Source organism: Tyto alba, unplaced genomic scaffold, assembly GCF_018691265.1.
Source record: "Tyto alba isolate M040663 unplaced genomic scaffold, T.alba_DEE_v4.0 Super-Scaffold_40, whole genome shotgun sequence".
In the NCBI taxonomy this organism is placed as follows: Eukaryota; Metazoa; Chordata; class Aves; order Strigiformes; family Tytonidae; genus Tyto; species Tyto alba.
In genome coordinates this window covers 27883511-28016318 of record NW_024881316.1, presented here as the reverse complement: position 1 = coordinate 28016318, position 132808 = coordinate 27883511, and the positions used below count along the sequence as shown (strand labels likewise).

At 37.5% G+C, this 132808-nt stretch overlaps 1 protein-coding gene across 1 annotated transcript; it reads left to right on the top strand.

Moving 5' to 3' along the window:
* The first annotated feature begins 13357 nt into the window (after window positions 1–13357).
* MYOM2 (myomesin 2) lies at window positions 13358–94583 on the top strand. The gene is made up of 37 exons (XM_009968107.3): window positions 13358–13415; window positions 21320–21453; window positions 22384–22503; window positions 24169–24307; window positions 24485–24642; window positions 25985–26077; window positions 35001–35089; window positions 35170–35220; window positions 35502–35666; window positions 40108–40269; window positions 41626–41767; window positions 43393–43592; window positions 44757–44810; window positions 47444–47571; window positions 51188–51371; window positions 54663–54837; window positions 56139–56260; window positions 58439–58626; window positions 62184–62310; window positions 66722–66900; window positions 67068–67182; window positions 67770–67926; window positions 68031–68137; window positions 70166–70210; window positions 70580–70716; window positions 74572–74716; window positions 74822–74881; window positions 76394–76461; window positions 80208–80321; window positions 81688–81775; window positions 84730–84768; window positions 85441–85546; window positions 88288–88451; window positions 88783–88819; window positions 88948–88970; window positions 89841–89896; window positions 93509–94583. Exons 2-37 carry the CDS (start codon window positions 21347–21349, stop codon window positions 93848–93850), a joined length of 4386 nt encoding a protein of 1461 aa, XP_009966409.2. The 5' UTR covers window positions 13358–13415; window positions 21320–21346; the 3' UTR covers window positions 93851–94583.
* The last annotated feature ends 38225 nt before the right edge of the window (window positions 94584–132808 follow it).

Sequence of the window (132808 nt, the reverse complement as noted above, 5' to 3'; positions counted from 1 at the left end):
AATAAATGATCCTGGAAAAAAATACTTTCAGAATAAATGATCTGTAGCACAGTGCTGGAGTTACAGCAGTTGGAACGGTCCCATAAGACCCTTTACACTGACCAACAATTGTTCTAGCTCAGCTCCCCAGGAAAGACGTGAAGAGCTGACAAAGGTGAATGCCGATAAGCTCTTTAGGAAATAGAGGAAACCTTTGTATCACAGATATATCCCCCTCTTGACAAGACAGAAAATGTCTTTTTCACCATGATTTCTGAGTTTCAGAAAAAGTTTCTGAACTGAAGAGTATTGATACTCATGTTAAATGGAGGTCCTTCCCTTGCCTGTATTGAGGGTCAAGTCCTGGGCTTGGGCTTCTTTATGTTCTCCCAGTTAAGTTATTTCCATTTGATATTTGACTATTTAAATTTTAAAGAGAGTGGGCACAGTCAAAACCAGTCATTTGGGGAGGGAATATTTAATCCCTTTTTTAATCCATGCAGAAGTTAATACCAAAGAGGAGGAGCTGCAGTGGAGGAGAAGAGGTGCTCCCAAAGAGCATGGAGCGAAGGAGAGGGAACAGGCAGATGCAGGGCAGAGTGCTGAGTTCCAAGCTGCGTGGCTGAGGGCAGAGGCTGTCTCCCCTTGCAGCTCAAAGGGCAGGCTTTCTCTGAGGATACCTGTGGAAAATGTTTTTATGTTTCCTTCATGTTGAAGTAGGTTAGGCTCAGGCTTGGTGAGTCAACAGCAGTAGCAGCTACAGGGCTGGTGGGAACAGCCTCACATCCAGCCAATTGGCTGGTATGTTCCTGCCCTCTCATCTCTTCCTCAAACTACATGGTACAGGTGGGACCCCACACCCAGGGATAATCTGCTCTCCTGTGCTTTCCCAGTGTGAAAAGGAAGGCAGAAGTGTTGCCTAAAAATTCATAAACAATGTAAATACATCTTTAGTGTGTCCTGAAACTACTTCCTGGACCTGAGAAGCCTTCCCTAGCAATTCCATATCCACAAGTGTATTCATCTGGAGGTAATTTCTGCTTAATGCAAGCTAACATTTCATATACTATATATATTATATTTAATATGAACTTTGACATTTATCAAGTATATTACAGCATGAAGTTTAAATAATTTGCAATACTGAAGTAATAGCTCACTGAAACTTGCCAATTTGAAACTGGAATTTGTGAATCACAATATAGTGCAGAAGTTAAATGAGGCTTTAAAAGAAAATTGACCAGCTTAATGGGCCAATTGTTTAAGTGAAAATACACTACCATGGAAACCCTGCTCTGTTATTTAGGACTCCTTACTCATAAAAGCTAAATTCTGTGTTATAAGTAAAACAATAGACATTTCCTGATCGATGCAATTTCACTGATGGCCAGCACTATGGAATGTGTTTGAAGAGAAGTCAAAGGTGTAGAGAAGGTTTTCACCAAGTCTCCAGGTCCTCACGGCCCTGTGTACCACTGAAAAGAGCCTGGCTCAGTCTTCTTTACACACACCCTTCAGGTATTTATACACATTCATATGATCCCCTGAGATTTTTCTTTTACAGGCTGAACAGTGAAGCTCTCTCACCCTCTCCTAATATGTCAGTTGCTTTAATCTTTTAATCATCATCATGGCATTTCAGTGTAAATCCTTATGAATGCAAATTTAAATAATATAAATAACAATCCAAGGATGGTAAATGAAATGTTAGCTGGTAGTCTTATAAATGGTGGCCAAAATGATCAAGTCATGAACTTTTCTTGAATGTTTAAAGAAACCTGAGGTGATTCTGAATATTATTAAACACCTTGTATCAACAGTCCCATCTTTGGACAGCTACTATTTAAATTATTTCCTGGAGGGAGTTATTGATCTTTGGTGTTGATCTTTAACTAGGTATCTACCTAGAAAGATGTCATTGTATTTGGCTCCTTTTCTGATCTCTTTTATACACACTCTGATTTGTCTTTCCTCCTTACTTGCTTGCTGTTCCCTAGTCTTTTCTTTCAACAGATTACATTCACCAAGCAAATGTTCATTAGCTTCTGGAATGCAAATCATTTTTTTGACCTTTTCCTCTTTAAGATCCCTGGTGCATATTTTATAAGTGTTGTCTTAACATAAGAATCACTTTATTAGACCAGGCATAGAGGTACATTTAGTGTCTTCTCCCTGTCTACAGCAAATAGCAGATCCCTAGGAAGGATTTAAAGAACAAAGCTTTGTTGTATGTTGTGCTGTTCCCCAGAGTAGTTTTCATCCTCTTACGCAATTTCAGCTCAAGGACTATGTGAGAGGAATACAGTACCTCTGCAGCTGTGAGTTCAGAAGGTCTGGATGTGGATGGTTGCTTTCAGAACCAGCATTAGCCCACCATGTTTCAGGTGCCTGTGAGGTCCATCAGCAGGAAGTGTGCCTGCTGGCAGGAAGCCCCATCAGAAGATTGGTGGATGACATGATTAGTTGTGCTGCTAAATTAGATTTAAACCTGCTTGTTCTGTGTGTCTGTGAGTAGTGAGAGATGGTGGCATTGTCTTCCTGGTCCCCCTCTCACGCCCTGGGCTGGCACTATGTCTTGGTTCGGGCTGAAATAGAATTAATATTCCTTTTCAGGGACTAGATGAGTGCTGTGTTTTGGATTTAGCTTTGGGTTTGGTGTGGGAAGAATGCTGACAGCACACTGATGTTTTCAGCTGCTGCCGAGACTTCAAGGACTCTCTGACTCCCCATGTCCTGCCCGTGCGCAAGGGCACAGGGAGCAGGGAGGGAGCACGGCCACAGCACCTGACCCTAACTGGCCAGTGAAATATTCCATATCATGGAACGTCATGCTCACTATATAGAGGAGGGGTGGTTGGGAAGGAGCTCTCTCGCTTCCAGGATTGCGATTGTGGGATTTTGGTATCTCGGGGTCGCTGGCCGGGAACGGGCTGGGTATTGGTGAGTGGGTGGTGAGCAATTACACTGTACATTGCCTGTTTATATATTTCTTTTTGTTTTCCCCCCATCATCATTATTGTTTTCATTTTATTGCCATTATTAAACTGTTCCTATCTCAGCCTGCAAGTCTCCCTTCACCCCTCTGATCCCCTCCCCCATTCCCAGGTGGGGAGGGGGAAGGGAGGGTAATTAGCTGCAGGGGTTGGTTGCCGATCAGGCCCAAACCACAACACACTAGTAACAGGACATGCAGATATCACCCTTTTCTTTCTTCTTGAATATTATTAAGGAGGGGTGGGAGTGGGAGGAGGAGGAATAGCAAAAAGTAATAATGAACAAGGCACACAGAAAATCAGAAGTCCAACTATTGAGGCAGCTGCTCTATATTACTTGAGACTGGAGTTTTAATGGACTTATTTCTGTGTGTTTATCATGAGGCACAATTGTTTCCCAGGGCATGTGACACACTAGGAAATTGCTGGCATACTTCCATCAGAAAGGGAGTGACACACGTACGTGTGTCGTTTCTGCAGTAGGGAGATGCACATGCACTGGTCTGTTCTTTTTTCAGTGTCGTATTTTTTTTAAACTGGAAGCGGAAGCAGTATTTCTGTTCTAGATGTGTCATGCATGGTTTAAAATGTGTGACTGATCAAAGATCCACAGAAAACCAGCCACCACTTTTTGTTGCCCATCTAAACTCACCAAGACCAGAACAGAGCTCTTTCCCTTCCACATGTCACTGCTGTCTCCTTTCATTATTCCTGTGAAGACGTGACCTTCCAAGCTGTCAGACATCTTCTCAATGAGCAACTATCACAATTAGCATTGCACTCTTTACACCTTTATATCAATTTTACCTAGGATTAAGCAGGAAAAATAATCTGCAAAGTATATTTGTCTTTCTACATGCAAACAGCTGAAATTCAAGTTGAAGCTTTTATATTACAATACAGGAATGTAATGCAGTTTACTCAGTTAATATTTCCCAGAAAGCTTCTGAAAATATCATAATCCTAAGGGGTCCTTTTGACAAGGTTCCTCTTTTTACAAGCTTCCTCTTTCTAGAAGATTCATTTTTTTTTTTTTTCTAATGTACCACTGCAAACTATTTCTTCCATTGCTCAATGCTTATCATGACCTACATATATCCCTCATCTCTGACTGATTATCTAAAGGTCAACACATAATAACAACTTCCTTGTTGCTTTATTGCTTACTTCTGATATTTTCTAAGCAATCACTATATTTTCTCCCACGTCTGGAAAATGACAGTTATAAACATCACAAAACAAAACTTGTTCTAATTCTTTGGTCCTTTCTACCTTGTTCACAGATGTCCTGACTACTTTGTGCTAGTAGGCTGCACCAGCATCATACAGTCAGAAACCAATATTCTGTCTAGCAATTGCAGTGGAAAGGAGAAGTATGAGGGTTAGTGTGTGAGCACCTTCAGAGGAAGAATATACGGTGGTATTCTTTTAAATGTGAGAAGCCAGCAAGAACTACTAGGTGAAAGGTAGGCAAATTTAAACTTGAGGAGAAAAAGTCTCAATTTTTTTACACTAACTATGATTAGGAGTTGGAGGAAAGTACAAGCAATAGGGAAGAATTAATCCCTGGATATGTCCAAATTAAGACAGATTTCCTTTTACAGAACAAGTACTTCAGCCAGGTGGTGTTTTGAGCACATGTTTTTATCAATTGCATGGTGTCACCACACAAAAATATCAAACATAACTGAATCGATGGTGAGGTATAAATAAGACAATCATGATGATTCTTCTGGCCTCAAACTTTATGTTTCCAGACAAGAGTTCACACACACTGGAAACTCTGAGCAGCTGATTTCAGTCCCTTTGTCAGGGAGAGAGCAATGATCTGTCACTCCCTGAGACATCATAAGCAACTCCAATGGTTGCTGTGATGTTATGATGTTGCTGTTGTTGTCTTGTAAATGCACAGACATCTTGATGACCTCATTCAGCTCAAGATTTTTTCCTCTCCTGCACTGCTGCAGTATTTGTGTCACTTGGGGAACACTGCCAATGGATGGGATTGGGTACAAGTGTAACCAGACAGGCCACCGAGGCAGGGAGGGAGGACAGCTGTCCTAAGCATTCAAAGCTTTACATTCTGTGCTGCTCTGATGTGACCAGTGCCTCATGATATTTATTAAGCTGGAAGAAAGCCTTTTTTGGTCTGGCAGCTCTCTGAATCTGCCTACATGTCATTTAGGGTATGTAACAGTGGAATCCAGAGTGGTACCTAATGCTCCCTTATTGCAGTGGAAATTCAGACTAAAAGAAATAGGCTCTATACTGACCTAGGAGAAAAATTTTACTTCCATCTCAAGCTATCTGGGTACCTGGTGCTCTTAACTTCCTCAGATTAAAACCAAGAATAATGGTAAAATTATTTAATTCAGATATCAGTAACGTATGAATAAAAATGTACATACTTATATCTGTAAAAATTTGTCAGTCAGCAATGCAAATATTGTGATAAAATGCAAAAATTGTGATAAAAATATAGTTGCAGAGGAATACTCATCAAACCCAGCTTGTGAGACAAGACACAGGCTAGATAATTTATTAAGACAAGTAAAAAGAACAAAATATGAATAACTGGTCTAAGCTGCCTTTGAAAGTGAAGGGGTTTGTGTGGGGAATACTACAGTCTTTACTTGGGTAAAAGCACACTTTGAAGTCAAATGAGTATTTAACTTAAGGACCAAGGATGCTAATGGGTGAATGATTTAGTGACAACTGAATGTGAAAGAATTAGAAGAGTAAATAATCGGCATGGACAAAGAATTCAGCTAAACATCTCCACCAGGAACACTTGCAGCTGTTATAACTGAGGAGCAGTAGTAATAATGGTGAAAACTGGTGACCTCCAAATGCAGCTTGATCTGAAGCTGAACCATGAAGAGAAGCAGTAGTTAGAGGCTGGTGTGAAATAATCAAGTAGGACTCTTCAATCTGCTTTCTGTAATGAAACGTTGCTTTGTTTTATACACTATGACATTGCTCTTGAAGACCTGGAGAAGAAACTACAGAGCAGCTGGAGAAGGATCAGTGTGACTCACTGGGACTTCTGCAAAACAGTGGTTTCTTCCTTTGTTGTTACTAAAAATGCCAAATGCAGTGGAAAACAGTGGAAATTTGGAGCCTGCCTGGGACCGACAGTCTTAGCACACTTCTTATTGTACCTACCTGTGGTGAATTCAATCCTTTTGGTTGCAACCACTAAAGAATCAAAGAAATCCAGCAGTAGTGAAGAACGGGAATAAAAGGGTCCAGCTGCTATCATTCATGAAGAAAATCATGTCTGGGCTGCATTTCCAGTAGTTCTTGCCTGTTTACAGTGAAACCCGGTCAGACCTCCACAATATCATTTGTCCAAGCTGTTGTGGACGTGAGTCATTTAGCCCTGAAACCAAAGTAATTTTTCTAATGAGAGTTACCTCCTTTCAGGAACATACTAAAAGTTCATTACTCTAGAGCACATTTATGATCATATATAAGTCAGATAGTATACCGTGTGTGGCATGGGCCATACGCAGTATAGCTACATGCTTTCAGGGACATGAACTGGTAGATATGCCACACAAAGTTCAATAGCCTTGAATATCAGGGTATGCCTGAACTTGATACCATTTGACGTTTTCATGTCAGCTCTCACATTGGACTCATCATGCAGGTGGTCTGTCATGTGATCTGTTATGTGTTCCTTTCCTTCTCCTTTTCCCCTGTGAAACAGAAGCAGATAATTTCCATGTTATCTGTGTGAAAACATGTGGAGTGTGAGAATGTTTTTTTCTGTAAGATTATCTTGACTGAGGACAGTGTCAAATGAGATGATAAGGAAAAGGGGAGAGCTAAACACACAGACACTGAAAGCCTAACTGACTAGTGATAATGACATCAAAAACCAGAAACAAACCTAGTTAGTGACACTAATTGATAAGTATAGTGTAGTGTGAGAATGCTTATTCCAGCAAGATAATCTGATTGAGGAGCATGTAAAATCATGTTGATAAGAAAAGGTGAATGCAACAAACATATAGAGACACAGACCAGACAAACAATGATGAAGACTATGAGAAGAAAGAAACCTTGCCAGTCACACTAATCAATGGGTATTCCAGAAAAACTAACCTGGATTTTGCAATTGATGAGATTATAACTGGAGGGAATGGGATGGAGTGGTTGGAGATGCTGAATGCTGGACTAGAGGAGTGGGAATTGGTAGACCTGTGCAAAGTGATGAAGAAATGTCTAGGGGAAGGAACTGGGGAGGAACAAAGAGAGGAACAGACAGAAAGGGGCATAAAAGGGGCTGGTCGTGTGTAAAACAGGGAAGATCAGTACTCTTGTCTGACTGACCCCTGCACCTGATCACCGCAGTCTGTCCTGTCTTCTTTAAAACCTTTCTTAACTATCTCTCTGTGTAATCTTCATCCCATGTGTGTGAGTGTTGAGTGGACCGAGTGCCAGTTACTGGGGAGACTGGCATGAGTGGACTGGGTGCCAGCTATAGGAGTCAGACTGGGGTTTCAGGTGCCCCTACACCCTACATGTAGGTACTGGGGGGAACTTGCGGGTGTGTGGTGCCTGTGGGATGAGCATATGAATGCATGCATCTGTTTGCTGTGAGTACCAACCTAGACCAGAGAAAGAGTAGGTGACTAGACAGCAAATGTGTGTGTACTTGTGAACATGAAGAATGTCGTGTGTGTGCCTGCACTAGTGACTTTCAGTCTCTGACAGCCCAAGAGGAGGAGGGGACAGGACCAGAGGCAAAGGGCACAAAATAAAACACAGGAAGTTCTGAACATCCAGAACCACCCCCCCTTTTTTTTTTTTTTTTTTTACTGTGAGCGTGGACAGACACTGGCACAGGTTGTGCAGAGAAGTTGTGTAGTCTCCATCCTTGGAGATATTCAAAAGCCGTCGGGACACAGCCCTGACTAACTGAGTCCAGGTGGTCTTGTTTGAGCAGGTGGACTGGACAAGATGACCTTCAGAGGTCACTTCTAGCCCCAACCATTCTGTGATTCTGTGACTGGGCTATCTGTGCTTATGTCTGGTGTGAGTCCTGTACGTAGGTGCTGTTAATGATCAGTAACCCCCACAGCTGGCAGCTACTAAAGCCTAAAGGCATTGCAATAGAATTTACATGGTGATACCCAGTGGTGGATTTGGGACTGTAGCTGTCTCACCTGCATTTCCCAGGGAGGTGAGACCTCTGGGCCACATGACTGCAGTGTAACTAGTTTCTGTCTCTGCCCTCTAACAACCTGTGGTTGTGTCTAGGTTTAATCTTTTGTTGTGACATTGAGATAGAGATAACTGTTTCTACATTGGCTATCTGCAGAGTGTGTTGTGCGACACTTGAATAAATATACCAGGTGTGCTGGTTTTGTCTGGGATAATTTTCCTCAGGGTATCTAGCATGGGTCTATGTTTTTGGATTGGTGCTGAGCACAGTGTTGATAACACAGGGATGTTTTCATTACTGCTGGGCAGTGCTTACACAGTGCCGAGGCCTTTGCTGCTCCTCACCCCACCCCCACCAGCAAGTGGGCTGGGGGTGCACAAGGAGCTGGGAGGGGACACGGCCGGGACAGCTGTCCCCAACTGATCCAAGGGATATCCCACACCATATGGCATCGTGCTCAGCATATAAAGCTGAAGGAAGCAGGAAAGGAGGGATGTTCAAAGTTATGACATTGGCCTTTCCAAGTCACCATTACGTGTGATGGACCCCGGCTGTCCTGGAGATGGTTGAATACCTGCCTGCCCATGGGAAATAGTGAATGAATTCCTTATTTTCCTTTTCTGGTGTGCACAGCTTTTTCTTTACCTATTAAACTATTTATCTCAACCCACAAGTTTTCTTACTTTTACCCTTCCGATTCTCACCCCCATCCCACGGGAGGGGGTAGTGAGCAGTCTGCTGCGTGGGGCTTAGTTGCTGGCTGGAGCTAAACCATGACACCAGGGTAAGACAAAAATCATTATGGTCCTTATCTTTAACACTTGGTTGAAAAATAAATGTAATTATAATGGTAAATAAAGAGACACCACTGAGCTGATATACTGCTAGTGGGGCCTCTTATAGTAAAGTTTGTCTAATTAACTACACTGAGTAAACTGTAGTGAGTGCTGTTGTTTTCATTCAGGTTTATCAGAAACACTTCTAAAAGATTTGGTTAAATTAAAAAAACCTAATAACATTTGAAATCTGAACTGTAACTTCACATCACTGGTGAGAGATTGTAATTTGCCTGGCTCACCCTAAAATTTAGCAAAACATATTTAGCTGAGCATTCCCACTGGCTGAAGACCCAGTTTTAATTAAAGTATCACTGTCAGCCCATTACCAACTCTAGCTTACCAGTATTTTATGCCCTCGAAAACAGTGGAAATACACTCTTGTTGCCACTTGCAGTAATTTACAAAATACATAGTTGAAACATTCTGCTGTACCAGACAAGCCTGTATTTTCTGTCTGTGGCTGGGATAACCCTCTGTCAGATTTTTAAAGAGGCATTAAATCGAGAAGGATATGAATCAGAGCTTTCCTGAGTCAGTAAAAACTTACCACTGTAAGGTGTGCTTCAGAGTGGGCCCTTGGACAGCAGGTGACACATTACCTTTTAAATATCTTATAAATGACTGATTCAATGGAACTCAGTGGTGTGTTTGACTTCTTAGAAATAAGGATACTTATTAAGAGATTCACTTTATCTTATGTTTCAGGGGAAAAAATCCCAACATTTTATATATTTAGGTATTTAATATTTGTTCACAGGCTTGTACGAGAAGTATCTGATGTTCTGGATGCAGTTCAGTCTAGCTCTGTTAAATTGCTAGTTGAAAATCCCTGTATGATTGTTTAAAACAGCTTCTGGCAAGTGTTTTTTTTTTTTTTTGCAGCTGCTGTTGTCCTCTCTCCCAGGATCTGCACAGCCATCCCCTGGTTGCAAGTGTCTCTTCCTTCTCCTCCTTCAAATGTCTTGACTCTTTCATGGTCTCATCTCCACACAGCCTTTCTGGGAGGGGTAGTTTTAGCTTTTGGCAGTTTGCAGCTGTATGTAGCCAGCCTTAAAATGCTTGCAAGTTGGTCAACAAAAAAGAAAATAAAAAGGTTCTAATAGAGGAAGAGAAAATGCATGAAGAAAAACGAAAATAAGCAGAAAGATTGAGGTAGAGGGAGAAATGTTTTAATCTTCTTAGGACCCTGGATGGGATTGTTCTCTCCCCACCTGAAAAAGTCAGTCAGGTATGTTTTCTCATGGGGATTTTTGTTCAGCCGTGTGAACACATTTACAGTGCTGTCAGCAGTCAAGTGTGTCTGTTACTGCTCTCTTGATAGCTAATCTTCATAAGCAGGTGCACTGCTTCCTTTTTTTTTTTTTTTTAATTAAGTGTTTCAGGTGGTGGTATACTCTTGAATAAGACACATTCTATTTGGTATATATATGGACACCATACTTGACAATACTGAAATTCTGACCAAAGGCAATAGCCGAAGAGAGAGCATGATTTATTTTTCATGTGGTTGAATTTGCATGCGTTGTTTTGTCTTTCATTTGTAATGCCAAGGGAGATGCTAGGACCTGGATAGATGTGAAGGAAATCCAAAAGACTGCTTTATGATCACCAGGGCACAGTTTCTGTTGTTCTACCATGGCTTTAGAAACCTTACCATAGAACTTTGCAAATACTTAGGACTGCTGAAGAGATCGTGAACTTCATTGCTAGTTACCAATCTTTGAATTTATGTGGAACTATAAATATGCTACAAGCATTTGAAGAAATCAAGAGCTAACATAGTAAGAAAGACGGACTTCAGAAGCTGCCATATAAAGATGCATTAGGTTTTCTTGGAACTGTAGAAAGTTAAAAGCACAAGGCCACTATTAAGGCATTCTTACATCTTAAAAACGTACCTCTTCTAACACCATTACATTTAATTACTGTTTTGATGTTTCCTCTAGAAGCTAAAAAGCTAATGCATTTTTTTTCTGAGCTCTATTTTAGGTCTTGCTCTTCCCCTTTACTGGAGTAGTTGAGCCCTTACTTAAGCCTATATCAGTTAAACATCCCACAGCCAGGGACTGGTACAAGATAAAGAAGTAATTATAAAATACCACATTCACAAAAGGATTTTAGCACATGCTCAGTTTCAAGTGCTTGAATAATCCTTTGGATATCCTGCTAAATCCCTGCTTTTAAAAGCACCTCTTGGGGAAGAACTTTTGTTTGGGAAGTGGAAGGATCAGGGGAAGATGCCTTCAGTGCCAGGGAAGAAGTTTGTTTGAGGACATAATGTAAATTATTTTACAATTAAGGTGCTGGATATTTTTTGGTGCTCTGCTTCCTAAATTTCATCACTACTGAATGACACAATATTGCAGTTTTCTCTTCTATCCTATTTTGTGAATATTTATGAAGAGAAAGAGAATGTATTTATTGACTTACCTGGAGACAATCTGGGACTGGCCCACTGCATGACTTGTTCTTGACTATAGCATGTTCCCCACAGCCCTCAGGATGAACTTTCACATTTTTGACATCCAACCACACCCTGATGAAAGAACTTAAAATAGAAGAGAGCTCAAGTGTAAAGGCAGACAGAGCAGGCTGTACTTTCTTCCATTTTTTTAAAGCTAATAAATATAGAACAAGAAATTAAAAGCAGAGACTGTAATGAGAACTCTAAAGTTTTCCTGAAAACTGACCTCTTGCCTCCCACAGGAAAATGAAATAGGAGAGATGGAGTTGTGTAAGTAAAGTGGGTTTGCTCTAGATTATTACATGCTAATTACTTTGACAGCTGCTTCTGAAGCAACTTTTATGCTCAGTGCATGTGCACTCATTCCACTGTGTCTGTTTCCGTAGATCTAATTCTGTCAGACTGAGTTATAATTTAAGATCGATGGGAGGAAAGGAGAAGTCTGTTTCAAGCAAGTGGTTGTCCTAGATTATAAGAAAGTAGGAAAGATCCTTACCAGAGCTATTTAGGAAACTTGGATGAATACTGTGGATGCGACAAGAATGAGTTGACTAATGTTTTTTCCACATCTTGCTCTGCTTCCCATATATATATATATATATATGCATAAAAAGAAAACTTGACTTAAAAGATCATTGTTCACCTATCAAAGTTTCTTATACCAGGCACTAGAAGATCTTAATTGTCATTTAGTGACTTTGGTCTTGACCCCATTCTTGAAATTGAATTGAAAATAGATATTTTTATTTTCAAATACTTTGTGTATCAATGAATTTCCTACTTACTGTATGTTTCTGACTCACTGGATATTTGAGTCATTATGGACCAAGTCATGAGATGTGATTAGGTCTGCCATACAGCCAGGTTTTCCAAGACAGCTCCTATTTCCAGACAGAATAAGAGGAATGTGATTATTTCTTCATGCTTATCACAAAACCTTGTCAGAATTCTTACTCTTCCTTCCCTTCCCCCGTATAGACTCACATAATGGGACAAATCCCTGTGGGGTTGCATGGCACCAGCATGGGGGAACCTGCTGCTACCCCATCACATCTGGACATGTCAGAGCCACCACACTGGTGCCCTGGAGCTTCTGGGTAGAAATCTAGGAGCCCTACAGGCACCAAACATCCATTTTAGGTGGTAGTAATCAGGGACCATCAGGGTCTCACAGAACTGAGTGCTTTAGCTGTTTTTTTTCCTCTGTCTGTATATACCTCTGTATATTAATTCCTCCTCCTTTACCTACAAGACAGAGAAATCTCTCTTTCAGGTTGACTGGTGACATTACGGAGATAGAAATAGTGAGTAGGAACTGGAATTTATTTAAATCCATGTTAGTAGGCTTTTTATACAGTTGTTATGCCTCCACATATTGCAGCCATGTTCTCAAATCCAGGAAGCTCTTAAGGAGGCAATGGGGAGGCTCATTTTACAGCCTGAGGCACCAAGGAGATTTCATGTCTCTACTAATAAAATTCTGGAGCTTATGTCTCCTCTCTGATCTTCTAAGTTACTGATTATTTTAAAACTTCAATCATTTCTAAATAAAAAGTTTAAACTCTTTTCTGACATTAAATTTTCCCATGTGCTTGGTGTTTATGGGAAAAGAAACCGCACTTTCAACATAAGCAACTGTGGTTTGGTTTTCTTTTTTTTTTTTTTTTTTTTTTTTTTTCTTTTTTGGAATGAAGTCTATCTTTTATTAAAATACAGTGTACAACTGTGTATGGGGTAGGGCTTTTCTTCTGCCTTTATATCACACTCTTATTGCCTATTAGGCTGACCTCAGTTTTGGGAGAATCACTTGGTTAGTTCTAAATATAGCACTGCATCTGCCCGTAAATGGGAGTGGAGGGGCAGTAGCCTTTAGAGAGGGGAATTATTTTTGTTTTCCTCAGCCAGAGTTTACTAAGCTGGGAAAGGCTGGTCTTCCTCTGTGCTTTGCAATTTTTCTATAACCCTCGGTAAGTCCATTTTTCATCTATTTTTTTCTTGTCTAGAACAAATGGGAGTGATTGTGGGAGGGTGTTGGTTGCTTTGCTGAAAAAAATAAATTACCTTCCTTGAGGAAAACAAGCAATAAACAGAACATGGATTGATTTATGAAAAGACAAACATAAAAGTAAAGCAGTATTGTTTTATTCTGTGCATAGTCAGCTTGATTTTATTGTGTACCACATTTCCCCTGTTTCTTTCTGCTTATAAAGGACTACATTATACCAATCCATAGCTCTATTGGTATATGTGCTTCTCCAATAGCACATATATTAGCAATGCCACTTGTGTGTTTATACTGTATAAAGAAACAAAACATGATTTATCTGAAATATATGTGTAAATAATTAAGCATAAAATCCTATAGTAGCTGGCAAAACTATTTGACATGCTGAAGAACAGGATGTAGCTAGGACAAAAAATTTCTACTTTTATTTTTTGTCTATTATACTTTCAATTACCTGTCTTCAGAAGACACATTTCTGGTGTCCGTATTGCTTTAAACCATGTGATCTGTTCTGCGCCACATGAAAATTCTGTCTAAATACCACTGACAAAGTCTTGGAAATCATGTTCATACTCTTGAAACTACGCCTGTGTGCTGATAATACCTGTGAGCCAATGAGAGTATTGTAATGAAGGATAATGAGGGTTGGGATGATGGGAAGTGACTTTCACCATCTCACTGTCTCACATTCCTTGCTGTCCAGCTGAAGGGATATAATACACTTTCCAAGTGAAGGGTAATCTTAAAACTTTATCAGAACATGCTGCAACTCTTTGTGCATTTGGAATGTTAGGATGACAATGTTTCAAGTCAATATGGACAAATTCAGCCTCATTTAATTCCCAGTCATATAAGATCATGAATTCATAAGAAAGGACCTACATAAGTACCCTCTCTGGGCTATATACTGCTTAGCTTATAACAGGGATATGTCAAGAGGAGTCACATTGGAGGCTTCCACTCTGTCCTTCATGAGAGTAATAGAAAAGCCAACATTTTATATTTTATATTCACAACAGTGCAGGAACTGGTGCTTCCCTCCACAACGGTGACCTTGCTGGAAGGAAGAGTATCCATGACTCTGCCTTCTACCTACTTGCGACAGCAAAGCTGGTGGTTAATTCTATCAAGGGTTGTGGCTGTGGCTATGACCATGACCTTCCACAGCATATTCCAGATTGCCTCCACACTAATTGTTATGGCTAAAGGGTTAAGCAAACCACTCAGGGACTATTACAAGGTCAAGATGTGCATTCTATCTAATCATACATGTGCTGTAGACAAATGATTGCATTAAATTGTTTAATCTACTTGTATGTCTTTGCAAGGAGAGTCATTTGATGTAGTGAAATGTTAAAAGTGTCCTTATTCAAAGCATACGAAATTATTAATAAAGAATACATACATTTGTGATGACCAGTATTGAAAATGTTGCTTTGCTGGATATTCAGAAGATTAGAAATAGATGAGATGTCTTTTAGGTTTAATGAGAAAAATAATGCATATGCTTCTGGGGATGATTTGAACCAGATTGAAATAGTCCACGAGATTTCTGTTTAACACTAATTTTTGAAACTAGGATAATACTATTCCCATACAAAGGAGGTATGCTCAGTAAAACATAAGACCAGCTATAATGTAGCTAAAGACGTCAGAAGAGAAAAGACAAGGAATTTCAAGGCTTGCTGAGTAATGTCTGCAATTCCATAGAGTTTAAGCAAATGAAAATTCCATACGCTTTTTTTAATTTCAGAAGCATTTATATTCTGTTGTCAAAAAGGTTAAAACTGAATTCTTATACAGAAGGAAAAAAAACCTCTTAAATGTGAAAGACAGAAACATCTTAAAATGACAGTAGATTGTGTGGGGTTTTTTTAAGTTCATCCTTTTTCATACACAGGATATAATTTTCTGTGTAAGATCTCAATACACACATGAACACATAGATAAAAGACTGGAGACACATATTATCATTTTAACCAAAATGGAGATGTTACCAGACCCTCTACATCCAATTCTATTTTAGACTGCAGTGTCTACACACTGATTCATGTTGGTTTTACAAGATTTCCACCAAAGTAATTTTCCCGGGGGAAGATGTCATTACGTACTGCAATTTCTACAGGATTGATATAACCATCTGTAAAGGACTGCAAGTTTTTTGAGGCAGTATGGTAATTCTTTAATCTGGTCATTAGAAGCAAGTGATGACTAGAAGGTCTTTTTTTAAAATTTTTTAAAATTTTATTTATTTTCTTCCTTTTCTCTTTCATTGTGGTAGATAGGTGGTATGGAATTATCAGCTAAATATCATGGGCTTTAATGTACTGTGGAAGTATAAGTTGCTGAAACAAGGTTTCCTAAAAACACTTAACCTTGAACAATGTGGATAACAACAAACAAAACTACAGACAGGTAGAGGAAACAATGACTATGTAATGGGAAAAACACGATAAACCCTCAGGACAATACAAATGGTTGAAGATATTTAAGAAAGATGAGATACATAGGAAGATCAAGAATGAGGATATGCCTGTAGGAACAGGATGTACTGACCTTTCAGCCAGAATGAGGAGGATAGGCTACATGAGGGCAGACAAGAACCTGTGAATCATTTTTGGCACTTCTGCAGATGGACAAGGACAGACATAAGCAAAGAAAGTGCATGTTGCACGATATAGCATTGACAGGTCAGGCAGAGAAAGTACATGCTGTATAATGCATTGCTCATGACAGGAGCCTCCTGGGGCTGGGAATGCAAGTTGTCTATCTATGGTGAGCACAACCATGTTTTTCTTCCCATGGCATTTGTCAATCCCATCCATCAATTTATTTGATTGTGTGCCTTCTCTCTAAGGCTACGTGAATGATCATGCTAGAATTTACTGCCTGTCCTTTAAATCTTAAATTAACTCACTTATCAAACTAACAATGTCTATATCAGACACTTGGCTTCTCTGCTCAAGAACGTGCTCCCTTGCCACGTGGTCCTAGATTATTGCTTTCTATTCAGATCAGTATTGCTATGGCATGAAACTATGCATATCTGGCCTGGGAACTCTGTCTTTTACTTATGACCAAATATAAATTGTTATATACATACTACTAAGCATGTGGAAATGTATATTTGTCTAAACTGATTTGACCAGTCTAATTCATCTGTGTCTTACATCATTAATCCTTAAGCACATTTTGGCTGACTTATTATTTTTGTTTGGGTTTAATAGTCTTCTGAATGGATTATACAACACATAGATTAGTGCAGTTTAGGTCCTTCTGATGTCCCCAGCATTTACAATCATAGAAATAAATAGGACTAATTAAAAAAAAAAAGGTAGGAGTACAATGACGCTGTGTTCCACCAAAAAAGTAAAGGTTGGATGAGAGACTAAATGATTTAGTACCATCTTATCCTGTAACTCAAGTTTTTTTTCTTGAAATCCAGGGATGTTAATAAGATCTGCATGGATGAAGTTCAAGGGTTGCCTGTGACACACAGGCCATATATTTCAGCAAGTTCTCTCTAACTCTTGCAGTCACATACCAGTAGAACTTGTAGAATAAAACTTGAGATTTGCTTTTCAGTTTGTTACAGTTTCCCAGCAAATTAATTTGTCTTTCTTTTGAACTATGTATACTGCTTTTTGATTGTTTTGTGTTGAATTTTCAATTTCCTATTGGGAAATGTGGGTGGGGATTTTTTCATCTTTTTTTTTTTTTTTTTTTTTTCCCCAATGCCTCTGCCAGACCACTGCTTTCATCTTGGTTTTGGGTCAGTTCCACCAACTGACTTGCCAGTATAATTAGGTCTTCGGCCACTGTCAGTAATAAAATATTGATTCACCTAAATCAATAACTTCAGTGGGATTAAGCTGCCATCTGCATATCATGTTATCTAACTATGTTAGTGGTAGGTTTACTAAATATTAGTATGCGTTTCAAGCATCTCACGTGAATGTATATTAGTGGAGAACTGGGAAAACAGTCAGCACGTTGCTCCTAGGAAGACAATAGAAACTTCTCTTGTAATGAACTCAAGGTACCCTATATGCTCTGTAGATTCTGCTGAAACTGGTTTTACAGTGGGGCTGTGATTCTGCATTTCAAATACTTGTCTTTTCAGCACTATTAAGTGTTAGATACATACTCTGCAAGCATCATTGTAATTAACTGATGATGATTATAACATTTAGAATTGTTGCCAGACAGCTCCCCTCTGTGTTAACAGAAGGCAAAATGAGTCTGGCTGCTAACAAGCTCAGTTAATTGCTTGTATGGAGACTGGGATGGAAATGCATGTTTCTATTCTAAGTGTACTATGGGTAAATGTGAAAAATATCTGAACCCAAATTTTGAGAAACCCTGGGTGCTGCTTTGTAGAATAAGATATGCTAATTAAAATGTAAGTTTTACATTTAGTGGAAAAGGATGAATTGTAAATGACAAAGATGTTAGATCCTATCTCAAAAATGAAGATAATCCAGACTGTGATCTATCCAGACATATGGACGTTACCCTGCAATCCTTACACGTCAGATCTCAGTGGGAGTTATATACATAGCAACACATAAATTGCATGTTGATAAATTCACAGAATTATTTAACTGGGCCACATGTTAACATGAGTAGCACTTAACATCTGAGTCAGCTTAATCTATGGGTTTGCCCTTTGCACCTTCATTTGGGTGGAAAGGCTATTTAAAAATAGAAAAGAAGGAACATTATACCATTAACTGTCCTGTTAACGAATTAACTAATGGAGAAGTCAAATGTCATACACACAATAGTCATGCAGCTAGACAGCAGGAAGAAAGCCCGTATTTGATGTCTGCAGGTATAGCATAATGTCATGTACAGATTCCAAAATTAGGAGAAGCCAATGCTGCTCGTGGGTCTGTGTAACTGTGTTCATGTAACTACGGCAATGTGTCGTATGAGGAGTTAATAAGTCCAGCTGGCACCTCTGTAAGGTGCTACACCACGCTGTACTAACTTGGGTCATGTTAACTTTCTTATTGCTCTAGAAACATGGTAATATTTTTATTTAATGTTGCATAGTAATGTTGCAAACCTGTTTTATTTTTGTCTTGTGGTTTCTGGTATTTTGCCTAAAGCTCTAAATCTTGAATGTGTGACTTTTGTCATTCTCATATCTCCTGATAAAGGGTTGAAAAGGTAACTATAGGCTATGCAGAGTATACAGTTCTCAGGTGATAAATTGTAAAAACTAATCTCTTTAGATCTCATGACTTTTGTTAAATAAGGTGTATCTGTGATTAAATCTATCTACTGCAGAGACCTTTTTCTTGAAAAGTAAAACTGGCTGATGTAAGAACATCACGACTTGGGGTCATCTGGCTCTAGTTTTGAGTATCTGGAACTAACAGTCAGACACAGCTGGAATTTATTACACTACCTAATCAATAACTAGCATTTCCTTTTGTTGGCAAATACTATATGCTGGAAATATGGTATTTACAGGTATTTTAGCATGTTTAAATGTTTGATTTCTTAGCCTATAAAACAATAGGGTCTTTTTAATTAATTTCAGTTTAATTTTTTACAGTTCAGGCAAAATTACAAAACAGATACATAAAATGGAGTGACTTGCTAAACTAAGAATTTCAGTCTTTCATCGAATCTTACATTCTTCTTTCTAAAAATATGATGCATAAGAAATCTAGCTCTTACTTTTCAAGAATAAATAGCTGCAATGAAACGTAGCAAATTATTTCTTCTGCATATACAATCTGGATAGTAATACAATTAGACAAAATGGTAAAAAAATCACACCTTAAAAATTCATGCAAAGGTCTTGTTAATATCTGTAATTTTTCAACATTTTTATCATTGCTTCACATTCTCAAATGGGGATTTTGCAAAATTATTTTTCAAAGCATAAAATACTAATAAAAATTCCATTATGTGACAGAAAACATGATTGCTTTCGGAATAAGTAATAAACATTTAGAAACCTATTTGCAGCAATATTTTATTAAAGTACTTTTCACACAGTAAAAAGATTAATGAAACCAAAAAAATTACATGGAATTTGAAAGTTGACAATGACGTAGTGACTGAATATCTTCAATTTTGAACTAGATCTCATTTTACTAGAAATCACTTTTTTTCTTGAAACAGTTATTAATTGAATTTTGATGTGGGTATTGCTCATTTTGTTCCCAAAGCACCTGTCTCCAGGTACTTAATAGGAAATAGAACATGGCCTAAAATTGGTCAGTACCAGTGTCTTTAAAATTAAGTAAGAAAAACTCATGCTGTATCTAAATGAATTTATAAGTTTTCTATTAAAATCTCTTTGAGCTTTCATTTTATATACATCATGAAGCTGCTTATTTATGGGACATTTTGTTACAAATGCAGGCTTCTGATGTGGGTCTGAGGATTTCCACCGCGGGCAGGTTATTCCTGGTAGGGCCCATGGCCAGGCAGGGTCAGGTTGTGAGGAACTGGAGACTGGCCATCCTGCAGCATCACTGAAGCGGGGCTGATGGCACTGGGGGAACAAAATGGTGACCGGGGCCATGGGCACGAATGGGGGAGCCATGGAGGGGGTTGGGCAAGGGCAGTCAAGTCCATTGCTGCCCCCCAGGACTCTGACACCCTCTTAATATGTTCCCGGGATGAGCTCGTGTTGTCTCACTTCCCATGGGTTGTCCTGAGGTGGGTCCCAGGCCATGTCCCTGCCCGTGCCCCAGCTTCTGGAGCAGAGCTGACAGGCTGCACCCTGCATGGGAGTATAACAATAGGGACACTCCCCTTACCTTTCAGGAGGAAAGTAGGTGTTATTTCAGGAATCTGCCTGGCTAAAAACTTCAGGATTTGACCCAAGCTGCTTTATAGACTTTGTATAGGGAAATTGCTTCCATTGTCACTGAAGTGTAGGCATCTCATGGGGAAAGTGTTGACTGTTGTGTTGCCTCCTGGAATCCCTCACCACTGTTCAGGCCAAGTGGCCCATGAATAAAGAGCCCCACATCCAACTGAGACTGTAAATGGGACTTACTCAGCAGGCTGTAGTTACACAGGCTGGCACCTACTCAGGACATGACTGGTAACATTCCCCACTTTCGCAAGAAGTTGTCATCATATTTCTAATGAGCACAAAGGGACATGGGCACCTCTGGGTTCTTTTAAAGCCATGGTTGGGAATTTGTTTAACTTCAACTCAGTGGGAAACATGCTCTTCCCATCCACACTGCTTCTGGGAGCTCCCTAAAAGTTTCTGAGAACTTCCTATCCAAATACTGATCAAAATACATCGTGCTTTGGAGAAAGTCCACAGGAGGGCAACCAGAATGATTGGAGGTCTAGAAAAAATAACCCATGAGAAAAGACTGCATGAGACAGCTTTGTTAATTCAAACAAGAGAACTGAAAGGGGATGCGAACAAAATCTTAAACAGACTGCTGCAAAAGTGGGTGAATACAGTCTATTTTTTTGTTGTCATGGTGAATTGGACAAGAAACAGTGAGCATAAATTGCAACAAGGGACAAAATAAAAGGTTTGAGGAGCAGAGAGGTGAAACACCTAAAAATGCCCCAAAAGCTGTTAGATTTCCATCCCTGAAAATTTCTATGGAGGTGTTAAATGACATCTGCAAAGAAGGGGAAAATTGATCTGACAATTTATCTTCTAGCTCTATCATCTATGATTCTATAGCTCACACAGTGTGGCTGATGAGATACATCCTGAGGTACCCATGTATTATAATTGATGGCTCTATTTGTCATAAATTGATGGAATTTTATACATTTGTACATGTACACACACATCTATGTATGAAAAAATATCAAACTCAGGTGTCTGAAATTAATGGCTAAATGTGATTTTACTCTCTGCAGGAATTACTGGTTGTAACACACTGAAGTATGTCTTCAGTAGCGGTGCCATTTTACCAGAGGAGGCACAAGCACTTTGATCAGTCCTATCGCAACATTCAGACAAGATATATACTTGAGGAATATGCAGCAAGAAAGTAAGTGCCATGTATTCCCCATATGGATCATAGAGAGGTTTCTATTTGGGGTAATCAGTTGTTAGGATCAAGACATTTAGCTTCCTCCTCTACTCCCCAAAACTGTGATTTATTCAGAAAGGTAATTTTGCAATTCCTTCCATTGGGATGCTCCTTGTCTGTAGTCTACCACCAGCATAGATAGAATTTCCAGTTATGTTGCAACTCACTTACACAGACCTTTTAGCTCTGGATCTGTCCTGTTTTCTACCTCCAAGTTGGAAATCCTTCCTTTTAGGCTCTGACTGAAACTCTGATTTAAGGAATATTGGTATGAAATTTATTGTAAATCACAGAAACAGTTTTTTACCCATTCTTTTATATGACATAGATATTCTTTCTCCTGAAATTGGCTATTCCTAATTATAGTTTTTGTCATTCAATTCTGTTTTTTAAAATTTTTTTTTTTTTTTAATTAAATAAAGTTTTAACTTGTCTCATGTGAAATCTCAGAGTTTTAGCCACAAGATACACATTCTTTGTATCTCAAAGCCTGGAGCTTTGAATCTTGGTTGCTTAAGAATCACTGTCTTCCTTCTTCAGTAATTTAGATGCCTACATAGCTGTGTAGCTTGCCCAAATTCCCTTATGAAAGAGGAGAGTTTATGCAGAAGGTTTTGTGAAATATAGAAAGGCAGGAATATTTATAAATAGACAATGTTCTAGAGATTTATGCCTAATGATCCCCAGTGACAGATGATGGACATTAAGCCCTTGAAGGACAAGTGAGAATCAGCAACCTAGTGCAGTCACTGAGTAATGCAAAGTAGGTTTATCACTGAACATTTCTCAGTCATGGTATTCAGCTCATTTAAAGTAATTTCTTTGACTTTTGTGAGTTCATATTTTATCAGAATTTCTGGGTCATAACAATGTCTTTTGTATTTGAAGGGCTGCTTCCAGACAGGCTGCCTATTATGAATCACCTGGATTGGGAAAAACGACATGTAGACTCTGTGCCAGGAGGGCACGCACCTTGGCTCATGAAGCAATGCAAGAATCCAGGAAAAGGTAAGGCTCTGTTGGTCCCACCTGACCTGTGTAGTGGCTCTGGTCCCATTTAGCATCACTCTTTTGCCAGGACTCTTTTCAGAGTCGATGAGACTGAAGGCTTCTCTGTCACTGTTCTTCACTAATCTATTTTGGCTGGAATACTAAATGACTGAGTGTCACTTTCAATCTCATATTTCAACCCAAAGTTGTTCCCTTAAACCCCAATCTAACCCTTGAAAACATTTTTAAAAACAAAATAAATTAGAATCTCCCTGGGATCCAAAACTCATTTTTGAACAGATCTACTCCACTATTCCTAAATTTCTGATTTGAATCAATTTAAACTTTTTGAGTTCTTTGCTTAATATCAAGAGGGTTTACCATCATGTCTCAGTTATGGCCTTGATATGAAGTCCTATAGTAAATGTGCTGATGGCAATACTCCTGTTTCTTAGTGAATTTGAATATTTTTGCTCTGCCATGCTCTACAGTGATGGCACCAAAACCAGAGAATTTATACTACAAGAACAAATTCTGCATCGTTTGTAGAAAATGTGATGTGAAAAATCATATGCTTCCATATGGTTCTGGTACTTTGATTGTTTTGAAATACACACCCTAGAAACAGAATATTCTAGGAAGATCAAGCTCATTTGTATACTTTAATATAGTTTTTTGAAAACTCTCTTAAATTTTATCATTATATAAATACATGGTAGCACAAGGCTGGTATTTAAAGTACATAGAAATGGTAAAAAGAAATACTTTTAAGATACAGACAAATAATGTCTTGATCTACTGTTCACTGAACCTCATGCAGGTTTCCTCATTTGCTTCATGCCATGTTGGTTTATGCTTTAAGAGTCTTGCTATATTCTTTAATGACATCCATGTTAGAAATATTTGATATTCAGTTCCCTTCTTTTGTTCTGTTGTCAAGGCAAAGAGTACCATAGGCTGCTTACTGAGTCATCAGGAATGCAGGAGCTTGAGCTAGCTCCTCCTAAAAACATTTATGAGGTTTTTTTATTTTTTTTTTTGTTAATTCTGAAAAAAACTATAGAGTTAGATAAATTTCTCAAAACATTGTCTTTTCCTGATAGTTTCTGTAATAATTCCTGCTCACCCTTGCTCAAGGGCAGCTTCTTTGCATGCAGCTGTTCATCAAATCCTCATGAACTCCTTGGTCTGTATCTGCCAGGTGAAGTCAGCTGATACAGCCCATGGAGATAGAAGAGCTTTCCAGGTACTAGAGCCAAAGGCACACCATGAGCAAGGCCCAACTCTTACCAGGGTGTGAACGGGAACAGAATGTACCTTCACCCCTCTGCCTTCTTGTGCCCATGGGAAGGAAAATTAGAGGTCAGAAGGAAGCTAGGTGGGTTCTTGATCTCAATTACCAGAGAACTAAGTCTCTGGGGCACCACGTCAGCATGACCATGACAGTTTTCAAGACCTGAAGCTATGTCACCATATATACGGGGGAAAGAAAACGAAGAAAAATTCATGTTCATTCCACGTACTCCTTAGAATAGGCAGATAGACTCCAAGAATAATTCCTGAACTAGATTTTGCATCTTGCTGACAGGTTTCAGAGTCCTCAGTCACCTAATGTGTGTATGAGTGACAATCTTAAAGCTTCATATTGATTACTCTTACCTGATACTTTTTCTTGTCCTGCAGGACTCATGAACAAAAGTCTCATGCAAGTGAAGAGAAAAGGATCCGGTTTGCCAGTGAGCTGTCTGCTTTGGAAAAAGAGATTCACACAGCCAGGCACCGTGCTAGAGAACATCTGGATAGACTTACTATACAAAGGATGGTACAGTGCTGAACCTTTTTGTTCCCATCCAATCAGAATCATAAGATATACTGAAATTTAGGCTTGTGTTTGAAATACTAATAGTGATTTAGCAGCTTTTGATTTTGTGGATTTAATATTAGAACTCCTACCCCATTTGAGTCTGGTGCTAGATACTTCTTTTCCTGTGTTTAATAGGTAGAAGAAAATATGGCTCTGGAAAGACACGCTGTTGAGGAAAGTATAAGTCGAGCTCCTGAAATTCTCGTGCGCCTGAGGTCTCACACTGTCTGGGAAAAGATGTCTGTGAGCCTTTGCTTCACTGTACAAGGATTTCCCACCCCTGTTGTACAATGGTAAGAGACTGGCCTTTCCTAGCTCTCTAAAAATGTTGCTAAGCTTTTTTCATTTGGAAGTTATGGCATAACTGATAAGTGTCACATACATAATGGCTATGTTAAACCCCCTTTATAATCCTCATAGATGTGCTGGATCGTAGCACTTGATACTGCAGGGGGAAGAAGTGGGAGGACAGCATGCTGAATGGCCCTGTGCCGGGTGAGAAGCAAACTCCAGTGTTTCAGAAGGCAGATTGTAGAAGGCATTCCAGTCTCACTGACCATTCAGTTCCCTGATGAAGTAGCAAATAGCAAAATACACAGAACTCACAGGCAACTTGCTAAGCCTGGGTAAACTTGCACAGCACCTTTATTGTCATGAGCTGTATCTATGTTCATTTTGTATCAGTCTCTCTTGAGGTAACATCCCTGAAGCTGCCCTCCTCTCCAGACAAGTGTTGCCCCATGTTTGTGAGAGCCCCAGTGTTGTGATTTGAGCCTGGTCAGCAGCTAAATGCCACACAGTCGCTCACCCACCCTCCCCCCACTTGGGAATGGGGAGGGAATCAGAGGGGTAAAGGGAGACTCGCGGGCTGAGATAAAAATAGCTTAATAACAGTGACAGAATAACACGCTGACAGCAGTATCAGCAGGTAATGTACAATACAGCTGCTCAGCACCCACCAACCAACCAACCAACACCCACCTGCACCCAGCCGGCAATCCCCAACACAAAGGCCCCACAGCAACACTCCCAGAAGTGGCAGCCCCTCCCAGCCCACTCCTGCCTTTATATAGTGAGCACAATGTCACGTGACATGGACTATCGGCCAATCGGGGCCCAGCCCTCCAGCTGTGCTCCCCCCGCCCCCGCACACAGGTGAGGGCACTGGGACCTGGGGAGCCCCTGGGGTCTCAGGGTGCTGCTGACGGGAACTCTACTCCAGCCCCAACCAGGACACCCAGGCTGGATTACAAAGGTCTAACCTGAGGCACAATCCTGTTACTGCTTCCCTTCTTTCTGCTAAAGTGCTTTACTGAGAATAAAGACAAAGTTTGCTTCCCACCTTGTCAGGGCTAGCGGACTGGAAAGCTCAAGTCACGTATCATCTCTCCACTTCACTGCCTGCTCTTCTGGTCTGGGTGCACATCTTCTTTCTTACTGCAGTGATGGTTCCCCTATGCCTCCGTGGCTCAATGTGTATCTATCCATGCATACTGGAAAATACTCTATGCAAGTCGACAAGATTTATAAAGAGAGCTCAGATGACAGTAAATGATATCTGAAAGTAAAAGACTACTAAACTAATGCAGTGAATAGTAGCTGATATTAATGAGTTCATTTTTTCTTGTTTGTCAGGTACAAAAATGAGGAATTGATTACCCCTGCAAGTGCTCCAGCAAAGTACAGAATTGAAAGCAAATATGGAGTACATGTGTTGCATATAAACAGGTAGATTATTCTGGGGAATACAACAGTTTTTTATACTCTCTGCAAATTATTTTATATCAAATACAATTAAAAATTCACACAAAGACTGCAAGAGAGTTAAATTCATCACAGTTTTCTGTTGGTACTCACATTTAGGCTACAGAATGTTCACTAAGTAGCTGAATATTAGGTCATGAAACTGAAATGAAAAATTAGATATTTCTATTATTTAATTCCAGCAATCTGCAAGAAGATAGAAAAGAAGAGGTAAGTAGCTGGAATAATGGTAGTTATTAATAATGGTTGTCTGTGTATTTTATATTCTTGCCATCATGAAGCTCTTTAATGTAAGCAAAAGTTTACCTGGTGAGGGCAAAGACACCCAGTCATCAATATTTGTTTTATTATATGTTAAGTTCTATTTACCTTTTGATCTCAATTTTTTTGTTTTCCAAAAAGTAAGGAAGTGTAATTTTTTTTTTTTTTAAAAAGATTCTAATTTAATTACATTTATTTTTCAAGACCTTGTAGTATAGAAAATGCCTGGTTAGAAGAGCTTCCTAAAACTAATCCCACACTGTCCTAAACAATTGAAATATTTTATGCTACATGTGACTTTCATCAAGTTTTTAAATAAAATATAAAAACTCCAAGAAAAATGAAAACATTATTATGGTATTTAAAAAGAAAATTAATATCTAGAGCAGAGACACAAAAAAACCCTTTTAATTTCTGCAGAACATGAGCATCAGCTGTGCTGAAACAGCTGGAATATGTGGTTAACACTTGGCTAGCCAAACATTTCATCTTCTACCCTGTCTCTATCTGTCAGCAGTGGAAGCAGCCCTGAGCACAGCCTTGTGATGTTAGTACAGAAAATAAGGGAAGCATTCTTTCTGCTTTTGGGAAGGACTACTTGTCTTTGTCATCCTGCAGCAAAGTCCAGCCCAACTATGTACCTTTTCATAGCTCAGGATGGAAGAAAGTTATCCCTGTACAGAAGCTGGCAGCAAGAATCACTATGGTGTCATTTCTTAAGGGATGCTTTTCAAAGAGTAGCAGTACTTAGGAGTACTTCTAAGATACTCATAATCTTCTTCTACCTTCAGACCATGGATAACTTGCTGACTGCTCTATGTATCTGTGAGATGTCTCAACACAGTTGAGACATGAGTTAGTGTCTATGAGCAACCGCTTGGTGAGTGCAGATGCCTGAAATGTAGTACGTAGGTTCCTTTTGTGACATTTTGGGAGTAAATAGACTTTGAAGAAATGAGAATCAGTGTTGATCCTGCTTTATGAGAATCTGTAGCCATCAGGCTGAAGGGTACTAATGGCTTGTATCCCCTTGGTGCTTTTTTTCTCTTTCCTGGGTGGCGATCATTCACTTAGACACCACCCACAACCAGCTTTGGGAGTGTTCAGACCCAGCCATATTTATTCAGACATACTACAGAGTCATTTATTGTCACCCACTCAGGTTCCCACACCCACCCACCCATCATCATCCACTGTTACTAGTCCCAGACCTGTATGTATTCATCAAGGGTCCCTCACATTCAAACAAGCTGCCATCTTCAGACACTGTTACTCCATTTCTCTTTCATTCTGTCTGGCAGTGTGGTCTTTTTGCCATCTAAAGATTCCTGGATGCTGTCCCACATGTTTCCCTTCTCTCCTTAAAAGAATACTGGGGGATTGTAGACTCGGAGTTATTAATTATTTACCATAGAATTATACAGTTTATTAAATTGAATTTTCTAATCTTAAATTTATGTATTTATTACTCATCTATTTTATTTCAAAACTTGACCATCAGCTGCATTTTCTGTCCAAAAAGACAGAAAATCAACATGCAGAATATGGAAGAACGTTTTGATAATGCATAATTAATATTAGGTGTTTCTTGAAAACAATGGACTTACAGGTAGTGGTTAATATATCGATATTATTAATGTTTTTATAAAACATATATCAATTAATTCAGGATCTTCCATACATATCTCTGTGCACATATATTTGGAGTATTATTTTTTTTCTGGGAAGTAGAACTGCTGGGGTTTTCTACCTATCCACTTCTGTGCTCTTCTCAGCTGTTCATACCAAAGTGCTGAGCTGCATGTCATCTGATCCACAGCCACTCAGAACGGCCTTGGAATTTCTTGGCCACCTTTCTAGTGCTTCAGTGAATCTCAGGGAGTGAACTTTTCCTTCTGATGCAAGTGTGATATTTATTCCTATGAGTATTTCTTGATCTCAGTGGAAAAATTCTTGAGGAACCAAAACCAGAACGTCACCTTGTCATCTTAAAGTAGTAACTGGACACAATTTCATCTCCCCCCCACCCCGCCATTTGCTGTCTTACAGGGCCCATAAGCCTATACAGTAACCAGATCATTTTAATTTCTCTGTCTCATATTTTTAAGATACTCTGTGCTCAATTTACCACATTTTCTGCATGCAGTCAGTGCTACCTTTATCATATAGTGCCTCTTTCTTGTTCCTTTTAGGCTTCTTCAGTTGGGAGCCTGAGCTCAAGGTCTCCCTTGAGCAGTAAAGAAAAGGGTTTTGGAGTTTCATTATATTTTTTGCACATCTCATAATTATAGGAGAAGAGATGTTGCTAGCGTGCACTGGGGTAATGGTTCATCCCATCTTTCATCTCACTTATGATGAGCGATTCAGAGGACACTGCGAGGAATCCTCTGAGGGAAAGCTACCGGTAGTTGAAGTGATTGATACATGTCTGAGAATGTGAGGGTTTGTTTAAAATGTTTTCTTTATCCCATCTAATTTAATTATGTATAGTCATATGATACAAGAAAAGGTTTCTGTATCAGAGGTAGTCAAGATGAGAATGTCCCATTGCTTTATAGCATAGCTGCAAAATATTTTCTGCCTTAGTATATATCTTAGTAATTACAAATAACATAATTTTTAATGTCTTAGTTGCTGCTACTTGTTTAGCAACAGGTTTAGGTTTTTTGTTTGTTTGTTTGTTTGTTGTTTTTTTTTACTGCGATGCGTCCTTAAATGAATCACTTAGCTTTATGCAAATGTGAATGGTTATATTACATTTCTGATTATATTACATTTCCTGTTATAATGGCTGGGGCATAAAGGGCACAGCAGTATGCTCCTGATGGGGGTTGTTCCTGACTCCCACCCCTCAGTGAGCAGGCAGGTGAGCTGATGGGGGCTGGACAGTAGAAGGAGCAGGGAAAGAAGTTTTATTTTCCAGAGTTCTGTCAGTGTGATGTGGCTATACAGTGTCACCTATACAAGGCTCAAACTTTAGCAGTATTTTGTCTTTTATTAGGGTCCTTTCCCTTTCCTCTTTCATAACGTCGTTTCTTAAGAAGTACTGGTAATTGCAGCAGGAAAAGTTTGTGGTTGCATCAGCAAAAATGTGTGGCAGAGCCAGCAGAGTGCAGTGTAATACCTGCTGCCAGTAGGCAGAGAAAATCAGGCGCTTCACTCTTCAGCACCACCAGCATTGCTTTAGGAAAAAAAAAAAAAAAAAAAGCTTAAAAATTGAACGAACCTTTTCGTCTAACTTTTCTCATTTAACAAATGACATTGTGCAGTCAGTACAGTGCTATTTTAGTTTGATTAGCCACAAAAGGCTTGAGATTATTTAATATGGATAGAGAGTGAGGCCTGCCCTTTCTCCTGCTGTAGGTGGAAGCAGAACAGAGTAGAGGCATTGCGGCAAAGGCAGTTCTCTGGTGTAGAAGGCAGAGCCTTTGAGCTGCATAGGGTTGACTGAGTGATAAAATGCAGCTCCCAGGGTTTTGCAGGTATGTAGTACCAGTGACTGTATAGGCAGCAGGCATGGTGTACTACTTCTCTTCTTTCCTTGCTGAAAGGCAAACAACAGCCCCCAAGCAAAATGGTCTGTGATCTTCTGACCTGTCAGTCACTGTCCCCTATAAGCTGCAATAGTTGGGAGCTTGAGGAAGTGGCCACTTCATAACATACGTTCCCTTTTCAGTGAAAACAAAACCCAGTCAAACAAAAAAAAAATCAGTCAGATTAATTCTGACTGGAGAATGAATGAGATGATAATCCTGTAGAGTATTTCCACATTTTGTTGTCCTATGGCCATAACACTGAAAATTTTGACATTTGGATTCAAAGGAGGCAATTTTAACTCCATAATTTACTATGTTCTGCTTCCTGTTCCTGACATGCACTGGACTGTGTTCCAATTCAGGCAAAAATGTTATTTCACTCTTCTTGTGCTTAAATCTACACTAGCCAGATGGATGAATACATGCATTTTAAACAGATGTATCCACCTAGGGAATATTACACACACAAACATTAGCACTTCAGGACCTCACGTGGATTCAGGGCAATTTAATTTTCACAAAAAGTATTAGTACCTTGGGACAGATACAGCTCTGCACTCACACTTCATGCTATCTAAATGTACTCTGCATATTTTATCTGACCTTTGTAAAGGTTGGAAAACACATTCTCAATCATGACACAAGAATAACTGTTGGAGAGACCACACCTTGCCTCCTGGGTACTTCAAATATCATTCCTAACTCGTCTTGACTCAATTAATTTTACAGTGTAATTTAAGAAGTCTAGAGGTTTTAGCATACAGGGAAGTAGATAGTTTACAGGATAGCCCCCAGTCTGGCACAAAAGGAGAGCCAGGACCTTGTGTGACTTGCCATCCTGTCCAACTTTCTTCGGAGTGGGTATGAAACAAATGTGCTGTGTAGCTCTTACCCACTAACCCCATAGACTTCTAACATCAGATTTGAAGGCATTCCACTACTAGGCTATATAGGACGGTCTGATTTATCTCCTGGAGAGTCAGGTTAGAGATCATAGCATGGAATTGTTAAATGCTTTCAAAGTAGTGATCTCTGGGAAATGAGTAGAGTTGTTAGGACCTCTTAGATAGCAGAAAGTGCCTAGCCTGGGGAATTGTTATCTGTATGTTCATAATAAGTGTAAGTATCTTGTTTTATTTCATAAAATCAAAGGATATTGTAAGACTTCGGTCAGTCATTTGGTCAGTAACTTCTTTCTTTTGTTATTCCCAAGAAACTAATTATCATTCAATTACTATCTTTGTCAAATAGTTGCTTCCAAACATTGAACTTCTTGGGCTACCTTTTGTGAATCTCCTGTCTGTTTTAGAGTCTTTTAGGATATATTCTGTTCTCTCTACCTTGGAGACCATCACAAACAGGAAAATCTCATCAAGAGATATATTTTGCTACTACTTATGAGAGCAAAACTATGCAGAGGGGATTGAGGTGCACACAGATATGTATCCCTTTGAAGAGTTAATCAGGTATCTGCCATTCTGCTTCTTCATTCTAGGGAGACAACTTTGCAATTTTTACATCTTTAAATTCCTGACACTTTAAGTGGTCTAGCACAGATTGGGACCTCACCTTTGTTCATAATACACATTTCTATAGTTTCTGAATTATTTTGTTGCTACCTTGTGTTAATAATAAATTACTCTTTAGATCTTGAATCCTGTGTAATTCTTACAGAAATTAGTTCTTATTGACTATTTTATCTGTTTGTTGTTTTTTTTTTTTTTTTCTGGAAAATGAAGCCAACACTGAGAACAGATGATGACTATTTTAAAGTGATAGTTAAACAGAGTTAAACTCAGTTAAGATATACTGATATTTAATCCTTGTTGTCAACACTCTGTAACAACAATGAAATATTAAAGAGCAGTTAAGTTGGATTCGACAGAAGTTAAGCAGCCTTAAGTAATGCTTTGTTTATGTGAGGTAAGGACCTAATACAGCAATGGTGGGGTAGTCTTCATCACTCCTTTATGATATGGGTGCTCTATACTGCCTAAGTCATGTCCAGCCCAGGGATGGAATAACACCTCATCAGCAAACGCAGCATGGCTCCTCCAGCACATGCTCTGCCAGATGTAAGTGTGCACCATCCTCCTGGAGGGTCTGACTCACCAAGGAGAAGCTTGGACATGTAGGTGGTAGGAAGACACTGTGCACCTCGGTAGGTCTTTGGGTAGGATGATGAGTGGCCTGGGCTGTGGGCTGGAAGGCAGGAAGCCTTTATACAGCGTGTAGCTGGGGACAAGGCCTGCAGGGTACACCGTGGAATTTACCTGCCACCCGTGCCTAGGAATTCCACTCCTGAATTTGCCTGGCATAGCAAGTTAAAGGCATCCTCTGCCACAGCAGCCTCCTGTCATGGTATAGACTAACTCTCTTGTCCTTCAGGACAGGGCTGTCAGAACGTCCAGATTGTTTTCTGGAAAGGGCCCCTTACTAGCTCCCAAGCTGTGTCTGGGAATACTGTTGGTGAGCTGGAGCACACCAGGGCACACCAAGGACTGTTCTAACACATCAGTACTAGGGCTATCAAGATCCACTTTCTGGCGACAAATGATCTAATACTGTTTAATTTACTAATATTTAATATATGTTATTAAATATACTATACACAATGTTCTATTTACTGTATACTCTCTCTATATCTCCTTGAAGTAGGGATGTACTGTAGGGTGATGACAACACGTTACAGTTTCAGTACAGTTAATTCTGCAATGCCATTTGTAAGATACCTTTGAGATGCCTCATTTGTTGTTAGCTTTTTTCATTATAGCAAGGCACTGTACTGGGCTATGATAAATGTATGAACTATGTATATTTCAGTATAGAGACATTATAACGACTTAGGAAGAAAGCCTGTGCTGCAGTTTTGTTTTTTTTTTTTTTCTTTTTTTTTTTTTTTCATTTTATCACCTAAGTGTTAAAAACTGGGAAACTGGGAAAATAATAAAAAAAAATGTTCTTCTTTTAAGAAGTTAGTAAAAAGAAATGTCGTCAAGTGTGGCAGCTTTCAAGCATACTCAGAATCAGTTAAGCTTTATATAGATTTGTGAAGAGGTATTGGCATTTTTTTAAATCCTTCCTGAAAACCAAAACCAATATTGAATAATATTGAGCCTAGTATTTCATTTTTAAAAAATTGTTTTTCAGACTTACCTTGCCTGTCCATACTGTAGTAGGGTGCTCAAGGGTTTCATGCCCAACTGCAGGCTTTTTGTTGAAGTGACCTAATCTTAGGATTTAGCCCTCTGTCTTTGATAATTAATTGTATGATAAACTTTGTCTTTTACTGTTTTATTTTGTGAATGTGTTGCCAAAGAGTTGCCTCCAGGAGGAGCTGTTAGTCCTGTCTATTTAGAGAGATAAATCTCAATTTAATAGAGCTTTCATCAAGTTGTGTTTTAGACATCACAGTACAGATAGTATAATTTTTGTGATATAACACTGTTCAGAATATATGCAAGAGCTGAAAAATAGGTGTCTGATGTGCCTGTCACAGGTGCTGCATACCCCCAAATTGGCATCCTGTTATGCAATTTACATCAAACACTTTTACATATTCTTTCTTTTCCCACACCTGGGATATATGCCCTCTTAGAAGACAAATGCAACCAGAATTTCACCCCTTTCATCTGGCAGTTGCCAAGAAGTTACAAATTTGTTCTTCTGAGAGGAAACTAAGTGCATTCATGCAGAACATTTTATCTCATCACTGGAAATTTCTGAGTGGCCTCCATTAAATGCACTACTAAATGAACTACACAGAAACAACACTTAATTGTGTGTGTTTCAGACAGCACTCTGATTAACTGATGGCTCAACCTAATAGAAATTCCAAGAAATAAAAAAAATCAACAATTTTGTTTGACATGTATTGTAGAATACCTGACTAATGGAAAAGTTGAGGAAAAAATTTGATTTGGACCAAATAAAAAGTTTTGTTCACTCAAACCCAAAATGCTTTATTTCATATTAGAGTATTTAGTATGTTTCTGAAAACAAAGCAGAATTAAATTATGAAATTATTTTTTAAAATTAAAATATTAATTCTGAAATGTAAAAATGAAGTACCCTACTATTTTCAAAATTGTTTCTTTATCCAAACTAAGTTCTTCCAGCAAAATTGACAAAATCTCATTCTACCCAAAACTGCATTTTACAAAAAATCAGTCCAAAATATTTTAAACTTTTTCTAGTCAGTAGTCACTTATATTTATTAAAAATATAACAAATAAGTTTATTTCAACTGTAAATTTGAGTAATTGTACCAAATATATATATTTGCACATAGTTTAGTTTCCTTTCCTTCAATTTTATGTCAATTGTTCTTCTCCTGATTGACCCCATTTTCAATAAGAAAAGAGCTGGGACATTAAAGTTTGTACCTATATATTAACATCTTGCCATATATCTGCTAATGTAATTTCCTCTTCAAAGAAGGATGTAGTAAGTGAGATAATCCATCCCTGGGTCCTATTTTACACGAAGTAACTATTTTGTTTCTTTATTTTTCATTACACTATCCTTGCATAATAAATATGTTTTCTCACTAAAAAATATAACAAGACAAAACATTTATGCCCATAAACAATTTTGGTCAGTTTCCCCAATTTTGTATCATTTCCTCTGGACTGCCTAAGATATATGAGAGAGGCAAAAAATGCCAGTATCTGTCTTCTGGGAATAACCATAGAAGGAGAAATTTCTGCAAGCATCGCCTGTGCTTTTCTTCCATGTCTCTTTCTTAAAATGCATGGCAGAAGGACAAGATGGGTTAAGGAAGAAGGTTGCATACAGAACGGGAATATCCAGACTGGCATCCTCCAGCTATTTTCTCTTGATCATTCTCTAAAGGTCATTTTCAGTTTGCTCAAGTTAATGCAGCCCTCATACTAAGATGTGATAAAACTGCAGTAAAAAACAGTACCAGCTTTCTGAATGTCTTTCATCAATGTCTTGCACTATGTGACACCAGCAAAGGGCTTTGTACACATTCCTGAAGGATGATGTAGCTTCTTTTATAATATAAATAATTAAGAGAATTTGTATTTGTGTAGAGAGTCATCTGTTTTTCTCCTTCCCCTTTTCAGAGCTGATTTTGATGATTCTGCTACCTATTCAGCAGTTGCGACAAATGTCCATGGGCAGGCGTCAACTAATTGTGCTGTGATTGTGCGAAGTAAGTCTTATTTCATGATTAAAACAAGGAATAAATATAATGTTCATGTCATTGAATGTTTATTGTATGTTTATTTATAGGGTTCAGAGGGGATGAAGAGCCTCACCCAGCTGGTATAATGCCCTTCCGCTGTAAGCAATTTTTTCTTTTTGCTTAGGTAGTTTATGTACTCTTATCAGAATATTGTTTTATAGATGAGAAAATTGGATACCACTAGCTTCTTTTGGCTTTGCTTTCTAATCATTCAGTTACAATAGGATCTGTCCAGATTCTTTTGCTTTCCCAATTGCATTTCTAGATCAGAGTACAGTATAACAGAGAGCTCCATCTCCTGTTCAGATTAGACAGTGATCTATTTGTGCCAAGTACAATTTACTTACACTCAAGAATGTTTTCATTTTCTCATGCATAGTGCCCCTGTCATATGACGTTTGCTTCACCCACATCGATGTCCAATTTCTGGAGAAGTTTGGAGTCACCTTTGGAACTGAAGGTGAAACACTGACTCTGAAGTGTTCTATGTTGATCACCCCAGACCTGAAAAGACTACGACCTCGTGCTGAGTGGTATAGAGATGGTAAGTTGGTACATTGAATAGAAGCTACCTGGAAAATGCCAAAGGAAACACCGAGGACATAGATCTGACTTAGAACATGAGATTCTCATAATTAATTTTGGAATAGATCAAGCAAATATCTCTAGTTAGAATATATAGACCTACATTGTCTTTCAATTAAATGATGTGGTCAACCTTTTCCTGAGCACACATTTACAGCAACAGGAGGTAATCTTACACAATTGTTAGAACATTACTGACTAGGTGGAGATCCAAACTCACTTCCTAGATTTGATCATGATTCATAATCGAATGTGGTGACCACTGAGCTGAAAGGTACTCACAGAGCAGTAAATTAAAGGTTGTGACCTTTAATTGTGACCTTGATCATGATTCATAATCGAATGTTGTGACCACTGAGCTGAAAGGTACTCACAGAGCAGTAAATTAAAGGTTGAAGCTCTGAGGTGTGGGTGTGGACCTCCAATTCCATCTTGCTTCAGTATCTATTGTGAATTTTATATTAAAATCAATTTAATGTACAGTTCAGAAATACTTATATGAGCCAGGCCATACTTATATGAACACATGCCTTTGCTCTGCTGTTTAAGTGCCTTGTTGGTAGGTTGTTTTTCTTGCCTCTTTTGTCAGTAAAAAACTATACTATGCCAAGTGAAACGGTCTTAAAAGGAAGTACTGAAAATAACATCACTGAAGAATATTATATACACTGGTGGATGGTACACAATCCCTGCATGAGTAGTGTTTGTTCACCACACCAAAAAAGGTCTTGAAACATAACATTAACTACTTAGTTTAATGGATAGCAGGCTTTTGTAAATACTTAACTCATCACTTTTCACCAACTACAATCTCTGTATAGGATTCTAAAGTAAATATTCTGCCTGAGGATTTAAGGAAACCCTTGGTTATTTGTGAATGGTGAGATCTTTCCCCAAAGGGACCACAGTTGAGAATGGTGGACTCCCAAGACTGATATTCAGACTGATCCCAGGCAAGCTGGCAGAAATTTCCATAGCTAACAAAATGTGATGCATAAACTAAGAAGTGACAGAAAGATCAATAAGGCAGTCAAGAAAATTCAAGATTAGAAAAATCAGAAAAAGGATGCTTTTATTGCTGCTAGTTATGACTTTTGTTTCATGTACACTGTAGTTTTACATAGATTCATATCCGCTCCTTCAGGGAATGTACTGTTACTGTTTCATTCCTATTTGTCTATCACCGTGGATACTTCATTGTGATGGAACTATTAGATGTTACTAAAAAAAAAAAAATAAACGGAATAATAAAATTACTTTTTTTGTTTGGTGAATGACCTAAAATCTAAGGCTCATCCTTGAACCCAGATTCTGTTCCCACTGAAGTGTACATGGATTTGTAATCGCTATAAATAATCGCTCACCTCACTCTGACATAAGCCATCAGTTTCAATGGTATATTTACTTTGTCTTCTACTGGACCCAGTTTCTCAAGATGCCAAACCTCTGAAATTTTGGGTTTGGAACTACAGATATGATAAACTGTTAATTTTCAAGGGATGCACCATATTGTTCCACATTTCATTCAATGTGATTTTTGCTTGCACTATGGATAGGTGAACAAAAGCTTACAGCTTTTTCAGTTTAACCCTTCATAATGACAAGATAATTCCCACTTTATATGTAATAATATTATGCTATTTGTTTTCCCCCTTATTTGACTTAACTTTACTTTCCCTGTGAAAACCTCAGATGAAAATTAATTTTATTTGAAGCCAATGGGGTTTTGCTATTGAGTCAGGTAGGTTTTCATCCCATTATTCTACTAATGTTACAGAAAATAAGATGATACTAACAAGCTTAGATTTGTCCTTCATTGCATGTACATGGGTCACAATATGTCCAAGAGGTGTGCAGGTGCACCAACTAGCAGAATTTGTTCCCAAATGCAGCAGAAATTCATGCACTATGAACGTTTGTTGTGTGCTACAGTACCCTTGTTGAGTCCCTTGAGAGCTGGAGGCAGTGCATGAATGTAAACAATGAGAAGGTTAATATTTTGTTCAACATTTTGTGCTTTAGATGTTTTGGGTTTTTTTGAGAGGTAATACTTAATTCTACTCTTACATTAAGACAAACTGTATTTTTCCTAAAATATTTCAGTTTGTGTTAATCAAATAATAACATCTAAAGTCATGAGATGGATATGTATGATTTACTTCTAATAATTATACACAAGAGAAATATGTGTTTACCCAGCATTAATAAGCTTCATGCAAGTGAACCTGATTGAGGTTTTCTACTAGACTCCTAGGGGCATATAAGCCAACTGAATCAAATCCTCTAAAGTGGTTTGGGATTTGACAAATGTGAATATGATGTCTATAATTCATGGCCCACTTAGAACAATTTAAGATACTGAAAGAACTAAATCAAAATAATACTTCAGGAGTGTATATCTAATCTGAATATGAGTTCAGGTGGTAACAGGATCTTTCTATTATTGATATCTGATGTAATTTAAATATTATAAATCTATATGCACCAGCATTCTGCAGCCATTTATAGTGTAATCTAGGATAAAATAGCTGAATTCAGAGGGAAAAATCATGGAATGTAGAATTAGCTGAAACTTCAGCAGACCAAAATACATAATGGAAAGAAGCTTCAGTATATAGTAATTTCCTACTCTTTATATGAATTTTCAGCAGAGTAATATTTTAGGAAAATTATCTCATGTACTGAAAACAGCATGTGAGGCTCGAGTCACACTGCATCTGAAGGTTAGTCTACTGCAGGCTTGCTCTTTGGTAAATTCTGGGAGAAGTGACAGAGCACATGTGAATAGACTGGGACTTTAAGTACAGTCGAGATAGTACAGTAATTGTAATATTACTGTGATGGCAGGTGCATGAATACCTGCTTTTTTAGGATTTCTGAATAAGTTTGTGGCCTACAAAATTTACTCTTCTCGTCTTGTGTAGAAAGTCATCCATCCAGACTGCATTAAAAAAGAGAGCTCCTACGTAGGGGATTTGATGGGTTTTTGGCCTCGTGTAAAGGAAAGAAGCTCTTCTGCTCTTACCAAACATGACTGCTTCCACAATTTCTGGTCTCAGGTACACATAAAGGGTGGAAATGGATGATTCTGGCCTTAATAGACAACGCAGGCTTGCCTACACTTTCTATATGTTCAAACTAGAGTGTCTACCATTCCACTCAAGCTTGGAATCTAAAAAAGTGACATGTTTTTCAGAGATGCTGGTCCTTGAACTTTGTTTTTTATTCAGGATTTTCCACAGACCTCACGCACTAACTAAAGTTTCTTGCTGAAGACTTTTTCTCATTTCATTTAAAGTATTTAATGTCTCTCTACACAAAGTCTCAGTACCATTATGACATGCATGACAGAAAGGGGACAGGAAGATTTTCTAGGTAAGGATCTCATGATTAAGGATCTCATGGGAAGGAATGTGACTGAATATACTTTGTACACTTCACAGAAAACAACTGTATGCTTAAGTGATTATGTAATTTACTGCTGTAAGTTTTAGTAACATATGTCTTCCAGATGCTTTATTATCTGAATGTGTGTCATTTTTTTTATACCTTCTTATGCAATTCATCTGGTAAGTGGAAAAACTGATTCCTTTGCAAATCTTGAGTGTCTGCTCTAAAGTATATTTAAGCAATGGAAGAATAAGTATTTTTAGATATTCAGCTCCTTTAAAAACAGTTCTGTCTCACTGATTACAATAAATTAGTATGCAACAGGTCTTAGGGAGTTAAAAATAAAAAATAATCAAATCAATTATTAAAAAGGGTGATATGAGAAAGTCCCTTGGCTAGCATAAAATATCGTGCTCATTCTTTTGCTCTGGTTTCACTAAGCAATCAGATTAATTTGCATTAATCATGGGTCACCACCTCTCACCTGTGAGGGATTCAAATTTAATTTTATTCACTGATCAACAGGCATGCCTTGAAGATTTAAATTTGGTGTGTATTTATATCAGTCTTCAGATTAAACTGAAATCTGGTCTTTAAACTTGGAGGAAGAAATTGAGTAATCTGACATTTGACCTGAACAGGTAGCAAAACTTATTAAAAATGAAACAAAGTTTCACTCTGCATTCATTTTGGGGTATGGCAGGTTTTCACATATTTTTTTTGAAATGTGGATAATATTTTTCTCTGTCAGTGTATTAAAAACTATATTGATGGAAATTCTGTTGTTGGCATTGCATCGAGTAGTCTGAGACCTCATACTCTCTAAAATTCACTGATCAAATAAGAGACACAGCTTACTCTCTGTAGAGTTTTCAAAGCACCAAATCACCATCACTCTGAATAAAGCTGGCATAAAGTTTAGTTTGTGCTCCTGATTAGCACAGAGCTGCACTAGGAAGTAGGGTGTTCTAGCCAGCATAGAAAGGTGTTTCATGGATCTTCTCTTCCAGATGTGCTGATAAAGGACTCCAAGTGGACGAAGCTGTATTTTGGAGAAGGCCAAGCAGCTCTTTCCTTTACCCATCTGAACAAAGATGATGAAGGTCTATATACCCTGCGCATGGTTACCAAAGGTGGAGTGAGTGAATACAGTGCATATCTGTTTGTCAGAGGTAAACTTTTCATCTGTTTCCTAAGAAGAAATTAAAAAGACCAGTAGAAAGATTAATTTTATTAAACAATCCCATGGAGTGACCAAAGTACAAAAGAAATCCAGCCTTGTGGTATTTCATAGTAATGTGATTTATATAGTAGTTATATTTCTGTGCTAGAAAAAACTGTCACCTTACATAAATGCTACAAGAGGAGCGTGCTCCTGAGGACATTTTATTTCCTGAATAACCAGATAAATCATTTTTGTGAGGAAACAGCTTGTTTCTTTCTTTGTTATCTCTTTTTCTGGTAGGAAATAAATATCTTTGCATACTACCAGTCCTTATAGTGATGGTTTTAGCCCTAGAGATTGCCAACTGGGAATAAGCCTTGTTGGGCATTCTCATATCCTGTGCCTGACCTTAGGCGGAGGCACAGGAGAAGGCAGAAGAAATATTTCCACCACTATATCAGTCACAGTCATCTCAATAATCAGAGAAAAGAAGCAAAGAAAGAAATTAACTCACCTGTGAGCAGATCTTAGTTTTCACTTTTTTATTTTTTCATTGAAAGAAGAAGATCTCTCTGGCTGAGCAGTTCTTTCACTCTCTTAAATACATTGGACAGCATCCTTGATAGTGGCAAACTGGAGCAGCCCTACTGAAGCCATTAGAGTTGTATTAATTTTAAACCTCCTTCTTCTTGGAAATGCATTAGAACATATGTGCCTTGCAGGAGTAACATCCAGACAGTTTGTGTGGAGTGAAGGGATATGAATGTTTTTTTCAGGGTGTTGAGATCCATTTTCCTCACAGGACTAGTGCAAGAGCTTCATCAGCTTTGCAATATGTCCTGAACAAGCCACTCTGCCACCCTGATCAAAATCAAACCATAGAAGGGTATCTTAATGGTAGAACGTTGATGACTTATGCCTGTTGGTATTGTAAGACTTTTAATTAAAAGTAGCCTTAGAAATGTACTGGGAGCTTGCAAATCTTTTATTCCTTAGGAGATTCATTTTTCTCAGCTACATGTCCTTTACTGAGTACCTTGGTCTGATCTCCAGCTTTCAGTGGGAAAGAGCATCAAAAACTCATGGGGTAGTTGGGGTTTTAATTGTCATGAAAAGTAATAGGTGTTTGATGCCTAAACTGCTTTTGTGTCCTCAAAAGTATCCCTGAACATTTTTACTGATGTGAACATACAGACATTATGGGCCTGATTCATTAGTGCAGTGAATTAGTGTGTAATGATATCTCCAGGCTCCCATTCATATAAACAAATAGCACAGTGAATTGGAAATCTTCTCTTTTGTCTTTATGATAGATTTCAGAGGAGTCAGGACCAAAACTGATTTATTTTTATTTGTGGTCCAGATGCTGATGCATTGATCGCAGGAGCACCAGGGGCACCGATGGATGTTAAATGCCATGATGCTAACAGAGACTACGTTATTGTTACTTGGAAACCACCAAACACAACTAGTGTGAGCCCAGTCATTGGATATTTTGTTGACAAGTATGTTAACATTGGGATTTATTTAATTTTGTTCATTGTCAAAAACCTGAAGAAAAAACTGAAGAACAAACTGAAGAAAAAACCCCAAACCGTTATATCCTTCAGTATGTGGGTTTTTTAGATATATTTTTACAGAACCTCAGCACTAGAACTCAGTTGCCTACTGTGTTAAATTACTAGATATTTCCCTGGCATACTTCTACCCCAGATGATCTAGTACCTTCCCAGGCAATTCTGGGCACAGTCTGGGATTTAGCAAGGACCAGGGGCCATTCCCAGTAGTCATTTTCAGGCAACTACATTTTAACAAACACTAAAAATGTTCAATAGTATGATTGTGGCCAAATCAGAGAATGAGCCCTGGCAATATTTAATTTATAGAAGCCAGAATGCATTGTCATCTTGAATTAGATTTAGTCTCTTTAATCTGTATACTTCAAAAGCTGAAATCTAGGCGTTATTACATTATCTTTTTATTTCTGCCTTAACTGTGGTATACCTGGAGCTTGAGACATGAGCTCCCAGGAGGTGGTAGTTTAAATCATAATGGCAGTTCTCTCTCCACCAGTCTGCTTTGCACTTTGATGGGGTTTCAACTCGGTGCAGGCAGCTGGGGAATGGGGGATCCAAGCGCTGTTTTGCATGTCTTCCACTGAAGTGCATTCTTGCCCCTTGTAACCAGAATAGAACATTTGATCCTTAGTGTCTGAAACTGTCAGTCAGCAAAAACATTTCTGAAACCATTTCATAATGTATACTGCTGTACACTTAAAAGCAACATTTGCAGCTCATTGCTATTTGCTACCCTGTAATTTGGTCTAGTTCAGTGACAACTGCCTGGGAATTGCTGGAAAATGTTGGCTTATGAATGGCAGTCGGTATGAAGTAATTAACTTAAGCCCTGGGGACTCTACCATTTATATCCAATTTGTGTAGTGCACAGATCATGGGAGTATTTCACCTATTTTGTGCCTAATCTAGTCAGCTGTGCCTTTTGACATTTTGCCTGAATTACTGCAGTGCCAGGGAGCCCTTGATCATGACCCTATTTTTCCTGGTACTGTCAGGGCAAAAGGCAGTTTTCTCTACAAAGGTTTATAGTAGTAGGACACAAAACAGATATGTACACACAAAGGAGCCAGTATGAGGACATCACTCTATTTCTTGATGACTCCTACACTCTGTGGCTCAACCACTGTTGCAGAAAAAAGCACAAAGATGCTTGTTTAAATATATTACAAGAAGGAGATGGAAAAGACTAGGTGATTGTTGCAATTTCAGCATGTCCTGTGGAGAGGCATGTTAAAAATAGAAGTGAGTAACTTGTTCTTTAAATGACAAGGAAGAGAACCAAATGGAAGGGAAACAGAGAGGGTTGAAAAGGCCAAACACCATGCAAGAAAAATGACCTTTGCCATTGCATTATGAACAAATATGAGCAAGATGGGAATTGGTTGTCTGATCGAAGGAAAGAATGTATAGTGTGTGACTTTCATTAATGAGGTGTATGGTTTAGTTCCTCAACTTAGTAAGGATGACTTCTGTGATTCTGACTTGGTGTGTGTAGGATGGTATATATTTATTATGGTATGATACTGATAAATGCTGTCTTCTGCTACTCCAAGATGTGAAGTAGGTTTGGAAAACTGGGTCCAGTGCAATGATGCTCCTGTAAAAATCTGCAAGTATCCAGTGACTGGTCTTCATGAAGGACGGTCTTACATATTCCGTGTGAGAGCAGTGAACAGTGCTGGCATTAGCAGGCCTTCTCGAGTCTCTGAACCGGTTGCAGCTCTTGACCCCATTGACCTGGAGAGAACACAAAGTAGGTTATGGAAGGCTGAAACAGATGTTGACTATTTGATTTTTTTTTAAGATTCTGTTTGTTTAGTTAACCTAAGGAGCAGAGTTTATTTCTTCCTTTGATTGAATATCTCACTAAATTCAAGGTGGGGAATGTAATTGGAATGGCAAGGTGCATGCATACAATTTGGCACGACCCGGGGACTCCATCTCAATTACAGCTGGTTTTGTTTAGCTTTAAATATAGTCACTCATTATGACAAGGAGCAATGTTTTTGAAAGAGATAATTTGCCCTGGAAGCTTGTTTCATTTGCACTGGGAGATGGGTGCTCTGATCTTGTAAACTTCTATGTCTGCTGCTAGTAACTTTTGAAAAATCTATTGAATATGTCTGTTTTAGTTAAAGAAAAGAGAAAAATTGTCATATGAATACAGTGGCTCACAGACGATTGTATTAATCTACATCTTTTTTTCTCACTGGGGTGACAATCCTGGCACAAATCCCCCATGCTACAGCTTGGGGAGTCTCTGTGACTTTTCTGGCAGATGGAAAGTCATTCTGTCTAATGAGCAAGCTCTTTCTGAAAGCCGGTCTTGTGCTGAAGGCCACTGCAGACTGCAAAGGAGCCTTATGAGAGCTTCTCCATGAATAGAGTAAACTGCCTTGCTCTAGAGAGTAGTTTTATTGATTTAACCTCGTCCTAAGCTCCTGTACAGATTCCATATATTCTGTACTTGCACACCTTCTGTTTTGTGTGTTCCTTTTACTCAGAGTGGAATTAAAGTCATTATGAAGACTGCAGAGCAATGCCCCAATGTTGCTTGTAAAATCTGAGTTGAATATGCTGTATTTCCATTAGCTTTATGATTAGTTCCTATAACAAAAGTCCAGTTCATGATACAATTGTTTACTAATCTGCCACAGAATTGAATCATCTACTGTGACTATGATTCTTGCTGTCTAGCACATCTTTAAATAGTATTGTCTTATCAAGTTCTGTTTTCCTATGAAAGTGAATGAACCAGTGTATGACTTTGAGTTGACTCCATCTGGAGCAAGATTTAATAACAGGGCTATAGAAATAGAGGTATGTAGTCTTTTGAGCAGGTGGTGAACAATGATTTGCAAAATTTGTAAATATATGAAGCTGGTTCAAGAAACTAATTGTATATTTTGTTTAACAGCTATTCATGTGGATGAAGGGCGAAAGATTGTGATCAGTAAGGATGACCTTGAAGGTATGTAACATTTCTGATTTCAGTCTGTCTGTTTATATTCCATTAATTTAGCATTATAATTAGAAAAATAGCTTGAAAAAAAATCCACCTAGTGAGTAAACTCTCTATAATAATAAATAAAGGGAGCTATTCTGGCTTTCAAGGCTGAGAGAACACAAGTGAAAGGCGAGGTGTAAAAGGACAGAGAACATCACACCCTCAACAGCAATACTTCATTATGTGCTGACAGCATGTCCTCATCTTTTTGCTTTGGCTAGTGCTAAACTGAGTTTAAACAGCTGAACACTGTATTTGACTGCCCACATTTCCCTTCCTCCTATCCTTCTGGGAGTTAAACCTATTTTTTTTTTTTTTTTTAGATTGAATTTGATGATCTGATCAAGTTATTTCTATTTTCATAAAAACTTACGCAATCCATCCCAAATCTTTAATTAATATATCTATCTGAATAGAGAGGTTGTTCTTAAGGTTAAGGTTATACACTGAATATTGGTTTCCCTCAGGAGGGTTGGAGATATCACTAGTAACTTTTGAGATAAAGCCTAAATTTCTTTTGTCTTTGGTTGTTTCTGTATACAGTGATTTTTTATGCTGGGATAATGACCTTCTTTTCACTTAAACTGTCAAAAATGTTAACTATAATGGCTCGATAGTAAAAAAAAAAAAAGTCTGTCTACTCTCTTCCACAAAGGTTATAAAGCTGTAACTCCAATAATAACACAGTAAAAGAGAAACCACCTGAGAACAGGTGTAGTTTGAAGAAGAATCAGACATTAAATGGTTTCTCCAGTGCATGGGCAGTATATATGAAGTTTTTATATTTTTACAATGGTACCCTAAATGATTTTAAAGGGTATTATAAGATCAGAATCACATTATAGGATCAGAATACATTTATCTTACTTGTTTGGCTTCACAGAATGTACTGTTCTCAGGATTGCCTAAGAATGTTCAGAGGCCTTAAATGGATGCTCTGGCATTAGCATGAATAATGATATTTGGATTTCTGTTACATAAATGTGTGTATGTAGTGAAGGAGTATGAATATGCAAACACCATTGTTTATATAGATCATTGTTTATGTAGATTGGAGACCATTTCTGAAAAAGGGATCTCATAGATCACAAATGGATTTCCCTTTTAGTGGCAGATGACCTTCCATTCTGGGAGAGCAGGCCGTACCATCATGTCATATCATTACAAATTATGTCAGTTTTGGGGTTTTCAAGGATGTAAGAAAACATGTTGATATTTAGTTGTGTGAAACCAATTGTTTTTTTTTTTTGTTTTTTTTTTTTTTTTACTTTATGCATTATCCTGTGATGGATTATTGTAATTTTCTTGACTATATGTCATCTTTTGTCTTTTTGTCTGATTCATGTGCCTTTCTTAAAGGAAAAGTCTATTTATAGGAAATCAAATATAGAAAACATTGAGAGAAAATAATTTTTATTTGGATATGTCAGTTTGCTTTAAAAAAATCTGGTTTTGATTGGGAAATGTGTATGATCAAATAACTTCAGTGTACATTTTGAGCCTGCTTAGTTCTACAGATGTTTCTAAACTGTTAAAACATCACTTCCATGATTAAGAGATTATTACTGAAACATTTTTCTCTTTTTTAATGTCAAATCCTGAGCATTTAGAGGATATATGTTCCTTGCTAGCCTGAGAAGTGGCAAAATGTACCTTAAAAGAACAAAACTTTTTGATTTCTGTATTGTAAGCCATAAAAATAAATCATTTGTAGGTGTCTGCTGAGTTGCTATTTCTGATCTATTACAAAGAAGAAGATTCTTCAGGGCTGTGTAGCTATGCCTGAATCGTTCTGTCACAGGGCACTCTCCTATCTAGTGCTGGTTTACATCATTTTAATTCCTTGGATAGTGAAACTGGCTTCTTCTCACACTGTGGTGGGTGAGCGTGACCACAAAGTGACATGGTGAATTCCTCCAGCCTGGTCCAGTGTACGCAGGCACTGCCTCACATTCCGGGTAACCCTGCAGAGTGAGTGGGGAGAGGGGTTTGATCAGGCCACACCAACTGGTGGAGTCACCAGAGGGCTGGTGACATATTTTATGTCTCTGATCCACAGTTTTTAGAAGTGCTTTAGACTATACAGCTGGTGATACCATCACATTACAGGCTACATTGCTAATTGTTCCAGCTTCTTTTTCTGCTTCCCGCTTTGTTTTAAAATGTTTTTCTCCTTATTGTACTTCCCTTCCAGATATATTCTTCAAGTCTGATTTCTCATATTAATTCTTTAGTCTTCTGTCTTTGATCAAAAAATGTCTCTTGTTTGCATAGAGTGAGTAGGTTTTTTCCCAGACATTCTGCCCAGCAGGTAGAAGTAATTCAAATATGATCAAAGAAAAAAAGTGTGACAAATGCACAGGTTTTCAGGAAGCATATTTAACTTCTACTGAAAAAGTAACTAGATTTTAATAGTGATGCTATATTTCACAAAATTTAATTGAAGTGAGCAAGTGAACTGCACAGATGATATTGTAGCCCCCAATAGTTGAGCACTGCACTGCAGGAAGGGAGTTCAGAAAGATGAGCTGTAGCATGAGTGCTGACCCAGAGATTAATCTGCTGTTTAACACTCACTACTTTTATTACTCTTCCAGGTGATATTCAGATTCCAGGCCCTCCCACCAATGTACATGCTTCAGAAATCAGCAAAACATATGTTGTACTTAGCTGGGATCCACCTGTTCCCCGTGGCAGGGAGCCACTGACGTATTTCATTGAGAAGGTATTGTACTGTACAGTGACTTTGGTCTGCAAGGTGTTTTACTGCTGTGTGCAATTACATTCAACTCATTTTTAGAACTACAGAATGAACAGTAAAACCAACACTTTCTGTGATCTCACAGGATTTGGTAATGGGATGTTAGAGAAGCATGGACAGTCAAATGTCTTATTATATGATTTAATGAGCATTGAAATTCAAGGTCCAGGGAAAAGGATGCCCCTCTGCTATTTGCTTACTGTTGTCTAAAATGAGAGCAAACTACATGTGTAAGGTAGTGTTTTAATGGAAAAGAAGCATCTAAGATTTCATACTCCTACAGGCAAGACTGGAAGTCTGCCTGTATTTAAGAAAAGTTTCTGGTAGTCCTATGGTAGAGCAAAGAATAAACAGTGACTCATAATTTGATGCTCACTTTCCTTTTTGTAGGCTTACAGCACCCTCTGCTATACCCTGACATTTCCAATTTATTCCCTGTAAGGTCAGCAGAGAGGCAGATGCCTGTCTTAGGTTCACTGTTCCCTGGTAGCTTCATGGCTGCCTTCCCCTTCCCTTTGGCTGGACAGGGGACTTTGGTGATCACAGTAGGAGAGCTTTGTTCTTTTCCTGTCTAAGCTACTAAGATTTTGATACATCTATCCCCCATCCAGGTTTCTAAATTAAGTATGTTGGATTACAGCCAGAGGTCATAATCTTTCCTCCTTGCTACAGAGTTTCCCCAGTAGGTAAATTGGACCTCATACCTGACCTCTAAAACCCTTACATGCCAAGCTATACTTAGTTTTTATAAATTATACCTCTAGCATATGTCTCCTCTTAATGATCCACAAACACTAAAACTGTCCATAAAACTGCCACACATTCAATTTGCATCTTGAACATTGTGGCAGCCTTTTCTCAGGCCTTTACTGTGCATTTTTTTTTCTTTTCACATCTGTTCAAGATATTCCTTCAAAGTTATTTTCCCAGTCAATCATTCTGTTCACATCACTCCTCTTTTTGCAGCCCCCATCTTGTCCTTTCTTTTTCAGTCACATCAAAATCTCCACTTCAAAAGACCTTTAGAGCCCATCTCTACATTCTTCATCATCCATTACCTGCTCAATGTTGAACCTGTAGGTGTAAAACAAATTCCAGTCACTAGTTAAATTTTCCAGCAAGCATGTCCATGATTTCTCTCACTCTGCCTTTCTCATTCAAAAGAAGCAATGAAAATTTCTATAGAAATAAGTACTTATTTTTCTTTCTATGCAAAAAAATAGCATGTCTTCCTCATACTTATTCCCAGCTGCATATGTCTGCTCTTATTTATAAATTTGAAGGATACTGACTTAAGGATTTTGAACCAGCTCTTAGCAGGAAAATACCTTGTTATTTCCAGAATATGCAGAATTATCCCAGATAAAAAGCTCAGATGTAGATTTCTGTTGAGTGGACACCTACACTTGGTTAGTTGAATTTCATTCTAAGTATGAATTGAAAAATATAAGTATCTGATTGTTTTACAGAAAGAGCTTTATATAGCTCCAGAAACAGTATAGAGCAGTGACAATGAACAAACAAGTCTTAATTAAATGCCAAACTTACTGAAGGAAAGTGAGAATGAGGACTAAAAAGCTATTATTATAAGAAAAAAAGTTCATTATACTAATTAATACCTGAATCTAAAATATTTTTTTCATATAAATAACATATATATGAATAGCTCAGTCAGTTCATAGGTGAATGTTTGTTTTTGGCTTTCCGCAGTCATCTGTTAATTTAGAAAAGCACAATTTCTAATTAATTTATTTCAAATAAAGAAGATTCACTCCTGAAGAATAAGAATATATTTTTAAAGGATTCAAGAAACAAAATGGAAATGAGTTCTCTATGTTGTATAACACTATTCCCTTAAAATAATTATTTAACAGATAAATTAAATCAAACTACAGAATAAAATTTGATGTTGATTCTTTCCTTTGCAAAAATGAAATGCATCAATTAATGTTTTTAATGCCAGAAAATATAATATATGGCTGGCATGGTTTAGCCCCAGCCATCAATTAAGCACCACATGGCCACTTGTTCATTCTCCCCCCTCAGTGAGACGGGGGAGAGAAGTGGGAAAAAAAAAGATAAAACTCATGGGTTGAGACAAAGACAGTTTAAAAGGACAGAAAAGGAAGGGAAAATAATAATAATAGTAATAACAATAATAACAATCATAATAATAATTATAACAATAGAATATACAAAACAAGTAATGCACAATACAGTTGCTCACCACCCACTGACTAATGCCTGGCCAATCCCCAAACTGCAGTGCCCCCTGACTACCTCCTCCTAGTTCATATACTGGCCATGACATCATATGATATAGAATAGACCTTTGTCACATTTGGGTCAGCTGTCCTGGCTGTGTCCCCTCCCAGTTTTTTGCGCACTCCCAGCCTCCTCTGGCAGGGCAGTATGAGAAGCTGAAAAGTCCTTGACTTAGTACCACTGCCTAGCAACAACTAAAACATCAGTGTGTTATCAACATTGTTCTCATCTTAAATCCATAATGCAGCACTATACCAGCTACTACGAAGACAATTAACTCTATTCCAACCAAAACTAGGACAATTGCAAAGTAAGGTTTATTTCATATTGTCCATCTTTTTATTATGAAGAAAATTGATGTTATATTTCTTTTTTTTCTCTTGAGAACAGTGGGTTCAGTATCTATGAATATGATTTTGATATAGGGGCTCCAGCTGTTTACGTTTTTATTATTTATCTATAGTAGGCCTCATTATATACAGGGTAGTTTCCAAGCACCCATGAAACACTGTTCTTCCTCTAAGAAGTTCACAGCCTATCAGGTTTTGTCCCCACGCTTTCTGTTCCAAAATTTTATAAGCATTTAATTTGTATGCACCTTTCTGTGCTTGAAGGAAATTTTATTTAAGATATTTACTGGGCACTTGGGTTTTACTGAAATTGCTGAAAGATTCCATGACTAATTTTTGGTTTGGGTCAACAGTTTATCTGGGGAACTGAATGAACAGCAGACTTCTCTCAGAGTGCTGGTTTGTTGGCTCTCTTGCATGTGCACTTGTGGTGATGATTAGCTCAGCTGCTCCACTAAGAATATTAAAAAGTAATTATTTCATTTGATACATACTTTTAGGGACATGACCTTACTCAACAGAATACATAAAGGTAAAGCAGTGAGTAAAGTGACATCCCCCTCTCTACCTTTCTGCAGAATTTGGATTAAGACTTGCTTGCTTTATACAGAACCTTTGGGTGTTCAAGTGAGTTTTGCAGGACATGAGAGAAATTCTTTTGTGACCAGTCACTGTTGACAGTCATGGCCCTAGATGAAGTCTAGCTGTATGTACAAGTGTGCATCTATTGAAGTCTAGACAGACAGGGAGACAGTGAGGTATTCAGACCTTTTTGTAGAGTAATGGAATGCATGAGCTATGAGAATTTGCATATGTTAAAGGAAGGCATTTGAGAGTAATCCTTCTCTTATAGCTCTTAAATAAATTCACGACAGGATGCAATACAGCAATATGTTCATTTTTTGACAGTTCACAGAAGTGATTCACAGGGTTTTTTTTTGGTTTTTTTTTTTTTTTTTTTGTAGTCCATGGTTGGCAGTGAAGGTTGGCAAAGAGTCAATGCACAGGTTGCAGTAAAATCTCCTCGTTATGCAGTGTTTGACCTTGCAGAAGGAAAATCATATGTTTTCCGAGTCTTGTCAGCAAACAAGCATGGCGTCAGTGATCCATCTGAAATCACAAAACCTATTCAACCACAAGATACTGTTGGTAAGGCATTAATTGTAAGACATTAATATTAAATACAATTGATATTTTACTAAGTGGATATAGAAATCTCTTATTATCATTAGATTAGTACAATTACAATAATAGTAATTGAATTGATTTATGTTCAAGGATTTAAAAAAGGCCAAGATGCTAAATTTTAGAAACAATGCAAAATTTTCCTAATGATCACAAGTCTCCTTGCTGAGATCAATAATTGTTAAAAAGTTAAATTAATTTTAGTTATTCATTCTTCAGAGTGTTCTACTAGTATGACTTTTCAAAAAATAGACTAATACAAGTTAATCACTAACTTAGATAATTATATTGTCTGGCTCAGGTAATTATATACTACCTAATTTTCTGCAATTTCAGTTAGTTAAGGTAGCCTTTCATTTCTTTCTTAGTGTTCTAAGTTGTAAATTACTGCTGGTGCATAATTCTGCGGCATACAGATGAATAGATTTCAGGGATAGGGGAAGATACATCTACACTTTCAGTGGTAACCTTCCAAATGAAAATGAAGTGTTTATCTTGGGGCCGCACTCAGAAACACAAGTGGAAATTTAGGGAGTGGTTATTCATCTTGTTGTTCAAATATTTGGTTTGCTCTTGAAGTTTTGCAGAGGTCACATATAACAGCCCCATGTATTGACAGCAGTCATCTTAAGAGCACATATCTTTCTAGTACCCTTGCTAGAAATATAAGAAATATTTACAGTATCTGATATACCATAGTTCACTAGACGTTGATAGATATAGCCTTCTTAATGTTTATGATAATTTAAAAAAATACACTCCATCATCTTTAGCTTGACCTGTAACTATACATGATGAAATAAAAACATCTCTTGCTTTTATGTATTCTTCATTTGTTGTCTCATTAATGCATATAAATTATTTAAACCATTCAACATTCCCCAAGGTAGGGGAGAAAAATATTTTATTTATTTTAGTTAGTACAGAAAATATTCTATCCCTTAGGGGTTAACGCAAGATGTTCTGAATAAATCATAGCTATAACTGAAAGCAGAAAGCAGAAGATATTATTTTAAAGAGAAACTGCAGGAGTATTTTCAGAGATAGAGTTCACCACCTGAGCTAAAATGCATCAGACAAGCATGGCTCCTTTTAGTTGCCTGAACATAATGCCATTTGACATTCCTAAGGGTAGCTGAGACAACTTCATGGGGATGGTAATCATCACACAGGAATTATGGCTAGTTTTCTCTCTTGAGCAGAAATTAGAGGATGGATGGGGTATCCTAGGCTATCCAAAATAACACACTATTATGCAATTGAGTGCTAAAAGAGTATTTAGTTTGAGATTAACATCTAAATTTAGGTGTTTCCGTGTAGGCATCTACAGGTGATCTAGATGTCTCTGCTCTCACTATGGCAATTGGATCCTGGAGAATAAGTTGGCAGATGTTGCCATAAATTGTCCCATGGCATCCAGCTCTGGAGTGTCTACATTGGGGAGAGGTGAATATTTTTCAAGACCCTACCAACCAGTGATCAGCAGCTCAGTTTAACCAGCCACACAGACATCTAGTACCTTTTCAAATGCTTTCAGTTGGTCATTTCAGAGGGGTGTAAGTATTCAGTATTTCCTGAGTCATATATGGCAGCTCCATGAAGAAGTCTCAGATGCCCTAAAATGACCCTAAATGAATTTGTTGGGGTAAGTGAATTAAGCCTTAGCTCTTTGACCATAATAGCAGTTTAAGAACATGTGCTTGTAGACACTTACACATAAAGTCCTAAATGTAGGTACCTTTATCTCAAACTGAACCCATTTGATCTTACAGATGTACTGTATAAAATACAATAGTGTTTAAGTATTACTTTATATTTTGAGATTGAAAGACTAAACGAAAAACTTCTGCCTTTCTTTTGTTTCATGCTGCTTGTCTTCATTATGGAAGTGCTGGATGACTCTCTTAACCTATCATGAAGGGTCGATGAGATACTGCCTTAGTTCATTACATTATGAAAACTCAGATAGATACTTTGTAGTGTACAGACTGAGTATTGGCACTTACAAAGATTTTTTTTTTCTCTTTTCATGTAGATCTTGAGGTTGCTGGTTCTATTCATACACATTCAGGGTGTTTAGATCAATATGAACCAACAGTGAACTTTCATTGAATCTAAAGCCAACTGTGTACTATGCTACATTTGGAGAACTGTAGTCAACAGATAGAAAGAAGCTTTATCCACTTCTGCTTGGTGCTGCTGAGGTTGATCTTGGAGTATTGGTTCCAGTTCTGGCTCCCTTAGTCTAGAGAGATGGATGTAGAGGAACTGGAGAGGCCCACAGAATAGCAACCAAGATGGCCAGGAGCCTAGAGGTTGTGACCTGTGAAGAGAGGTGGAGGTAGCTTTTGTAGTTTGGTGACTTACAAAGATGATGGTGCTGAACTGTTCTCAGAAATGTCAGATAACAAAAAGAAAGAGTCGACAACCACAAACTGTAGATTAGTAAATACAGCTTGGACATACACTCTTAGTGAAAAAGGTGCAAGAGTGCAATGCTGGAAGAAGTTGTGAAGGGAAGCTGTGAAATATCCATTGTCAGAAGTTTTCAAGACTTAGACAAACCTGTGACTGACAATCCAGTTTAGTGTTGGTGATAACCCCACTCTCAGTGATAGATTGGACTAGATAACCCCCAGAGATCCCTTCCAACCAATGTTCCTATACTTCTATGAAATCCATCTAGCTAAGTTTAGCTAAACACTTAGTTTTCAAACATATGCTTAAGGTATCCTGAAAAGCTGGCCTTTTGTGAATTGGGATTATCATTAGCTGACTAGAAGGTCGTATTTCTTAATAGTCATATCATACCTCTATGGTTTATGTGCATTTCTTACTGATGTAGTAGTGTTATAGGGACATAAGCTATACATAAACCTCTTACTTGAGAGAGAACATTTTCATATCTGTATGCCTTTATCCACACTAATATTTGCAAATATGTTCTCCTATAACTCACTCCTCAGAAAACCTATATAAAATCAGACAGGTAGGGAGCCTCAAATTTTAGAATAAATTTACTTTAAGTAAACAAATAGAAAAATAGATATATTTATACACATATATGTAGAAGTATCCAGACTTATAGTGAAACATATATACTAAAATATATATCATATAGAAATATTAACATGGTAGGAGAAATCATAGCTGTAGTGATTAAGTATGATAAAAGTATACAGTGTTGCATCTACCTCAGCTTACTTTTGTTTTTATGTATTTTGTAATAGTATGTGTTTTCTCTCTTTTTATTAGCTGTTCCATCTGCACCTGGTCGGGTAGTGGCCACAAGGAACACAAAAACATCAGTTGTAGTTCAATGGGATAAACCAAAACATGAAGAGGATTTATATGGCTACTATATTGACTATTCTGTGGTGGGATCAAATCACTGGGAACCTAGTAACCATAAACCTATTAAATATAACAGGTATTAAAAGTACTTCTGTGTTTTGGAGAGGTTTGAAAACTGTTAGTTTTAAGCCAATTTATATGCTAAGCAATGGTGTTATCATGGAAGGTGAATGCTGCATGAATGTGAAGAAAACCAGTCTGCAGACTCTCAGAGCTAAGACTGCCGGGAAGGCTTTCTCCCCCTCCATCCCCTCATTTTTTTTCTTGTATTTTTTTCCTCCAAAGAGAAGCATCTTTTATCTATTCCATGACTGTATAAAAGCAGGTTTGAGAGACATGATTTTTTATGTCTTGGACATGAGTAAGCATAAAATAAATGCCTTTGTCAAGGTCTGAATTCTGTTATGGGGTAAACAGACCTGATGCACGTATGAGAAGGAGAGGAAACTCAGAAGCTTTCTGACAGTCAATGAATGTCAGGACAAAATGGCAGGCCATGTCTGCTATAAACATGGTGGGGAAAGTGCTTTGGCTGCTGACACTACTGTATGGGAAATCCAAGTGTCCCATCCCCAAAACATCAGGGCTCCCTGACCTGCTACATCTATGGGTAAAGGACAGTAGCTCCTGTTTCTAGTTCCCTTTTCATGATGTTAGTGATTCTTCAAGTAATTGCCTTTGTGACAATTATGCTTACTTTTGTTGTAATCACTCACCAAATGCAAAATTAAAATGTGTAATTTGTATTTTCTTATGGGTGTATATAACAAGCACATCATGGTTTTTAGTGTATTTTGTCAGTTATTCATTAATTTTGAGTGACTTTGCATTCTGCTGAATCCTTTGATCAAGTAGTAAAAGAATTTGATCAAAGTAAAAGCAGACTAAATCTTGGTCAAAGGGATTGGGACAACACAAAAAAAAAAAAAAATTGTTCATATGTGAACGTAGCCTACAATAGGATAGTTCTGACTATTCCGTGTACTACAACAATTACCTAGAACCTCAGATCAAAACTGAAAGCTATTTTTGATAGTGTCTATGAAAAAACAGTGAAAAATATAGTCCCTTCCCAGAATAGATTAGAATTTAACAAGCCAAAGTTCAGAGGGAATATATTATAGTTTATCTGACTCCTACTTGGTAGATCAGCACTAGCAGTTTAATGAGTACTGTGACTTTTGTTCCATAGTCCCATCCAATTGTATTGTACCACATCACATCATTGTATTACAGTTTTCCCTCTTGAAAATATTTTCCTTTGTGAAGCACACATGAAGTTGAGCTTTCTGATTGTTGCCAAGATTTCATGTTACAGCACAGAATTTCTCCTATAAAATATATACTAATATGTGATGCTATTTTTTTTTAACCTAGGTTTGTTGTTCATGGTTTGGAAACTGGAGAGCAATATGTCTTCCGTGTGAAAGCTGTGAATGCTGTAGGATTCAGTGAAAACTCACAGGAGTCAGAGGCTATAACAGTACAGGCAGCCCTTAGTAAGTATAATTATTTGCAACTCAGTTTCTTGTTTCTTGAAAGAGATATATATTTTCAGCAATCAATTTCTTTAGTCTCATTTGCTATAATATATTTTGCAGCCATCAACCACATCCCTTTAGTGACTTTTATGGTTTGGCATGTGGCTGTTCTACAGAAAAGATATTGTTTAAAAAAAAAAATATTCATAATACCTGTTAGAAATATTGGGTCAGATTCACTGTAATGACCAGGTTGCCTTCTGCTCCTCAGCTGTAACAAAGAAACTGTAAATCTTGATTAAGTTAGACAAGTAGCCTCAGGGATGATTTGGAGTAGTACAAATCAGTTTAGCATGACATCATTTAGAAGAGTTTCAGGAAACTCTATTACTGTGTGGCTGAACCAAACAGAAAATTTCCTTTGGCTGCTCCAGGTTGGAGCACAATCTACCTCCTCTGGTACTCTGCAAACAAAATTTCAGTGTAAGAACAATTCATTGTGCAACCTTCAGTGGGACTGATACATTCTGAGTGAAAATCTGGATAACTGTTTAGAACAAACAGTACACAGATCTGGTCTACTATGGTCTAATTTTAATTTCTGCAGAGTTTCAGTTTCATACTGAAAAATTTAAATCAGAACACCTTTTCTCCACCTGAATGGCCTCCACCACTTGGAGATGAAGACTAATAGGCATAGTTGTTGGAAATAATCCTCTAAAAACTTATAATTCAGAATGGCTATTAGAAGATAAATTTGGATGAGATGTTATTGACAAACTTACTCTATTTGATTTTTTTAGGACGAAGTGTGTCTCATATGGGTAGGTGGTGCACAGACACTTTTACACCTATCACCTCTATGTCATAAATGCACTTGCACCTTTTATTTTGTCACTGTGTGTTTTGAAGATGAGGGTTGCATGGGACACGTCACCAAACACGGAGCACATGGATCTTACACATGTTTACGGGATGAGGTTAGCTTTTATCCATTTCAGTAGCCTTAACAGGAATTTAACAGGACTATTTATAGGTGACTTACATTAGCATGGACAGAATCTTTCTGTACTACTATTTTAAGGGCATTTATAGGAATTTGTTACAGTCATTCTTATTTAACAAGAAGTGGTAATAACTGCAAAGGCTATGTTTTATGGCCTCTGAATATAACACCACATTTGAAAAAAAAAAAAGAACACAAAAAGCCAGTTCTGCTGATTACTATCTGTTTTGATGCTGATCACTAGTACATCTTGTGATCAGGGACTGTATTAAGGGCCTCTCCTAACATATTATCTTCTGAATGAGGTAAGTCACATTCTCTCAAGTTAACTGGTAATTCAGCTGAAAACATCAGATGAGCTTTAGGGTCAGGAGCTTAGCTTGTACTGAGTGCAGCACAACAGTGTCAAGAAAGTGGTATCTTCAGGAAAATTTTCATGTATGGATGGCAAATACAAAACAGTGCTTGATATAAAATGTGTTTGTTTGCTAGTAGTAGTGGTGTAAAAAGCTCAGGAAATAGTTTTCTTCATCTCCGGGAAGATGCCTGGTTGACATTCCTGCTTCTGCTTACAGATGGGAGTAAACTCATGCAGGAAACGTCTTTTTCTGCCTCAAAATAGTTTAAGTTAGTGAAAGTCTAAGTATTTTCTATTCCTTTATAGGTAGAAAGCACTCTCAGCCTGAAGCAGGCATATGATATGGTGATAGGAGGGGAAAACCATGAAGAAGATAGATCGAAGTCATATGACTTAATTTCATTCAAGTTCATAGCCTTTTTTTTTTTTTTTTTTTTCTTATTGGGTGATTCTTACAGTATTCCAAAAGTAGTTGAGCAGCTTATTTGCTTCTTAGCAGGAAAAGATCCTCTGATCCATTTCTATCTTCTAGCATAATATTTGGTATGGAGACACTTTTGCTGGCATTACCATTTCCATACCAAAGATCATTTATTCCTTTTTGCTATCTCCTAAGAGCGCACCACATTAGGCAGATGTTTCAAAAGCTTCCATGTTTATGTTTGGAGATAAAATTAATGTTGATTAGCAGCTTTACATTCCTTTGTTACTGATATACAAATGATAACAGTGCGTTGCAAAAACCAAAAGCAATACGAAAAATGCTGAGCAACTTCAACACTACAGTGTTTTAGACTCTGTCCTAACTCTCAGGATGCTTATTTCCTTATAGCTTGTCCATCATATCCTCATGGTATCACACTTCTGAACTGTGATGGTCATTCAATGACCCTTGGCTGGAAAGCACCAAAGTACAGTGGAGGTTCACCAATCCTTGGTTATTATATGGATAAACGGGAAGCTAACCATCAAAACTGGCATGAAGTCAATTCTTCCCTTATTACCCAGACGATTTATACGGTTGGTACATTTAAATCCTTATCTTTCTGGAATTGATTTGTATTATTTCTTTGCTTTTGGCAAGAGTTCTACATTCTTGCAGATAAATTCTTTAAATACTTACTACAACAAAACCAGGCCCTTCCTTTTATATATTTTGTAGTGCAACAAGCCTAAAAACTGGGGTAGAGAATCAGTGCCATCCCCTGATATGAAATTCTAAGACCAATAATGCCATTCAGATGAGGAAATTTTTGAGGAAAAAGGTACGAAGCACATTTTTCACAAAAACCAAGATGAGCTCTAAAGTGCTTCAGAAACTATATTCATTAATGAGTGCTAGACGTACCACCACTGTAATAACATGCAGAGAAAGGATGGAAGCATTTAGTAGTACAGATGACCATTCTGTCTGTAGAACTGAAGACTTGTAAATGAAATGGAGATGGGCTTCAGAACAAATGTAACTGTCACTGTTCTTACTCTCAAAATCTGCCTTTGGCTAGAAAGGGAAGTATATTAATAAACCTAGCATTATGCCTCATTGCCTCCTTTCCAGAGTACCAGAGCAATGATTTTAGTTTTGAAATAAATTACTTCTGGTTGTGCTTACAATGTATTTGATGTTTCTTAAAAGAGTAAAATTTTGACATGAACTTCCATGAAGAAAGGTTAGGAAGATAGGATACAACAAGTAATTAATCAATCTGCTGTGTGTTAAATTAAGTTGAACACTCAGATTTTATTTCCAAATAAAATTCTTAAAATTATTTCCATAAGTCAACAACCTTCCTATAAATCTTGGGACAGAAGTAAGTCTTTAGCATATAGTTGACACTAAAGTAGAAAATAGTGCTGCAGATGAGCTTAGGAAGAATGTTTCATGCATAGAAGGTTGCTGGCAATACTTAGGTGTATGTATGCTTGTGAGTGACTTTAAAACTGGTATCTCTGACATAGAGATGGAGCATGGATGTTGAGAAGTAAAAAAAGGCAGGTAGGATAGGCATGAAAGGGAAATACTAAGAAATGCTTTCCAGATATTTTAATTTTAAAATTAATTTGTAAACAAATGAGTAATATAAACTAAGGGAAACCATTCAGAGTTTAATTAGTTGGATATTTAAGTCTTAGTCCTGCCAGCAACTGTATTTGTGCCTGAAGATGCATCTTCATACATTAGTTTGAATGACTGGAATCTGAAATACCTATGGGAAATAAAAGCAAGACAGCTTTTAGTAGCACAGAATATTTTATGACATACTACAAACAGAGAAGGCCCCAAGATATACAGTATAGCACCAGGAAATCACTAAAGGTTTAACCCTCTCTGATTAAATAATTCTATGGGAACTCCACAAATATTCTTTCCCTTAATAACGTGGGATTTCAAAACCATTTTCACGGGCTAGGCTGTTACTCTCTCTTGTGAATCACATTATATAGCTCTCTATCTTCAGGAAATTCTGTCTAAATTGTATTAGTGCCTGATTTTTCCTAGCTTATGTTCTTTGCTTTGGTCTTGTATTTGATGCTACTCTATCATGTTTGTTACCATCTGACCACATGTTTGTTACCATTAAAAAAATCACACAAAAATCATTTTTTTATCTCACATTTTCCTAAAGAATATAGTTATAGCTTATTTATTCATGACAATCTAAAGTTGTTCAGTATCTCCACTAGAAGTACTACCCTCAGCTGCCTTTTTCTATTGAGACATATGATTAAATATAACTTTAGGAAAATTATGCAGGGACTGAGGTGTAGAAGACTTACTTACTGTATTTAGGTGGTCTGGAAGAGGAAGGATGGAAGAGGGCTGCTACCATGAGGCACTCAGGTTGTCAAGAAGCTCATGCCAATCTAAAAAGATTGCATACCTTGACCTCAAAATCTGAGATGGTGATGTGGTGATGGACTCATTAGATAGGTCAGGGTTCATTTACCAGGGACATTTGCAAAGGCACAGCATAGATTCTGGTCATCTCCTTTCCAGTGCTTACTTCCTCACTTTGTAATGGTGTCATGGTTAATGTTCAGAGGGCAACTGAGCACCACACAGCCCCTAACTTGCCGGGCAAAAGGTAGACTCGTTAGGGGAAGAAAAAAGAATATAAATTTAATACAGACACTAACACCACCATTTAGCAGACAAAGTAGGACAGTGAGAAACATTATCTCTTGAAAACACCTCTGCCCACCCCTCCCTTCTTCCCAGGCTCAGGTTTGCTCCCGATATCTCTACATCCTTCCCCGGCAGTGCAGGGGGCAGAGAATGGGTGGTGCAGTCAGTGCTGCTGCTTCTTCCACCTTAGGGCAAGGAGAAACTTCTGGAACTTCTTCCCCCTGATCCAGTGTGGTGTCCCTTTCAGAGGAGACAGTCATCCACAAACTTTCTCTGACTTGAGTCCTTCCCACTGGCCACAGCATTTCCACAGCTGCTCTGGTGTGAACACCAACTTTCTCCAGCTTGAGTCCCTCTCACACGATACAGCCCTTCCTGAGCTTCTCCAGTGTGGGACACCCCTGAGTGTTGCAGTCCTCCCAGTGCTGAACTACAACAGTGGGGGCTGCTTATTCCCACAGGATCCTGGCCTCCTTTGTGCACAATCACCTGCAATGGTATGGGGTCCCCCACATATCTTATATCAGTGTCTGCTCCATCGTAGACCTCCCTGGGTGGCAGTGTGGGGGCTGCCCTGTCATCTCACCACAAGATACCGGGGGATCTCTGCTCTGGTGCACCTCCCCCCCTTTCTTCCTCTGTTGTTCCACTGACCTTTGTGTTCACACAGATGTTGCAACTCCTCCTCACAACCCTAGCTCCTCATCCTAGGTCCATTCTTAAATATGTTATTGTAAAAACACAGCTAATTGGCTTTACCTTCGTGCAGAGGTGGGTCTGACATGGATCTGGGGGGAGCTTTGAGAAGCTTCTTATAGGGGGCAACCAGTGTAACCCCCTCCCCCACTACCAAAATCCTCGCCACTCACTCAAACACAGGACAAACGGTAGGTAATGTTAAGAGAAAGATATATAAAAGCTAGAAAAAATTACCAAAAGAATCGTTCCAAGAGTTATATCAACACAGTGCAGAACTAATTGGATTAGTTTTTCTTTAGTTTCCTGCTGCTTTCCTTTCTTCCTTGGTCAGTCTATTATGATCTCCTTAGACCAAAACACCATTTAAAGTCTTTCTTAAGCAAATAGTTTATTAAAAGACATTCATAAGCAATGCAAGAAAGTATTTTAGGTTACGACACTCACTCATAAGTATCTATTAGTGGTCATTCATTGAGTGGGCTCCCTGGACCTTTGCCCTAACCTTTTAGAGACTCTCATGACAATATTGAGTGCTGTTATTCCTAGGATGGAGTGGATGAAACATGAGCATACAGTGTAGATCTCTGCAGTATGTTTGGTTTAAGAGTAAAATCTTCAAGTTTGATTCTTCCAGTACTCCACTACAGCAGTAAGACCCAATAATTAATTAACAAATGTTTATTTTTAAGTATTTAATTTAAAAGATTATACATAATGGTTTTTAATATACTGAATTGTTTTTTCAAAAAAGGTAGAGGATTTGACAGAAGATGCCTTCTATGAATTCAAAGTTGCTGCTGCAAATCTGGTTGGAATAGGTCAATATTCAGATCCCAGTGAGCATTTTAAGTGTAAAGCCTGGACTATGCCAGAACCTGGTAAGTCTACTAGTTCCTCATGAATTTCAAGTCAGTATAAAATCCTTAACACACAGTCAGTTTAATGTTTCAGCCAAACTCTGCTGGATGTCTTTTGGTTAATTTCTACCATATTACCTGTTGAGATTGACATTGCTTCTGAGATCTCCTTGTAAAAGCTACCTCCATCTTCCCACTGATGACATTGAATGTCCTGGGAAGTGGGTGACCTTTACTTAGTTTGCTGAGTGTCTCTTTCTGTCACTGCCCACATCCACTTAGAGCAGAAAGTCTTCAGCCCCAGTCTATCCTCTATCAGCTCTTCACCCCCTGTCCTACAAGCCCTACAAGCTCCACTTCACACTCACCACTTATACAATAATATAGGCATCTCTGCACCATATTTTCAGTCTGTTAAGAATATTGCTGGAGTTTCAGACTCCAAAACTATGTTTTTTGGTCTTAAATAAGACACAACATGGGCCTGTTTCTTAACATAGAGGCAAGTAGCACAGTGTAGCTCACACTTTACAGCTAAATTCTCCCAGTCTCATCTATTGTGCTCTTGTTGATGTGTTTCCCATAGATTTTACGTAGGTGTTACATGAGAGATTATTATTTGCCAGGTGATAGAACAAATGTGCTGACAAACATACAGTAGGAATGACTGTGTGTTAGTACTCAAACCTGTGTTTAGGTTGTCTGTAGTTTAGCAGTGTAGATGTAGCTGAAGACTGTTAATTGCAATGCTAACTCTGGAAAAAGTTAAATAAGTATTGTGAATTCAGGACTCCCAGCAAAAGAAAGATAAACTTTAGTTTAGCTCAAGTGAGCATCCAAATTTGTGCCTAAATGTTACACATCTAGGGAACTGGTTCCCCTCAGTAATGCTTGAGTTCTGTAAAAACACTATGAGAGAGTTTTTGAAGGCCCATTCTGCTTATTTTATAAGACACTCACTCATACCAAGCAACACTTTTGCTGAAGCTATTTCTTATATCTGGTACTGATTTGCCTAAACAAGGCATGTCACAGTACAGCCCATAATAAAAACATAGACACCTACCATTGTAATATATTTCTACCTTCTTTTCCCCAAAATTCTGTGAAATACTGCTGTGTTGTTAAATTGAAATCTATTTATGACATTGAGCTTTGGTATGCGATTAGGGATCCATTCTAACACTTGTTTATGCCATCAGGAGCTGTCTAACACCTATACACATCTGTTTCATGCCTAAATGTTCATGCAGTTATTTCTGCAGTAAATAAAAAAAATATCCAATCCCTAAATCTTATTTTGTAAAACTATTAGAATTTTTAGTTGATTTCAAAAAAGCATAATTAACATAAGGCAGCAGCAAAATTTTTTTTTTCTATGCTATACATAAAAAGTAATTCTTGCCTGAAAGAAGAAACATTTCAGTTAGATCAAGGAATCATTTACTAGGAAAGACTCTCAAATGCGATCTCATTTAACTGTTTGCCCCATGCAGGACCAGCTATACCTATCTCGTTGACAGAGCCTTGTCTAATTCTACCTGTGAAAAAGTCCAGGTTCTTTGGACAGGATCTATTCTTAATCTTATTATGCTTCCAGTTTTAAGTTTTTGTATTATTCCTGATTCTTTCTTCCTACAATTTAAACCTGTTTGCTTCTTGTCCTGTCCACCAAAGACATGAAGAAGAGATTATTCTTTTCCTATTTGCAACAGCTTTTCTATGTTTCAAGAATTTATTAGACCCCTAAATTTCCCCTTCAGCTGACAAAATCCAGTTCATGCAACCTTCCCCATAGATCATGTATTCTTTATCTCTAAATAAACAATTTTGGTTTTACTTTGAATTTTTTCTAGTTGCTTCATGTCTTTCTTGAATGGCAGCACACAAACTGGAGACATTATTTTAAGGAAAGATTTTTCAGTGCTGAGCAGAGAGATGGTAATTCCACACCTCCTACAATTATTTGCCTGCTTACAAATCCCCTTCTTTTTCTCTTTTTAAAAGAACATTGCATTGTTATGCTAAATTCCGAGTTTACTTCTTAATGCCCAGATTATTTTCTGAAATGCTGCTTGCCAGAGAGTTGTTCTTCATCTCCAGCTAAATTCTTCTGAGTTCATAAATCTTATATTCTGGATTTAATGACATGGCAAATCTGTCAATAACAAAATGTTTAATCTCCTGACCTTAAATCCCTTTGTGTTAATTACATTTCCTTATTATCTTGTAATATTTAGTATAAATGTCTCATCAGTGGAACAATTAATTTCCTTAAAGAAAGGATTTGTGATTTATACTCCACACTGTTTTCAGAATGTCAGTGAAATTGCCTACTGTGTAAACAAGTGAATACTATCCTTCATTTTAAATGATATATAAAGAAATAAAATAAAAAGCACTTTCAGGAAATGAAGAGAGTGAAATTTCCATTTTCATAATGAACAATCTGACCTTTCTACTCTTTGGCTGATTACATTGTTCTCATAATGAAACTAGTTGAACAGAGAGTTATTGCATTCTTCCTGCTTAAAAAAAACACCAAAACCAAACAACTCCTTCATCCCCCCCAAATCTCCAAACCTGTTAAAACATTTCATAAGACTTTTTTAGAATAAGTTTTTAAACAATGACTTAGAAATAATGAAAAGTAATAATTGAGATCTGAAACTGAGAGAAAGAGGTTGACCCTCTTCCCTGACTTACTAAAGATACTGAAGACTAATGTAATGTGACTGCAATATATTCCCAGTGTCAACGAAATATTCTTCCAACTTTTGATATGAAAAGGAGGTCTCCTTAGAAAGGTCAAAACCCCTTGCAGGATTTCCAGCATGAGAGATAGATTCCTTGCCCAGAGCCCATAATTATTTCATCCTTCTGCAGAACTCTACTCTTATGTATCTCTGTAAGCCTCTGTATGTTAGAGATGATAGCTAATGAATTATTTTAAATTGATTTTAAAAAAATGAAACATCTGTGGTCTTAGAATCCTCACAATAGAACATCATTACACATTTTCTTCTACTAACTTCACATTTCTAGCAGGTGCATCTGCCAGTGGAATTTTAATTATCTGTGGTTATATAGACATTTAGGTTGGGATTTTTAAAGAGCTCTGAGAGAAGGCTTTGAAATCCTTGAAAACTGCAGTCTTTCTATGAGAAATCTAGTATATATCTTCATAAGGTTTGCAACAAGTACTTACATGTTTATTTTCTGAAGGGCTTATATCCACTATGGAGAAACAGCTTTCTACTGGTTTTTTTTTGTTTTTTTTTTTTTTGTTTTTTTTTGTTTGTTTGTTTTTTTTTTGTGTTTTTTTTTTTTTTCTTCTGTACATTTGCTGAATATCATCCTTTACAAGTTTCATGTTCATTCATCACTGGTTAACATCATGCAGGCTGGAATAGCAATCAATCAGTTCTATTTGAAAGGTTTTTCTACTCTTCTCTATTTTAAATGGTGAGACATGTTGTAGGAAAAGTAGCATCTTGAATTTGGCCAAAATTACAACACTGAGAAAATCCCTAAATCTCAGGTACTTTCAGGTTTCCTTACTCTAAATTTGGATGACAAGTAACAAGCTTCCAGCTGCATAATTTGGCTGAATATCAGTATTCTGTCATGGATATTTTCACCATGTTAGGAAACTGGTATGTTTATGCCATTATAGTCTACTGGTATAAATAAATATCAAGAGTATAGTAAAAAATAAATGCTACAAGTTAAACAGAATGTCACTAGAACAGTTAAGCGAAGGAGAAGGAAAGTATAGTAGGGAGAACATAAGTTGATAGCTTCAAAAGTATTAACCCACTTACACATAGACCATCAGTTTTTGGTGTAAATAGTTCTAACAGATATCCTCTTGGGAAGTTCTTCTTGGCTATTGTTATCCACCTCACAATGAAAAATTCTTCTCTCAGGGACTAAGAAGCCTGATCCAAAGTCCAGTGGTGCCAGTGGGGTTTGGGTTGGTCTGAATGATCATGGTTCACATATACCAACAAAAACCAAAAATCCTGATGCTAAACTATGAACTTGAGTCTGGCTCAGTGAAGTAACTTTGATGGGGGGCTAGTGAATTAAATAATAGACAAGAAACCTCTGTTGCTTGGTGGAAAATTTTAAACTGCACAGATTTTTTACAGTAATAACTTTCCCTTAAAATGGAGTTACTGAGATCTAGCTAGGAATGCATGATTCAGAATACTAATGTTACTTGCTGCATAAAGCAGGTATTGTTGTATACAGCCATGAGGGGAAAATGACCTAAATACCACATATACTGGGTTTATTGTAAAAGATGAGATTTTTGAAAGCAAACACAGTCAAGACAAAATTTAAGTGGTGCATTTCATCCTCTGCAGGGCTGGTTTGCAAAACTTTATTATACTGAAGTGAACTTGAAGTATTTTAAATGTTTTAGGTCCTGCCTATGATCTCACGGTTTGTGAAGTTAGAAATACATCACTGGTTCTTCTGTGGAAAGCTCCTGTGTATGAAGGCAAAAGCCCTATTACTGGGTATTTAGTGGACTATAAGGAAGTAGATACAGAAGACTGGATCACTGCTAATGAAAAACCTACTTCAAAGCGCTATTTTAAGGTAACATTTACATTAGTTAGTGCTAATTCAAAACTGAGTTCTAAAAACATCTTTGAGTACAATGAAGATTTGTATTTGATATTGGGCTTCTGCTAACATCTTCATATAAGTAAACAAAAGAGTTCAGATTGTTTTTTAAATTGGCTTTGCTCTGTATCTTGTTCAAGGTCACTGATTTACATGAGGGTCATACCTATGTTTTCAAAGTTCGTGCAGTGAATGATGCTGGGGTAGGCAAATCATCTGAGATATCTGAACCAGTGCTTGTAGAGGCACGGCCAGGTAATGAACTACTTTATCTCCTCTGCTTCTAAAATACTGAAATACCTAGAAGTTAATTTAATCAATCTGATATGATATTATAGCACAAATAAGTATTTAAAGACTTAAGAAGCTCTTATCCTTAAAACTTAAAGAAGAATTCATGTGAATACAGGGGTGTTGTAAAGACTTTTTGCTTTACTTACTGCAGGAAATATTTGATAATCAGTTATTTTAGTCTTTATTCTCATAAACAAAGGTGCTACTTGCTGTGAGTGAAAAGAAGTATGACAACACATTTATTAAAAATTTAAGAGTGATAATAAAATTAATTTACTTAAGATGTTCATATTTTCTCATATTCGGTATAATTTTATGCATTTATTTCTCAAGCATTTATTATCTTTAATATTTTTTGTGTGTAGAGTAAGAATCGTGCTAGTATGTGATGATGAGTCAGCATATGATGTAAACATGTTTCAAGATCTGCAAGTAAGATCACTATCTGTTAGTGAAGATGGACAAAATTTGCATGGGCTTTAATAATTTCTGAGTTGCAGCTCGAAAGAAAAATGCAGCCTTGACATTTGAGTTGATGTCTTTTTCAGGAACAAAAGAAATCTTTTCAGGTGTGGATGATGAGGGTAATATTTATCTGGCTTTTGAGTGCAAAGAAGCTACAGATGCATCTCATTTTGCATGGGGTAAATCGTATGAGGAGATTGATGATTCTGATAAGTTTAAGATTGAAACAGAAGGAAATCAGTAAGTCATGCCAATCTATCACATTATTAGAAGTTTGTCCTGTTAAAAATCTCAGTAACATGAGAAACCATGCTAATTATAACCTTCTTTGTTGATGATTTTAGTTCTAAGCTGTACTTCAAAAATCCTGATAAATCAGATTTGGGAACCTATTCTGTCTCAGTTAGTGACACAGATGGGGTTTCATCCAGCTTCATTATGGATGATGAAGGTAAGGCCCTTACCATCTCAAGTCTTTCTTCATTTTATCACCTCAGCTGCACTAAAAATTGTCCAAGAAAACAAACAAACAAACAAACAAACAACCCACAGCTCTCACATTCTTTCATATGCATTAAGGAAAAAGAAAAAAAGAACACACAACAGGCTTTAAGTGATCACGTATTTTTCTTATTAACACAATAATGAAAGCTGAGATAATGGAAAGCAATATTTTCTTAAAAAAAGATGAATATGCCCGATTAGGATTATTTTCTTTATTCTGGGGCAATAATGCTATTTGCGAATATCGGTTACACTTTCAGTTAAATGTCTGAAAATGTTGCTTTTTTTCACCATTTTCTGAGTCTCTTTCTCTAGTATATGACTTTTGCTGTGCTTTGACTTTATGGACTTTCATATCTTATAATAATTGGTTCTCTGTTAGAAGTAAAGCTACCATCAAATCTCTGCTTACCAAGGAGCCTAACATAGATACAGACCTTGAGGCTCTATGGCTCCATATAACTAAGTTGCAGAGAATTAGTGAGAAGAATGTGAGAAGAAGGATGTTGCTTTAACAAGATATGAATACATTGGGTTAAATTATCCTTTGGTTTAAACTTAGATTAGTTTTGTTTTATTTCATTGTAGCTAATTTGTTTCATTTGAGTTGCAATGAATTTGCTTCAGTCTGACTTCAGTTTACCATTGGGAGGTGCTGGGGTGAACGGGAATGTGGGGGACCTCACTATTTTTAAAAGCACAAAAATTACTTTGGTGCTTTCCCAGTCCACAGGCGTTAATTGCCGTATGCTTAAACATGAAAATCCCTCTACTTACCTTCTTTCTAAGTCATTTAAGGAGAGGAGATGAGACTGAGTGTGAGTCTGACATTAGACAGGACTTTTATCACAGTGCAAACCTCATCAAACTTCCCATTCAAAGTATGAGAAGAAATTCATGTGCAGCCACAAAAAATATAGCTCTCCAGGATATGGGTGATTTATGTAGACACATAGTCATTACCAATACCCACTTCTTTTAGGGAAGCTAAAGTTGTAACATTTATAATTTTCCAGTGAATACTGTAGGAAAAGGCAGATAAGCATTTGATCATGAGAACTTCCCTTCGGCTTAGTTTTGAAGCATCAGTCTGAAACCTGTCTGAAGCGATTGTCACCATCAGTTCTACCTTCGAAGATTTTTCTGTAGAATAATAGCACTGAAGGTGTTTCCCTTCGCACACTTAGCCTGTGTCTTCCCTGGTCATATCTGTCACTCAGAATTACATTTTTATTTGTACTGGATCCCTGCACAAGTGTCAAATTTTGTATTTTAACCCTGAAAACCATTATTTCACCACTCATTTACTTCCTCAAATGCTATAAATTCTCCTGTAATTTTGCTAAATCCTCAACCATGCCATAAATCCTTGCTAATTTCCTCTGGTCTTTATGTTATCTGTAAATTTGAAATTGGCAATAATGTTAATCTTCCAAATCTTTATTAGTAATGAATATGATAAATAGGGTTAGTATGAAAATCTAACCAAGTGATTTCTAGGCTCTCATGCAGCCTTCATGAGGATTTAGTGAACAGAACTTTCTGTACCTTTTTCAGACTAACCTGCACTCAATCTTGTTTCCTGCCACAGTAAAACAAGCTTTTCAGGTACAGTGTCAGAAAGAGTCAGAAGATAAAGGAAACTTGTATACTACTTAGAAGCTATTGTCCCCCATCTTTTGTTTAAATCCTATAGAGAGTTTAAAATAGATTTTGTCCCTTGCTTAGATTCCTTTGAGTAAGACAGTGTGCATGAAAATGCCTGAAATAAGAACACTCACTAAATCCATGTATCAGAACTTTAAGTTTCTTAATTCTTATTTTTTAGTCATCATTTTCTGAAGAGAGTAGGTTATTTCACATATAAGACTTAAGGAGACTATCTGATGATGTTGATATGCACCTTCTTTGACACTTGTTTTCTGGCTATATTTTTGAGAATAAATTAAAACATGAATATTATTCTTAATTTCAGAGCTTGAACGTTTGATGGCATTAAGCAATGAAATAAAGAATCCAAGTAAGTTGAAGATCTGAATCTATACTGATACTTCTAGAGGAAATATAATTACATACTAATGTCTGGAGTTCCAAAAGGGTTCTTCATGAGAGAACAGCAGCTTAATTATCATGGAAAAATTTGCTTCCTTGTCTTTCCATTCATTTAGAAGAATATTAGTTTGCATTGAATAAAATCATCATTGCTTAAGTCTTTTTAACTTTGACAGTAGACTATAGGTTGCTGCTAGCCAATTCCTTAAATAATGTGCAAACTGTAAATGTGCATTCTATAAATAATAGAGAAATACTAATATTTTACTACAATAGTCCTTTTTTTTTTCACAAGGATTCATGCATTATTGACTTCTGATTGCTTTTTTTTCTGCAGCAATACCTCTGAAATCAGAATTAGCTTATGAGGTTCTTGAGAAAGGAGAAGTTCGTTTCTGGATTCAGGCTGAAAGCTTATCCCCAGATTCTACCTTCAGATTTGTTATTAATGATAAAGAAGTTGAAAACAGCGATGTAAGTACATATTGAGTGATTTCATTTAATAAACCTTTATGCGTTAATAGGTATTCTATTTTTATAGTTGTTTAAAAACATGTTAATGAGGTCTGATAATACCTGAAAGAAATGACAATCTTTAACTTGAATTTTTTTTGCAATATAGAATTCCTGTTGCAGAGTGAGCCTGTTTGAACCAAAAAAAGAGAGCAAAGTTTAACCCTCAGAAGTCCATATACATTTTGGGTAGCTAGATGGCCAACAGGCAAAGACTAGGAGAAATTAGACATAGTATTAAACACATCTGATTAAAAGTAGTGCACAAATATTTTAGGAAAATAGTTCAAGACAAAAAAGCTTCTTCAAGTACAGATTTGGACTCCAAACCAGAAAGACATGTTGTTCCCAGATGCCCTTTGAGGCTACTGTTACTAGTTTTACATATAATGTGGGAGGCACTTGACAATGCAACAAAGGTCATAGATATAAAGCTTTTAGATGGTGTCACTTTCTATTTTTTTTTTTTTTTTAATTTTGCCCTAGACACTAAATGGGCATTGAATGGCTACATGGAGATGAAAAGGCAGGCCACCAACTTCCTGCATTTTTATAGCTCTAGGAATACCTTTCATAGAAAGGGACACAAAAAACTAATCAGGCTCGACTGAAAAGAAAGCAAGGTCACACCTTTGCAGGTCTGGAGTATAGTTCATCTACTGGACATGAAGCAGAGTACTGGAAATATCTTTTCCTGTGAGGAATCCACCTCCAGTGCAGCTGTTGGAAAGGTTCCTTTTATTCCTGAGGCTGCAAAGCCTGATTTTGACCAGAGAAGCTTATCAGCATTTTTATACCATAGAAAAGCAAAGAGCATTTACTTTAATTAGATATTGACAAGTAGAAGAAAAAATGTTGCTGAGTAAAATACATCTCTGTTTTTTTTATTTCTCTTACTTTAAGAAGTAATAAACTGTAGCACTAAAAACCTGAATATTAGTGACTAGGATGTATTGAAATGACAATATTCTGTCTTGGCAATGTTAGTGGAACAGAACAAGCTATTTTTAGTTTGCATATGTTTTGGAAGTGTTGACATCAGAGAGAGTCTTGAAGTGGAGCTGCATTATTTCACCTCTTTAATTAGTAAGCCACAGGTGACATTTACGTTTGGAGACTGATGATATTTTTGTGGAAAGTCACATAAAAGCCTAGTATTTATGGTGCCCATAAAATCATTGAACTTCATCTTGCTGGATAATGGCAATAGTTAGAAGCCTAATTACACTCTAAAACCTGCCTGGAGACTGGGCTACAGTCACTGAACATGTTCAATAGACCGTTATGCTGGTGAATTGTAGTCTGATTCTTGACATTGGCTGAAGTGATAAATTTCTCCCTCTAGGTCCTAACAGGGAATGGTTTCAGTAAGATTTCAAAATAATCTGAGAATGGAATTAACAGGGACCCATTTAATCACCTGTCATTTTAATACTTTAATCTTTTCCTTTACTCAAAAGTAAGAAATAAAAAAATAATAATCTGGGAGTGTGATAAAGGATCAGATTAAAATATACATCTTTCTCTTCTTTTTCTGCTTCTGGAAAATCTCAGTTTAACATTAATTGTGAGAACTCATGAAACAAATACAAGTGTTGTCCTCTGTGGGCAAGAGACTGTGCGTGAGAATTTGATTTTGCACGCTTTTGATAGTTTGGTGAAGTTTATAGCTTCTCTTTTTAACCTACCTGGCCTATCTCCTCAACTCTTACAGATGAACTCTTACATAAGTAATTTTTCTACTTAATTTCCTGATAATTAAATTTTGTCTTATTCTTTGACATTACATCTTTGAAGCATATATAAGAAAGTACATATCCAAATTATATGAGCATTTTCCTCTCGTATTTTATATGAATGTTATAAATCAGTCTCTTCCCTTTAAGTAATTTATTTAATAAATTGTTATACTAATCAATATCTTAGCTACTTTTTGTTAACTCCATTATCTTCCCTCTTTCTTCATTCTTCAGTTACCCCATTAAGATTACTAGTACTACTATGGGTACAAGTTACTCCCTGGGAGATTCCAATTGTACACAAGAGGAAAATTTTTCACAATGAGAACAATCAGCCATTGCAATAATCTCCCCAGGGAAGTGCTGGAATTCCCAACACTTGACACTTTTAAGATTCAGCTGGAGAAGGTGCTGGGCCATCTTATCTAGATCATGCTTTTGTCAAGAAAGGTTGGACCAGATGATCCTTGAAGTCCCTTCCAACCTGGTCCCTTCAAACCTGATTTTATGATTTTTTGTACATTTGAAAGTACCAGTAATGAATGCTAAACATCTTGACTATGTCTTCACTATTCTTCCAGGCTTGTTGTCCATACAGCAGAGAATCTGTTCTTGAGGCTAGCCAGGAGGTGTCCCTCAAAGCTGAAGCAGATATATCTGTGGGGTCATTCCTACCAATTTTGGATCAGTACTTAAATGTTCTTCCAATTAAGGCAGCGGTCCCAGACAGTTTAATAAGTGGTATTTTTGCTAGCTTTCTTTTTCCTTCGTTCTTTCTTCTTATTTCTTAAGCTTTAGCGATCTGTGGGTTTAGGTACCTTTCTCTAGTTTTGGAGTCTAATAAAAAGGTTAATCTAAACATTCTCTTTGTAACGCATTGTGTCTATTAACAGTAACAGGGTCAATAATTACCGTATAAAAATCCTTCTAGATGATAATATTTACATTTCTGTCCCATCATGAATAGAACAGTTAGTGTGTAATAACCTTGGCAACACTGGTTACCTAAACTTCTTCACCAAGTAACTTTGGTGGATTATTTTTACTTTGCTTTAGGAATTTGTTAGTTAAGATTCAAACAACATCATTGTTAGTGGGACACACAGTCCTCATGGTTGCTACTCACCGAATGAAAGAGGATATTACTTAGTTAAAGGTGGTTGTATCTAAAATAATACCTGCAAATTCAAAACACATATTTTGCAAATATTGTCCAATATTTGCTTACAATTTTCTGTCTCCTTGACGATGCCTGCCAATAATTTATCTTTCTGGAATACTTAATAGAAAGCAAACACAAAAAGGACACAAACAGTGAAAAGCATATTTAACTTTGAATTCAAGTCAATATTTGGTATTTTTGGTATTCTGTGAGCACTTTAGGTAACTAGAAGTTTTGACAGAATTCTAATTCTCTTTTGCTGGAATTGGTTGATCTTTTTAGTTTCCAGAAACTTTGTTGGTTTTGCACAAGTTAGTGTTCTCATGATCTTGCACCTTAGTGTTCTTTAAAAAAAATACTTAACATTAGATGAGCAAATCATTATACTCTTCCTAAATAAACTTTTTTAGTAAAAAAATAAGATCCAGTATTGAGCTGCCACATATGTCTCAGAGGTATTTTGTAGTGATGACTTTTTGGGTTTGTTGTGATGGATTTATTTGGAGATCCATATTTGTGTCTACAAACATACTTCCAGCTATTTCTAGACTCTGTTAGGAATAGTCTATCAAAACCCCTTGTTGAACTGGAAGCTGTAATGCAGCTAAAGGCTGGCTGTGTAGGCTCTTCTTCAAACATGCATAGTGTCATAAACTATTATTTTTAAATGTAAATCAGGTGTATTATGATGACTCGAGGATTCCAAATGCAGCTGCACACAGGGGGTTCTGTCACTACTGGGATCTTGTTGTCCAATAGTAAACACCAGCACATCCCTGTTTCCATAGTTTAAAATCAAAAAGACACAAAAAAAGGTTGAATGCGGAGGTAGGGATATAAAACATGGTTAATTTGATAGGGAATCATAAGGAATTTACGCAATACTAGGCTGAAGTAATTACTTGTTTATTTCAGAGACATAAAATAAATTGTGACCGTTCAAATGGTATTATAGAAATGGTGATGGACCGATTTACAATTGACAATGAAGGTACCTACACAGTACAGATTCAGGACGGAAAGGCCAAGAACCAGTCTTCATTAGTTCTCATTGGAGATGGTATGTTCACTGAAACACTGAAACTTTGATGAAGAAATGGACTTTGGTTACTCTTTGAGTAATTTTTGACTAACTAATTTTTCATTAACCTCTTCTAAAATTTAGCATTCAAGGCAGTATTAGCTGAGTCTGAGCTACAGCGGAAGGAATTTCTCAGGAAGCAAGGTAAGACACAGTAGATTGGTGATGTTAGGCCCAGTTTGCAGTTTATGATACATCTCTGGTGAATACTAAGTGCTTCCAACTTCCATTGATTTCATTAAAAGATAAGTACATTGCAGTTTGAGGAGACATTGAACCCTTGGTGGATCTTATTTTCCAACATTTTCATATGATACATGAAATTGTGACAGAACTTTTACTAAGTAGAGAAATAGAGTGGGAGTCCTTACAAGAGGTTATCATTTCTCAGTATTCATGAGAAGTGTGCCTACTGTAGGCTCTGATCCAACAAAGCATTTCAGCACATTTAGTTTTAAGCATACAAATTGTCCGTTCAACATAATTGACAGAAGAGTAGACAGCATAGTGTCAGACAAGGAAAATTAAATACCTAATCCTGTGGTATCTGTCCAGGTAAAATTCCAGGAATTAAATGTATATCTGTTGCATAGTTGCTATACAGTTACAGAGTTTGTTATATACTTGTTATCAATATTGTTCGCAACTGAAAGTAAAAATTGCTATTAGATTTCTAATTCAGAATTTTATTGCTGTGAAATTCTTAAAAAATCTGGTTTGAGCTCTAGTTTGTAAATTTCACTTGGCAAGCACATGGCTTTTAGGATGAAAATAACATTAATAATGAAAAGCAATTATTGTAAATAGCTTAGGTAAGATTCTGTACATAAGCAGTGCAATTCTATTATTTTGTATTTTCTTGGGGGTGGGGTGGAGAATTTTTTTTTTAAAATAGACTTAGGAAAGAAATTATACCATTTACAGCATAAACTCACAAGATCTTTCAGTTCTTAATGATAAGTGAAAGTCTGGAACTTCGCTGCCTCCCAGGTCTGGTTACAGCAATTATGGGCTCTGATCCTGCAGACAGTAAATCATATAAATTTACTGACTTGAGTAACCACAATAACTTTAAAAAAGCTATGTATGTCAGTAAATTTACTTAAGAATATATATATCTGTAAGATTGGAATCTCAGTGGATAAAAGGAGTATTTCCAGTTCTACTTGTAATGATTAATACATTTTTAAACTTTATATAATTTGGTCAAATAATGCCTGGCATGGGATTTTTGCTTTGAATATTTAATTGGGTGTTTGGATATATTTGTTTATTCTCTATTTCCCTTTATATTAAATACATTGTTTATACACTTGTTTGTAGCTTCTCTGTTTCTTTCTTATGCTCAGTTGGCAATTGGGCATAAACTTAGTAAACTAATGGGCCTTACTCACTGTTTTGCATTTTGGAATACTACATGACATCATACAAACAGAGATGAGCTTCAGGTTTCTAAGATGTACTGTAGACACCTGGGTCAATAGGAAAAAACTTACTGCAGAATTCTCCTAGTGCATGGGTAGTTTGGGAATTCCCTCTCATTGTTCTGGTGTAAGGTTGTTATAATATAATTGTCAACCTTTTTCTTTCTTTCACTGGATCTTTCTGGTACTCTTCAGTTTACAACACATGCTTTAAGACAGTTTTGTTTCTTAGGTCCTCACTTCTCAGAGTTTTTGTATTGGAAAGTTACAGAGGAATGTGAAGTTTTACTTGCTTGTAAGGTGAGGAAATATACTTGAAATAATTTGTTCAAATGTGTTGATTAAAAATTGAGGTAGGAAAACGTGAGGAAAGATTTTGATATTTTTAAAATTAAAAGTTTCATATTATTTTTTTTGATTATTAGTTAGAAATATTTAAAATAAAAATTTCTGATTTACTACTGTCTGGCAGTAGTCTTCATTAAAACAAAAAAAATTACAAGACATTTCTAAATGTGTTAGGTGGTATAATTCTTTATAATATTTATGAGCCATAATTTAAACAAAATATTCAACCCCTAGTGGTCTTTCTTCCTTCCTTAAAAAATAGACACAAAAAAACAGAGTTCAAATGCTTTCCTCACTGTTTTCTGATTTGGAGGTTTCTCTACCAAAGCATCTGTTATTTAATCAAATGTTACCAAACATGTAACAAAGGCTTCTAGAATTATAGTTATAAACTATGATTTTTATTATATTTGGCTAATGACTTTTGAATCTTAGCTAATGCTAATGTGCACAGAATGAAGAGTAACTTGTGCTATTAACATCTTTATATGCCATTCTAAACTGATATATTTTCCTTTTTGTTGCTCCTCTAGAGTGACAAATTAGGGGTCTGAATAACCAAGTTAATTAAATTCAGCAGGCATCAAACTTCTTCATTGACTTTTCCTGTAATATGGACTGTTTTGTATTAATTTTCTCCACTTCTTTTGAAAAAGTTTTTGGCTTTTAATTAGACTAACTTGAATCATTTATTATGAACAATTTACATGCATATCTGTAGGATTTGTTTCCTTCTTTTTTTCTTCTCACTAATTAGGAGACCTTTAACACCAACTTATCCCCAGGAGAACTGTCCTGGGTGGTGAAATTGCCATTCTGTGTGCCCCCATTTTAGGGCTCAACGCTCATTAACTAACATGGTACCTTTGCTGGTACTGAGCTTCATAGCAGGAGTACTTTATAATCTCAACATATATTTGCCTCAGGCATGAACTCTGCTTATCCTTTCATTCACATGGGGAATTAACTGTTGCTGAACCAGCCATACTAGTGTTAATTCTCTACAAATTAATCTGAAATTACCCTTTTTTTCATTGACTGTTGAGTCTGTTTATAGCACTGAAAATGTGAAAGGCTAAGTGTCTGATTATATGCTTTACACCAGCGTACTTTTTGTTCATAAGGTCAGAATATTTCACGTAAATGAAATCTAGGATGTGGGCTGTTTGCACACTCATCATTTTAACTATGCCATTGACCTTATAATGTTTGTAACTGTTAGTATGTGACTGGCCATTAGGTTCACATGATACTGTTGTTTATGCCTATTTAACTGATATTTGTACGTAGGAAGAGTTTGAACAATAAAGCCTGGATTTGTCCTATGAACTTCACATACCTGACATTCAAGTTAGAAGTGTGGCAGCCCTGCGCTATTTCTGTGGTAATAAAAACATCCAAGGAACAATCTCTGCCTCCCCAGACCATATCATAGCACTTGGCCCAAGTATCTTCTAAGGTCTGATGAATGCTCCTGTGCAAAAGTAATTGTCATGAGTGTTTTTACCTCTTGGAAGACCCTGGAATAATGTGAAGGAAGTACCTGTAAGGGAACATTTTTTGCCTTGGCACTCTCAAGAACCATCATATGAAATAGGGGAATTAGGAAACCAGGCCAACTGGAAGCTTATGTAGGGCAGAGGACTGACTGCATGATCCAGGTCCATAACAGTAATAATGAACAAATACTGATTGTGTTATAAAAGAGTATCTAAAAAAAATAATATACGCTACCTCATGTACCAATCATTTTCTGATTAGACCTGACTGACTTGTGATTGACTTAGTATTTAATTCTGAAATAGCTGGGATTGATGACCTTGTTCTTTGTATTGTAGTCCCTGCATGACAGTGGGACAGGTTTGTCCATCTGAATGATAATTTGATGGTTTGCTTTTTACTGTGTGTTTATTTTTCTTCATATGCCAGCATTTACTATATTTTTTCTTCAAGAAGCTACTTGTTTAACTGCATAACTGCATAACTTTGACCCCTATTTGTACTGTCTGTTAAAAGCAAGATTTTTAGTGTATGGCTAAGCAGCAAAAAAGGTAACTTTTCATAGTAAATGTCAACATGAAATAACTTCGGCACTGCAAATTGCATGTGTCTGTAACTCAGTCTATTTATTGTCAGATTGAGTGCTAACAGTCATTGATGAAAAATTGTTGAAAAGCATTAAAGGCTTGTTCCTTCAGGCTTTGTTCAAATAAAATTGCCACTCATGTCATATGACTACAGGAATAGCCACTTTGTAGTTACTGGTAAATGTAAAATGCTGTTCACTTTTCCCAAGCAAGGTATTGCTTTGGTCCAGGTTGTGATCTCAAATACTCTGTCAGAGATCCGTAGCACCATACTGGTTATTAAGCAGCAATATATGTGATTAATTTGAGCAGGATTTATAGAGATGTACAGGAACTAGTGTAGGAAGTCCTGCTATTTGTCTAGTCACCTCTATATAGAGCTTTCATAGAGCTGTTCATCTATGGAATGACTTCTCTAATGTGAAAGGGTTAGAAACTGGTGCATGTTTTTTCCTCCAAGCAAGCCACCTGAAAACTATCGCGGGTCTGTATTAACTTCTGGGCTGCCCTCTATCCATTTGTTCAGTTCTTTTTTAAGGAGGCCTTTTAAAGCAACTGCCTAGGGACTGAGAAATGTCCTGCCAGCTCTGTCCTTTTACCAGGGCCACACTGACTGGGAATTCAGGCTACACACAGAAATACCATTGCATTTTTGTGATTTTTTAGAAGCGTATGGGGATAGCAATGTCAAATAAACCATAGTGTTTCTTAAAGAGAGAAAAAAAAAATATACTGCCAGGGTTTCTAAAAAGAGCTGGGCTTTTAGCTTCTTTGAATTCACAGTTTGAGGTCATTCATCCAGTGATATTTTAAGTGTCACCAATACACAATTTATATTCAAAATTATAGCAGTACTTGAGGTTTAGCTGTAGTCTATTTATGCATTGCTTAGATGAATTGATGCTACTACAGCACAATTCTGGCTTTCAAGCAACTTCTCTGCATTTGCACTATGTTGTTAAGCCCCTTTGTGTTGGGAGAGACTGCTGTTTGTAGGATTCCTCAAGTCTTTGTACTTCCCATAGGACACAACGTAGTAGAAAAAAGGATTTCTGGTGCAGCTTGTAATTTTGAAGTCTCAGTTGCTTTCAGAATAGTAATTTCAGTTGCTCTCTGCAGTTTATCCCTGAAAGACGTTGCTTTGCTAGCTGGGATAAATCTTCAACTTGGATGGAAGACTCTTTAAGATAGGGTCTAAGTTCTGTGTTACAGCTCTCCGGAGATGCATGGCAAACACAAAAAGATAAAGGAGAGTTCAGCAACTCTAATTTCAAAGATACTTCTCACCGATACCTCTAGACAAACTACAACCACATAGCAAGGGTGCAAAATCCTTTAAAGAAAGAGATTGACAAGATTGCCTTTAAGGATTTGACAGGGCTCTGAAGATGTAAGCTGTATACTTCTGACCAGCTCTGTGCTGCAAATAAATACTGTAGGACTAAGATTTGCTTAGTAGGACTTGGTTAAAATTTTTTTTTTACTTAGCTTTATTTGACATGTGTTATAAAAAAAATGGCTTCTTGTGTTGAAAGTACCTGTGTGACTACCTACAGTGTGATACCATTCTTCAGGACGTAGCAGGGCTTATGTGTCTTTTCTGTTGTACAGGTTGCGAACACAAAGAAGGAGACTGTTTTCAAGTGGTATAAGGATGGTTCTGGGCTTGATATTGATGAGGTGCCTGATCTGCAGAAGGGAGAATGCCACCTCAGTATTCCCAGGGTACAGTATCACCTACTGATTAGAAATGACAGCTTATGCTTGACATGCTATAGATTTGCCAGGCAGAGCACTAAACCAGCTATCATGATTTCTGTTAAGCATTTTAAGAAAAAGGATATTTGCTATCCTTCAATTAGCTGGTGAATAACTAACGTTAGTAAAAGAGTATCTGCTTTTGTTATCAGCTCAGACAGTTCATGCTTAAGTTGCTTCAGCATCTTACATGAACTCTATCTTGTTCTTTCTTACTCCTCCTTAACTTTTCAGTTTGTTCAAGCACCTCATTTCTGACAGTGATTCAGTTTTATTGTCTAAAATGAATAGGTTTAAGATATATGGCTTCTTAAGATTCATATTTATGCAAACAGGATAACCTAACTTGTGTCTGAAGCCTTAGCTTTCATAGTTGCTGCATTTGTCAAGTACCAAAACCTCCCTGAATCGAGTTTCCCTGCTTTTACCATAATGTGCATTCCATTTAACTGATTTATTTATTTTATTTATTGGTTTCATAGTCTTCTAATTTCCTTCCTTCATTTCCCTTGCAAGAGGATACTGACTTTCCAGTGATTTAGTTTTTCTTGAGTAGACTATTTTGGGGAGGGTGATTTCTGCTGGTTTTGAATTACTCATTACTTGTCATTCAATTATATGATGTTTCTATTATGTTATACTTACTTATGGACTCCTATAAGTCTAAGACTCAGTTAAATAACCTCCAACCTATATATAATTATTTATATATTTTCATTCATGTTTAAAAATATGTTAAAATAAAACCACCTAAAACAAAATCCCCTACTGTCTTTAATACAGTATCACTGTGTTAGATTTTAAAATGTAAGTTTTCCAAGGGTAATGAATTAATTATTTACTTAACATAGATATAATCTGACTGCAGTTACTGCTTGAATGAAAGCTATTGAGTTGATATTTAGACAGTTAAAGGATATTGATCTGTTGTTATGCTTTACATTGATTGTTTAAAAACTAGTAATTGTTTTGGTTGAAGAAAAATTGCATTTCTAAAGTTTGTGTGGGTTGAACTTGTCCTCTGTTACATCTTCCTATACTACTTGTCATTTCTACTGGGCAGGATCAGTCCTGTTTTTCATTTTGGAACTAGAGAAAAAACATGGTTTCTCAAAGCAATTGAACCAAAATCAGAATATGTTTTAAGCTTCAGAACTAATTACAGCTCCATAAAAAAGCATGCACAAGCCAGTCAAAGTTTCCATCTCACCTCTGATAAGATTATTTAACCAGAATGCAGTACAATGTATGTTTGATTTAGAAAATCATGCAGGGGTTCAGCAAATGTAATATTATCAAGTTTGTCAGTAAACATCTTGCGTTTTCCTTGTAGCTGTCTCGCAAAGATGAAGGGGTTTATAAGGCGACACTATCAGATGACAGAGGTCATGATGTATCTACACTTGAATTATCAGGAAAAGGTAACATTCAGTTTACTATATTGAAATAATGATCTCCACATGTTCTCAAGATGTCAAAGATCTATCCTTGCAAATGACAGGTTAGCAAACATTTTTGGAGTCCTTTGCATTTCAGTCCTCTTATGTTATAGAGGCCTGAACTGCAGATCACCAGTTTGTGAGGGGTGATACTGTTGCTAGATTAATCTCTAGCACTCTGACAGGCAAGAAACGAACTAAGTTTCTAACAAGACAGACACCCCCTTTTATGTTAGATCGTTTGTAGAGAGCTTACTTTCTCTCAAATTTGTTAAGCTTTAATGTCTACAAAACCCCCTAAAGTGCCGAAGTGCTGAATATGTTGATGTGGGACTGTCAGTGGGGACAGAGAGTTATTTTGATTGTAAAATCATAAAGCTGTTTTGTGGGTTAACTCCAGTAGGCTGTTCAGCCACCACATAGCCACTTGCTCACTCCAGTGTGGTGGGGGAGAGAATTGGAAGGGGAAAAGTGAGAAAACTCATGGGTTGAGATAAAGACAGGTTAATAAGTAAAGTGAAAGATGCACATGCAGGCAAAACAAAATAATGATTTAATTCACTGCTTCCCTTGGCAGGCAGTTGTTCAGCCATCTCCAGGAAAGCAGGGGTCCACTACACATAATGGTGAATTGGGAAGACAAGTGCCATAACTCTGAACATTCACTTCTTTCAGCTTCATATGCTGAGCAAGATATTATATGGTGTGGGATATCCCTTTGGTCAGTTGGGGTCAGCTGTCTCGGCTGTGTCCCTTCCTAGCTTCTTGAGCCTCCCCAGATCACTCTTTGTTGGGGTGGGGTGAGAAGTAGAAATAAAGGGCTTTCAAGATGTGCAAGCTCTGCTCAGCAATAGCTAAAACATCCCTTTGTTATCAACACTGTTTTAGTCACAAATCCAAAACACGGCACCATACAAGCTGCTATGAAGAAAATTAACCTTATCCCAGCCAAAACCAGGACAACCTCCATCCCTTACTCAATACCATTTATGTCATGTGCAGGCCCCACACTATCCAATACATTCTCATTAACCGCCTCCTCCCTTCCTGTCCTTTGATATATGCACAGATATCACTCCCTTAGTCTATGAATTTTCAAGTAAGGGGCATCCTGACCATTGAAATAAATAAAGGATATAGTAGTTCTACATCTTATGGTCAGGGGTCCTTATAGCTTCCAGAGACCATACTTCAGGTATGACAAGATTGTGCTGTGCTGGAAATGTACAGTGAAATGCTTATTTAGAGGACTCACAGTGTCCAGTTCAGTGGGTCCAGGAGGCTTTGAAACTGTAAACCAGGAAACCCCCAAGAACTGAAGTGTTAAACCAAATAGTGGGTCTCCTAAACAGTGGAGTTTGCCTTGAAACATAAAGGAAAACCAGAAGTTTAGCATGAATGTGGCCCTGGAAGACTGTATATGGTATGGGGCAGGTTAGTTCAAGTTCAGTGCACATTGGCACTGAAATGAAGATAAATGTAAATAAGGGTAAAGAGAATTTAGTCTAAAATGCACCGATGATAGGCATTTAAATGAGGTTTCATATGTTATCAGATATCCCAGTGAGTTACTGTAATTCTATGTATATTTAAATTTGTTCCATAAACAAAAAAAAAGTTAGTTTACTTCTGAGTCTATAGCAAAGACTGATCTGTTGCCAACATAAATGATTTTTACTCAACTTTGGTAGAGAGAACTTCCCAGGTCTTCTTTGCTTAGGTCCCACCAACTAGGCCAAGGCGAACCTGGATTCATCACACCTGCATATAGACATTTGACCCAAATAATGAATATTCTTTCTGTGTCCTAATAGAGGAAAAAAGACATGTTCAAAAATTAACTCAGTTTACTAAAGATCTTAAATTTTAAATTTTTTCAGTAGGTTGGGGAAGTACCTGAAGTAAGAGGAAAAGATTAATACCACACTGAGTTCTTAAGCTGTGGTTTACCTCAGAAGGCTGTATCATCACTTGATAGTCTTTCAGACATTTTTTTTCTGTGTAAATTCTGTCCATTATTCTTTCAGAAAAAACATCTCATTTAGACAGTATAGGTAATATAACCCCACTTTCCCAGACATCTTTAATGTAATGTATATATAGCATGTAATTCATGTCCTCATGTCAACATCCTGGTAGAGGCATATTTGAGTTGGCGGAGGGATACAGAATTGAATCACAATTTATTTTGTCAGAGACAAAAAATGTGCAGACATAGATCAATACAGACCAAGTGTACAAGTAGTATTTTCTGAACTTCATGCATTTTGTTGTCTTCCCTATTAAAAATTCTTCAGCCTTGAATATGCATTCTTTGGTCTTGAATGTGCATTCTTCAGATTATGGTGCTTCTTTCTTTCTCTCTTTCCATCTTACACAATGACACTCAATAGGATTCTTCTGCTATGAAAGAGTTCCCCACTCTTCTGCCCTTGTCTCCAGGATTCTCCCCTTCTGCAAACCTATCAGCTCTGTGATATTTCAAAAGCTTGATATGATACTTGGTTTCTTTCACTTGTTGTTAGAGGTGTTTACATTTCTCAAATGCCATCCTACAGGGAGCAGGTGAAAACTGTTTTCACCTAGAATGTGGTAATTTCTCTTTCCACCACATTCTCCTTTGAATGTGAACAATCCAGTTTTAATGACCTTTTATTGTTTCTGGCCTGAGGGATACAAAGACAAAGATTTGACAGCAGACAGCTGACTGCACACAGTGGAGATACTGAGTGACACAGCACAGAATTCATTTGCTGTACACAATCTCCAATTTGTCTCATACACCTGTTGCAATTTTAATGGTTTTCTTTGCCTAAAGATGTGAAGATTTCCCATATTGCTTTAATTAAACTGAACATAACAAAGTTATATTCTGATTGAATTTTGATGGTACTTATTTTTTTCTTCTCTCTTTTTTTTTTTTTCCTTATCTTCAGTGTATGATGATATAATTTTGGCATTGAGTGGAGTCAGTGGTAAGTAAATGCCATCTTCTATTTTCATGTGGGTTTTTTTATGTTAAAATAATCTGAGCCTGAGGCAGACAATTTTTATTTTAAGTGGGAAATCTCTGGGAGTCATGATGCTTATATTATGGACATGTTATTAAGGGTCTGAATAGACAGTTGACCTTGTTAATTGACATTATTAAAAAGGAACAAAATAATATTCCACCTGGCTTGTTTGGTTTAAATACTGTGACAGCGTTGTAATAACAATTTTCTTTCTACTTCCCATTAGTAAGTGAATCTTGATACAGAAAGAGATTCTGATCCCACTCCCAGTGAGAACTTAGTAGGCATTCCACTGAAAGAACAGGAATTACACAAGAATAAAATTTCTGTGCAATTCGAATCATGACACTACCATTTCACAGCAATTACATGATTAGCTTATTATTTCACAATGGATCTTGCTTGTCATAAGGCTTGTAAGTAAAATAAACCCATAAATTCATACTGAACTTTCACCTGGTATAAATCAGAAGATCTCCTTTGAGAAGCATGAACAATTGTCTCTTTGTGGCATGTGAGAGCCATGGCCCAGATTCTGATTTTTGTTTGTCTTGACAGTACAAGTAGTCCATTTGACAGTTTACTGTTCATTCCACTATCTTGTTTGAAATGCATATATTCTATTTTATGTAGGTAAGTCAGCCTCTCCACTGAAGATCCTTTGCACTGAGGAAGGAATAAGGCTTCAATGTTTCCTGAAGTACTACAATGAAGAAATGAAAGTCAATTGGTCTCACAGGTAGATGAGAATATTTTTTCAATTTTATTTGAGAAAAGATGCTATCTTTATGATTTATGATTTACTATTCTGTGTCATTCGTTTAGTAACTGGACTACATTAATGAATTTATCTTTCCAGTACTTCATATTCTCTTTTCACATAGACAGTTCAAAAAGTAAAAGAAATATTAAGGGACTTGTCCAACACCTATCAGAAGGGCTGTCACAGACAGGAAAAAAGAATCTACAGTATTCCAGCCTCTTATTCAACACAAGATTGTTTGTCTGCCACTATATTATCTGGGTGGTTCAAAGACAGCAAAATATTCGAGCATAGATTTCTATTCAGGGCTGCCTTTTTCTTAAATGGATGAAATTCTCCTCCAGTACTAGGTGAATACCAAGCATCTGCTCTCACAGTTTAATAAAAGCCTGTATTAAGAAAGAATTATATTTTTTTTCAAACTGATACTCTTAAGTAACCCAAAATTTTTCAATTCTGTTCCGCTTCTTTGAAAAAATATTCAATGAGGCACAAAATACTTTGAGAATAGCCCTCAGAGCTGAGAACATGACTAAAAATGAACTTTAAAGTTTCCAGTAGTTTTCCACCCTCATGTTAAATTAATCTTTGACTTTGGAGGCACTCTATTCACCTGTGTATTTACAGTTAAATGTGTGTCAAAATGCTTTGATATGTCAGGCCCTGATTTGTTTGAAACCACAGGTAAAGATCGGAAGGATTTTAAAACTCTTCAAGTGGTTTCAACTTTCACAATTCTTGATGGCCTACAAAGATGACACACAGTGAACTGATCTGACTTGGACAGGAAGAGTCTGGTTTATCAGCATGTTGTCCTAGTTTTGCAATGCTGTCCAGCCCTTCATTTCTATGAAGACAGGAACACAATGATTGTGTCAGTGATCAGCAGGTTCAGGGAGTTCAAGAACACTTCTGCAAGGGTGTGCAGCCACATTTGTAACTCAAGCTTTGTATTCAGTGTTCTGCTCCTTTTTTCAGTAAATGTGATACTAATGTGATAGAAAGGAAAAAAACATTTTTTTGCCTCTGCCTTTTACTGTATCTGCTTGAGTTTTCAAAGTACCTTAGTCCATTCCACCATCCAGTTCACAGACATATAAAACTAGAGAATGGTACATGACTAATAAGGAAATATGAGCATGCATATTTATATTTACATATAGACACCTCTCCCCCCTCTAATATTTCAGATTTTATAATGTCTTACACATTGACTGCCTTGAAGATCATTGAATACAGATTTTGAACAGATAAAGTTTCAATTCTTCTATTAATACAGTGATTAATAACCAGAGTTGTTAAAGCTAAAACAAAGACTTAAAGAAACGAACAAACCTCCCCCAGCCTTTCCAAACCTCCTGCTCTTTTAAATGGGGTTCTAGCAAATCTTACCTTAGAAAAATGAAAGGCTAGACACTCCATATTTTTTTACTGTTGCCTGCACATCATGAAACATACCATGTAAATTTCTAGCTAGCTTTGAACTATCCACTATACTGCATAGCAGGGAACATAATACAAGTCCTAAAGCCCACATGCATCATCCAATCATAGCACATTGGGGAATATTATATGCAGTATTTTCTAATATATTGTAGTTTCTATCTAGCTATCTAAAACTCAATGCAGTCATCTTACAGAAAAGGAAATAGTAAAAATTCCTTTTCCCTATGTAACTGTAGAGATGTGAAGCCAAATCAGCCCTGTCTGGGCAAATAAAATGACTGATCAAAGAGAATCTAATGCTGACTTCATCTGTTAAAAATTCCAGCTAAAGATGCTTGGGCATGAAGGATGAAAAGAACTTTAGATATTGAGTGAAAGAGGAAAGTTCTCTTCAAACCATTGAAAGTCATCTGATTTTTATGCTCTCATTAAATAACTTCTTCTATTTCCATTCTTTATGACAGAATATGGATGAGAAGAACCTCTGATCTGAATCAGTATGGCATTTCTTATATTCTAGTTTAGGAAGTGATAATAAGTCAATATAATGCCACTGTTTTTTAAAGATGTGTTTTATTAATTATATGCAGTTAGGAAATCTGTTTTTTGTGTTGTTCTTAAAAAAAAAACAAAAAACAAAAAAAAAAACCCAAAAAAAAAAAAACAAAAAAAAAACAATGGTGTTTTTGGCTTGAATCAAGAATAATTATTTCTATGCAAATATTTTATTCTTTTCTTAATTGATTTTTGAAGTTAATGAAAGGCAACCATTTTTTCCTCATCAGAAAAGGTTATTTGCCTCTAGTTTACTACTGTGATGTGTTCTACATTAGTGTGTATGAAGTGTACAGAGCTCCAAAGTCATGCACCATTTTTGCATACAGATATGTATGTGCATATAGATATAAACACAGATTGTGTATGTGGAGAGAAGAAGAATGAGAAGAGGTTGAACAAACTAATCTTTGGAATGAAAGCTCAAGATAATGGTTCCAGTGTAATTCACACCCCTAGTAGGAAGATAAGAATCTTCTGGGAAATTGCTCCCACTATTTGCAATTTATCTGTAGTCTGTAGTTTAGGAATATTATGCTATCCTTTGTAACTTCTTATAAATAATATCCTATGAAGAATATACATGAAAAGAATTTTCAAACTCCTTTCTATTTGTTTGTTTTTGTTTTTGTTTTTGTTTTTGTTTTTGTTTTTGTTTTTGTTTTTGTTTTTTTTGTTTTGTTTTTGTTTTTGTTTTTGTTTTTGTTTTTTTCCAGGGAATCTAAGATTTCTTCTGGTGAAAAGATGAAGATTGGAGGCGCAGAGGATGTTGCCTGGCTGCAGATACGTGAACCCACTGAAAAGGATAAGGGGAACTATACCTTTGAAATCTTTGGTGACAAGGAATCCTACAAACGCACACTTGATCTGTCTGGGCAAGGTATATTTAGAAGATCATAGTTATATGGCAATATTTCATGAATTAAATAGAATTTACTGGCAATAATCAGAGGAATTACAGTAAAACCAAAAAACCTTTGGTCAGAACCATTTGTAGTTTAGTTGTATAACTGATACAAACTTTCTAGTTTTGTATCTACTTTCATCACCAGTGGCATTAGCTTTCAGGGGTTTGGTTTCCCACTTTGCTACTGTGTAACACTGTATGGGTTTTAAAAGAGCTTTAACATGGGTATGTATTTAAACGTTTACACTGAGGCCCAAGTGCAAGCAATGTTCATGGCCAAAACCTCTCAATTGTTTTGCTACAGCTTTTGATGATGCGTATGCAGAATTCCAGCGACTCAAGTAAGTGCTACATCTTTTGCATTTTAATTCTATAACAACAGTGTCTTTACTTGAAGAAAAATAAAATTATTAATAATTTCATTAATAACATTATATATTTATCTTCCTTTATTCCTCAACAATTTTAGGGCAGCTGCTTTTGCTGAGAAAAGTAAGTCCATTTTACATTTTATTAAAGGTGTTCTACAATATAGTTTAGTGTTCTTTTTAAAGCATCCATCATGATAGGTTGCCATAGTTTTCAGAGTTCTGTGGCTGCAGAAAACCCCTGTCAGTACAAAATACTGCAATAATAATAGTAATTTATGGATTTATTTGTTTTTAATTCCAGTGGCAACCTACTAAAAATTTTACACATTTTACAAGCCTCCTCTGTATCTTCTTGTGCCTGCAGAGGTGTTGTGAGATGTGAGCTTCTGGGTGTCAGACATGGAGTTGTTGACTCTGAAAGATGCTGCTGTTGATGCTGAATATTGGGATCTACCTACTAAATAAAAAATTATCTGCTAATGCCTGTTGGGCAGTGCTTGCTGAGACAGAGATGGGGAAGAAGCTTGGTACTGTTAGAGGCTGTAGGAATTCTGGTACTTTGATATCAGTTCCCCTGGTAATGACAAGATACTTCTGCCCACAAAGAGCATGGCAGAACAAATTTTCCTTAGATCTTAGATACCACCAAGGGGCTAAAAGGATCCTCCTTGCTTTGCTCTGTGCCCAAAGCACAAACTGTCAAGCTCAGCAGTAGCTTCAAGGTTGTTACATGTATCAGTTTAGAATGCTATAACACAATACCTGGTAAAGAATTTGAAGGGACTATAAAATACGTGAAAAAGATATAACACAAAATATCACAAAAATGGTATTATTTTACATTTAATTAACCTGGTAGTACAGTTTTTTTTAAAGATAAGTCCAAACAACAGCTGTGACTAATATGCCACCAAATTATAAAATCATTAAGAAATTAGTAACTTTGAGATCTAAACTTCACATAGTCCACATGTTTTTCTTTAACTCCTAGATCGTGGTAAAGTCATTGGTGGTTTGCCTGATGTCGTTACTATAATGGATGGAAAGGTAAGTAAGGACAGTTTTTGCCAATGAGTCATGCTTGCTTTAATGGCAAAAGGGGGGGGAATGCAGGAGGTTTTGTAGAAGCTGAAAGTAGAAGGAGGATAATTTCAACCACCTAATAGTAGTCATTTAATTGAGACACATGCAGATTCTAAGTAGGCACAGGTACCATAAGCTGGCTATACAGTCATAGGAGGCACAGCTTAATACAGGTTTTAGGCAAGCAAGAACATCAAGAAGAGTTGGTCTTGTACTGATTAGGTAGAATCTTCAAGTTAACTGCATACTCAAATCTGGGCTGGCTTTCAGATCTGTGTACTGAGCAGAACAGTTCAAGGGGAGAGTCCACTCCTGCACTGTGGAAGAAACTGGAGGCAGTAGGAAGCAGCCATTCTCTGAGAGCCAATATAACAGAAACAAAAATTAAGTCCTGTTCTTCAGTGTGCCAGATATAGACTCTTATGGCTGGTATGGCTGGTAAGAGTGAAGGAATGTAAAGAACCTTCTTGGGTCAAGGGCCTGTACTCTCCCCTCTTCCTATATATTGGCAGGTAGGCTCATTATATGTAATTATGGGAGATTGAAGGCCAGTGAATACTCTTTTTTTTTTTTTTTTTTTTTTTTTTTTTTGACATCAGTAAAAACTAAATGCCCAGATAAAAATTCAAAATTAGTAAATGTTCACAAAGTCCTTTCCTAAGTCAGCTTGACTGGTGGAGATGAAATTTCATGATTCTAACTGGTGTCCCTCACTGAGATTTTTATCATGGTGGAGGGGGTTCTCATGCAACCTCATCCCAAACTCTCTAGATACTAAGACAGAAGCAGAAGACTATTAGTCTGAGCTGCTGTTAGTCCTTGAAAGAGTGAGGAAGTCCTGGAACTCAGTCTCTCCATCCTGTGGATTAGTCCCAGACTCCAGACACCCAAGCCTTCAGTCCAGGAAAGACAAACTCCTTTCATCCTTCCCACACAGACATCAAGTCCTTGTTTCTTTCTCCTGAAGCAAATCCTCTTCTGTTGGGTGCCCTGTCCTTCCCAAGGTGGGGGGGGACAATGACTAGGTATTCAGGCTGGGAAGAAAAATTACTGGAGAAGAACAGGATACAAAAAAAAAAAAAACAAAAACAAAAAAAACCAAAAACAAAACCAAACAAAATCTGCAGTATTGTGCATAGTGGAGGTACTTGGAAATTATTATTGAGCACTTCTCACAGCACAAGAGCTAAGGAATGCCTAATTACATGATCATTACAGACTTTAAAGAATCAAAAGGAAGTATTTTTCAAGTGGTTCATAATTAATTTGTGCCTTAGTACCTTAGGCAAAAATAAATTTGGGTCCAAAAAAAGAAAATAGGCAATATCATGAAAAGAAGTCCAGCAGGGACCATTAAATACAGTGCTCGCAATGTAATCTGTGCTTATAACCAATTTAAAAGCCACCAAATTGTGGAAAGCAGGAAGGTATACTGGGAATAGGATCAAACTATTCATCCTTGGTATTTTTGTATACTGTATTAAGCAGTTGCTTTTGACCTCTAAAAGGGTTAAGTGGACTTTCATTCCATGTATGACCAATATCTTAAAATAGTCTAATTGTAAGGAAAAAGATTGGTGAAGTCACCCCTGACTGCATGCACAGACTAGCTGGAGTTTCTTCATACAGTCATGCCCTAAAAGCTACAACCTTAAATTAAGGAAATGCTACGTAGTGCATTTCCAGAAGTAAAAGGCTTCAAAAGAGACCTAATCATGTGAGGGTTAAATAACTGAATGTGTGAAGAGAAAATCTCTGATTCCTGAAATCAGGCAAAACAAATAGATTACAAGGTAATGAAACTTTAAAATCACCTTTAAATTAAATATGAACAACTACCATGCAAGAATTGTGTGTCAGAAATAACTATACAAAAAAAAAAAAAAAGAAAAAAAAAAAAGAGTGGAAAGTTTTCCTCATGGTATAACTACACAAATATATGGACACAAGACAAAGCTTTACTAGTGCTTCTTAAGAGACTACAAATGATTTTAGGTCACATCTATAATTTAATAAATTAGAACAGACCCAAATGATCTAAAATGACTGTGGAATATATCTGTTCTCTGGTAAGTTTTTAATATTAACTTAGGAAGGCTTGATTAATTATTATGGATTAATTATTAATTGTTCTTAAATGAGGTCACTTTTGAGGGCAATAGTCATGAAATGTTGCCTGAGTTACAGAAAGGATAGTAAGATTTAAACTTGTGTTATTAGACATTAGTTTGATTTCCTAAAATTTTATTTTTGTGTTTGCATCATTACTCCTTCAACTATTTTACAGTAAGGTTAGTTAACTTTACATCCTACATGATATCAGTGCTTTAAGAGTACTCACACACTTAGGATGTCAACAGTTTGTACCCAGAGCATGTAAATTTTCCTTCAACATTCCCCTCTGACTTTGGAGGCATGTAGTATGCAAGACTGCTTCTATTTGTGAACATACAACACTTTGATCACTTAAATTTTTTTTTTCTCCCCCTGACATATATTGCACCTATTAGGGTCATCATCATTCAAGAAAATTATTGCATGAAAACATGCATGTGTGCACACAGACAAACTTTCTCTGCTCTAAATCAGGACTTGGCAAAACCTGAAGTGGAATGTGGAGGGTAGGGAATATAAGGAAGCATGCTCATATAAACTATCTTTCTTTTTTTTTTTTTTTTTTCCCCTAACACAATGGTGCATATGTGAAATTCTTAAGGTGACTTAATTATCTAGGACAGAATTTTGGGCAGAATGAGTTTCAAGCAAATGTGGACAAAGTAGACACTAATCAATGCAACTTCTCAGATGATTCCTTCATTTTTTCTGTCATTACTGTACATAAATACATGAAGTTTACATACATATACATATGACAGTCAAAATGGGGTTCAGCAGTAACTATATAAAATTTTGGAAAAATGACAATGATAATTTGATGAGCTTCTTCAATCTAATTTCAGTCCTTTGAAAATATCTGAACTACCAGGATGACCTACTATGTCATATCAGCTATTCTCTGAATATCTATATGTGCATGTAACACTTACAACGTTTATATATTATTTATTGTTCATGAGATATTTCCATTTTACTAGTCAGCAGTATGTGGAATCAATGTCCAATGATTCATGTTATGGACTACTTTTAAGTGATTTTTTTTTTTTTATCATGTCAAGAAATAACCTCAGGAGGCGTTGGTCAGAAAAGATTTTCTCAGTTCTCCTCCCTGTTGTGTACAGGGAAACTTCAAGGATGTTTTTAAACCTATCATTGTCTGGACCTCATGTCAGACTAATGGGCTGTCAGGAGTCTCCTGCAGGCAGGACTGCAATGACAGTCCAACTTACCATCTTCAGTCACTATTACCCTGAGGCTATTACTGCATAACAGTCACTGGTAAGATGGTGGAAAGACTGAATCAAAGAAAAAAAGTAACATTAGGAACTCTACTTTTCAGTCCTCAAGAACACATTATCTGTCTAACTAGGAATAAGAAGTGCCTGAAAGCAATATTGAGAATATTCTGGTTAAACAAATCTGTCTGATCCTCAAATTACTTCTTTTTCCCTCCTTCAGACACTAAATCTGACCTGCACTGTGTTTGGAAATCCTGACCCTGAAGTGGTTTGGTTCAAGAATGACAAAGCCTTTGAACTTAATGAGCACTATGTATTTTCATTGGAACAAGGGAAATATGCCAGTTTAACAATCAAGGGAGTGACCTCAGAAGACTCAGGAAAATATAGCATCCATGTCAAGAACAAGTATGGTGGGGAAACAGTGGATGTCACTGTAAGTGTGTACAGACATGGTGAAAAAATGCCTGAAATTAAGCCTGGCCAGCTTGCTAAACCCAAGCCAATACCACCATCAGAAGAAGTCCTCAAACCTGAGGGCAAGGCAAAATCCAGTATGTAAAGCTTGACACTATGTTTGACAAACAGAATACATGAGCTGTAGTTGAGGTATTCCCACATATAACTAATTGGTAATATCTTAAGAGAAACTGAGCTTTTAGGAATTTGCTTTAGGGAGGTAGCTGTGCTATGGTACGGTACACATCTGCAACAATCTCACTTTGAATATGTAATAGGGTGAGATTTGCAAATCATAAAAACCCAAATATCTTCCAGAGTTTTCCATATTCAATGGCAAGCTACACAAACCTACAGTAAACCTCCATTTCCATCCTCACCAACCCTCTGCAAAAACCCAAACAAACCAACAACCCCTTGAGAACAAATGTCCCATCAGTAAAGGTAGTGAACTGCAGTTAGATACATATTCAGAGATGGTTCCTGCTTTGTTCCACACACAGTCCCTTTGGCTTTGAAGCCTCTGATCCTGTAAGTCTAGTGGCTAGTCTCTATTTAGTACTGATACTGTTGTTTTATAGTGTGACTTTATCTTTGGTAGACTTTCACTGTTTACTTTTTGAAGCATAGGTCATATGGTTGTATTTTGTTTTTCTTGCTTTGTGCTAATAAAACTTTAAAAGTCACCTTTGCTACTCACTGCTCCAAATCACACGTAACTAGATCTGTTTACTCTCTTTCATTGTTTAATTATTGCTTATTGCGCAATTTCACAGCTGGTGGCATGCAGACTATTGACTTTCAATAAAGAATGCAAATGATGGTTAATCACAGTCACTGGGTGGCACTTGTGACATTAATTTTACTTTTTACAATACAGGTCAAGATGCAAGCTTAAACTGGTAACAAAAGACATGTATACAATTCAGTTACTTAAGCTAATTATGTCTTTGATTCTCCTCTGTCCAAAATGAATAACAGAACTCTTCCATGGTTGAAGGGATGTTCTGCTAGGCGAAGATTTCAATATATTCTTATCATGAAACATTAAAATAGAATGGGCTTCAGTGAGATTGCTCAAATATCTGTCATACAATACATGATCGAGTGTTTGCAGGTCTGGCTTTTTCAGATCAGGTTCCCTGTTCAATAAAAGTCCACTTATCTACATAGATGAACCTTTGTAATTTGCTAAGCAGCTTGCAGAAAAGAGTTCTAATGGTAAGTAACACTGGTGATACGAACAGCCTGGATGCAGCCCTCCTCTCCAGTGACTTGTCCCAGTCTCTAGAATAAACACAAGGAAAATGGAGGACTGTGGGAGACAGGATGGATGAGTGGTGGCCTGGAGAAATAGCACTCTGCAAAATCTTCACTGGAAAAACTGGATGAAAGTGTTTGGCATAAATATTGGGACTGTAACTTGTGTTTGGGGGTCATGGCTGAAAGCCAGAGCTGAGTCTCTGACAGCCTCTGAGCTAAAGTGTGGAAAATATGGAAATAATTGTTCTGACTTTTTTTTTTTTTTTTTTTTTTTTTTTTTTCCCAGCAGACAAACTGAAAAAAAAACAGGAATCTCAATGGTTTCAGAGTAAATTTAATCTCTGGGCTCTTTTCTATTTTTTTTTTTTTCTCATCTAAGTGACATAGACCCTCTGTTATTTTGTCTGGGAAACAAATACTTCACTTGATTCATAAAATGTTTTATTTTAGAGACAGTTGAAAAGCGGAAGAAATGAGAAGCCAATTTACAAGCTGTCAGGTATAGCAGGTTGGAGAACTCATCTGGGAGACAGGAGAGCAGTGTTCCCCTTCTCCCTCTTCTCCATCCATGTGGGTTTGAACCTGTATCTCTGACCACCAAGGGTAGCACATTAATCCCCTGTCTTCCCTGTATTTGAAAGTGCTGCTTCTCTTTATCCTTTTTTACTCTGTCCGACTAGGTAAACAGATTGAAAAAGACACTAGACCTAGGCATCCTACCTCTCACATGAGCATGCTAAATGGTATATTTAAGAGGTTATCTTCCTTTCTTGTACTTTATCTTAGTTCACAGTATCGAAGGAGGGATTGAGAGTGTGGTACTGTAGACTATTTAAGAACCTGAAGGTTTGAACTAATAACAGTGAAGATGAGAATGGATCCATAGTAGTTTCAAATTTCTCAAGTAAGAAAGACTGCAAGCCTTCTTTGCAACTCACTGGTATTTGTGAGTAGTCATAATAAAAAACAACAGGCCAGCTCTGGAAAGGAAGTAGTCTTTAATCACACTTTATTAAAAGATGCTTTGATTTTATGTAAACAGCTTTTTAAAAGATTTCTGAACTTAGGGCCAATGAACACTGAGTTTATATTTAAGTACAGTATAAACAGTCAGGAATTACATTGGACAGTGATGGAAAATGTTTATTTTGAATGAAAAACTCTTGTAACCATGGAACCACATTCTATCTCTGGTTGTTGAACAAAAGTGTTTGAGAGGGTTAAAGATTCAATAACATGGTAGTGCTGTGAGATAGCTTAATTAGGAAATTTTAAGGCACAAAGCAAAGTAAGGATTTGTCCTACAAATATCTATTAAATAAGAAAAATAATGTATATGAATCTGTCATCACAAGAACTCCAGCAAATCTCTCAATAAAATAACTCAAATTTTCTTTTTTTCTATTTTAATTTCTTAATAAAAGCCTTTAAGGTTTTCAAAATCTTACTAAATCAGGTTCACAAAACATCAGAGTCAGACTCTGTAGCATACAAAGTGAGTATCAGCAAGAATTTAATATTATTCTTATCTCCTTCTACAGTACACAGGTTAATTTTAGCTGACACTATCAAATTATTGCATGTTATGGCAGCCTTTCAGAGGTATCCTTGGGCACAGGAGACAAGGTTAGTCTCATCTCGGTTGTACCTTTAGCTGGCCTTAGTTAAGCAAGCTTCACTTATTTCCTTCCAGGCAAAGAGAAATAATTTATTATGACAGTTAATCCTCTGCTGAAGTACAGAAATTATCATTCACAGGAACATTGTATTCAGAAGGCTAAGGACTTCCTATAAACTGTTTCACATTTTTCAGTGTTCAGTGTACCTTTGATTCTCTTGTACACATTTAAAAGTCTTGTTATCAGTGCTAGGAAATGAATCAGGTTAACTCTGTTTAAAAGGGACTACATTTTTCAGAGTGAACGTGCATCTAGTTGCCCAGAGGGGAAGTACAATTGGGTGGATATTAGAGGTACAAATAGGATGTTCTGGTAATCAGGTCAGATGGAATACATGATGAGGCATATTAGCATTTGCACACACCTTTCTTGCATATGGTGTCAGCATTAGTTTAATTAATAAACATTTTGAAGGAGGAAAAACAGGAAGTAAGATTTGCTGGAGGAGATCTGATGCCAAATGAGCCTACCCACACTAAGGTCAAGGGATACTGACTCATTTATATTGAATGTGAATCTAGGCTGTTATTTTTACAAATCCAGGGGTCTATTACAGTGAATTAGCTATTTCTGTTACCTTTAAGAAGACATGCTTCTATTAGAATGATTTTCTGCCACAATGGTGAGTTTTGTGTTGTCTGAGTGTCATGTTGTGCTTTTCTAGGCAGTGCTAGTGTGAAATGGAGCATCATCAGCTTGTCATAGGAGGTAGATAAGATGTCGGCCACTTGTGCTTATGGGCCAAAGTCGTGGCTGTGTCTGTCATGTTGGCATTCTGCTACAAGCCTGGCAAGGCTGCCTTTTCTCCAAGCACCTGCTTCATGTGAATCAGTTCTGATATGCTACTGTTTATTTTCTTGAAAACAAGTTCTATGAAAATTCCTCCCAAGTCCAGTTTACAGGTGCTTCTTAGGAAGAAAAGATTTTTTTTTTTAATGATGGTATTTGTCTCTTGTGTAAATCTTCTCCAACCCATAAGGTTCACTTGCATCCCACAGCTCAAAAACTTGTGCACACTTCATTAATCTGCTCTTGTATGGAGACAGAGGTTCAATGATAATAGCACCCTAAGTGATGTTAACGCACAGAGAGTTTTTAAAGGAAACTTTTGAAATATAAAAAAGCACTTAATTTTCTGTTTTGTAGAACTAAGAATAAAACCTCTAGATGGCACCAGGAGAACAAGATAGAAATGAACAGTTCTTTAAAAATTCTGCCAGCTATAGCATATCTATCATTTTGATGCAAACACATCACTTAGGGAATGGGAGATTATTAAAAGCATTATACTTATGCCAGTGACAAGGACAGGTCCAGCAAATGACTGTTTCCCGGAAATAGCAGGTGATTTTGCAAGCAATAACACTGCCTCTTAATCTTTGCATGACATGCATTAAGAGGTTAAGCATGTCTTGTAAAATATTGCAAGACTCATGTTACATCAAGTTTCACCTTCAGGAGATGAAAACCCCAGCATATTGACTATATTCACGAAGGGAGATTTGAATTCGAGCTCTAAAGGCAAACCTCTCAGACTTAGAATCTTCCACAGTTTTTCAAAACACTGTTTCTAATACTGCAAGGCCCATACCCTACAATTTTTGTTCAGTCTCTACAGAGGGACGATTCCTTTTGAAATTAACAGGAGGTCTGGGAGCAAAGAGTATAGAGTCTGGCTCTCAGCACTGCCACTGCAAGATTCAGTGATGTCGAGACCTGTAAGAAACTACCAATAGCCTTCTATATTAATATTTAAATCCTCATTGGAATGTGCAGTAACTCAGTACCAGCTTTGTCCTTGGGTATTAGCTCAAGGTTTATCAGATTGTTATATTTTAAAAATAGCACACTTGACCTCACATCATTTCCTTTATGAACATTTGAACTTTGTGTGGGTGCATTAAAGGACTCTTAACTTGTAATAAACTTGTCTCATTTTTTAAGTTAATGTGACTTCATTTTCTGTTATTGTTGCTCCTCTGTTGCATTAATATTGTACAGCTGAGAGTCTGATAGGAAAAAGAGACTTAGACACCCTACTGCAGTTAGAAGTAATATGGTTAACAGCTGCAGATAAAACCTTTCCCATGGTATCCTAAACTATCCGGTAGGGTTGCCCCATGCAGATTTCACTGGGCACCAGCATTCCCCAAGAGGGAATTTGCCCTCCACCCAGCTGAAGGCCTCTGTAGGAAGCCATTATACATCCAATTGACATTGGTGCACACAGCATGTAGAAGACAGGCAGATGGAAAGAGCTACAACTTCTGTTAAAGACAGAGCCAGTGTAGCTCTTTACCATTTTAAATCATGGTTAAAATAATGATCAAAATTTTAGTCTGCTGACTTAGTGACCTCCACTAGACCATTTTGAATGAAGAAGTGCACTAAAAGCCAAGCCAACAATTGTAAATCAACCCCAAAGCCAGCCCTCCTGATTGCAATATAGTATGTGAAAAAGAACCCCACATAGCAGTGTGCCACTTTTGCTGTCTGGGAAAAAATGCCTTCCACATATGAAAATGGCAATCAACCTCCTGCATGGTGCTTAATGGGAGGTAAAACACAAGACGACTCCCTGTCTGGGAGTTATGAGGCCACATGCAGATGTCTCCATCTGAGCTAATCACTGAAACTCCCTTCTTAGAAAATGGAGAGAAACAAGTACTAGTAGGGCACAAGTCATGTCATTCTAAAGCAGGTGTCTCAAATAAGTAGATGAATCATGTCTGTTCTTTCCACTGACTGTAAAGGGAGCTTAGTATAACCAGGTTGGATGGGAGACATCTATGTGGCTGATGTTTGAAGTTTGGTGTGATAAATTCTGCACCATGTTTCTCTAATTTAATTAATTATCTCTAGTTGAAAAAATCTGTTCAGAGATGTTTCATAATATCTGGAATTTTTGCTATGTTTTTACAGTCTGGATTCCACTACTGAACTCTTGTATTTTGAAGTCTTTGCTGCCTTCTCCGATATCCATGTTATTTCGAATTCTCTGTGCAATCATTTTCTGACTTTCAGCAGCCACTTGGTCCTAACTCATAGTTTACTCTGGTGATTAGGCTTTTAAAAAGACATTGCATTAGGCCTTCTATTAGTTTAAATATGTAAGTCTTCAGCCCAGTTTTTGATAGGCTGTGATGCTGCTGTTAATGTGGGACTTGTTTCTGCCTTTGCTTCTCTCAGTGCCATCGCTCTGTGGTGACATCTCAATCGATAGATGCCGTAAGCCTTTCATGGTCAGTCAGTGCCCTTTTGCTAAGACCATGTCTCATGCAGTTTCTCTGTTGTGCAGGCCAAGCACACCCTCTGTCTGGAGAAGCATGATTCTGTGGTTATCACATGCCAAACTTTTTCCAGGGTGCTTAAGGCAGCTCAGTGACTGGCCAAAGCTCTGAATCCTCCTGCTCCTGGACTCGAACCTGTCTGCTTTTGTCTTTTGGTTGTAGCTAACTAGTTCCCCGTTATCCTTCTGTTCAGCTATGTTACTTTCTAGCCTTTGTTCCTCTGTCATTCAATTTGCTGTCTTTCAGCACTGCTTTAATGACAGAATCTGTATCAATAAACAAAAGAATGCCGGGCTTGATTATCTAGTCCTTAGGCAAACACCCTGTACACATCACATTAACCTCTTCTAGCATCCACCTCAAAGTGTAGTGTCATCTTAACTGCCCACTGGAGACAGTAATTACCCCCCCTATCTTCAGATCAGGACATGTTTAGGAGTGGGTGTGCTGACCTGCACCAAAACTTTGCTCAGGTCAGTCTGAACAAATAAAAGTACTAGCTAATTAAGTTCAGTGCTGATGCCTTAGCGCTGTTTAATTTACTAGCAGAGGTTGTAACTAAAGTGTCCAAGCACCAGTACCCATATGAAATGTGTATGTGATAACATCAAGACTTAGTGTCCTGTTAGTAACTAAATAATTGAGCCTGTGTGGTCTGCTGTTCTCATCACCACTTTCAGCAAGCAAGACTATCCTAATGAAAATGAAATGTTTGGTTCAGCAGCCTGTGTGTTTCTGTACTGTTGGTAGCCGAACCCAGCATTTCTGGTTGTTGACCTTTTTCTGTTCATGATGCCTTTTTGTCAGCATCCACCACTGATTGCCTTTCCACTAATTTTTGGGTAACTTGGGAGAAAAAATGGCTTATGATTAACTGGCACATTAGTACTTAAACTCCTCTGTAATGTATACAGCACTTTCCAGGCTTATATTTTAAACTTCCTGATTTTTTTCTTGGCCTTTGGATAGACCTCCAGGTCACGTATACTAAACACTTGTGGCAGTTTTTGCTGTTAAAGGTTATGTTATGACGTTTTGGGAACAGGCTGGGCTCTCGTGAGACCTTTCTCCTTATTCTGGTGCATACCCCCTGCTGCTCCAGTCTGTTTGGCATTTATGCCTGGTCAATGGGCTTCCAGCTTGCCTCAGATGTGTCTTTTTTCTCCAAGTGTGACATGCGGACCTGTATCACTTTATCATCAGGTCTTAAGCCTGTTTTTGTGTTCCCTTTAAACACAATCATGTTTTACATGCACAGCTCTCCTTTTAGTGGTTTCAGGCAGCTAAATTCCTATGGACCTTATTCTTTTCAGGCTTTCTCATCTGAAATAAGTCTGTGTCCCATCCTGTTGTGACTGTCTGAAGTGTCCTGTCAGAAATCAGAGAGTATCTCTTGCAGACCTCTCTGTCTCCTGTATCATCAAGTCATCTGTATTGTAGTCCACTTAATTAACCATGATTTCCCTTCTCAGAACCTTATCTTTACCTCATAGTACCAAAGACTCAGAAACATAATTTTCATCACTTTGAGATCTCCACATGATACTTTCTGATGGTCTCTGGTCAGGCCTCATCTCCATCCCATGCCAAAACACAAACTGATATACGACTACTCCATTCTGAAGAACACAGCTAGTAATTCCCTTTCCATCTGAGCACAGTCTCTTTGGGCCTGACAGGCTTTAATTGAAAATGCCATGGGCCAATGACTTTGCAGTAACTGTGCTCCCAAGTCTCCTCCTGAGGCCTTGAGCTGTAATTACAGATGCTCCACTGGCATTTCAGGATTGACAGCTTGCTTATATTAATCTTTATTCTTTCAGATGATCTCGTATTTTGATGTTAAAGAGACAGAGCAGAGATACTCCAAGTGGGAAAAGGGACTTTTGTCTTTAGTCTGAGCAGTTAAACAAGTTAAGCCACTAAGGGGTAACTCATCCAGTAAAAACCATTGGAGACTTGTAGCATTTTCCCTTTCCAGGAATGATACCAGGAAAGATACCAGCACACCTCCCTCTGAGATTGGGTTTAGGCCCAGAGGGCAACTGAGCACCAGGCAGCTGCTCACTCCCTCCCTCCCGCATGACAGAGATGAGAGGGGGGGGGAGAATATGGGACAGGAATGGCTCAAGGAATCCACCTATAGCTGGGAGGAGTCACTCACCCATTTTGGTTACAGGCAGAAGACAGACTTGACTGTTAGGGGAAGAAAAAGAAAACATCAATTCAAATGCTAACAAGACAACACTTAACAAACAAGGTGGGACAGTGAGAAGCCACCACATCCAAAAACATCTCGCCCACCTCTCTCTTCTTCCCAGGCTCATCTCTGCTCCTGATCTCTCTACCTCCTCCCCCAGCAGCACAGGGGGCAGGGGATGGGGGTTACAGTCATCTCGATGCTCCTTCCTTCTCAGGAGTTGGGGTGAATGCTTCACATTCCTCCCCTGCTCCACGTGGCTCCCCTCTCGACGGGAGACAGTCCTCCATGAACCTTCTTCGCCATGAGTCCTCCCAACGGGATGCAGCCATTCCCAAGCTGCTCCAGCGTGGGTCACCCCCATGTCTTGTGGTCCTCCCAGCACTGAATGACAACAGCGGGGACCACTTCTCCCCTCAGGGTCCTGGCCTCCTTTAAACGCAGACACCTGTCCTGGTGTGGGCTCATCCACAGGAGTCAGGTCAACCTCCACTCCGCCGCGGACCTCCGTGTGTGGCAGGGGGGTGGGCCTGCCATCTCCCCACAGGATACAGGGGTCTCTGCTCTGGCACACCTCACCAACGTCCTTCTTCTTCCTTCCGCTGACCTGGGTGTGTGTCCTTCTTGTACCTCCTCCTGACAAGTTCCAACCCCGTCTCAGGTTCCCCTTCTTAAATATGTTATTGCAGAGGTGCAGCTGACCGGCTCGGCCCTGGCCAGAGGTGGGTCTGACTTGGAGCTGGGGGAGCTTTCGAGAAGCTTCTTACAGAGGGCACTGCTGTAGCCCCCTTTCCCACTAACAAAAAAAACCCACAGAAACCCAGCACACCCTCAAAGGATTGCTTATCCTTCTCACAGGAGCAATCACTGCCATCATGAACAAAATCTGGTTCACACATCAACAAGCTCTACCCACAGGGTGGAGACCCTCACTTCTTTTATTTTTGATAATCAATATAAAAACTATAGTACTGCACCATACATGTTTCTCAGTTGTGGGTGCAACCTACTGTAACAGCAATTATAAGGGAAGGTAATGAGGGCACCTTGCCCACTGAGATTTGAAAGATAATAATTTTGGATAATGTGACTCAATTTGAAAAAGATTTCCAGTTTTGATGCCATCTAGCTAATTTCACTTATGACCCCATCAACAGTAAAGCCACAGCTTTTGCTTTGACAATATGCAATACTTTGGTATACAACATATACCCAATCATTGCTCTGGGCTTAAATCACAAAGAAACTGTCCTCTATTGTTAGAACATAGAGTATGGACCCAACAAAATGGGAACAAATGACAAACTATTGATGTTGGTGCACGTGTTATAAGGGAACTACAAAGATTCATTTGTGAAAATAATACCACTAGGGCACAAGACATTTGTCTTGACACTGAACAAAATGTTTATGATTTCAGAAGACATCCTGATGAAACCTCTGAAACTATACTTGTATATGTTGGAAATTGATGTGTTTTTATGAGAAGTCTTTGTGATTCTGTATTTACAGACACCACCACTGTAGAGACATATAATCACTCAAATATCTGTATTTGTAATTTTACAAAAATTATGGGATGAGACTTTAACTATTCAGCTCCTGTCACAACCCATCAATTGTCACAGTCTAACTATACATTTTGTCAATATTTATTGCCTATCCCTATTGGAATGAATCTTGCATTGGCAAGAAAACTTGCAACATGATGGCCTGAGTCAACTGCTAAAATTAATTCAGAACAATGGACAAAGAACCCTCATTACTGTCCATCATGATACAGAGAAGATACACCATGTCCTAGAAAGAGTGAAGAAAAATGGAGAACATCACTGGTGGGAAACTCTTTTTGGATGTCACCAACAGCAACTGGAATTTTGATTTTGATGCTGCATCTAATTGTAGTTCTGTTAGTTCGAACCTTATTATGTTTACTACTCATAATCATTCTGTATATCAAAGTTTGACAAAAGATGAAACAAACTATGTCAAACCATCATGTAAAATGTATACAATCAACCGATTCTATATGTGAAATGGTATATAACTGGCATTAATTGTGTCACTTATCAAATAATTATACTCTTATTGCTGATCTGCAATACACCACATATTTATGACATAGATGCAAGAGGTAAATGTACTACCACTCTATGAGTTGATAAAGTGGATTGACTGTAATCACGAGGTGCAGTGTGATGGATGCACTCAACCCCTTAACCAAGCTATCGGTAGTTTGGTACAGGTTCCAAAGGAGGTAAAGGCCCAAGCTGTTAATGGGCCAAGAATTCCCCTAGTTTCAATCTGTTCTCTAAAAACCCAAAGAAGCAGAATGACACAGTGAGCATTGATGCATGTGAGCTTGGAACATCGATCATGCAATAACACAAGAATAGCAGGTGGATTTTCTGATGCTTTTTTCAAGGAACAAAGTTGTGGGTACAAGGAATCTTATGCATACCTTTCCCATCACATGTAATTTGAGTACAAGCCAACCACTTTATGCCATAAATGTGACAGTCTAAGTGAGCCTTCTTTGAGCTCTTCCTGCTAGGCAGCATGGATGCATGGCGGAGATATCCCCTTGAGCTGGAATGCCTCTCAAGGTTGCTCCTTGAGGCAGAGAGACCTTTTATCAATGGAAGATCTTTGGTAAGAAACCGATATTGTGCATACCCTTGTAATATGGTATCTTTGGTTTGTTATGTGGTAACTTTGATTTTATCTCAGTAACTTTGATTTGTGCATTGGTAACTTTGGTTTGTGCCTTGATAGTTTTGAATCATCGTTCAAATGATTGTGCCTTACAGTAATAGAGTGAACCTTGCCATCACACTTTGTTAAGTTGGACTTTTGCAACATCATATTAAAACCACTTTTGCTAATACCCTTGACAGTGGTTCTTTAAGCAGTTTAAATCACCCATTTGTGACAGATTGAATGGAGAGGAGCAGGAAAGGGGATCTGAAGAAGAAAATTGCTTCTTGCTGTCCACTTGAAAATCTGTCTAAATTTGGCCAAGCTGGTAAATTGTAGTTTGCACATGAGTAGAGATTTCCTAGAGGTAAAAGTCCCTGATGGTTCTATGTGCACAGGTCAAGCTCGATCCAACAGCAGCTTACTCTTTCCCTGAGATGACTCCTCTGGGATGCCAGAAGCAGTGTCTGCTCTCCTCCTAACTAGATGCTGCAGCAAAGAGCATCTTTTTTCTTCCTCCTGCTTTCCTGAAGGATTCAGGCAGGCTAGGAAGAGGGAACTGGCTGACGCTGGTGCAGAGCAGCAGAGGGGAGATAGCTGTGGGAAGCCTGAGACCACAGACAGTCCAGGGAGGATGGGAAGGGGGTCTGTGAAGATGCTGGGGGCAGCTGGGGGCAGAGTGAGTGAACAGGGCAGATTCAGAGAGCATCTGATTGTGGGGATACTGACCTGGCTGCAAAAACAAGGGAAAGAGATTTTTGAAACTATAGGGAGTAGCACAAGCTAGAGAGGAAGGAAACTGCAGTGAAGGGTATGGGCAATCAGGCTGAGATGAGTACCCAGATACGTGTGTGGAAGAGGCAATAGTGAAACAGAATACAGCTGGATAGGAAGACACAAAAGCAGTAAGGACAAAAGCATGGGCTGGAACACATGTATTTGTCTTCAGAGCCTGAGATCATGGGCATTTCTGTGTATCTTAGATTAATACATTTTATGAAATCTGATGTTTATTAGCCAAAATTGTTATTGGTGGCAGCTTCTAAGGGAGCAGAACATGGCAGTTGAGTGGGGTAGCAGGGCTGAAATTTGGGAGAATCAAAAGATTTAAGCAGTAGGATAGAGTGTCAGGAAGAAAGATACTGGTGAGAAACTGAGGAAGATATGCTGCTGTAACTGGGGAAGACCATGTCAGACCACAAGCCAGAGTGATATGGAAAGGTACCAACTCTGAGATACTAAAGCAAGACTTGTCAATAACACTAACCAGTATGCAGGGAAGAAAGAAAGAAATTAAACATTCAGTCAAGCTTGCAAGCTGAGAAAGAGATTGAAACTGGGTATATTCATGGATATATAAGGATATTTGCAGTGTGAGTGTCAGAATTTCAGTTTGCTGAAAGTGTTAATGTGGCAGAAGACACTGGCATCAGAAGCAGAGATGTGTGACTGAGCTGCACAAGGAGGTTCAAGCTAGTCAGATGAATATAACAGTTGTTCTTTTAGTTATGACAGATAAATCCCTGCAAAGCTCTGATCTCCTACATGTGAAGACTATCAAGTTCACTAAGGGACTCAGTTACATGATTCTAAATAAATAAATGAAAGTCTGTGACCAGATCCTTAAGACAAACTTACAAAATCTTGATCTGAACCTTTCTGATAGTTAAATCTGTCCTCTTCTCAGGATCTTTGTACAGCACAGGCCCTTCTAAGCTTAATACATAGACTGATCTGAATACCTTATTCATGATGGGAAGTGGGACGCTCTCTTCTATCTGAGGGGATGCTGGTAGGGAATTCTTCAGTTTGGGGAGTTTCTTCTCATCAGCTTTACAAATACTAATACCAGAACTACCGATAAAAGGAAGTTTATGTTTGGGCTACAAAACCTGACTAAATGTTCTTTTCTGGCTTACTGACAGTAGGATGGATCTCAAATAAGGCAGAGCAGGAACTGCACAGGTATCAGTATTCACTCTGCAGTGATTTCATTTGTCAAGCTGCACACAGCTTTTTGCTTTGGTTTTACAAAGTCAAAATCTTTAGTAGAAAAAATAAGAGGAGCTACTGTGGCCTGCCAGTTTCACTGATGTGTCCCTGGTTCTCTACTCTCAGCTCCAGTGACACATTGTGGCCATAACCTTAATGTTTATGACTCTCTTGCTCTTCTGGCATGATACAAAACAACCCCCAAGAATCTAGCATATATATTTCTCACCTGTACAAGTACTTTGTTTTCAAGGTTTTCTTTTGTTTTCATTACATTGCCATTGTGGCCGTGAGCTATTGTGTGGAGAATTGCAACACTGCATTTGCAGAAAGCAAATTTGTATATTTTAACTGCCGTTTTCTGATTTTTAACCACTACCCTGTTAGATTTCTTTATTTTCCTGAGTAATAATAAATGCTTTAATGATGAACCTACACCTAATTAGGTTGACAAATGAAAGCTACTTCACGTAGCTCTTATTTTCCTTTTTTTTTTCTTCTGTTTTGGTGGCTAATTCCATATGGGACATGAGTATCACATCCTTTTTTTTACAAGGATTTTACTGAGTGCATAAATTCTTATACAGTATGAATCACATTTGAGAATCTTGATAACAACTGCTGTAATATTCCTATTCAACCCAGAATGGCAACATCTTAGCTATCATTTACTGGAAGTACATTTTATAGTAAAAAGCTTCAACAGGCCACTGTTAAAATCTTCCCAGAAAAACAAAATAATGAGGACAGGATAGCAGAGAAAAAGTAGTGCACTTCAGGCATAAGAAATATCATGAAAGAAATATTATGGGCAAATGAGACTTTCTTGAAAAAATGGAAATCATGAGCCGGAGTAAAATTAGCAAGTGGGAATATAGGAAGCTCTGACAACACAATCTGTAGCATGTCCCATCTGTTAAATTTTAAAGATGAAATTAAAGGAAAAAAATTAAATAAATAGGGTCATACTAAGTGACATGTTCCTGGGCACTGGGAAGGTTTGGCCCCTGAGGACTTTATTTACTCATGCTAATTCTGCTTGTCAATCAACTGGTCATTCACATTTAATCATGGCACTAAAACATTCTTGCAGAAGAATCTTAATTTGTGAGCTCTTTGTGTTCTCTTGTGAGTCAAAAAATTAAACTAATTTGATGTTGTGCTCCCTTGATAATGAAAAAGGCTGATGAGAATAAGAGAGAGTTTACAGTAAGGTGTCTCATGAAATCATTTTGCATTTCAGTAGTAGGACAGTTTATCTTTCAAGTGGTGTTTGTGATAAAGGACAGATAAAAAAGCTGACCAAAATAATACTAAAAATATAAGTGTTCATTATTTTTATTACAATAACATTCAAAATTCTGCTAAAAATCATGGCTGAATGGTACTAGAAGTTTTACAAAAAGCCCCAGATCCATCAAAGAGATGTAATGTTGCCAATGGTTGCGATTTTTACTACACTATCTCATAATGCATAATCAAAGTCCTCGACAGATGTGAGTATCTCAGTTTCAATTTAAAACATAAGGATGCATTTATAATCTGGTGGTGGTGCAGAAAAGCTTGAAAACATGAACTAGAAAAGGTTAGAAAAATGAGAAGGCAGCAAATAAAATGATTTATGCTTGGAAGGGGGGAAGCAAAAAAAGTCAAGTGCATTTAACACTTCCTAGAACTGGGCTTATTCTGTCCACTCTAACCATATCATTGACAAGTGTAGCCTCCCCAGGTGCACCCAAAGAAAAGCATCCAGGAGTGAGCTGCTGCCCCTAGAGCAAGTTGGAGAACTATCTGCTGTGGAGCCTCTTTCTTGGGGTGTGAAAAACTCTCCTCAGGCCACATGAACTGTCCTTGTTACAACTGCAACCCGCTCCTTATCTGCATTGTTCCTTGTGATCCTTCCCTCACAACATGACAGAAGCAAATCAGTTTATTAGACTTAACCCATACTCCTTGGTTGCTGCTGAACTGCCTGAAGAGAGAGTGTTGCTGAAAACAGTTGTATGATGGATTATTTTTTCTGATGGGCCACATGAATCCCCACTGGATGTGAGGTGAGCATCCCCGGGTTATAAATTTATCATACGCCTGAAGTCATTTGGCTGATAGTTAATTATGTATGAACACAGTGACATGAATTTTATTTTCACCTGTAATTAAAATGGTGTGAGGATCAATATTTATCAGCAAATAACCTGATTAAAACCAAACCCAAAGCTTTTCTTCATAGAGGAGTCTTATTTCGGGGTACAGCAATGTGCTTATCTGTGCAAGAAGCCTTCTTGATCAAATTCACATAATAGTCTACTTACCGAAACATACAATAATGCAGTGTACAATTCTAATGACAGGACTGTTATCTTTGGCTATAAACTCATAAACTAACCTCTTCATCCAATCAAATGTGCTGTCCTTTTCGTTGTTGCATCTTGTGCTTGTGCCATGCTAAAGCAAATCTTTATATGCTTATTAACATAATTGTCACATAATATCTCTGCTTCTGACGAGTAATAGAAGACCTTATTATTCATACTTTTTGAAGGGAACTTCTAGAAGTCCTTCTATAAAAATGAAGATTAGCCTGAACTGAACTCACATTAAGTCAGATCTTCAGTATTTATTGTTTAGAGGGGAAAGCTAAGGTCTAGGAGATACCTAATCCTGGATGTGCTCATTAGAAAGATGCATAAATCAACCAATTTAACTCACATTGCCAGGTAAAATAAAACAACTTACCAACATCTAACATGATAATTTACAAGTTCAAGGAATAAATGTTCTTTTAGCTTAAGGGTGAAGACAAAGAGAAGAGGAGCTTATTTCTTATCAGAATATGAGTAGAAACACTCTCATGATGCCAAAGAGATGTGTTAAAAGTTCTTAATAATGATGAAAAGCAGGTCACGTACGTAGGTGACTAAGTACAGGTTAATGAATATTTGGCCATGTGTAGCCCCTGTGCAGTGCTGCAGTGAATCAAAGAATGGCAACATCTTTGTAGGGTGCAGAACCCTAGAAATGTTAATGAGGCAGTAAGCAGAAGTTATAACTGTTGCCCCCATCAAGTGGCCGTGAAAATGATTATTTGGTAAGATAGTGGCGGCAGAGCTACCATCCCCTAAATTCTTATGGAACTCATCTGATTTACTAACTTCTCATCGCATCAAGATTTTTAGTTTGTCATGGCAACCTAGGAACAGATAGAGGAGTAGGATGCCATCAGGCAGCAGTCATAATGCAAATATAAGTTAAATGACTCTAAAGTTAATGATCCAAATTTTTCACTGCAGCCGCAAGGCACACAGTGTAACTTGGGGGAGATGCACAGATGCTGTAAATTACTTTGGATGCCATTACCATGACTCTGGGCCAGCTGTGTATCAGACCAGACTGGTGGCATAAGTTACAATATTCTAACTGCTGCTGTGAGTGGTCCTGAATGGCTGTTGTGGCAGCCATGTAATGCCAGTGTCATGCTGAGTCCCTGACAGGCTTTTTTCCCCCCTTTCCTTACTTACTCTGACTGTAGAGTTAAAGGTAACATGGGAACTGCTACATTTTTTCTGCCCCAATAGAAAATTACCCCACACTGAATAATCTTTTAATTGCTGCTGACCTTTTTAATTCAGTAAAATACTCTAAGTCATCTTGAACTCAAGGGACAAGCTAAGACAATATATTTTCCCTTGATTTGCATTTGTCTCTGTTTTACATTCTATTTTATCATAATAGCATGGGCACTAATTTTGATTTAATTGTAAAGCCTAGATCCAAGAAAATGCATTTAACAATATCAAAAGACTATTCACCTGGGTAAAAATTGTTAACTGAAAAGCAATGTTATTGACAAAATTATCCATCAGTGCAACAGGATCTTCTCTACAGTTTTCACAGTGTGATGATATTAGTGTGCGTTAAAACTGCCTGCCTGCTCTGCTGCCTGCTTTTTAGTGATAAGTATTATCTATTATATTGCAGGAACATTTGGTCAGAGCCTTGTATATTTTGCAATTTTCTGAATATATTTAAAGATCTTCAGGTTTTAGCATCTGCAGATAATTGTTACAGACAAACTAACAGAAATTAATCTAGTGGATGAACAGGAAGAAACTTCTGCAGCCAGGGACACCAACAAACAGAAGTTCAGAGGTTACAGTTGAACATGTGAAACTAGGACAGACCTAGCAAAGAACAGCCACTGTTCATCTGTGCAATAAAATCCATGCAGTTTAAACCACAGCTGTAAAATTAATGGGGTTTTGGTGAGCTGCCGCTCCCTGGGGATAATAGTCAGCCTACATGTCTAGATTTCTTATATTCTCCTTTCCTTTTCCCGTAACCTAGGCTGCTGAAGTCCTTTTTACCCCACCCTCATCTCATTTTTTTTTTTCATGTGGAATATGCCAGGAACTCTCATAAAGCAGTCACTGTATTAGGAGACAGAAACTCCCAAAGCCTGGGTAAATGTCAAAGCCGTGGAGCAACTTTCACCCCTGAAAGGTCAGAGACTGCAGTTCCAGCACATTGCGGGCCAGTCAGCAAGCAACCAGTCAAGCATATCAGTTGAACATAATGCCACATTATTACATTTATCTGGCCAGCATTAAATAAGCTGCAGTTCCATGCTTTGTTTTCCTTGACTTTGAAAGAGTGAGGCGGCTTTTGTAGGCCATCCTAAAGCTGTTCATTCAAAGCTTAGGAAAAGATCAGTGTTTGATGGGGGGATTTAGGCTGAATGGAAACACCTAACACCAAACCCATGATCCTCAAACCTTCACCCAGCTTCTGTCTAATCCTCACCATTTACATTTGCTAAATACCTAATATAGAACACTAAAGTTACCTGGTAGCATCTCAGCTGTGATGGGGCCAGAGAGCTCCTGGGAAAAGCTTGTGTCTGTCCAAGTCTGCCTCTTCCTCCTGTGTCCTGAGCTAGTATTTGCAGAGAGATGAGTCTTTGTCTTAGACACTTCCTCCTACAAAAAACAATACCTTGAAAAAAACAGTAATTTCTACTCTTTTAAAAATTTATTTTATTTTATTTTATTTTATTTTATTTTATTTTATTTTATTTTATTTTATTTTATTTTATTTTATTTTATTTTATTTTATTTTATTTTATTTTATTTTATTTTATTTTATTTTTTAATTTGACGGTAGAAGGAAAAGGGTCTAAGGAGTTTCCAGGTTGCAAATCCCAAAAGGATGACTGCTGCCTGGTAGTGCTGGGACACTAACTCAGTGCAAACTCTTCAGGACTTCCCTTTAGGCTGCTCTGCACTTGGTATACTGTTTTTTTGTGGGTCTAGCTGTCTCGAATCGGGGTCCCTAAAGGTTAGGTACCACACTGCTTAACATTTTGATTCCTAAATTCTTGAGGGATCTTAGATTTTGTTGATTATGGCTGGTGGTTGTGCATATGGTGAATATTTAGGGAGTTAGAATTTTCTAATCTATTTATCAGATTTGTCAATTTGTCAATTGTACTTGAAAAAGTATGCCAGGAGCAGGTGTTTAGTTTGCTGAATTTACGTATATATATATAAACACATATACTTTTTTTTTTTTTTTAACTGAACAGCAACACTAGCAAGACAGCAGTGGTGCATTCTACCATACGCTTCACACTATTATCAATTATGTATTGCAATAGAGTAGAGATGATATATTGATTCCATAACATTAGCTGAAGTTTTCATAATCATCATGACCAATTATGTAGAAGGTTAGTGATAAATCACTCATCTGATAATTGCTCACTGCTAATGGCTTCTTTTCTTCGGATGATTATTCTGTCAGATATTACTGCACAACCCATAAAAGTTTCTAAAACTTTGTTTTGTGTGGATGAGCCAACACTTTGTAGAAGGTCTCTGAATGTTACAACTTTGCCGTTTGCTACGGCAGGCTGCCGATCTGTGTTCACTTTTCTGAACATTATCAGAACATCTAATTTCTATTCCGCTTTAGGGTCATGCTAAGTTACCAATTTAAAACAGTTGCTGTGATGTTGACGGTTTTAATTTGTTCCACTTGATATGCTAGTAGGCCTATTTTCTGTTCAAAGTAGATTTTGTGGTTCTGAAAGAGACAGTCTCTGTATTTTCTCAATGCAATGCAATTTGTACCAATATTGCAGCTTCAGACATCTCCTTGAGGGCAAGTCTAATTGAAGTTTCTTGATTTCTGTTACCAATCACAGCCTTTTCAGACAGAGATTCTTTTCATCTCTAATGCTTTAAGCTTCTCCTGTATTAGCAGGCCCACTCAGGTGTAACATTTTCTCTGAATATGTCTGCTTGACCACAGCCCTCTGGTTTGCTTTAGTCAGTCTCCCAGCTAACATTTAAAAAGCACCTGATGAGCTCTGAGACTCTGATACTTATGAGAATTTATTTGTCCTTTCTTAAAATGATTGCATATAAATTAATCCATAAATCTAGCTCCGAGTCACCTTTCTGCAAGTTATGCCTTCAGCTGGACTCCTAACAGAGCAAGGCAGGATTCAGCATGGATGTGAGGACCACAATCTGGATCTCTGTCATTGAGCAGTTATTTAAGGGCATAATATTTCAACAGTTCCTAAACAAGTCACTTTACTGGACCACCGTTCAGGACTGTACATACATTTTTTGGGGGGAGAAAAATGAATTTGTTGCCAGTTTCAACAGTACACAGTGGGTTCTGAAGGGGTAAACATAAGCTGAATGCACTTGCACTGGAATTAATAGTTTGTAAAAGAGAGGGTGAAGTTGGAAATTTCCATGGGAGTATGTACTCCCATGGAAAAATAAACAGATATAACAAGGACTGTTCTAGATTTTAAGAAAAACATGTAATGTATTACTTGAAGGGTTTACTTACGTCTTTGATTTCAGCAAGATGACAAGTGCTTGTCATTCATGGATTTCTTCTATATCAAAGCCATAAACAAAATTCTGTTAAGTGTAACTATCTCATCATTAATCATCTCATGATCTGGGTTTTTTTTTGGACCTTAGTGTAAACTGCATTTTAAATATCTTTAGTTTATGATGAATTTGTATTAGATTTGCATTGTAGGGATATATCAAAATCTCTCTCTCTTTTTTTTTTTTTTATTTTTTAATTTCCAAGTAAATAGCTAATCATGTAAAGCTTTTTTCTGAGCAATTGATGAGATGGTTTGTTCCATTTGGTTTTCCATCTACACACAAGGCTTATACTCCCTGCATTTCCTTTTTCAACATTTGAATTCTTTCATATTTTAGAAACAAATGTTTGAAGTTGGATGTGCCATTTACTGAATAGCTGTCAGAAAGAAAGACAGTGGAAGAAGAGAGGCAAGAAAGACTGCCAGGAGAACCAGGATGCGGGTACCAGTGTCTTCAACTCCCCTTATCTCAAACAGCTGGGGAAACCTCTGCCCTTGGCTTCCCTCTCCATCCCCTCAGCGTTAGCTTTTTCCCATTAGGAAAGGTACTTAATGAAGAATGCTGGCTGGTGATTTGGGTCATGCAGAGGAAGGGGAAGGATGAAAACTATGACAGAGGATGGTCAGGATGGTCGATAGGAGAGTTGTTTCTTGCAGTCTCAGCATGGCAATATGTTCTAGCTGCAAAATTCTACCGGGGCAAAACAATACTTGCTTCCTACTCTAGGCTTTCGGCCCAGTAGATGGAAGATTCATGGATCCTTTCTGGAATGTGATCTTCATATGCCAGAACATTGGCCTGGCTACCAAGTGTGTAAGGCAGGAGTCAATTTCCTGAAAACTGTACAAGGTATGTTTTATCATCTTTGATTTGAAGATGGGGGAAATAGGACACAGAAAATTAAGTGATTTACTTGTGGGAACAAGCAGCTAAAGTAGTAACAGTAGCAGAATTAAAGCACTCACACTGCCCAGCTTTATTTCTATTTCATTTGTTTTGTCATGTCACTGCATACAGAGACTTTAAAAATTTCACTTGTGAAATAACTTAGGATATTAACTCAGACCTTTACTAGGCTAGTGTACTGCAAAACCTTCATAAATATTTTAGGATAGCTCAGCAGCAGCTAGATCATTGATTGTGAATTAGCTGATATTTAGACATTGTGAAAACAGTCTAGACCCAGATCCAGAACTAAGAGAGACCCACACATTTCCATTGAAATCATACTCCATGAGGAAGTTCAGCACTGCATTTCCCTAAGTAGAAATATATACTAGGTAGAGTATTTCAGAAAGTACAGTATGGATATCATAGACAAAACTGCCATGCAAAGAATCATTATTGTTAATCCTCAATAACATATTATGTGCACAAGGGTCTAACTGTACACCATAAACCATTTTTTATTTCAAAAATCTTTTTTTAATGTGCAGTATTTTCATCCCATATGTAACAATATAAAAGTTTCCAATTAGATAAAATTGTATGTAAGGAAAATCTCATTTTTATACAAGATCTAAACTTATAATAATAAAAAACAGAGATTGACAAAATTTATTCTTTCTGTTGCTTGTAAATATAAAGGTATGTAAGGAAGCCTTTTCCCCACAGGGTTGATGACCTTTGAACGTATTATTAAGGGAAAGTGAATTTCTCAATAGAAAATCTGCTTTCAGGCTAAAGTCTGAAGGATGTGTTTGGATCCTGGTAAATCTTTGCTCATAAAATTCTATCTATCACATTGTTACCCAAAATAATGACACTTCCTTTTGTTTTCTAAGTAAAATCATAGTGCACTAGAAATGCATGGAACTGGTACGTTTTACTAAATGACGCTATGAAAGATTAAAATGGTTCTGCATAAATCTCAGGAGACTTGAGGTAGTCCATGAAGCTTTTGTTAAGCTTTTTCTCTTGAATTTGTCATGCCATTAATTGATAAAATAGATGTACCAACAGACTTATAGCTATGTTAGAACCACTCAAATCCAGTTAGATCTGAGGGAGAACTGTTGTATACTTATTTCCTTGATGGAAGAGCTTTCAGAAGGGTCAGCTTTCTCATTTAAATCAACTTCTAGCAAATAATAATACTCCCATAATGAGTGTTTTATACTTTCAACATATGGTGGCTATACTAATCCCGTCAATACCACGAACAGTGAAAACTATTATTTATCAAATCTCAGACACTGGAAAGACTATATTTTTTTTCTTACATTCACCAGAGTTTAAGAAATTGTTTCTAGAAAAGCTCTTTCCATTAATGTATAGTTTACATATACTACAGATGCTTTAAGCCACTGAAACTATTAATGATACGTATACTCGTTACTCTGCGGTAATCAGAGTGGCTTTATTGGGTCAGCACACTAAATTGCAACATATATTAGTTTCTTAGCTTTTAAGAGAGATTGGAATGGAGATTTTATAGTCAGAGATACTAATTATAATATAATTTATTAGAGTTTACATGAGCTGCTGACATTTTAAATCCATAGTCCAAATTTATTAATTGAGCTCAACAGCAGAGCATCATATTCAGCTTACTGTTGACTCCTACAGTTTATTGAAAAATGATCTTGCTTCACCTTATGTATCAGAATCAGTTTGCAGAGAGCTTTTCTGCTGCAGAGGTATCTGTATTAAATTAGTACCACAGATTAAAAGAGAAGGAAATGTTTAAATGCCATTAAAATTCAGCAGTAAATCTGTCACTTTAAAAAGGAGAGGGGGAGGATATCTCATTTCTCATTTCTCATCAAAGGTAGTCAACTAATTAGTCTCACTCCAATTAATACTTGGGTTATATAGAAGATGATTGATTCTGTCTAGATTTTATCCTTTGAACATATGGCAACAAGGAACATGGAAAGTTTTCATCTTTCATGTTTGTGCTGGTACCTTAAATTGTGAATGTATGGGTTATGCACAGGAAGTGGTGTATTATTTTGGATACAGAGGTAAATGCATGCTATTTAATATCTTTTATTCCCACTGTTTACAGCTGATAAAGAGAACTTGGCCATGCAGGAAGCATGTTGACCACCTAGACAGTCTACAGATAGCTTTTGAAAGTGTATGCAGACTGTAGATTCCAGTGCAGAGCAGAGAACATAACAATAATGTTGACACATAACATTTAGGCTCAAGGTAAGATGAGGAGTCTGGGCCCCAATATGGCGTTCCAAAAAATCAACTAGTCAGCCTCAGTTTCCTACAGCCAGTTCCATAAAGCTTCCCACTCCCCCAGCTCCTGCTTGTTCTCCTTCCTCTCAGTCTGCTGTTTGAATCCCTGCTTCGTGCACAAACAGACCCTGAAATAGGCTTAACCAGGGGAGGCTTTGGAGCTCCAACCTGCTTCCTCTGTGCTCTGCAGAAATTACCTGCTTGCAGGCTAGTTTGCATACAAGCTTGCCTGGGGTTGTATGAAAGCAGTCCCAGTTGGAAATGGGTTGAACAAATCTCTTGCTGAAGATGGTATGTGTCATGATGGAGGCAAAGGGTAATGGGTCAAGCTCAGGAGCCCAGGAACACAGGCTTTTGAGCAATTTCTTGGACTGTTCATGCCTACAGCTGGGCCTGCCAATTGTAGGAGGGATGCCAGAGGAACAGTTGTGCAGAAAAGTTGTAGCTTGTGCTGTTTCTACACAGATCAATTATTGGCCTCTCCATTTTGGGTAAAATTTTACTCCCCTTTCCATCCTCCGCCAGACCCTTGTTTGAGAGATGGTGATTTAGAAAAAGAGTTTGCTAAGATGAATGTTAATTTACCTTAGAAAAAGTTAAATATGATTTCTCAGATAGATGCATATTTTAAGCTCTGTCATCATCATTATGGGTTACAATTTCTCATGTCTGCAGAGGTGCTTTTGCCAGGAATAGAGAACAGATCCCTGACAAGAAGGATGAACAATCAAGTTCCCCAAGTAAATGAATGTTGATCTTAGCATGCTGCCTTCTCTCACTTTCGGTTGTTTTCTATGAGGTCTGTGCCTTTGTCTTTCTTTGCATTTCTCCAGTGTCCTTTATGCCATTTTTTTTTTTTTTTTCCCTTAAAAAAAACAGGGGGATGGGACTATTTTCTAAGGAACTGGGTAGAAATCAAGTGCAAAGTCTTATACACAGATGTCCTAGAATATGAGGAGATGCAGGCAAATGCAAGTTTCTCAGTGTCACTGGCTCACTGCAGACTGCTACAAGCACAGGGCCACCTGCCTCAGTGAAGTGACTTTCTGCATTTCTGCTGCTCAGAAATGTTTCCTAGCACCAGTCACAGTAGCACATACTGCAGTTCTTCACTGACAGCTACCGTACGGGCCTGCTATGAAGGGAGAGGATTGCTGAAATTTGGATTTACCACAGCCAGACTTCTTTTCTGTTCTGCCTATTTTCCTCTTCCACATGTGCATGGCATGCAGAGATAGTATAGAGGTAGGCTGTTACTTAAACATAGCTGCTCTCTGAGCCACTAAAACTACCGTTAGGCAAAATCACCAAGTAGTCACACCATCTTCAGTGCCATCTTTCCAAAATCTAACCTGTCTCAAAGTCTCCACTGTAACAGGAATTAAGCTCATGATGCTTAAGAGTGCACAGAAAATGAGGCAAAATAAATTCACTTATCCTGAAAAATAATAAACAGCATTATTTGAACAGTATATAATTGAACAATGTTACTTCTGAAAGCATTTTCTGGACTTAGCTTGTAAATTAAATCCAATCCTGATAAAGAAATACATGGAAATCCAATATCATTACTTGTTCATATACCTTGCTAGAGAATTATTTTTCCATAACAAAACATATTTTCTGCACTGTTGAACTACATCCATCTTAATGGGATCTGACTCTTTTGGATTTATACATTTACTTGAGTGGGTGGTTTGCCTGCTTGAGAAAGGGAGTTTCTTGAATTATAAAAACAAGAAAATCTCATCTCCACAAACCACTCTATGATTTTTATGAGATGATATAAATGTTAACAGAAGAGTTATTAATTTTCAAACATAATCATCTGTAGCTATTCATGTTTTTGCTTCCTCAGTAGTTTATGAACTGGTAGTAAATCTTACAGCACTTTGGTGATTCACCTGAATATGAGAAGAGAGTGTTTCAGTGAACTGGATATGAAACCACTGTCCTTTCTTTTTTTTTTTTTTTTTTTCCCAGTATTTCCAAAGTACTGCTTTTTCAAACTGCATCTTGAATGGCACCAACTGTGAGCAGTTTGTTGCTCTGTGATGAGGCACTTTGCTTTCTTGGACTGAAAGGGAACTTCAGGAGCCAGATCCTCAGCTGGTGTGAATATATGAATAGTGCTGAAGTAAATACGCTGCTATTTAGGCTGCCTGCTGATGTTCCCTTTCATTCCCTTAGAGTGATTCGTGTCATCCCACTTACACAAACCTAGCATGGCTGATGTTATTCAAGATGCTATTTACAAAGCAGAAGGGCTTTACTCTCTGTAAGGGTAAAGGGGCAGTGGTTCTCTGTCCAACTCATTCTCTCCACCACTGAAAAGCTGTTCACAAAAAGCTAATGGTTCAAGATAATCATCACATCATATTTACTTCCAGTGCAGAAAGATATAAGCAGTTACTCAAGGATGCAACATTAAATTGAAGACAATGTAATTATGGTCATTTACTCTGGTTGAAAGTCTGCTTTAGTTTTTAGGAGTATATTTTTAATACCTGATCAAGGCTTCTTTATTCATACTTTGGTTTCTATTGCAAAAGACTTGTTTTCCTGGTGCCCACCAAATAAGTTCAGGGATCATCATGTATCACACATAACACTGTGCAGTAATTCTGTTATGTTGAATCTAGAGACTGTGGAGCAGAAACAGAGTTGTATAATGAGTTGGAGGGAGGGAAAAAAAAGAGGCGTCATTGAATAATACGCAGCAGAAAGATACTGAAAGAAGCCCCAAAGGATCTCTTCAAGGAAAACAAAAACAGAAAAGAAGACAATCAGAAATGGTGAAAGATGAGGAAAGAAGGGACAGAAGAAAGGTGTTTACACTTGTTTAGCATTAATTGTAGGAAGAAAACCACTGTTTTTTGTTTTGTTTTTTTTTTTTTTTTTTTTTTTTTTTTTATGATCAATGGTACCAACTCCTTTAACATGGATGTTTTAATTGAGCAAATCAATCAAGTTTAAGAAAACTTTTGTAGTGTTTATATGTGTTCCATTTAATTATTAGTGATACTTTTGTTTAATAAGTAGTCATACTACAAATATTGTTTTATTGTGATGTGCTAATCATAAACCCTTTACATTGCCTTTAAAGCTATCAAATGGCTTGCACATTAAAAAATGTTAATTACTTTACTTTGACTATAACGGGTAATTCAGGCGATTATCTCAAGTGTAGACCTGTAGCTGCAGGCTTCAGATTTAGCTGATCATCAATTCTTCTTTGGAGAAAAACTGGAAGAAGGTGATTTGTGTCCTGGACAATAATATAGATGTCAGTGTCTGAGGCTAGATGAGAGCAATGCCATGTGACGTCCCCCACTACCTTTGAGAATTTGGGATCTCTTGAATAATATGTCCCATCTCCTACAAGTCTTATGAATATCAGTTTGTTAGATATACATAAGACATGCATATGCATCAAAAATCATTGAAGAAACCTGTATATAAGCTTGGACTGAGCACTGGCACAGGTTGCCCAGAGAGGTTGTGGAGTCTCCCAGCTTGAAGATATGCAAAAGCTGTCTGGACATGGTCCTGGGCAACTAGCTCCAGTGACCCTGCTTGCACACTAGGTGACCTCCTAAGGGCCCTTCCAACCTCAAAGATTTTGTGTGTGTAAATAACAGATTCAATGATCTAGAATTAATAAATGTATGACACTATTCTACTGAATAAAACATTATTACCTCAGTATCTTCTTGTTGCTTGTAGAGATATAGAACCATTTGAAAGACTATAGTGACAACAATCATGACACGCATTGCTGTCACAGCTATAGAAATAAGTATAAACAATTAATTACATTTTCCTGGCTGAAGGACAAATTAAAAGAGTATCCTGTATTATAAAAAAGCCTTGACTTACAGCTAGTGATTGTACATAAATGTGGTAAAAATAAAACTGGCTTTTTCACTTGTTTTTTTCTTTTCAGTCTTTGAATCATGTAGCTAATAGCACATTCAAATGTATTAAAAGTTTAATGGAATTTACTATAATTTACATGCAGACTTTTTTATTCCTAAAGGATAATGATAATTATTTGAATTCTTCCTTTCCTTAAAGATGTCTAAAACAAAATTAAAGAAAGCACATGAATATTCTTCCAGGGATCAATTCAGATATGAATACAACATTGTTGCCTTGGAAAAAATTTGTTTAGTGAAACAGCACACTTGTTTTTTTTAAAAAACCCAATTCCTCTATTCTTTATTGGATTATGCATTTTTGTTGGCTGTATTGATACAGTTAAGGGAATAATTGTTGGAGTTAAATTTTTTAAACTGATTTGGTAGGTATTCTGCGTCTCTGTCAATTGCTCAGAAGAGATTACCCACTGGAGCTAATTAGAAGAGGTAAAAAACCCCTACAAGCAGCCTGGTTCCATCTCAATTGTTATTATAGGGGTTGGATTCTGGTAAAAAGCCACAATAAAATCAACCACGTAAATCTACTACAGTAAAAATAATAGGTGTTGGTAAACCAGAGTTTAATTATAACAATATCAAATGTATATTTGTAGATTTGTAGAGGTATAAGAAACATAAGTTAACAATAAAACATATTGATTACATCCTGTGAATCTTCTTACAGAAGAATATCATTTCAATATGTCGTATTATAAAAGCAAGAATAATTTTGTGCTGCAATACATTTATACTGTAATATAGAGGAATCAAATACATGAAACAGATGCTACGTGCAAATAGAGCACAGAATAATTGTCCTTACACCACAGAATTGACAATTTGGAGTCAGCAGAGAGACAGGAAAAGAGGAGTGTGTAGAAGACAGTGAGAGAATCCTGGTTAGCCCTTCACACAAATAGGTGCCATGTGGTTTAGGTTCTTGTAGCCATTGTGAAAAAAGAAAACTTTAAAGAGTATTCGAAGGAAGATAATACAGAAATGAGGGTGACTTCTGCATAAAATCCTATACTGATTCTAATCAGTCACAGCAAGCGAAGCTCTCAGTCCTATGCTCTCCTCTCTCCTAGGACTGCGATCATTCATCATAGCTAGATGCTGTCTGTGTTCCTCAGTATTTTATGCCATTGTACTAAAATCATCTGATTGCCAGGCATATCCACAAAGCACTGATTTTCCTGGGGTTTTAATTTGAGAAATAGTTTTGTTCCTATGTATCTGTGTATCTGAATACATTAATGTATACTGCACATTCTTGCCCCTGAAGTTTCTCCTTCACAGAATCATTCAGATTTGTTTAAAAGTCCCAAGCCGCAAATTTTTGACATGTACAAATCTGCTGTGATTGAGTGTCCCTATGGAGGACTGATGTGGTCCCTGTGGTCCAAGTGGGTTCTACAACTTTCTCTTTTTTTGGTCTTATTGTCATGCTCTGCAGGTTCAGATTTGATCTTCACAGAACTTCAGTTTTGTGATCCAGTTACCCTAATGCCTGATGCCAATGCTCACCTTGGCTGCTGAGTGAGTATCTGCCATCAAACAAATCTTTTCATGGTCAATCTGTAGTAGAACCACAAAACAGGAGTACTGCCAAAAGGTTTATAGGACAACTACTGTTTAATTTTGATGGCACAGATTATGTGTAGGTCCAGAGACAAGAAATAAACCACTTATACTTATTGCTTATTATACCCAACACCTAGAAATAATCTCTGGTATATGGTCTGAACCTTCCAGTGTCTTTTCCTAAATGCGCCTTCTCTTTCAGTCAGAAACTCAGAGTGCCATTCCCTTTTTTTTTTTTTTTCTGTTTGTCCACTTTTGTTTGTTCATTCATAGCTGATTGAATAATAGAAACAAATTCTCTCTGCCATAAGAGCATGTTCTTATAGTTCCTTTCCCAATTCTGTGGTTTTAAAGTCTGCACTCATATTTAGTTTTTATGGGATGTCTAAATTGTGGGATTAAGTAGAGATAAAACAAACTGCTTGGAATCAGTCTGGCAGCATAACACAGAGCTAAATGAAGGCTAATTTACTCAAATGAGAAATAGAGTGTGTTAGTACACAGATGCAATATGTGTTGTGGATGATAGCTAAGCTTAATTTTATCACAGCTCATCTGCTTTTAAACTTCTGATCAAGTTTAGAAAAGACAAATAGAATGGATTTATTTATCTTGTATATGATAGTTTTACACAGGTGGCATGTTCAAAAATGTATAGGCCTCACAGTCTGCTCAGCCTAAGCAGATATGATGATATGATGCACAGAACATGTGCATGCTATTTGCCACATACAGGGAGTGTCTGTTGAAGCAAATTATTTCCTTACATTAACTGCCTTGCCCTGCATCAAATTAAACAGGTAAACCAGATCACTATACCTCATAGAAGCAATACAGAAATACATAGACTTTTCACAATGCTTTTAAATATATGACTACAATACACAGTTCATTTTGTCTGCTCTTAGCAACATCATAGAGACTGTTATTTTTGTGGTAGAATGTACTGTTTTTATAGGAGACTTTTGTATAAGGAACATGTCTGTCTTTTTAACTTTCCTAAGAATGATGAACAGGTCTGATTATCAAATATTTATTCTTGTTTGAACTTGTGGCACTTTTAGTTTAGAGTCATTATTTCAGTTATATATTACACTCTTAATGCACTTCCCTGCTTTTGTATCTTTGCTTTGTGACAAAGACCTGTGAAATACTTTCTTTGACATTTATTACAGAAAGAGCTGAGTATGTTTAGATGTTTATGATAAAATATTCAGAAGACAATGGGAACTTGGCCTTGAGTGATGTAGTTTTTATTCTACATCTTAAGATGACCAGATGTTCTCATTCCTAATGGAGTGTTCATTATTTTTTATAGCCACTTTCTCAAGTTGACTAGCTGTGTTATTGAATGTATTTCTGAATCAGCTGCTGTCAGTAAGTCTTGAAAGAGGTGTTTCTGTGCAAGGAGTCTTAATATTGTTGAAGACAGTAAGTGTTGGGACCTCTGAGACCTCTCTGGTTTTGCAGGAATATTTCTGTTCCTTAGGAACACTTTGTAAAATTGAGGACTAGATTATTATATTTCCGGAAGCCAATGAAACACAGTGAAGAATAACAACAATGACTTCCCTGTAAATGAACTGCAAAACAAAGAAGGCTAACTTTCCCATTCATGCAGACAGTACTTTAATAAGTAATCCCTTCAGAATGTTCTTGAGCATTTACTGAGGCTTCAATGCACACTATTTTTTTCACTCAAACTAAAGGTCAGCTTTAAACCCAGACCCACAGGCAATCTCAAGTAAGAACTTCTGAATTTAACCCATGCCTGTAGTTCAAGGAGATGATGGGAAGGTCACGGTCAAAGGCAAAGCTTTGCCTCCAAGTCATCCAGCCTCACTTCTTAAACTCTAAGCACGGCAGTGCTAAGTGACAAGAAACAGATGTCTTGTTCCTGGTTTCCTGCCCTTTATAGCCGATGATTATTCTGCTCAGCAGAAGAGTGATCCTTAGAACAGCATTGTGGGAAGAAAAAGACTCAATGTTTATAGACAAAATACATACCTAAATTAAGGTATAACTTGGGGAGTCGGATTGAACCCTCCACCACTGTCTCTACTTTTCAGGGAAAGGTAGACATCTACCATCCCAGGCCTTTCCTGTGGGTTATTTGTGCTAACATGCACTCTACTGTCAAAAGGCAACATTAGCTGGAATTTTGTTACACTCTTTAGAACCAATTATCTATATTGAGAAACAAACAAAAAATAACTCAACCTAAAATATGACTGTCTCCTAACACTGTTACTGATACTATTCCCAACAAACTCTGTTTCCAGTGAATACACAAAGTCAAATCACTGATCAAGCGTGCCCTTATTGCAGCTTTGGGAGGTTTATAGAATCTAGTGGTGTGTCAGAAGGCTCTGGTCTGTGGTGGGTTGGCCTCAGCTGGCAGCCAATGCCCCATGCAGCCACGCATTCCCTTCCTCCCCTCTATGGGATATGGAGGGAAACAGGAAAAACAAGAGTGAGAAAACCCATGGGTTGAGATAACAACAGGGAGATCATTTACCAATCACAGCTGAGGGAAAACCAGACTCAATTTGGAGAAATTAACTTAATTTCTTGCCAATTAATATAAATATTTAATTACTAATTCAGATATTGGGAAATAACAACAAAACCAAGAAATGTACATTAAAACAGTTAGGGAAAACACACCCTTCCACCTTCCCCAGTCTCAACAGACACTTCTCCTCCCCATTCCTATCACAGCAGGCACACACTCCACCCTCTATGACAGAGTGGGGTGGCGCAGGGCGGGTTGTGGTATGGATGTTCTGGTTCTTTGTAGCCACTCCATCCTTCTCACACTTTTCCTCTATTCCTGCGAAGGTTCTCCATGGCTACAGTCCTTTTGGGAATACCTGCTCTGGTACCTGGAGCACCTTCTCCCCTCCTTCTAATCTTGTGCCCAGCTTGCAGGGTTGATTCTCTCACTTTTTTTTTCCTCACTCCTCACTTTCACGCAACATGTTTTGCCTTTTCTTAAATACACTCCCCCCGAGGCACCCCCAGGGTGTCTGTGGGGCCGAGCCGTGCCCTGCGGTGGGTGGGTCGGAGCCGGCTGGAACCGGCCGTGTCCGGCGCGGGGCAGCCCCGGCCTCCCCTCACAGAGGCCCCGCAGCCCCGCTGACAGCCCCCGGGCACCTGCACCCCGGTACATAGTTATCTGAAAACTTAGTGTGAGAGTATCCTGTTTACATTTCAGTTGAGGACACTGAGATGCTGGGTGCAGTATGAATTAACTTCTCCAGTTTTAAAAATAGAAATGCATGAACGCTGAATACTTCAGAGTTTGCCTGTCATCCTGAAATCTCTGTAATGTAACTGCAGGTGAAGGTATGTCAGAATGCACTGAGATCAGAGCTGAACTTCAGAGGGAGTTAAAACTATAAAGAGTTAAAACTGCATCTTCAGCTGGTGGCAGATAATAAAACCATGAATAAGGATACAGAAAAAGTAGGGAAGCTTAATGTATTTGGAATGTTTTGTATTAAAATGAGTTAAAAAGAAACATCTCATAATCAATAGAATAGATCTTAAAAGTTTGTAACAACAATAATGGGAATAGATATTGGATGTGAGAATATTAAAGGAACTATTTAAGGAGATTTCTTTAATTAATTAAAATATTGATTTAACTAGCATTGGAACTTTGAAAGAAATAGATGGCTGTGACTGTGATTTTTAGAGTTAAAGACATTTAAGTGGATCAGTTTCTGGACATTGATGCTTAGTAAAAATATGATTGAGATTTAGAAATATCATAATTTGAGCCCAGAGAGCAACAGAGCACCACGCAGTTGCTCAGTCACCTCTTCCCCTTCAGGACTGGAAAGGAGAAAATAAAAGGCTCTAGAATCAAGATGATGACAAGGAGAGATGACTCAGTCATTACAGTCATGGGCAAAAGATAGACTCCTTAGGAGAAGAAAACCTCAATTTAATTCAGATACTAAAAACTAACAAATAGAGTAGGACAGAGAAATACAACCACATCTCAAAAACACCTTCCTCCCACCCCTCCCTTCTTCCTGGGCTCAGCTTTACCCCTGATTTCTCTAGCTCCTCCCCTCCAGTGCCACAGGAGTGCAGGAGATGGGGTTATGGTCAGTTCTCAGCCCCTTCCTCCTCAGGGGGAGGACTCCTTATACACTTCCTCTGCTCTAGCATGGAGTCCCTCTCATGGGACACAGTCTTCCACGAACATTCTCTGACATAAATCCTTCCCATGGGATACAATTATTCTCGAGATGCTCCTGTGTGAGTCCCTCCCATGTGTTGCTGTCCTCCCAGTACCAAACTACAATAGTGAAGGCTTCTTCCCATAAAGTCCTGATCCTCTTCAGTCACAACCACCTACTCTGGCATGGAGTCGTCCATGGGCTGCAGGTTGGCATCTGCTCCACTAAGTGATCTTCATGGGCTGCAAGGGGATAGTCTGCCTTCTTACCGCTCCCTTCAGGCAAGTCTCTACTCTGGTGCCCCCACCTCCCTTCCTTCTCCTTTCTTCTACTGGCTTAGGTGTTCACATAGGCGTTCTCCTAGCAAGTCCTCCTCACAACTCCAACTCTTCCTCCCAGGTTTGCCTTCTTAAATATGTTATCAAAGAGGCACAGCCACCATGGCTGATTGGCTCAGACTTGGTACAGTGGTGGGTCTGACTTGGAGCCGGGAGTGCTTTGAGAAACCTCTCACAAGGAGCCACCACTGTAGCCCCCTTCCCTGCTACTAAAAAACCTGACCACACACAGAAACCCAACACAAGATCTTAGTGAAGAATTTTATTGTCTAAAAATACAACTATAACCACATAGTAAGAACTGCTTTTGGATGGATTATGTATATTTATATTGATGATTGTGTGGTATAATATGGTATCCAATGTCATACTAATTAAAAAACATGACCTATAGAAATAACGGGAACTCACTCAGATTAATTAAAGGCTTGCCTACTTCAGATCTCTAAATCTACTCTTTGTTTGTTGCAAATAACAGAAGTCTCTCCTTAGACTAATGTTTTAGTATTTATTTATATACCAATTTTCTTTATGATGATGAAGCAATTTGCCAGGCATATCTGGCTATGACATGACTATTGTTGGAAGAATAAGCAATGAGGAATACATTTTCTCATACAGGGATATAAATTGCCAAGATAAGTGGTCAGATGCCAACAAAATGCACTTTAATGCTGAAAAATAAGTTAGTTTAGATAAGAAATTCAGATAGTCTACAGGAGGAGAATGTAAATCTTGGAAAATAGGGCTTCAAGATACCAGGAATAGCCAGCTCCCCATGTCCTCCACAGTGCAATGCTGGGGGCAAGAAGAGATAATGTGATCCTTGTATAGTTAAAGAGTAGAAATAAGGTCATGAGCTTGCCTCTGGCTTCACCTCAGTTAAGGTTGAAATGATAATCCACTGCATCTGCTTCTGTAATTTAAGAAGGATGTATGGAGGCATCTTGAAGGAAGACAATCAAAGTAATCTATGAAATGTAAAACAATGCAAGACTTAAAATGATCAACCTATTGAGCTTATTGAAAAAGAGACTGAAAGATTATTTCACACGTAAGTGAATCTAATGGGTGGAAACTTTCTAACATTCCTAGAGAAAGTCAAAACAGGATTCAATGACTGGAAGTTAATGTTAGGCAAATTCAGCCTTTACATAAGATGACTTTTACCTGCAGTGCGGGTAATTAAACACTGGGGAGGTGATGGACTCACTGTAGTTCAGAGAAATATAAATAAATATGGATAGTAAAACCAAACCAAAACAAAACCCAAAAAACTTTAATTCACTTTCTGAGAGCATTCATATTGCCCAAAGAAGTGCAGCTCATCATTAGGACAGACTGGATTAGAAAATAACATTTCTAATATTTTCTCCAGGGTTTAAGAAAAGTCTTTCTCTAGTCACAATCAAGCAGGTATTTTGTTTATATATTTTATTTTATTTAGTTTTCCTCTCTCTTACCTCATAGGTGACCAAAATAGTGTAAGGCCATGCCCTGAAGTGAACCACGTCACCTGTCTGAGGAATAAAACAACCATTTGTGTTTAGAAAAATAAAGCCTGAGCAACTGTCAGCTCTGGAGTTGGAAGGAAATATTCTTGCCATTCAGATTCACAGGGCTGCAGAATTCCTCCTTTTTTTTCTCCTTGGCAACCTGAAGTGGAGTGCACCTGCAGGATTACTGAGGCATATATTCTCTATTTAGTTCTCTTCTATTTTAGGGCCCTGAAATGCTGCTGTACCCTGATCTTCCTTGCTTCTGTGGTTGTGCTATGCAACAGTACCAGATTCTGTGGAGTGAAATGCTTTAATATAAGGCAGGTTTTTTTTTTTGGGGTTTTTTTTTTTTTTTTTTTTTTTTTGTATGAATAAAAAGGTTGCTGGGTGAAAATAAATGGTCTGTGTTACCCAGGAAATCATCCTGGATGATCTGAAGATCCCTGAAGCCTCAAATTCTATGAAGCAATAGAAGGTTAATCTAAGTAATACATAAAAGCACAACAAAGTCCATTCCTTTAAAAGGGTTATGAACAGGATTCAAATATAAATTCTGAGTAGCTCTTGTTCCCCCCTACCCCATTAGAGAGCAGTGTTTATGAAGGAAAAATTTCCATTACAGTTATCATCTTATATTTACAGATGTATTCACAGGACTAAAACATTAGTGGCAAATTTATCGGGTTGAACCGTCAACCCATGTCTGCTCAATGGTTCTTCAAATGACATTGAAATAAAGGAGTTTGCATAAGAACGGGCAATTTGTGATATTAATACCAACTTCTCCCACATCAGTAGATATCGGTCTTTAGAAAGTTGTGCTGTTTGGGTGTATGTCAGTGATCAGGGAGATCACTGAAGGCAACAACATCAATAAGTTTAGAAACTGAGGTTTCTAATTAAATGTTAACTTTGCCTTGGGCTTGGAAAAGAGATAAGAAGCTGCTTCATGCTGATAAACAAATATGCATGCAACACAACAGGACAATGAGATCACTAACCTTGCTTTACAATATGTGGAATTATTACTTTTTAATTTGATTTAAATAAGAATTATATTAATTAACAGAATGTCTGTTTACACAGATCTAGGGCATGCTCAAAGTTACACTGATGAAAATTAAATTCAAACTTGATAAGGTGGTCTGTTTGTTGTAAGTGGTGATGGATGATCATTGACATATTTCAGATGAGTGACCTGTAAATTATCTGTAAATCCTTCTGTTTCATGAGCACTACAGGTGATGTATGTGTATAGGCAATGTAAAGAACTTAGCTGAGAAGTCCCTCCGTTTAAAAGCCTGCTCTCTCCTCACTAGTACTACCCCTGCATCTGAATCTCCTCATGTTATTCCTCCCTTATTATTGCAGTGTTGTGTACATTATTTGAGTATATGGATGTCTTGAAGACTTAGTTATAAGGGTGTTGACTTTATGTCTAGTTGCTAAAATTTATATTTCCTTTACAGCAGAAACTTCCTAGTGCTTATAAGTGGTTGATCTTTTTGTTTGTGTTTTTGACTGTGTTTGGAGTAGATTTTGTAGAACTAAAGCTTACAGGCCTCAGGTGAAATTATATAAGCGACCTGCAAACATTCAGTGTCTTTTTTGTTGAGAAGTATGGTTCAGCAATGGAAAAGAAAACAAGAACAAAAGTCAAACACTGAATAAGAAACCATCACTTTGTTCTTTTATTTATGTTGCTTTAGGCAGTCACTAATGCTTTTTCAGCTCAGTTTAATCCAAAAAACTATTTCACTTGAATGGTTTGCACATTATAAAAGCTACACAGAAAATAGAATATGTAAGTGGAGGAAATTATTTTGTTTCCTATCCTCTTCTGTGCTTACAGATGTCCTGTTTTGGGAGAGGAGTTTTAAAGCATGTGAATTTATCTGTAAGGCTGGTAATTGGACTTAAGAAAGAAGAATCACTTCTTTTCAGTTGTTTCCTTCCTTTCTCCAGCCAAAGGTTATGATATCAAACTGTGATGAAAGAATGTATAAAAGAAAGTGCAAAGGAAGTGGAATTTGATGCTACGTGATATCCCAGGGAGATCTCGGTTTATTGAGCAGCCTATCCCATCTGTAAACCCAAACCCAATAAAGATGTAGAAATAAGTGATTTTTTCCAAATGAGTGTATAGAAACATGGTTCAGACTGAATTTTCAGACTGTGTCCTGACTCACATTAATAGTGTCTGGTACCTCACAAAATACATGTGTGGTAACCAATTTATTTTGAAGTTCTTCTAAACTTTTATTTAATTTCCCTTCTATTTAATTTCCCTTTTATATTTCCATTTATTTGATTTCCTTCTCAGCTTGTGTGCTTGTGCCCATGTTCCCCATGACAGTGTTTGAACCATGAGGAAATGGTCTTTTCTTTGTAGAACTACACCGCAGCCTTTCAATGGTATTGCACTTTCCGTACTGCTGTGCAGTTGATGACAAGATTTTCTGGATAATAAGAACATACAAGAATAAGTATGACTTTGTAAGGCAGGAAATTCCTGTTGGATGGATGATGTGGCCTCTTTTCTTTGTTCACAGAATTATTCCTGGATTTTATTGGGTGACTAGGTAACATCAAACACAGCTTCAGACATGAGAGATGGAGCAAGTAACATGGGTCTGAGGTTCAGGCCCACATACAGACATTGCAGTTGAAGTTAGCTCTTTCTGGAGACACTCTTAGGTGCACTCTGCCATATATTTTACTGGGTATTGGCTAGGGGTCCTTAAGTCAGATACTTTCTGATATGTTTAATCATTCTCTCAGACCATGTAGAAAATAATAGCCATCTAATCAAAGCTGAATCCTGATGCAGGGCATAGAAAATGTACACTGTGACTACCTCTTTTTGTTATTTTGACTAGTAAACGTGATAATGCCAAGGAACATTTCTGCATGTTGAAACTTCACCGTGTGAATTGCCAGAGCAGTTTCTGGCATGCTTTTGAGCTAACGTTTTCTCAAACACTTCCTTGGCATGGTTCAGGGTTAACACGGGCCATGGATGGTTCTCACTAGACAACTTGCAGTCAGCTATCTTATATTAAAGGATTTAGTAGGAAGGATGAAAGCTGTTTTGCCTAGACAGGTCTCTCTTAAAAGTTGTTACTTGGCACCTCTTATGTGCTAGTAAAGTCATGGTCTTAAATGTTCTCTGTGGGTCAAGTCCTGTTGTCTACAAAGACCACTTATATCCAGGAAGGTTTATGAGCTCTAATATTCCTCTTCTAAGATTAATTCTGATTCAGTGAAAGAGAAAACAAGCAATCACCAGCTGTTTGGAAGCTCCAAATAATGCAGAACATAACATCAGACTCCCCTGCGCAAAGTAAATCTGACTGCTCATCTTTATACCGCCTTCCTCTAGAATAAACTCAAAGCACTTCATTGCCTCTCTGTTGGTCTTTTGGTTGCTCAATTTGACTGAATGAAATGAAGTTCCTGTTTTATCCTATAAACATAATCACAGAGAATTTTTTAATGGATTCCTCCTTATTTCAGTTTCTTTGTTACAGATGCGCACCTGGTACCAAGAAAACTTGGGAATATCTGGATTTAAAAATAATTCTACTTAGTTTACACATAGATGTGGGCTTTCTACAGAGAGCTGTTGATCCTTTATTGTTTCAAGATTTTCTTGTCAAATAGCAAAGTTTTATTGCAAACCACAGGTATTAAATTTATTCTAAAATGTTTAAATAATGGCAACAGAGTATTTATTTTGCTCACTGTACCTAAAAATTGCTGGACTGTTTTCAACCATATCACACAAAAATGCCTCAAGCAGAAAAGAGAGGCAGAAAATGTCATTATGAAAGTTTGAAATTTAGTAAATTTGAGTGTAAATGTAAACAAATAATTTTCAAACATAAAATCATACAGACTTGGTTACTGAGTTTGCTACATAATGCTGTTTCAGTAGTAGATTGATTTATCAAAGAGATTTTCTTTTACTGCTTTTTAAGCTAATCTTAACCCATGTCAGTCCTGAACAATAGGGGTTCATATCTGTTTTATGCCACTGAAAACAGAATAATAAGAAGGTGAATTTATTAATAGCAGGATGATTAACAGAAACTGCTGTGATGCAGCTGTGAAAAAAAACAAATGTGATCATGGGCATTACTGGGTGATGCTTTTTTTTCCAGGAAAAATAAGTAAGTGTGATTAGTATAAAGTACTGGTAAAATGCATTCAATAAAAATGATTCAAGGATTCTGAGGTGGTAAAAGGGATGAAAAAGTATTTTATGAGAGGAAGGTGAAAGACCAAAAGAGCTGGTGTT

Coding starts and splice junctions, on each gene's coding strand:
- MYOM2 (XM_009968107.3), top strand. CDS start 21,347: ATGTCTTCAGTAGCGGTGCCATTTTACCAGAGGAGGCACAAGCACTTT. Junction 54,838..56,138: donor AAACCTATTAAATATAACAG/GTATTAAAAGTA, acceptor TTTTTAACCTAG/GTTTGTTGTTCATGGTTTGG. Junction 70,717..74,571: donor AAGAAGTTGAAAACAGCGAT/GTAAGTACATAT, acceptor TGTTTATTTCAG/AGACATAAAATAAATTGTGA.